Source organism: Lethenteron reissneri, chromosome 21, assembly GCF_015708825.2.
Source record: "Lethenteron reissneri isolate LAM-NWPU_2019-01 chromosome 21, ASM1570882v1, whole genome shotgun sequence".
NCBI lineage: Eukaryota > Metazoa > Chordata > Hyperoartia > Petromyzontiformes > Petromyzontidae > Lethenteron > Lethenteron reissneri.
Genome location: NC_083799.1, coordinates 4,028,102 through 4,156,634, shown reverse-complemented (window position 1 = coordinate 4,156,634; position 128,533 = coordinate 4,028,102). Strand labels below are relative to the sequence as shown.

The window sequence follows — 128,533 nt, the reverse complement described above, 5'->3', positions numbered from 1 at the left end:
GGATGTTTTCCTGCATGTTCACCACATGTGGTTAATGCACACTTGATTCCTTGCAAAAGGTTTCTATTTGGTTTTTGAACATCTTAACACCTGTTTTATTGCCAGAAAGGGTAGAACCTATAAAAAAAATTATATGGTGAATCAAGACTCATTGAATAACACAGGGCTGTACATTACAACGAGGAATCTCTTTAATTGTTTTTTTTAATATATAATTTCCAATAATGTGAATACACCCCTCTCAGCTAACACACCATGTCCCATTGGGACCCCTATTCACGGCACAATTAAATGCAACCCCAAACAGAGAACACTTCCAATGAACAATACCCTATTTATATGACCAGAGTCCCTCCTGGTAACCCTGATACATACACAACAGAATTTGAGCTCCGTGTGGTTACATAAACAAGTATCTACAGAGCTTGTGTTTTCACAGCCAGGATTTCCTAGTTCCAAACCCTTCACACACCCAATGTCTCAATTCCATCATGTTGCTTAATAGATCTTGTCCAACTTCAGATGTCTAATTATAATAATGCCTTATGCTGTTACTATTCTGGTCATCGTCACATTTCCATGTGTTACTTTATCCCTCCATGTAATTCTAAGTATTCTTTTCTGCCTGCTGTGGTGTGCTGTTTCCAGGCTACCCTGGTTACTGACTTTTGTACTGTAGATTTCTAATCCATATAGTACCAAAGTGTTAAAAAAGACAATTGACGTAGCCTTACATTTACTGTAATAGAAAGGCAAAGTATTTCCAAACAGGACTTAATTTCCCAAAGATCGTCTTTCCATATACCCCATCCTGGCACATTTGTCTTGACCAGTGACTGTTGTTTACGATTTTTATTCCCAGAATAAATCATAATCAAATATCAGAACTCTTCTACTTCATTGTTTCCTTTGCACCCATGTTAAGGCTGTGCCTAATGTGGACTGACTTGCATAACCTTAGTTTGATCCACATTCATCATCAACCTTATCTTACTCGTCTCTGTTCCAACACTCAGTGATATTGCTCACTCCATTCCAGGTGTTGTCTAACACAGCTATGTAATAATCAAAGTATAACTAACGTCTCGTCTGAGCCATTCAATACTTTACATAATCGATAAAGATGTTGCCAGTTTCACGATGTAGTCTATTACAATAGCGAACAGTAGGATACACCCCTGATATAATCCCATTACGGTGCAGAATGAATCACTAAATCCTTCCTCAGTTGTCACAGAATATTTCGATCCATTACAGTAACTCTTTATGATGTTGCTCGCATTTACTGGTATGCCATATACATTGAGGATTTTTCTCAATGATTATGTGTGAACATTGTCAAAGGCCTATTGGAAATGTAAGAAGAAGTAAGCAATGGAAACTGCCAAGCAAGTGTCTTGGCAGTTTCTATTGAGTGTTCTATTCCATGACAGCTGTCTACAAAACTTTGAAACCACTTAATTAAAAGTATTAACAGCACTCTTCCTGGTACAGATCGCAATGTAATACCTGTCCAGTTGAAACGTTCGGTGAGATCTCCAGTTTTGCGAGTCTAACAAAAGACAAAATATTTTAGTTTGGAACTTTCCCTTGTGCCCAAATCATGTCACATACGTGTGTTAACTGTGATATGATATTTTCCTAATTTCAACAATTTCCTCCCTGTGTAGTAATTTTTTGATTTGCTGGTGCTTTTTTTGACTCCTATAGGCTTTCACTGCTGCCATCACCTCTACAGTTGTGTTTCCTTATTCAGCATCTAATTTCATCTCACCAGGATTTAAGGTCATTAGCCAAGGTCAATCCACTGTTGAATGGAGGCCTCTCCAATTGTTTCCAACATATTTTTTTAAATATAGGGTGTTTTTTTGGGTTAGATCGCGTAAATATAAATGTGTCGTTAAACCCGCCACCACCCGACACCGCCAATCAGTAAGGTTTGTCACGTAAACTGAACATGCTAATTCGTTACGAGTACAGCACACCGATGTGTTGGCGAGAAAATCCACAAGATTTACAATCTGAGTACGAAGTTTCGTCAGTAATTATAACTAGCATCATCAGACGGACAGCCAAATTTGTTGAGAAATCTTCCCGTTTCATTCCTTAAATAGAGAGATAAATAGAGGAATACATTTCAAAATGGCTATGTTTTCTGTGGCTACAGCTAAGACAATCTAATACACTGCTGAGCCTGAAAGCCTTTTCGGCCTCTGGGAGCCAACATTATTTTGGCACGACTTCAATGGCACTTGAACCAAGGATCTCAGACACTTGGCAATGTCAAATTCAATTGGTCTCACCCTGCACCTGAGCCTCTCAATCACATCGAGAAAATAAATTTCACTGCAAAAGCACAAGGAGAGACTTTTTTGTTCCTGGCGTGTTTAAGCATCCAAAGAGATATTGCAGTTACAGACGCGAATGAAAACAAATTACAGCCGGACGATTAGTTGATTAATCGACTATTTAGTCTAATCAACTACTTTTTTGTGATAAATTACTCTGGCCTCGATAAAAACGTGCGCTGCTCCGGCATTCTGCTTCCCGAAGGCGGGAAACCCCCCTGCAAGCCATTCAGCGGTATGATGTGGATGAGGATACGGATCACGTCACCAAGCCCCGCCCATCACCTCCCGTCCAGCAAAACACGTGGCAACAGTGACAATACATTTTTCCACCTATTTAAGTGAAATACGATTCGTCAAGTCATGTAACGTATAATGAGTGGCCCATTCAATTACTTTAAATGATCGGAGAGGTTAACGCTAAAAACATGATCATCTTTGTCTTAAACAGATGCTAATATAAACTCTTGATTGTACATTTCGCAGAACCTACTTCAATGTACAAGAAAACAGTTTACAAGGCACTTTCTTATTTGACAGACCAGCATGTGGACTGTGGTGATGACGTTATTCGTCTACCAAACGCTGTAAAACTATGTCACATTTTACAAAAAATAGTTTACAATGGAATACATATACCGATGTGCATACAATTGTAAAATGCCTACACAATATATATGCTTGTATAAGAGAAGTTTATACAGGTGTGTATTGCATGCTTTTCTCTTTAAAGTAAATGTTACATCACGGGATCAGTGGCACAGTGGTTCGCATACACTTCCCTATAAAGCTGGCCACTTGAGTTCCATTTCCAGCCACGGCTCACATCAGTGGCCGAGTAAAATGTGAACCGGTCTTACCCCACCCTTCACCAACCAGCATTGACCAGCGTGGTGAAGAATAGTCAAACAACCACATCAGCTGACACGGTGTGGAGAGATGTTCATCCAGAAGTGGGCTGAACATATTTGTTTAAATAGTTACATTCATAATGATGTGTAGTAGAAAGTAGTTGCACGTCGTTGGGTGGGCCCTGGTCTCCCAGGGTTGGGAGAGACCATTGAATCTGTAATGGCATACTGGATAGCGAGAAAACGATGTAGGTGTACATACACATGCAAACCCATACACATGTACACACAACCAGCTTTAAATCACCCTTCGTCTTTGCTCTCTGAATTCCGAAACCCGAACTGACCAGCTTGATGAATTATGGCTCTGCCACATACAAATGAGCACAATACGTAACAAAATAAACACAACCCTATATCGGTAGGACCTCTTCGTTCATTAAAAACTCTGAACATCCCGTATATACAGTGAGGGAAAAAGTATTTGATCCCCTGATGATTTTGTACGTTTGCCCACTGACAAAGAAATGAGCAGTCTATAATTTTGATGGTAGGTTTATCTGAACAATGAGAGACAGAATAACAACAACAAAATCCAGAAAAACGCATGTCAAAAATGTTATAAATTGATTTGCATTTTAATGAGGGAAATAAGTATTTGACCCCTCTGCAAACATGACTTAGTACTTGATGGCAAAACCCTTGTTGGCAATCACAGAGGTCAGACGTTTCTTGTAGTTGGCCACCAGGTCTGCACACATCTCAGGAGGGATTTTGTCCCACTCCTCTTTGCAGATCTTCTCCAAGTCATTAAGGTTTCGAGGCTGACGTCTGGCAACTCGAACCTTCAGCTCCCTCCACATATTTTCTATGGGATTAAGGTCTGGAGACTGGCTAGGCCACTCCAGGACCTTAATGTGCTTCTTCTTGAGCCACTCCTTTGTTGCTTTGGCCGTGTGTTTTGGGTTATTGTCATGCTGGAATACCCATCCACGATCCATTTTCAATGCCGTGGCTGAGGGAAGGAGGTTCTCACCCAAAATTTGACGGTACATGGCCCCGTCCATCGTCCCTTTGATACGGTGAAGTTGTCCTGTCCTCTTAGCAGAAAAACACCCCCAAAGCATAATGCTTCCACCTCTATGTTTGACGGTGGGGATGTTGTTCTTGGGGTCATAGGCAGCATTCCTCCTCCTCCAAACACGGCGAGTTGAATTGATGCCAAAGAGCTCCATTTTGGTCTCATCTGACCACAACACTTTCACCCAGTTGTCCTCTGAATCATTCAGATGTTCATTGGCAAACTTCAGACGGGCATTTATATGTGCTTTCTTGAGGCAGGGGGACCTTGCGGGCGCTGCAGGATTTCAGTCCTTCACGGCGTAGTGTGTTACCAACTGTTTTCTTGGTGACTATGGTCCCAGCTGCCTTGAGATCATTGACAATATCCTCCCGTGTAGTTCTGGGCTGATTCCTCACCGTTCTCATGATCATTGCAACTCCACGAGGTGAGATCTTGCATGGAGCCCCAGGCCGAGGGAGATTGACAGTTCTTTTCTGTTTCTTCCATTTGCGATTAATCGCACCAACTGTTGTCACCTTCTCACCAAGCTGCTCGGCGATGGTCTTGTAGCCCATTCCAGCCTTGTGTAGGTCTACAATCTTGTCCTTGACATCCTTGGAGAGCTCTTTGGTCTTGGTCATGGTGGAGAGTTTGGAATCTGATTGATTGATTGCTTCTGTGAAGAGGTGTCTTTGATATAGGTAACAAGCTGAGATTAGGAGCGCTCCCTTTAAGAGTGTGCTCCAAATCTCAGCTCGTTATCTGTATAAAAGACACATGGGAGCCAGAAATCTTTCTGATTGAGAGGCGGTCAAATACTTATTTACCTCATTAAAATGCAAATCAATTTATAACATTTTTGACATGCATTTTTCTGGATTTTTTTATTGTTATTCTGTCTCTCACTGTTCAAATAAACCTACCATTAAAATTATAGACTGATCATTTCTTTGTCAGTGGGAAAACGTACAAAATCAGCAGGGGATCAAATACTTTTTTCCCTCACTGTATATAAAGATATTAAGCTTGACCCTAATGATATTCTCGTCAGTTTTGGTGTGACTTCTCTGTTCACAAGGTTTCTTGTCAACGAGTCAAATAAATTACTCGACACTCTGGTAACGGACACAGGTTTAGCCAAAGATAAAGAACACCTATTTCTTGTGGAAAGATGACTTCTATAAATAAAAGGAAGGCGCAGTAATGGGCTCTCCTTTTTCTGCTGTGATAGCGAATTTGTGCATGGAAGATTTTGAAACAAAAGCAATAGCTTCAAACATACTAAAACCCTTTGCTTGGTTTAGATATGTGGATGACACATTGGTGGTCTGGCCACATGGCAAAGATACGCTTAACGAATTTCTAAATAATCTCAACTCGCAAAACCCATCCATCCAGTTCACCATGGAAGTGGAAGCTGATAGAACTCTACCATTTCTGGGTATTCTGCTTGGACGCGGTCGAAATGGTAAAATAACACATAGCGTTTACCAAAAGAAAACGGACACTGTCGCCTATCTGAATGCAGAGTCACACCATCACCCCGCACATAAATCCGCTCTCATCAAGACGGTCATACATTGGGATAAGAAAGTGTCAGATGGTGATAGTCTGATAAGTGACATTAAACATGTTAAAGAAGTGCTGCAATTGAACGGTTACAATGATGCACAAATCAACAGGGCATTGCATGCCAAAACCAAATAAAATAACACGAGCATTGAAACTGACCAAGTAATTACAACTATTAAAATACCGTACATTGCGAGAGTAACTGATAAACTAGCCAGATGTTGGGAAAAACAAAACATCGAGTCACATTGGCACGGTACATAAAATACAGAAAGTAATATCTGGAACAAAGATGTATCACCGAAGCTATCACCAGAAGGTGTTTACCGGATTAATTGCAGTTGTGGCAAATGCTATGTTGGGTAAAACAGGACGAATGATCAGCACGAGACTAAAAGAACACCAAATAAATATTAAATACTCTGAAATACAACTGTCAGCAGTGGTAGAACACGCATGCCAATAAGGACACTCAATTGATTTTGATAATGTTGAAGTTCTGTGTAAAACAAGTTAGTACTGGCCAAGACTAATTCGATTATAATATATCTAAATGGAGATAAATAAAATGTATTTTAACCATTCAGATAGCTACAGACTTAGTGGTGCATGGAAGCTAATCATCAAATAATACATTGTTTAAATGCATGCCTATATAGGACAACATACTTCAATATGGATTACCATTGGAATGGCTATTTTAGTATACACAATCGACAGAAAGTACAAGAACAATGGGCTTGCATAATGCACATGCAAAATGTACGGTAATGGATACCCATAGTCATTTTATGCATTCATTAAACTCTACTCCCCACTTCGAGCAAGAAGAGCACACAATTTCGATTTAAAGCTTTCGTGACTGTAGGGATTCATCTTCTTGGTTCTTCTACGTGACTTTACCGAAAGAACCAAGAAGAAGAGCACACAAGTATGGTCACCACATTTACCCCTGTATTTAGGGAATGAAACAGGATTTCTCCACAAATCTGGCTGTCGCCTGATGAAGTGAGTTGTAATTACTAAGATTGTAAATGTTGTGGCTTTGCTCTCCAACACACCGTTGTGCTGTACTAGTAACGAATTGGAATGTTCTGTTTACGTGACAAACTTTACTAATTGGCTGTGTCCGGTGGTGCCGAGTTTAGCAACACATTTATATATTTACACAATCGTACCCAAAAAAAAGCTATATTATTATGGATGTATATGTTACACGTACATGTGGGTGCAAATAGATCATGAGATTAGCCCACCTGCGTGATAAATTCAGCAACATTTATTAAATTCAAGCAACTCTGGACCGGTTTCGACATTCAATGTCACATCAGCAGTCATGCTTGCTTGAACCCATGCTAGTTGAACTGTCAGGTGCTTAAATTTTGACTTAAAGCTTTCGTGACTGCAGTAATTCATATTCTTTAGGTCTTTCGGTAAAGTCATATAGATAGGATGACGATCGCTTGTGTTGTGATCGAAACGTCGTAGTTTTTTGTTATTTTCTTTCTACCTATCTACGTGACTTTACCGAAAGACCCAAAGAATATGTCAGGTGCTCATTGGTCCTAGTTCGATGCAAAACTCTATAATACACAACACAAACTGGTGACTAGCATACTCTATGGGTCTTTTGGTGAAGTCAATTAGATAGAAAAATTATAAAAATGAAAACTCACGACGTTTAGATCGTCACACAAGCAATTGTCTTCAGGTGAAAAAGAGGGGGGAATCTGTTGAGGCAGGCTGCTTATATTGTATTGTGGAAAATACAATTAACACAATTAATGAGGATACAATACACTTACTGTAGATATGTGTTCCGCTGTATTGTCAACTTGTTTATTTAGTTTAGCGTGTCAACATGACTGTATCCCTGTGAAATGACATGACGACTATGTACTGGGAACCTCTTTATTTTGACACAACACTAGGCCCGGGCTTTGTTCTTCTTCCTGAAGCTCGTCCCTTCCCTCGAACGTCCCCTCTCCTTGTCCTCTCCCCTTTTATCCTTCTCAAGCTCCCTTTCTCGAACATTCCCTCACTGTTTATACCACAGTCAATCTCTGTCCTTCTCCAACGGTTCTAAAATGTCGCCTCCGGGTTCCACTTATGTTTCCGCCTTTTTCCCAGTTTAAACCTTTATCCTCCAATCTCTTCAAAGCATGCCTCCCCGATCAATCATCGTGGATGCTTCTTGCCGCCAATAGTAGGCTTTGGCTTCATTTTTTTTATTACAGTTTGGTTGCACCAAGGCCGTAGCCTTGGTGCAACCAAACCCAGAAAAATATCTAAATTTGAAAACTAATTTCCTGCCTAAAATTAAAAAAAAATCACTAACAAATGGGATGGACTTTTTTTTTTTACAATAATGTCTAATAGTGTATTGTATTACATTGCTCTGTTTTTATTTTTTTACCATTTCTTATTTCATTGTATGTAATGTTTGAGATTAGGGATTAATAAAGTACAACCATAACCACAATCATATAAACAGCAATCTATGCATTGATTTATATGAAGACAAGTCCAGATATTGTGGCCAAGGTTTAGAAAATTGTTCTTTTTATTTACATAGCATAGCAATTATTATTACTTTTTTTAATATATAGCAATGTATTAAGGGAGGAAATTATGAGAAAATTTGAATATTGGGCAGGATGTGTCCCCCACAATATATTATAATTACGGCCTTGGGTTGCACACTGGCTTAGGGTGAGTGCCGCGTAAATTTCGGTCATTACAGCTCTATCAAAGATATGACAAAATGACCCGCGCTCATAATGGGGGGAATTTGGCATTTGGGGGCCACCTGAAATACAAATTACCGGATTTTGAGAGAAAGGAGCAAATTGGTCCAGCCACGATGCAATATGATCTCAACATACTGCAGTGCCTTGACAAGCCCATCGTAATGAAGCCCATTAGTGCTCTTCACATGTTCACGTCAAACACGATGTGCAAATTAACGGTAGCTGCTCTTCCCATCCAGAGCCAAATCCTTTCAAACCTTCCCACCACCCTCAAGTACAAGTCTGCACATTTATGTCCTTTTATTACCTGTAGTAGATCGACCTAGAGATAAAAAAAATTACCAAGCAAACAACCACTCTCCGTTTGCTTTGTATTGCTCATTTTCATGTTTGAATATTAAAGCGGCTTATATAAACGAGTGCACTCAAAAATAAAGGCACGCGTGACTTATCCCACTCTCTTTGCGGGTATGCGTTTGCTTCTCCCCCCCCCCCCCCCCCACTAATGGGTAACGATTTTTAGCTCTGCTAGGGTAGGCAGACGTTCTCTTAATGCTGTCGAGACTGCAGTTCACCTAAGTTATGATAATATTAAAGCCTGTACCGCCCATAAGAATACGCTTCCTGTAGGGCTTTCTTTCCGTGTTTTGCAATGTTCATAGTAATGCAAAAAGCATTTATAATATATACGTCGTATTTTGGTCATCCTTAAGCTATTGAGAGAAGATGAGAGAATTCTGCTTGTAAATCCCCGTATGTTTAGCATTCGTGCACGTACAGATCTCAATCATGAGTGTACTGTATACAGGCAAAGAGGAAACATTTATGCTAATTAAAATACCAGCAAGTAAAGAAAACAATCACTGTAATAGCAGCTACACGATTAGTCTGTAAGACCTTTGGAGTATTAATTCATGGTAATGTATCTTAACAAGTAAACAATGACGCTTGTGTGTTGATTCCTTGCAAATACTTGTGCATCTTCATGTACAGTCTATTTCGTCAATCTACTGCTGGATGAGAGCCTCCTTTGCGGGCCGTTAGGGATATTTGACCATACTTCACCACTGGATCATTAGATTTGTTGATAACATTGAGATATATTTCGCACTATTTTGTATTTTTCTCAACACGCAACTACGTTTTGCATACTGTACACTCTTTAAATGGGTTATAGTTACCAAAGGGATTTAACAACGACCGTATTTGCTCAATTCGATTAAGATGACAGTCGCATATGCTAGCTATGTAACAAACTCCTTAGTGAGAATGTTTGTAATACACCACTGATGTCGGGGTTTTTGCTGGACCTGGCACCAGGAATCAACTGCAGCGACATTAATTGAACTCAGATCTGCTCTTTGTACACTAGAATCACCGCACTGCACCAGTGGCCGATTTACAGATACTGTAAAGTAGAATTAATTCTGCTTTTAATAGTTTCTGCACACGATGCCTAGATGAAGTGTCCTCGCTATAAACTATTTTGAGTTCGAAATTTATGTGTTATAGCAAGAGTCGCAAAGCCCTCTCTCCTGGATTAAAGCAGGTGCGGATTAAATGGCGTTTTAACACGGCATGTGGAGCGCTGCTTTATGTGCCAGCCACCCGTGGACGAAAAGGAACCGCTGACTGGCAAGACAGCTGGCAACTCACCCAACGCCAGCCAGTGTCATCTCAACCAAACCTCATCACTGTTCGCAGTGACGCCGCCTTGTAACAGAAGTATATACATTTATATATTTTTAGTACGATGCACATGTTGGGCAATCGATATCAGCCGTGCTCAATCCGCTTCTGGATAAAGACCTCCCCGAGCTATCTCTCATGGTTTCGCAATGCAAAAATAGATACGTCAAGTCCCCTGCCTGCACACGAGCTGATTTCATCGCTTTATCCCCATGGGTGGACATAACTCTCAGACACGTTCCCTCCCTTGGCCACCACGTCCATGAATACGTGTTGAGCACCAGCATCCATCCCATGGATCGGAGAGCATACACATTAAGTTGAAGGCATTATATTAAGAAGGGGCTTAATGTCAGCTCCGTCTGTCCGGGTCACCAAACATGTTCCGTGGCTGTGTCTGCTAGTCACGCGTCACCTACTCCAGTCTACCAGCGACCTGGGAAATGTTTCGTGAGAAATGAAAGCCTGCTGAAGAAAACTGCTGAAGAAAAATAAAGTGGGCTTGGGTAGGACGCGTCGCAAAAAAGGGATTATTCCCCCCCCCCCCTTATAAGTGTAGTGTTTATTGACAACGATGATGAAGTATTTTGAGTCTGTGCCCCGAACACCACTGCCTATGCGTCCTCTTAAGTTTCATTTGAACCACCCGCTGCTGTTCCTCTCTTGTTTTGCATTCTGTGGGGGACGTGTTTGTTAGAATGCAGCCAGCTGTTAATTTTGTTAGTCGCTCCACCTTAATTTACTTCACTGAAAACGTGTGCAACAGTACACGAAGGGACTACGATACACGTTCAAAGACGGCCCACCTACACTCGAGAGATTGATTGGTGTGTGTGTTTTATCTGCAACAACCATGGTGGTACAATCCATCAAATACGCTCTCCTTGCGTAATAACTGGAATCTGTGCGCACGAGAAATAGTACTATAATAAACTGTCAAAAGCAGTGATGTATTGTTCCATGGCCTCACCTTTCTGGTGTACAAAAAAAAGCAATTATTCTCTCATACCTCCTATAATCTGTCCCTAACGCTCGTGACGTCACTCCACATCGACCAGCCCTCCTCATTAATAATCATGAGCAGGTGATGTCTTCCACATGGACCCCTCCCCCCTTCATTAATAATCATGAGCGGGTGACGTCACTCCACATCGAACAGCACCCCTCATTAATAATCATTATAAGGTGACGTCCTCCAAATGGACACCCCCCCCCCCCCATTCATAATAATTAACAGCTGACGTCACTCCGAGGCGCCTCCTCCCCTCTCCTCGGCGTCAACTCACAACCCTCACTACAAAGGCAGAACCCTCACGTCACACAATCTCCATAACGCTGTTGAGACATCAAAGTAAAAAGAACGTCATGATGAACAAGGGATTATAACCTTAAAATTGAATAGGACTGTGTCACCGCACCCTTAAAAATTGCGGGGGAAAGGTCCTGGCAAGGATTATTCAACATCGCCTTGTTGGGTATGCTGAGGAGATCTAGATTTGAAGTTTTCGTGACTGCAGGGATCCATACTCTTTGGTTCTTTCGGTAAAGTCACGTAGGTATAAAAAAAATCATGATATTTCGGGCGCAACACAAGCGTCCGTCATCAGGTGGGACAACCACAGCAAGAAACAATTGCTGAAGTGGGCAAAAGGGCTGCTGTAACAAGAGGCTATATAGGTAAGAGAGGGAGGGGAGGAGCCAGGGAGGAGAGACAGAGAGAGGGGGGTAGGGGGAGTGGAGCGCTGCCGAGTGAAGAGCAGCTAGAAGGGATTAAAGGGCGAGCAACGACAAAATGTCGGTGGGGGGGGGGGAAGTGGGTGGGGCTGGGAGTGGGAGGTTGAAGAGAAACTGGAGATGCGGATATGAAGGTAACACCATAAAGCATTTAAGGTTTGACCTGGTTAATAACATCCTTCCAATGATTGCTCAATTTGTATCCATCTTCTCGGTTGAAGTTATGTCTATGTTTATATATCTGGATGGCTTCATGAACAAACCTTTGCTGTGGTTGTCCCACCTGATGACGGACGCTTGTGTTGCGCCCGAAACGCTGAGGAGAGGCTTGCGGAGCCCCAATGCGGTTTTAGGAAAGGGCGGTCCTGCACAGATGCCATATTTTCTGTCCGTCTGCTACAGCAGAGGTGTAGGGAATTCCAACAAGATCTACATCTCTGCTTTATTGACCTAATCAAGGCCTATGGTACCATCAGTAGGAGTGGGCTCTGGGTTGTTCTTCGTGCTTTCGGTTGCGACAGGGATGTCCTCTTGCTCTCACATTATTTAACATCTATTTTGACCACGTAGTTCGTGAAGCCTTCAATAGCTGTACCGGAGGAATTTCCATCTGGTACAGATACAATGGGAGGCTGATCGATGCCCGCGTGCGGTCAAGGGATGGCACCCTATTGCTCAACCATGTTATGTATGCCGATGATCTGGTTATTGCTACTCACTCACAGGAGGAGCTGGATGCGCTGCTGCTGAACCTGGAGCTTGCCACTAAGAGGTGGGGCCTTACCATCAGCCCCACCAAAACTAAGCACCTGCCTGGATATTTTGTACTATCGGACACTCCACCCCCACAACTCCCAATTGGTGATGGGGCAGTTGTAGAGAGAGTGAAGAGTTTCCCATACCTGGGCGGTGTGCTCATGACCGGCTCCGGTTTAACAGCAGAGGTCTCACTCCGAATCAGTCAAGCGGCATTATCTTTTCATCGGTTGCGTAACGCTGTGTGGAAGCTACCTGGTCTCTCGCTCCGCACGAAGCTTCAGGTCTTCTCGGCCACAGTCATTCCCTCCCTTCTTTATGCTTGTGTGGCATATTAGGAATGGATCACTCTTTTAAGTATGTCCTTGTGCAGCAAGGGAGTAAAGTGTGGTTCTGTGAAGGTCCTGATGTGCTGTGCAATGCATCAATGCATGTGTGTACAGCAGCATGTGATGACTGAGTCGGGCCTGTAGGTGGCTGGCAGGGTTAATGAATAACCGCACGTGTAAACCAGCCACATGGTTAATGGCGTCTCGGAAGAAGTGCTGCGTGTAACTCGCGCTGTTGCATTTTACAGAGTGACGGTGCGGTTCTTCACAAGATTAATATAAACTACAATAAATAAATGTGCTTTCCCTCGATTTGGAACACCTGCCCACATCCTTTATTTCGAGTGTGCAACACTTGCGAAACGTGGAGCCCCCTAATTGAACATCTTCGCCGGTTATAAACATTTAGGCTGGCCTGCCTATGATCCATCCTGTGTGTAACCAGGCTGGATTGTATGAGGAGCTCACAAATCCTTGAAAGATCTGGACAAAGTCTCATCGGTGAGCTCTTATGGCAGGCAAGGCTGCGTTGGCTGGCCCCTGTAGCCCGCATGCCCAGCCACCACATGCCTAAACAGCTTTTGTTCGGCCGGATCAAAGGGGCTAAACGGGCGCAACACGGGCTAGAGAAGAGATGGAGTGATGTGGTACAGGAGGATGTAGAGCTGAGTGGACTTGCCGATAACTGGTACCAGCGGTGTCAAGATCAGCCTCTGTGGAGGAGGCTCGTGAAGGACGCTACTGGGCAGTTGGAGGCAGTCGCCCTCCAACAACAACGGAGGGCGGAGGAGCGACACTCACAACAACGAGCGGAGCGCCGGGTGGCTAAAGCACAGCAAGTTGGCACAGTAGGGGGCACAGGTGGTGCATCAGCCAGTCGTCTCAGTCGACCTGTGGCATCTGGGTCTGCCCCGTGACCTCCTGCCAGCGGGCATTCGACACTTCACGTGGCCTCAAGGTGCACATAGCCTGGCACAAGCGTCGTGGTGACGTCACCACCACTTAGTCGCGAATGGCGGTTGTTGTTACAAATTGCACACGCATTAATGCAATGAATATCACGTCGTGGTCTGCTTTTCGCTTGCAAGTTTCAGATGTACTGCAATACACCCGTTCTTGGACGGGCAAAAGGCTAGTTTATAATCTTTTAAACCTGACTTTTGATAACACCACCTGCAGAATGTCACTGGATTTTTAAGACTACTAATTAATGAGTCATTGCAGGAGTGTTACGCTGTGTTGTACATATGCGTTTAGCTACAACCAATTTAATTAAGATACAAATGAGCTCCTTGACCAGGTTTATGTTACGTAAACCGTTTTGTTATCCACTTCTAAGACGAAATAGCTGCAATGTATGTACATATGTTGAACTTCTTTCGTACTGTACGTAGCCAACCGTGCTAATCGGAGCTGCAATCCAGTACATATGACTGTACCTACATACATTCCAGTATGTCTATATATTTGTCTATATGACTGTATGCTCGTATATCTGCGAATACACCTGTCTTTATCTGTCTTCATGTCTATACATTTCCCAATAAACTGAATTCAATCACTTCAGAACTTGATTTCAAGGCCCGAGTACTGGAGGCATCTGAACAAATGTGGACACTTACAACCCTGACTGAAATTCATGAGACACCATCTGCAGGCCATGTCGCGTTCCCATTACCACTGAGTAGAGAGGCAGTTTGCTTCATGAATCGGGTTCGCAGGCTCGGACTGGCTTCCCAGGGCAAACCTATGGGGCGGACTTGACACCGATGTTACCTTTCCAAGGCTATTAGCATGCAGGCGTGATGGTACAGCAACGGCTCATTTAGTGTTTTTGGATCTACAGCAAAACGTCAATCAGTTTCCCCACACTTGATAAGCCACGAGGCGTCGGTGGGCTCAGGCTATACCGCTCCTTTCCCCGGTCCCCTCTGCATCTCTAGCTGAAGGGAAGTGATCTTGAAAAAGAAATAAACAAAAATATATGCAGGCATGGAGTAGGTTAGTTATTTCAGTGTACGAATCTCATATTTTTGTAATTTTCCTCTGTGATTTTTTTTCAATAAAAGAAACACATACTCTGAAGTTGATCAATGCCAGGGATAGTTTAATATTTTTTTTGCGATCACCCATGTCATCACAGTTGGTTTTGAGATTGGCCCAGGTGAAAGGGTGTTGCTCCTTTATTGAAGGGAGCTAGCGAGCCGACTTACCTTCCTAGCCTGCTTGATTAGAGAACCCATTTTTTTTCATTGTTTACCTACCATTAATTCTAGTATTCCACACAATCACATTCTTTGGCATAAAAAGTATGATTTAACATCTATATGGAAGATATAATTATAAGCATTGTCAAAAAAATGGGGTCTCGAGAAAATAGAAATGAGGTTTAACAATATAAAATTACACGGATGACCACATATCTCGCTGGGGCGAGCGAAGATACATATTTTTGGTGAAGGATCATTGCAGGAAACTATCCCTGATAAATGTATTTCCTGAAGCAGCTCCCAGGACATGAAGCAAAACCTTGGACATCACGCCAAACAACACGTGGTACAACCCATAAACACATCAGAGAGCTCCCTTGGGGGATTTGTTAAATGACAAAATTATGAATTTAATTAAATATGGGTTTTCATCGTAAATATTCAAAATATCACATATTGCAGAAACTATTCCACATCAATCATTTATTTTACACAATATTATGATAGGATATATGCTTTGTTAAATAAATCTGCATTCAAATTTGATTATATTTTACAGTACTTTTGCATTAATTTATCGGTTAATTAAATCATGAAATTATATTTCTGCTTTGATATTTGATTTTACGAAGACGTAATGTACAATTGACGAGAATACTGGCAGACTTACCTACTATTTTATATGATGTCTGTATTACCCCCAAAAAAGCTGCAGCAAAAGAGATAATGGTCCAGAAACACACCGTGCAGGACACACACCATGTAGCTCACACCCTCCAGCGGACACATCCAGCAGCACACACACCCTGCAGCGCACACACCCTACAATGCACAAACCCTGCAGTGGACACACCTTCCAGCACACACACTCTGCAGTGCACACACCCTGCATCGTATACACTCTCGAATACGCACACCCTGTAGTGCACACACTCTCCAGAACACACCATGCAGCGCACACACCCTATAGCACACACCCTCCAGTGCACACCATCTATCGCACACCCTCCAGTGCACACATCCGGCAGCGAACACACCCTGCTGTGCCTCACATCCTGCAGCGCACACACCCTCCAGCGCTAGGATCCCCCGAGACCCCCCCCCCCCCCCCGGAACTTTCTGGAAGGGAGGCGTAGCCCCCTGGGGAGGTGTATAAAAGCCGGACCTCTGGACGAGTCCGGGGCCAGTCCAAAGACTGAAGCCTGAAGACCAGCTAGCCAAGGACCCTGGGAACCCCCAGACCCACTGCCCTTCTAAGGGCCGGGACTGAGTGGGCCAGTGGTGAGAACCTGGGAACCCCCGGGGCCCAACGTCCTTGTAAGGGCCGGGACCAAGAGGGCCAGTGGTCAAGACCTGTGCCTTGGCTGGGTCGGGTCAGTGTAGCCTCCCCTAGGTCACCCTTAACCGGAGGAGAGAGAGCCCATGGTCCCAGTGATAGGGCACGCTCGCCCGGAGGGCGTACCTCCCCAGGAAGCAGGTAAAGGGGCCGTTACCCATTTGTGTTAGGGACCGTTACTATTGCTGTTACCGTTATCGTAAATAAATGTGTTGCCTCGACAAGCCATCTCCACTCTCCTTGAACCCACTACATGAATATACAAAAGGGGTAGCTGCCCCTTTACTAGATACAGCCTAGGGTGGTGACCACCCAGCTAACTACACTACCATACAGGAGTTAGGCTACGATGGACCGGATCCGAACTCGGGTCCGGTCCACGTGTTGGTGCCTCTTCAGATGTAGAACGTGGATCTTCCAACATACAGAACGTAGCAACCCCGATCCCTCCCAGGGATCCACCTTATATCCTTGAAGATGGGCGGGGCTGGCTCCGCCCTTGGCCCCGCCCACCTTCGAGAGCTTTCCAGCTCTCTCTCGATCCCTCTCGAGAGCTCCCCCGGACACATGATCACCCCTTAGCTCCCCCACCTGGGGGCCTCCCAATGGACACTCCGGATCACGTGCCTACAGGGTCAACCAGAGTGACATGGCCCGGGGCAACCCTGTCCCTGGGCTGACACTCTCTCGTTCCCTCTAGTCACCTAGTGGGAGCCTGTACTGCACACTATGCTCACCAAGCCCCTGCTAGGGCTGGTACTACACCCACCAATGGGGTGTACGCGATGACAGTGCATCGCACGCCGTGCTCTGCTAGAGCCGGCATCACACTGCAACACACACGAAGCCGTCCAGGATGTAAGTACATTGCATGCCATGGCCCTCTAGGGCCGGCACCATACAGTGACATCTCCAATGTCACAACATCTGTATGTTGAACTACTTTCGCACCATACATAGCCAACCGTGCTAATCAGTGGGCATAACCTGGTAAAATTTAAATAGTTTCGTTGCATTGTTTAGTTTGAATTTTACAGATTTAGTGCAACTGATCTCTTGGTACAGGAAGAATCCCTAATATGTGTAGTGTAGTAGCTCTCTTCTTCTCCCTCGAGGCGTATGTGTGTGTGTGGCATGCGGCGCACACACTCAGTTCGAGACGAGGTAGTCGCAGAAGACACTGTCTCTCTTTTATTAATTTCATGCCACCAACTCCGGCCTCCTCTCTCACAACCACACTGCCGTACGACCTAGCCCAGACACGACCATGTCCAGGTTGCACCGACGGCATCGACCGAGACAGTCAACTACTGTTCAGCCGCTGCAATGATCGGGCGACAGCGGCAGCGACAAAGGCGGCGATGATGACAGCGATGACGAAACGAGTCCACTCCCAGAACCGGCAGCCCGGAGCTCTCCGCTGCTTATATTCCCCTCAGCGCAGCTTGGCTCCGCCCTAGCCGCGCCTCCCTTTTCGAACCCACCAGAGGGTTCCAGGGGCCTCCCTATGAGGTCTACCATCACCCTTGCCCCAGTTCCTCCGCCCTGCTAGCACACCCTTGTATATGCTCAATGGCGTGTGTGCTAAGTGTCCACCTGCAGTTGCTGCTGCTGTACAGCAGTTGGCGCTGTGTCACTACACATGTGTCACTCTGTTTCATGCTTATGCCCACAAAACGTGGTGAATACAACAAATGCACTCCATTAACCGAGCAGCACCCTGTAGAATTTCTTGAAAAAACAGGACACCCCAAGTCATTATTATGTTTTGCTATTACATATATATTGATGTTTTGTCCTCTCAACTAAACCTCTGCCTATGCTGTATGTTACCTCAGACTAAGTTTAGATTTGAGATTTGTTTCAAATGTAACGTCAAATGTTATTAAACTCATTGTTAACATTTTCAGTGTGAAATTTCCTGTTTGTAATAAAATACGTTTAAAAATGTTAAAACTCAATCATTAATGCAATATTATATTTATCAGCGGTTTCATGGATCAGTTAAAAATGCTGATGTTAATACATTTCTCAGCTATAACAGATCACCATCGGCATTGGTCTATCCACTGCTGGATGAAGGCCTCCCAATGTCACCGTAATCCCTTACGGCTATGTCATGTCACCTTCCATTTTGCTCCTGCACATGAGCTCATCTCAGAACTGGTTATCTTCTTGGGTATGTTCACTTCTTTGGCTGGCATTTCTTGTCCAACTATCATCCCATTTAGCGATGGGTTCTGCCCTAGCCCACTTATTTTTCATTCTGCACGAGCAATATGATGTCTCTAATTTGTATTATCTGATCCATGTGTTATTTTTTCCGTGTAATTACAAATATAGATCTCCGTGTGCTTGTTTGTGCACTTTTCAGCTTTTGTTCCTGTTTGTTGTCACTGTCCATATTTATAATCCATAATATGCACTTTCGGCCCAATGCTATTGCTTTTCATTATCAATGTCAGTTTCAAAAGGCCCTCCACCCTGCTCTGATGCACCTCCGATTAGCATGGTTAGCTACATACGGCGCGAAAAGTTCAACATACATACAATGTGGTTTTGACGACATGAGGAGGGATGAAAAAGATGAGGATGGTTTTTTTGTGTTCTAGGACATAATGAAACATCTCATGAAGAACGAAATAATGCGAACAGAATCCAATTAATCGGAAACAGATTTATTTCAACCAATTAGGTGTTTTGTTAGTAACAGAACCAAAACAACTGATTTCGTCAAAATGTATTTTTCATAGCGCAGCAAAAGTGTTCAGACCATCAGATAGCTCTGTGTACAATACAAATCACTAAATGTCCAACAGCCACTGTAAACTCAGCACTGTGTTCTTGTGAGGTAGGGCAAATGAAAGTCATACTGATTCACGAGGCCACAGTGGGCAGTAGCACACGTAGAGTGTTTTCCGTTACATTTATTTTAGCTGTCACACAGGGAAGGACTGCTGACAACCAAACAGTTGCTTTTTAATGTTCACTGAATGCAGAACATTGCTCTTTGTGAATTTTTATTTAAGTCATGGAATGATTCACAAATAGATCATCTGTACATTGTTATATCAATCAAAAGCGAATGCAATGCATTATCATTTATTGTGAATGTCTCAAGTGTAATACTATTCCATGAGTTTCTTATGAGGCTGCAAGAACACCTGCTAGCAGTGCCTTCCAAATACCTTTTGTTTTCTATTGTTAGCTCGCCTTGAATGATATCAAAGTTCAGCACATTTTGGCCACAATGATCTCATTTGGATTTATACAGCGAATGAGGATATGTTGGTCCATATGAAGAAAAAACATGAAATGAAACAGAGGCGTTTTCATGACATCTCATCATCAGGAGTGTACAGGATTGACTGTCACTTTCACGGGTTTGGAATGATCACACAAAATAAAGTTTACGTGGATAGTTGGCCCTCGATGTACTTTTTATATGGCATATGCAAATCATAAGTAATAACATAGAAATGGAGGCATAGCATTACAAAGAAGAACAAAACATATTATCACATCATTTTCTTCACATCACATTGTAACCAAGCATCCAACATGTATGCCTAAGCTTTTTAAGTGTTAATATGAAGCAATAGTGTTAACATCAATGTATATCCAACAGCTCAAGTTGAAACAAACTGTTAAAATTCCACAAGGACTCGAGTTATGGTGAATGCACTGAGCAACAGCCACTCTTATGTTACACACATTCGTTACATGTTCAAATAGGGATTACAAAGAACTATGGCATTTTATCATCATGTCTTTCAACACAGACTGAAATAAACATCATATAATAATAATAATAATTTGTTTACCAAAGAAAGGCTCAAAGGTTCTCAAGAATGTCAATCAGAATTTAGCCTGGGATCTTTGAAGAACCTATTCATAAAAATGGGTGTGGGACAGAAGCCAAAGGCGATGGAAAATAACAACAACACCACATATACACTGAAACTCTGCACAGATATATCAATAACCTACTTGAACTGCCTCCTACCACACTGCCCAACATATATCTTACATTGGGAAAGCATTGCTGTATAAACAGTATGTAAAAATAACATATGCAGGTTCAAGATATAATTCAAACTGTTACAGAAAGTGGAATTGGGCAGGACAGTTAGCTAAAAGGGAGGATGGCTGATGGTCAAGAATAGTCACAAAGTGAAATAAAAAGATTAGAATCTCTCCGGGTTGATGTCTGCCATGGAGATGGAGGGATGAAATTAGCTTGTGTAAAGGTGTTGGTGGATTGTTACATTGCGGGATTGCGGGAAATAGCCACGACTTAGGGAAAACTTCATCCAGCAATGCATTGATCAGAACTGTTGCTGTTCATGATGATAATGATATAGCATCTAATATTCTAATAGGGTACACTACTTTCCACGACTGGCTCAGGGTCATCAAATAAAACTGCACTGCAGTTTTATTTAAACACTTCAAATGGAGAGGTGATTACACGTGTTAATGCTGGAAAAAAAATCACCATCTAAGATTTACAGGAAACGTTTAGAAAATTGTCAAGGCGTTATGCCCAGTTGCAAATCATATTCACTTATGAACGAATTTAAACATGTTCTGTAATTGGTAGATTTCAAGATTGCTGACATTCACTGAATTCTGTTAATGGTGCATATGAGATAATGCTTGTTTACAATTAAGCTTCGAGTACCTTTTTTACAATAAATGAATAAATTATCGACTGCTGAATACAAATCTATAACATTGTTTGTAGTACTGAGAGTGCTTACACATGCCCAGGTCAACAGGTCAGCACCTCAGAACACACATATTTGAACTGGTGCGCACATATACACACACACTGCTTGATCAACCGTTGGTAAAAAAAATTGTGGGTAAAGTGCCATCAGCACCACATACAAAATGCTAACTTAAACGTTTTGTTGTTTGTTATCATTATTATTCAATGCAGACAGCACACTGGCCCCTCGTGGCAAAAGTGGATTATTTATAGTCTCTAATAGGGCCATGATGTCTGCCAGTATTGATCTGCTTACTCACAAAAGTCACCTCAAGAGCTGAGGAAATGGACCAGTGAAGGTAATAAACCTCAAGAGAGTAAGATGCTGCCTTTCATGTGTGGGGTGGAACGCCAGTGGATATTTGTTTTCCTGTAACTCTGTCACGTGCATAATTTCTTTCCACTCTGCTGGGAATTGCAGTAAAAGTAATGGGGGTAATAGACTATCTCCCCAGTTTTACCTCAGTGCTTTTATGATCGTGGGCCAATATCATGGGCTGGCATGCTTGTGATCCCTGAAATTATAGAGAAGAAATGTGCACAGACTGCAACATACTGAGAGGTGGCAGCGGACATATTTGTTTAATATAAGCCCCATCTCATATTTACAGCGACATACTTTGTAAATGGTGCAGGCCTTATGAATTTTAACACTAAAGATAAAGACATCAATGAGCACAGTGCAGCGTTTGAATTTGTATAACAACATAAAACTCGACGAAGTAATTAATTCTATCCATATAATAAATGTAACAGGTTTTGAACAATAAAATGCTAGTAAAATAACTTAATAAATATATTGTATATATACAACTACATTATTGGTCATATTTAGTTATGCAGTCACAACTAAACACAAATTGTTGATCCAAAGATTTGCTTTTTAGAGCGCAGTTTTGTCCGTGGCATATTTTATAGTGTGTGAAACCTTGACACAAACAACTGAAAGATAGTGATTGATGTCTGGTGTTATTAAACTACACTGCTGCTTTGTCTTATCTGGTTATAAAACTACAAAAAAAAACTCGATTACTGATTTCTTTCATGGAATAAAAAAATGTTACGTCTGCTTTCTGCTTACGATTTTTGAGTGTGTTTATCGGGCTGATATGTTTTGCCAAATTTGCAGCATTAGGGAGCAACAAATGCAAGCGTATTAATAGTCTGCCGCATGTCATCCTACCCGATAGCCAGCGGGGGAACAGAGGCTCCGGTATCGGAAAAATTGCCACCACACGTCAGCCATCCACGTAACCACGCACAAACAGATATGCAGCCACTGCCCTGGCTTACTTGGGATTGTGTGCTTACTTTGTGCATTGATAATAACCAGTTTATTTGTAAATGTATTCTTATATTAGATGTACGTGGTAAAAAAAATACGTTTTATGTCATGGATGGAAAAATGTGTTATTAAATAGATTAATACACTTGCGTTTTTTTTAACTATATGTATTGTGTGGTTTTACAAATATTTGTGTTGATTGAAACATACATCATGAACTTCCTCACCAACAGCCTTGATCATTTCCCTGCTGGATGAATGCCTCTCCACGTTATCACCATCAATGGTGTTTGGATGTAACAATCCATCTAACTATTGCACATAAGCTGATCTCATTGCTCCATTAAGATGATCATCTCTGGTGGTGGCCATGAGCGGGAATCGAACTCGGGTAATCGGGTTAGCAGCGAACTAACCACTGCACTACCGTCCCCAGATACAAACATGCGGACATATATACATGCAAAGACAAAAATTCCCCGTAAAGCCTTTAAAAGACTGTTGGGGCAAGTGCTTTTAGTGAGCACATACATACACATATAGACACACATCTATACCCATGCATGTATTTTAACTTAAGCAAATGCGGTCTCACTTTCTGTGCTTTGCAGTGACAACAGCGTGATAATCTGGCTCTACTTTACCCACCCAAACTATTTTACACTGTTTAAATACACGTGCATTCATCAGGATGATGCTACCGAGTGCTATGTGTGTTCAAATATTTAAAGAAAGGCATCGCTTAACAGCACACCTCGGTTTCTATGCTGACATTTCCAAACAGCCATGTATTAGACGCACACTGCGTGATCCGTGACAGGAACATGGCTTGCTTTCCAGTCGCACACAGTGGGGCCACTTATGCGCCGATGCGGGCTGTGCTGCTTCTTTATTTGGAATCCAATTTTTCTGAGAGCTTTTCTTAACCCCTCAGAAGCATAGCTTGAAAGCAGCTGCAACGTCACATCTTATCTCTTAAATTTGCCGTGATGGAAACTAAGCCCCTATGCTTGAGTGCATCAGACATTGGAAGAAAAAAACAACCAAAGCAGTGGGCAAAACTTAATGATTGACTTGGCATCACATTGTGAGAGCAGCAACTGCCATAATAAATTACTATTTCCATTTAAGTATGCACTTAATACATTTCAAAGCATGCTCATTTTGTAATCAACACAAAAAAATGATTTGCATAGCCCATCATTTCTTACAGGAGCTTATATCAATGGAGAGTTTAAGTGTATACCGTATGATTCGCAGGACTATATCGAGCAAATAAAACCCAGCTAGTTTAGGCTTAAGCAAAATATGACATAGGGGCATGTATAAAAAGGAATCTTGCTCCCTTGGCCTCTCTCCCAAGTAAATTCCGGGAATGAGTGATTAAGAAATTATATACTTCCCAAATGGATGAAAAGTATTTCGTTCGATATTTTCGACCTTTAATCTAGTACTATATGTGCATCACATAAACCTATTTGGAATTATGTTGACACAAAAGTTACACTGTGTTAAATAATTTATAATGGTTATGTATAGGCACGACTTGTAGAGGGTTCCTTGTTTATTTCTCGACATTTTATGGACAGGGTCACTGAGGAACATACACACTGGGCTACGTATAGCTGTGCCACCCATACAGCCACATCGGCGACGTACAACTATATAGCTGTCTGACTATATAGCGATGACAACGATGAGAATACAGTAGATCGGCTATGCAGCGGCGACGATGATGAAGAGATGGCAGCAAAGACAGCGACGGCAGCCAGGACCCAAACCCCCACGACAGCCTCGAATCCCCGGTTGCCTCTCCCTTATATATCCTCCAGCATGGCCAAGCCCCGTCTCTGGCCATGCCCCACTTCTGGAACGTCTCCTGCTGGTTCTAGGAGCTTTCGGATTGATCCCCGCCTTGACCCTTGGCCCAGTTACGCCCCCCCCCCCCTTATGGTTGGCCGTTGTATAGCGCACCCCTACACGTAGTTAGCCTCCATGGTCAACAGATTGCACCCTGTCACTACATCACCCCCCCCCCCATGTTTAAAAGATAGCCGTCCTGGCTAATACCAACGAAATGTATACAATTCAGGCACAATAATTCCACAACCGAGAACACTATAAAATCCTTAATGATAATAACACTCTTTTAGGGTGGAACAATTCCGCAAATGAAAAAGGCAGCCAAAGTTTTTTTTTTTTATGAATCCCAACATCCACAAACCGGTAAGGTAGAGGGAGAGATAGGGAGAGAAAAACAATTTCTCCAACGCGTGTCACGCGCAACCCAATCCCAACACACCCCTCACACACATACAGGGAGATTCCTATTAGCAGAATATAGCACTTTTCGACTGGGTCTTGACACCGGTCCATCCTTGGGGGCGAACTTAATCTTCTTTCCGGGCGATGTGGACTTGCATAAAAGCCCAAAAGAGGTCAGCTCCTCCCCTGACTCCTTAGATGACGTGGGCCAGGTTGTAGCCGGCGGTCCCTCGCATGCGGCGGGATCTTGTGACTCCCCGGCATTCAGGGGCTTGGAAACTGTGGGTGGCACAACACAATCCTTCTGACGCACACTCTCCATGGCCAATTCCCCCGGCTCGTTGGACACATCAGACATCGGCCGTCCAGTGCTTGGAGATGAGTTGTCAGTTCGGGGAGGAACGTATGGTTTCAACCGTGATGGATGGACAAACCAACGGCGACGGCCCACCTGTATACTCACACACTGTGGCCGATTGCCTCCACTACCTCCACGGGACCATGCAATGGCCAATGCAATTTAGGGGAGGTTCCCAGCGGTACCTGCAGGCAGTGCAACAATGCCTGCTTCCCTATAACCCATGGAAGCACATGGTCATGCTGCCCCACGTTCTTTTCATTAGCTGCCTGTGCTCTGGCGGTAATTACTTTGACCACGTCGCATGCTGCCGACATGCGATTTAGCGTAACTTGCAGGGGCATGGGTAAGGTAATTTTTCCCCTACCCCCCGACATGTCCAATTGAACCTCCATGGGGGGTTCATTTCCCTCCTGTACATGAGGAAAAACGGGGAAAATCCTGTGGAAGCGTGGGGGGCCATCCAGTACACTGCCAAGATCCCTGGAACATACAAATACCAATCGATTTGACCAGGACTAACCTTCTGACAGAGCATAGATGTTAGGGTTCTGTGCAGGCGTTCCACCATACCGTCCGTTTGGGGATGGTACAGTGACGTTGCACACTTTGCGGAGCAGCTATGATGAGAAATTCCGGCCCTTATCCATGAGAAGCTGCTCGGGGGCCCCCTTTTCCATTACGTAGCCATGCAAAAACGCATCAGCAATGGCAAGGCCATCAGCCACCGAGAGAAATATTCCACCCCTACCAGGAGAAATATATTCCTTCTCTACATGCAATGGCGGAGCCAGGTTTTCAGGTAGGGGAGGCAACCCCTCCAGCAATGAAAAATTATATTTGTTAGTAAGGACTTGTCCCTTGCTTTTTATTCGACACATGTGCGGTAATGGTGCAGCCATCCATCGAGGATCGAATTCGAACCATGTGTGATCGGCATCGCGCTCGCTGAAGGTATGCCTTCAGGGAAGTCGTGTACTGTATACGCAACATCGCACAATTCTGTAAGTCACTTATAACTGCTTTGCCGTTACTTAATGCCAATTATGGACTCAGACGATTGTCCTATCATCTCATAGAGTCCCTGGCACGTAATAATATACTACACAGTGGCAATGGGGGTCACAAAATGCCGATTTATTACTAATTCATCCGATCGAAATTAGGATCGAAATTAGGAATTTCGATCGGATTATGTGCCACCTCCCCCACTGGCTCCGCCAGTGTTTGCATGGCCGGGAAGGATCCCAGAATGTCGAGCGCGAACCAACTCGTTAATCCGGGACACTGAGATGGACTGCAATGGAGGCTGGGACTTCCTCAGCGGCGATTTACTGCGTGCGCAGTCCATACAACCCTTAACCAAATGGTACGCATCGCTTGACATCCCTGGCTAATAAAAGTCACGCTGCAATGTCAACAAGATCTTCTGCACTTATCCTCGTGCACCACCTGCGTCAAACTGCCCCGCAGGGTAGTGAGGACCACAATACAGTAATGGTGCAGCCCCTCATCCAACCTCATCAAGAGGCTCTCATGAAGAACCACTTGCGGACCACCCATGGAAACAGATCCTTTGTGTTGCAATTCAGCGTGACGCCGCAAAGCCATGAGGGACACATCCTCCATTTGCAGCCACCAATACTCGGCACTCATGAGATTCAAAGTGCTGTCTTCCCATGCCACTGCCTTGGTGGGCTCCCCCTTATCGAGCACCGCTATGACGTTTGGTGACCCCATCACCGGTGGTTTACAGCGGCCCACGTCCGACAAAGACGCACAATGCTCCACCGGGGACAGGCGGGACAACGCATCCGCATTGCAATGTCACACCCCTATTTGGTATACCACTCAGAACAGGTACTCCTAAAGTATTTACAGCCAGCGTGGGAGCTGGCCAGAAGGTTGGTCAACTTGCAAGGAGTACTGATGCACTGCGTGATTTGTGCGAACAATAAAATCCCTACTGTAGAGATAAGGCCTGTAGTATTGTACAAAGTACACCATGGCCAAGAGTCCCTGTGGGTGACAGAATACCGCTGTTCCGCATAGACAGGATGCAGTTGCCATATGCAACTACCCTCTCAACTCCTGTTTTTAACCTGGGACAGGACAGCTCCTATGCCTGTGTCGCTAGCGTCTGTGTCCAGAATAAACAGCAGGGAGAAATTCGGATAGTCAAGGGGAGGCGCGTTGGGAAGGCGATCACGAAGGGCTATGAATGCAGCCTCCTCCTCTACCCCCCACATTGAATTTCTGGTTCTTGGCAGTCAGGGCGTGGAGAGGCTTAGCCACCATGGCGAACTGTGGCACAAATCGTCGGAAATACGACGCGAACCCAACAAAACTGCGCACCTCACCCATAGTCTTCGGGGTCGGCCACTCTCGCATGCACGCCGCTTTGTCGGGGTCCATGGCTATTCCGTTTGAACTAATGATGTGACCCAAGTAACACATAGAGGTTTGCAGAAAATTACATTTAGCGGGCTTCAGCTTAAGATTTGCTGAGCGCATCCTGGAGAACACGGATCACAATCGCTGGACATGCTCCTCGAAGGTGCGACTGAACCCAATAATATCATCTAAATAGATGAGGCAGGAGTCCCACTGCAGGCCAGCTAGGACTAATTCCATGAGCTGTTAGAAAGTGGCCAGTACCGAGTGCAAACCCATCGGGAGGCAATTCAACTGGAACAGTCCCTGGGGCATACGGAACGCCGTTTTAGGTTTAGACGACTCCTCGAGGGGGAGTTGCCAAAACCCTGACAACAAGTCCAGCGTTGGAAAAAAATGCACAATGGACAACGTATCCAGGGAGTCATCCATTCACAGGAGTGGATACCAATCGACTACCGAGACTTTATTCAAATTGCGAAAATCCACAGAGAACCTCAAACTGCCATCGTGCTTCTTAACCAGCACCACAGGTGCTCCCCACGGGCTGGTAGAAGGAGAATGATATCGGCGGACAACATTTCCTCTACCGCCTGCTGCACATGCTCGTTTTCCCGTGGGCTCAAACGATACGAGATTTGACAAATCTGGGCAGCCCCACCCTGTATCAATGTGGTGTTATAACAAGGAAGTTAAGCCAATTTCAAACTTGCTCTTGCTGAACACATCTGAAAACTCCCGCAGCAGTGACCGTAACTCTCTCTACTGCACTGGGGACAACAGTGGGTTTTCCTGACACAACGATTCTGCCCACGTCCCGTCCGATTCAACACCTTGATCCACCCACGCCCTCAATCTCGGCGGGCGCAATCCCGATACCCTCGCAACACGCAACCGTCGCGTGAGCCAGCACTGTCCCCGCTTGAACCACAGCTGTTCCAGGTGCAGCATTAAGCACTTGCAAAAAATGGCTCTTGGTTCAGGCGAAGGACTATTTGCACGCTGACCAGCGCCAGGCCAGACAGAGTCAAGATGACATTTGCCTCCAGGTCCGCAATTTGCAATTGTTTGCGATAGCGTAATGGCACCAACATTTGCGAGCCCAGTGGGATTTCCACGGAATCCCTTGCCAGGGCTTGGACCATGACACTCGCTATCGTACGTTTGTGTGGAGACTGCAAAAAAAAAACAGTCGACGGCCCGACGGCATCTCCACGCAGTCCTGATCAATCAAGATCTTGAGGGGCATCCTACTAAAAAAATCCATGTCCTAAGAGGCAGGGTGCCACCAGCGTCCTCGAGATGAAAATAGGGCCAGCCACTGCGATCTTGCCAATCTCGACGCGGGCCTCTATCTGACCTACAACACCAATGCTCCCACCGTTCGCCATGACGCACGCATTCACCACCGGCTTAACACACTGGTCCATCAACGGCAACAATTAAAAAAATCACATCCGAGATAATGGTTGCGGAAGCACCTGTGACCACTAGGACACGTACTTCAATACCCTGGATGGAACCCGCCACCGCCAAGGAACCTGCTGTGGCCGCGATTACCCGGCGTGCCAACTTCTTCCACTGTGTGCCTGAGCTAGGCCACCCCTTTTCGACTAGGCCTTGCCATCTGGCAGCACTATCGGCGAGATGCGGAATGGAAATGACCCATGGAAACCCAGATGTCTGAGATGGTGATATGGGCCGGGTGTCTGGTATGTCGCAACTCACCTGTTTGGGCTGGGATGCGGCCATCGCCAGAGTGGACGACGTTGGAGCTTTCATCGACGGGAATACCGTCAGGGCGTCGTTGTCTAGTGCTGTCGGCAGTGCTCCCAAGGTCTCCTCCTCGGTCCAGTCCACCGACCGAAACTCCGCTTTGAAGTGCCAGGTGAAATTGCTCCAGTCGCCCCTCGCTGAAACAAATTGCCAGACAGCTGGGGCCGGTCGGCCCCTTTCCCACGTGTTGCTGGAGCTGACGTCACATCTGCTGATTCCCGCTCGAGTCGTAAAATGGTGGCCCCTGGCCGCGTTTCTCCCACGTTGTGTGTAATGGCAGCCACCAGCCACATGTCCTCCACGCCGCGCATAATGGCGATCGCCGCACACATGGACATCTCTGCCGGAATGTTGGTTGCCAGCGCTCTTTCTGTATCAAGTTGCGTGACCACCACCCGCAGGAGCTCGAGCTGCACCGCCACCAACCGCCATCCGTCATCGTGCGCTTATATAAGAGTATATTTACGAGACAGCATGTTCGTTATTTTTATTGGATAATATACTGTTAATGGTGCACCAATATTATCACAGATTGAAACCCTGACAATGACAGTCTGATAATTTTCCTAATGTGGGTTTAACTATACATAGTACATCTCTCCAAGTGTGAAAAGAGTAGTCCATTTGCATTTATATTCTTATCTATTTTAGTATTTAGTTTAGTGATTTGATTGCCTTTCCTATACTTTGCACTCCAATCGTTTTGTATTGTTTGTTGTAATAACTTTTGACCCACCCTTACTGGACATCTGTGAAAAAGAGCTTCATAGCTCATATGATTTCTCCAGGATAAATAAAGATTCTGAATAAAGATTCTGATTCGGATTCAATACCAGACAGTATGAAGTACCTTTCATTGGTATTACATAAAAACAAACATTTAAACATCCTTATATGGTGGGTTACTTGAGCACATGTATTCACAATAAAGTATCATATCAAATTATGCATAAAGATAGTCAGCGGGTTAATAAAAGTGGGGCACAAGTCTGGATCTGATGTTACCCATGGCCAGAAAGCTAACTTAGAAAACGAAGTTATGCCACCAAATTCATAGTGTCCGTGAGATATCCATTGTGATATCCATTCATAGTACGGTGTTATATCAATTGTGATATCCATTCACAGTGCGGTGTGATATCCATTGTGATATCCATTCATAGTGCGGTGTGATATGCATAGTCATACTCTTAGTTCTTTCAGTAAAGTCACGTAGGTAAAAAATGAAATTAAAAAACGAAACGTCATGTCTCTGATCGTGTCCGCGAGCACAAGTCAGATTTGAAACACGGCAAAATTGAGTCTTCCGCCGTTGCCGATCATTTCTACAACTCGGTGGGCTCTCATGAGATTGTTTTCTCCGAGACTAAGGTGCTCTGCAAACCCTCTGGCTACCATCAAAGGTTTGTACACGAAGCCATTCAGATATACAAACACAGACATAATTTCAACCGTGATGATGGGTACAAACTTAGTAATCATTGGAAAGATGTTATCAACCATGCAAAAAAGATTTAATTACACATTTTTGGACCATCTTATCTGACAGGCACTATTTTACTTTACCTAGTGTTGACATCCCTAGCGTTTAACAGTACTCTCTTTATTGTCAGCCAACACTGGTATAAACATAGGCATTTTCGTTCCTTTTCTATTATGTACATCCACAGTGACTTGCGCACAAACACGTCCACGACCACGAGTACCCCGTCCCTCTTTTATCCCCCCCCCTCCCGATACGTTCCATTCATTGGCTACCACATTCTGATAAGCCCCTTCCCCCCTCTCCTCCCCCCTTAACTGGTACTTAAGAGCTTGCATCTTGAATCCCTCCCTCACTTGATGCAGCAAATCTGGCTGATGATGAGACTTGTGTTGCCTCCGAAACGTCGTGATTTTATTGTTTTATTTTTATTAATTTTAATTTCATTTTTTACCTACGTGACTTTACCGAAAGAACTAAGAGTATGAATCCTTGCAGTCACGAAAGCTTCAAATCTAGAATTATGCATAGTCATATCTATTCATAGTGCGGTGTGATATCCAATGTGATATCCATTCACAGTGCCATGTGATATCCACTGCCCTACTGCCCCCACCTACCCCACAACAGTAGATCATACAACTGGAGCAACTAGAGCTATGCACTTTTAAACCTATATGAAAACGAATTTCTTTAGAACTGCTTTCTTATGTGTACAATAGTTTGTTTTCTTTCCCCAACACCTCCGATAAGCACGGTTGGCTACATACGATGCAAAAGAAGTTCAACATACATACATGTGCACATTCAAATTACGTTAAAACAATCTTAATTGTATGCAAATGCTGATATCTAACTATATGTACTGTATATAACATGTGCTCAATTTCAATACTACATTTTTTGCACTAAATATTTCTCTATCAAAAATATTTTAACAGGTTGGTTGGATGATGCTATGTGCATAGTGTGGTCCCAGTCATGATATTGGGCCACATTCAATAGAGACACAATCTAGCAGTCGCAGGGGAAATATCACTCGAGCCAAGATAAATGTCACTGATGAATTACGAAGCATTTCAGATCTTCACGAGTAAATATAATTACTGTTCATAGCATTAACTGTGCAGACATATCATTGATATTACAGTACTATCCAATAATGCTGAAACATTAATTAAATTACTAATACTGGTAGGAACCTCCTGGTTACACCAGCCCACATGAGATTATTGTGTCCCTCCGTCCGTCGTGCATCCAAAAATGGGAGGGGTGGGGCTGGATGGAGAGGGGAGGGTGGGGAGGGTCTGGGTGGGGAGGGTGGAGAGGGGCTGGGTGGGGAGGGGAGGGCAGGGAGGGGTTGAGTGGGGAAGGTGGGGCTGGGTGGGGGTGGGAGGGGTGGGGCTGGATGGGGAGGGGCTGGTCACCCCGTGGTGCCCTTATAAAACTCAACGTTTAACCTACTCACGCTGGCTTGTGCGGTTGTGCCCGCTCTCACAGTCGGCCATATTTGCGGAATACACCACGCCGCCGTTGACCCTGGCCATTGACCGAGCAACCCAACGTTCCTACCAGCTCCCTCCGCAGGATTGTGTTAATGTATCAGTGTTGTTATTTACAGTATAGAGCATGTTTACAACACGAACAGTATTAACGGATGGTTAGTACACTGGACTCACAATAAAAAAATGACCAGTTCGATCTCCCTTCGGGGCAGTTGAACTAATGGGAGAAGTTTCTAAAATCCCTACGCTCCTGTCTACCAAGCAGTGCACATGATGAGTATACCACTATACCACAGTCCATTGGCAGGTAAAGAAGTGTGGGTACTCTCACTCTTTCAAAAACATCTTGCCAGCATGGAAAATTAGGGCAAAATACCCTTTCGCGAGACTCTCGAGAGTTCCCTCTAGTGGAGGCCCTTCTTCCAAACAGCAGCGTAAGGAAGCAATTGCAGGGCTGCACCCTTATCTCTTTTTTACTATTAAGGTATCAGTATTTTCATATGGTAATGTACAGTGCATTTTTACAACACCACAATATAAAATGCATATATTTTGTATGCTCATCGATCTGTATATAGAGCAAGCTATAGATAAGGTTCATTTATGGGTGCATTGGAAGTGTCATTGCAACGGTTCCAAAGAAAAGCACGCAGCAGAGACTGCCCTCCTGAGCTTTTGCGATGATGCATTTTACAAAGATGTTCTGATATCCCTGTTGTTAACATATATTACCATCACGGGATGAAAACATAGGAAAAACTGGGCGTAGCTGTTGGTCATGTTTGTTGTTATAATTCCTAAATAAATAAGGTGCTAATTTAACTTGCTGAACAGATTTGTATTTTTTAACCAGCTTGTCTTTTGCAGCACAACATAAAAATGTATGTATTGAAAACTAGTGCTGCACAATGCTGGGCCCTCCCCAGTAATGCTGGGAAATTGCCTCATATGGTCTCCAAACAAACTAATAAAACATACAAGCTAACGAGTAAATAAGCTTCCGAATGGAAAAAAATTGGTGTTAAATTTTCATAAAATATTATATTTGAAAACTGTTAGAATATTATGACCATAATATTTTTTTCAGTTTTCATTGGTACTGTATTTTAAATTTTGGTAAGCTACATAAAAAAATGACATCCGAAATTATTCATCTCCAATATGCTGACTTTAAACACATTTACGCTTTACGTGTCTTTTTTACATAAGCAACATTTACATATACAATCATTATGTTTCATAAATGAATTATTCTCCTTAAATATAAAAGCGAGATTACTATGAATTTATAGGAAGGGGTGTTTATAAATGTCTGCGTGAATGTTTTGCCTCCTTGGCACAGTTTAGTGTTTATATTAATATATAGTATTTATAGTAAAGACTGGAGGCTCGCTTCTGGGGCAAGAGTTGTTGAGGTAGGTGCGGTCGATTGGTCGCTCGTGGCTTTTGCCACGACATCTGAGCTTGGCCTGCACCTCAACGGAACACTTTGTAAGTCATAGTGAGCTCTTGTGCAGATTTTTTGGGAAAATATTATGTTCATTAATGAAAACATACGATGTATGCCTTGAATGTAAAGTTCCACGTAAAACCCCATGGGTCATTAAATGGCCCAAGTTAAATCAAGCAAAAAAATAGTGTGAATGGCTGTTTGTGAGCACATCACACACGATTGTGCTTTGTTGAATGTTATATTTTCACGCAATTGAACGTCTACTTTGAAAACATAAAATGGTAATATTGTAACATCTGTTACATAAGTTGGTTAATTCGATGACATAAATGTGCCATTACAAACAACTGGCCAAACACAATGATCTGCTGTGATGACACGTTCGTCATCTGGCCACATGGCCTACCAGCTCTGGACCGATTCTTTAACCACATCAATTCCATACACCCAGCCATCAAATTCACCATGGAGGTGGAAAAGGATGGCAAGTTACCATTCTTGAATGTTTTAATCGAAAATAGACCAGATGGCTCAATGGGACACTCTCTCTAGAGGAAAGCCACCCATATGGATGCTTACCTAAAACCTGACTCCCACCACCATCCATCCCAGAAGAATTCCCTCATCAAAACTCTACACCATAGAGCTCGATGTATTTCTGACCATCACCACCTAGCCAGTGAACTAGAACACGTACACCAAGCCCTCAAGATGAATGGATATTCAGACTACACAATCCGTAAAGCTATCACCACAACCATTGGGAAAGAACCATTTGAGGAACCAATAAAACCCATCACCTTGCCATACATAGCAGGGGTCACCGAAAACATTTCCGAGATCATGAGCAAACGCAAGATCCAGGTTCGATTCAACACAGTACGTACAATTTGTGATCTGATCTCATCTGTGAAGGATGTGATCCCTGATATGCCATACCCCGGCGTCTACAAACTAAGCTGTGTCTGTGGCAGTGGTTACATTGGGGAAACTAAGCGACATGTCTCGGACCGTGTTCGTGAGCATAAGGCAGATCTGAAACATGGTAGGACCAATACCTCAGCCCTGGCTGATCATTGTTTTAACGCTGTGGGCACACACGAAATAGATTTTTCCAAGACGAAGGTACTCTGCAAACCCACTGGCTATCAGCTAAGATTCGTTCATGAAGCCATCCAGATATCAAGTTCAAGTTCATCTATTAGGTATAGCCCTGTGAGCCATTCGGCTCTTGAATCGGGTGCAACCGCAACAAACAAAAAACAAAAACATGAACAAAAAACATCTTAAAGTGAATATGTGACTAAGTGCAAACAGAAAATCCAAGAAAATACAGCTAAATATTGCAGAAAAAACACCGTACACCAACGCTGTGTGCAAAATCCAAGTGGGATGCAAGTCAAACAACAACAACAACACCAACAACCATAAGACAACTTAGATTAAGGCCATCAGTCTACCTCTGTACTACAACAAACAAACATGGCTAAACCAATACACTTTTCTAAATCACCAAAATAAAGCCATGAAAGCAATGAAACAGCAATCATAGGAACTGTGACGGAATTTTCACAATAAATGGCATAAACATGTACTACCAAAACCTTGCAGCCATAGCTGGCTGCATGAGCCACTCCACAACAGCAGGAGCATCAATAGGAGTATTATAATTTTTCAATGCACCTTTAAGATCAGCACACTAAATCAAAACACAGGTCATACTTTGTAGCGATCATCCGGAGCGAAACATTTTATATAAACACAGACACAATTTCAACCGAGAAGATGGGTACAAACTCAGCAATCATTGGAAGGACGTTATTAACAAGGTTAAGTAATAACTGGCTGTGATGTTTAGTAGTTATTTTCGACTCTCTGCTGTGACATTAACAGGTTAAATGCCTTTACATTAACAAGTTAAATGTCTCACTAACACAGCCACAGCTGCTCGTTTTCATTGATGTGGTGGTGGCTCTACGATCTTACATTGACATGCTATTTTTCACAATGCAAGGGCCACCTCCGCAGCTTTGTCGTCGTGGAGGTTTCCCAGCTCTCTCCGATTTTACATTTACATGCAAATTTCATCACTGGCCCGGCCCACTTCGCTTATACACAATACAATGGTCACCCCTGCAGCATCGTCGTTGTGGAGGTTGCCCAGCTCTCTCCTATCTTACATTTACATGCAAATTTCTTCACTAGCCCCGCCCACTTCGCTTATGACCCTTGGGCTATACCCATCTCAAACCTTTATAACATCCTGCCTTAGCAGCTTTCTCGCTATTTTTCACCTGATGTCGATTGCTTGTATTGCGATCGTAACATTATATTTTCATTCCTTTTTATATCTACGTGACTTTACCGAAAGACCCAAAGAATATAGCTTTCCAATGTTATAAAGAAATTATCTCCATATATTCTACTGTATTTATGCTTTGATTTGTAATAAATTGGATGACTGAATGTTCAGACCAAACATCAAGATCCCTTCTTTTCATTATAGCTCTGGAATGTTTAAAAAATAAAATCTGAGGTCATTAAATAATTATGGTAATGTGTACATTGGCTTCAGAAATCAATAGCTCTTACAACTTTCCTTGGTATACAGTAAATCGTTAGGCTTTAGACCATAGGGTGCTTTTAATATAAGGAAGTGCTAGTTACTTCCACGGAGCAATGCATCACGCAGAACATCTTCCTGATGTAGAACTGAATTAATAAAAGCTTTTGCATTTACAGATGTTGTATATATTATTGTATAAACTTTGAAATGCCACATAGCCATTGGTGTACTTTACTGAGAAACACATTTAAATAAAACTATAAACAAAAACATATTTCTCATAATGCCATGTATTACGGGACTAATACTCTTATATAAGCGCACAACTTTATCTATCTGTGATGAACGCTGCACTTTCCGTCGTTTTCATGCAGGGGCACTGCAAACCTACGCACCCTCTGCATGAACGATGGAGGCGCATGGACAGATGTTCAATACGTTGGAATCGAGACATCAATATTGGATCTTAACATGACTTTGGCTCCTATAAATATTAGCAATTCACGTGGCAAGCCTCCAGTCTTATTGATGTCCTTTGGAATGATTGTGTTTATTTTGATATTTTCAACATTTCTTGCGGCATCCACTAATTGTTCTTCTGCTGTTGCTGTGTACATAGGGGTCTTAAGAGCTCTGAAGTATTGAAGCATTGCTTCATTATGAGCATAAACTAGATTCTTCGTTGCATAGATTTGCAGAGCTTTATCTATGGCAAACTCTCCAATTGGTTGTTGAAGACGTCTGCTTTCCAATACTGCAAAATGCTCAGCTCTCATTTCTCCAACTCACAGTGCATTCAATACAGTGATGAACGTATTATCACCTTGCTGTCTCATATTTGCTTTAAGCACACACAGTGTGAATAATCTCCATCGATGAGTGTCTGGTTGTAGATGTTCTGGCTGGCCATATATAGGAGTAACAGTTGTGTTTTTTCGTCTAACTGGAGGAAGCTGCATCAAATCGCCAAAGAACAGGACATTGATACCACCGAAAATTTATCATAAATATTCTTCAGCTGTCAAAGATGCATATCAATCATGCATAGCATCTGATATGAGACCATTAATACTGGTAGGAACCTCCTGGTTACACCAGCCCACAGGGGATTATGGTGTCCGTCCGTCGTGCAGGGAGGGGCTGGGTGGGGAGGGAGGGGCTGGTTGGGGAGGGGAGGGTGGGGCTGGGTGGGGAGGGGAGGGTGGGGAGGGGAGGGTGGGGAGGGGCTGGGTGGGGAGGGTGGGAGGGGCTGGGTGGGGAGGGTGGGGCTGGGTGGGGGGTGGGAGGGGTGGGGCTGGGTGGGGAGGGGCTGGTCACCCTGTGGTGCCCTTATAAAACTCAACGTTTAACCTACTCACGCCGGCTTGTGCCCGCCCTCACAGTCGGGCATGTTTGCGGAATACGCCATGCCGCCGTTGACCCTGGCCATTGACCGAGCAACCCAACGTTCCTACCAGCTCCCTCCGCAGGAATGTGTTATGTCATCGATGATAATGCATTCAATGTCCTTCCATTGTAGTCGCGTGGTTCTTAAGTAATGTTGGGTTAATGGTGACATGGTAGCGCTTCAACCATCTCTTTGAACAGGCAATTTGAATGTGGAATGAATAGTTGATCCACCGATAAGGCGCGCAGCGACTTCAGTTAACGCACAGACTATGACAGCTTTCTTTGCAAAGCAACGATTGATTTGATATTTCAACAATTTCAGTAGGAATGTTTTGGCCACTCCAGCTCGACCAGTGATGAAGACTCTTAAGTGTTCACGAGAGTCGTCACTCTCAGGGTCTTCATGCAAATGTATGTTAACGCTTTTTGCGACCATTCGAAACATTTCCTGTGGTCCTGCATTCATTGCTGTACGTGCCGATTGGAATTGTTTTTCATCCATTGGCACATCTGCCACCTCTTCTTCTTCATCTTCCATTTGAACTGGTACAGCTTCTTCTGGATTGTTGAGTGCATGAACTTTATTTAATGCGTTCTCAAGTTGTCCGTCGCGTTCACAATGCACTTGCATATGGTCACTCATCTGTTTGAGTTGTTGTTCATTTGCCAGAAATGCTTCCTTTGTAGTATCAAATCCTTGAAATAGCTCTTGTTAACTTCGTGTGGTTTGTATTGAACCAGAAGGCTAGAATAGTAGTTTTCATGATCTGTTGCAACCCCAAGTTATGGCACTCTAGCAACTGCTGGAACAGTTATTTTCAGTATTTGTGTTCTATCAGTGAGCGTGATGATCTCTCTTCCTCTTGCAGAGTTTTCTACCTCTTCACATGCATCTTAATCGATGTTCACTTGAATATCGTCTTATGCTTTTGCATAATGTGGTTCTAACAACATTGCAAACTCTACCAAGCACATATCTTGATATTGCAAAGGACGCTTTTCGTATTGTTCAAAGATGTTGGCGCAATATCCAGATGCTTGACCTTGTTCATTGAATCTCAGCACTCTGCATGGCTGCTCGCGTTTTCGAGTATTGAGGAAGACACATTTTCTTGAACTCGCTCGAAGTTTGAGATGACATAATCGGAATACACATTCACTAGCTCAAACCTGTCGCTCCTTCATTATTCTCATGCAGATCTTGAACAGTTTGGACGACCCATAATTTTCTTCAAGTCGAATTTTCTGTATTGCTTGTCTGATTCCTGCGGAAAGCTCTGTCGGTTCAGATTTTGCAATGTACATTGCAATGTAGTACACGATTGACTCATTTGATCCGCATGGCTGGATGCCCATAATTCCTTTGCAGAGGTTGAGTAGTGTAGGATTGTAATTGTTTATCCATCAGTCTTCGTATCTTCGCTACAGCAAGTATATTCGACCACCATTGATAATTAAGTCATCAGATGTTTTAAGAGACGATGCGGGTTTCAGCACAAACTTGTCGGGGAAATTTGAAGCAGCACGCTATTGATGAGTCGTCATCATTCTTCTTGCATGTGTTTGTATGATGGTGAACTTGACACTTTTTCACAAGCTCATATAGCTCAGAAGTCTCGTCCGGCTTTTTTTCTGTGCACACTTAAACAATTTTGTTGATTCCCTCAGGTGTATTGAATGAGGGATGATCTTCTATCCACACGAGCATGTGTAGATGTGGACTTCCACGGTTTCGGAACTCGATTCACTACCAGCAATCCTTCAGTCGACCACCAAACACTTCATGATTATTTGTCAAGAATTTCATAAGTGCGTTAAATCGAATCATGAAGTGTCGAGTGACTATAACAGGATACTCTTCGATCAACCGTTGTGTGGCATTTATGTTGAGTTCATTTCATCAGCTATTAAGAGTGCCTTGTGCATATCAAGCCAATTCATATAATTGCAACAGATGTTCCGAAGTATGTTCGGTGGTCCTATTGATCATATTTGTCCGATCAATTCATTCAGCACTGTTTGCCAATATGCAGCTGATCCTCGAAGGTTCTTAAGGTAGAGGTGAATATTTTCTACTCTACCATGTTGTCCTTGAACCTTCTTTTCACAAGCTGAGATGTTAGATTGGATGTGATAATACTCGAACATTGATATTGCGTAGAAGAGGTAGTAGTTTTGTTGAAATGGTGTATCATTACCCACAATTCTGAATTGAAAATAATCCAATGGAGTGATTCTGACAGGTCTTACGTCTTTGAGTCCATTGTAGAACCATGCAAACTCTTCCACCTTCATATCATGTGCTTTGTTGGCAATGTTGTTGGTTGTTTTAGGCCTTATTTCGTGAGTATTATCACAGACTTCGTATTCGTCCTCCACATTTGGCTGATCACAATCTATGGAAGCCATGACTGATGTTTGTACATGCATCGATTCCACTTGTGCTGCCATAGTTTCTTGCATTGCCTCTCGCAGATGTGGTGATGAATCTTCTTGTTCTAGCATTCCTGGATTGACAATGTCATTTTTCAGATGAACATCTATGAAGTTGATGGTGAATTGAACAATGCTTGATCCTGTTGATTGTCTGCAGATTCGTTCAAGTTCTTCAATTGTGTCGCACTCAATTATGCATGCTCTGCCATTGCCTACCGGTGCACCTTTCTGACCAAATGAATGTGAATCAGTGAAGTAGTATTTGTCATCATAATGCATCATTCCTAGTGATTTCGATCCTGTTATTAGTACGCCAGCCTGATGATTTGTGAACAAATCATTAAATGCATCGCCCAAAGTGATTCCTTGTGAATCGCCTTCATTGACTGAGTCTTGTAGACTTCCAACGAGTAGTGTTTCCTCATTATAGGCTATTGAGAATGAGTTGTTGAACATAATGAAGTCGTTACTTATGGCATCGAAATGTTTGACTTCCAGATATCCGTTAGCTGTCATTGGATATCCTAAATTCGCAAGTGTGACCAATCCAATTGTTTCATACATTTCATCACCCGCAATCAAGTTCACGTTCAATGTGTTTGTGGTCCATATGCTTGGTGGCAGTATTGCAGCTCTTACAATATTTGCCAACACCATTGCACAACATTGAACACCTGCATTGGCCCATATAAACACATCTTCATTTACTTTATGCCATGCAGCACAAACAAATCTAGATCTTTCATTGATTAGCATGTAAGCATTTGCAGGTTCTTGCGGCTGATTTTGCCCCACTGGTTGTTGCGCAGGAATAGCAATTGAATGTACATCAGCGATGTTTGCGTCTTTATTGATTGTTACATCCCGATAAAGTGGATTGTTTTGAATTAGCCAGTTGAGTACGTGTGATGTTGAGATTTTCAAGATGTTCTGTGATGACAACCATTCCAGTATTAGCCATTGCTCATGGAAGTGTGTCACTAACTTCAAAGATGTCCATATTGACCGAATACTCCAGTGAATTTGATGATGTTCACAAAAGGTATCAATCTTGAAAATAGCGTTGTTCTGGCTGTGGTAAGACTCGAATCACATCTGGAATTCCACCAGGATCCAAAATATTCCAGTGAGCTTTTGGCGGTGCAGCTCTATTGTTACTGCTGATGTGTGGCTTGCAACGTGAACACATTTGCAATGTTTGCTTTGATGACAATTCGGTTGGTAGATAGTGCAATGCATTTTCATTACCTCGTACTCTATAAAAAATAAATTTGGATAGCAGTGTTTGGTGCAGACCTCACAGATTTGATTGCAGAATGTATTGAAAAGGGCAACACTCAACCGATTTGTCCATCACAACCAGCTTAATTTTGAAATGGAAATGTAAAAAACATCAATATTAATGTTAAAAGTTCGCTTTAAATGGGGTTAGTGCAAAAATGACGTCACGGACCCTTTCCATGCATTGTCCCATTAGGGGCCGTCCATAAATGACGTCACGCACCTAGGGGGGGGGGGTCAGACATTTGTGACGATGCGTAATGGGGGGGGGGGGTTTGAGAAATGTGACGTCACATCAAAATGCGCAATTTTAAATAAATATAGAATTGTTATAACAACACTAATTTTGATAATTTTCATTATTAACTATTTGATTATTTAAATTTACCAAGGTCACCTTTTATTTATTCCATGAAGGAGCATTTTGCTTCTCCATGGGAGAATGGAGAGGCATACATTTTGAACTTTTTAATACGTGTTTTCTCCTACAACATCAGAGTGCAGCGCCACATTAAATACGTACTACAATGACAATAGTTTAAAGCGATTTCAAGCATGTTTTATTTTCAAAATGGAAATATGGTTTGGAGGGGGGGAGCAGAGCTTTGTGACGTCATATTTGAGGGGGGGGTCTGACTTTTTGTGACGCCGTGTGACGAGGGGGGGGTCAAAAATCGTCCAAAATTGCGTGACGTCAATTATGGACGGCCCCTTAGATGCACTACATCATAATAAACTTTTGTAAAGACACCAAAGCATTGAATGTAACTGTTGACCTTAAGTAAGGAAAAATACAAGAAATAGTACCAAAAAAAATATGTTCCAGGCCAGTTTCGAACTCTCGACTCCTACGTTGGTATTAATATATTGTTTTCACAAAACCTGTTCGCAAAGCACTCGTCCAATAAAATATCAATTGCTTTAAACGAGGTAAGTAATTGATTCATTGATGCCGATTTTGATTCAAGCATGCATTGTGTCTGGATCTGAGTATGTGTGCTAAAGTTGGGATCGATTGGACAACGGGAACTGGACGACATTTGGATTACAAGATTAGACCACGGCATACAGAGGAATTAAGTTTAATAACTAGATTTGACAAGGGGAACAAGACGACATTTTTATTACAAGATTTGACGACGACATACAAACAGAGGAATGAAGTTTAAGAATTGTTTTTCACAATTTCGTTTAACTCACCATCGAGAAGTACATGATGCGGCGCCTGCTGCCACATCAACTCTTGCCTGATTTAATTGATTATTTTATAAATAAATCTGCCTGAGACACGTGGCGCCTGCTTCTTGGGCGAGACGATTCGAGAGTGTAGGGACCGCAGCGTTTTTGACCTACACAAATATATATAAATAATAAGGCTTCCATACAAAATGTTAAAAAGGAGCCAATTAATTGATTAATTGACAGCGATTATGATACAGGCATGCATTGTCACCGTAACTGAGTACGTGTGCAAAATTAGGGATTGATTGGACAACGGGAAGTGGACGAAATGTAGATTACAAGATTTGACCACGACACAGCTTTCAAGTTAAATAAAACCGTTGAAAAAGGAACCAGTTTTGCTGTACCCATTCAAGTGAGCTTAAACGAATTGATTGAAATGTAAAAAATAACCCTTTTCTACATATTTCCCTCACACGTTGTTTTGGTTGCCATCTTTTTTCTATTTTACTGCATGGAAGACAATTTAACCCTGAAAATGCAACCTGTCGATCAACTGTGGAGTGTGCCCAATTGTTCTTCTGGCTGAACAGAGGCGGGGGGATGTACAAATATTGCCAACTGTTTCAACTGCCGCATTTGGGGATCAACCTGCACCTCCAATTAGCACGGTTGGCTACGTACTGTGTGAAGGAAATTCAACATACATGAATACTAACCGACAACCTCTATATGTATTGCAAGTCCAGTATGTTAGCCATACACCACGGAAATATCAACCACATGGCAGCAATTTAAAATAGCAGCAGGTGGAAACTTTGGCTCTGGCAAAAAAAAAAATTCTTAACATGCTATGCTTCACTACTAAAACCCCTGATAAACATTTGCCTTTTAAACATGACTGATACGAGCTTAGTACTCGTGTACAAAGCACTGAAGAAATTAAACATGGTCCTAATCTATGCAGCATTTATTACCAGGCGGAACTATAACTGGCATAGTTAAAATTTTCCTACCAGCAAAGGATGTTTATTTTAAAAAATGGTAAAGATTTCGATTTAAAGCTTTCGTGACTGCAGGGATTCATCTTCTTGGTTCTTTCGGTAAAGTCACGTAGAATGCTTGTTGAAGACAGCGTCTTTCAGACGCTGTCTTTCCGACAGACCTGTTCTTTACCTGAGGACGGCTGCTTGCGTTGTGGCCGAAACGTCGTGAGAATTGTATTTTATTATGTTTTACTTTAATTATTTTATTATTTCCCTTCTACGTGACTTTACCGAAAGAACCAAGAAAATGGTCACGATGTCAATCAGAGGCCTGGTGTATGGTAATTTATGTTAATTTCCTTGTGTTGTTTTAAGTATTTAAATCATACTTCAACAAGCATGCTTGTGTAGTGATATGGAATGGGTCACTAGGGCGCGTAGTGCTGGTTGCTGGCAGAGAAGGGGATCTGCTGTTGTAGCAGCCCTGTCTGCCAGCAGGTCATGTGATAAGCCGGAGGAAGGGATGTGGGGCAAAGGTGATAGAGGGGGCACGTGAGGTAAAGCCCGGGAACCTTCTAGTAGGTTCTAGAAGGTGGTCGTGGCCGAAGGCAGAGCGAAACCACGCTGGGTGGATCAAAGGCGGACCCCGAGCAAGGTTCGGGGCTATTGTTGGAGTGGAACCCATCGTGCTTCTGGAGTCTTCGTCACCATCTTCACCTTCTCGGTGTTGTAGTCAGGCATCCTGTTAGCTGTCCTGACCATAGTGTAAGTTACTCCCTGTACCTGTGAAGGCTATAATGTGCCTCCTACTATTATTGTCTCTGAGGGACTCACTTGTAAGGATTTTCATGAACCAGGTGTATAACCATGCAGATAAAAGAACCGGAAAGGTATCCCTCGATTTCTGAACATTCGGTTTACGAAATTTGACGTTAATGCAATTGACACATTTTGGACACTTTTCGATTAACGAAATCGAATTTCCACATGAACAAAATTCCACGTGGTATGTACCTTGAAATCAAGCAAGAACCACCAAGGAGGCTGGGTCATGCATCCGCGACACCATCACGGTATCCCTCCAGTGCAACAATAACGCCTCCACATCACCTTTCCAGTCATTCCAACATGCAGATCTTTTGGTGAGTTCCCTGAAAAAGTTAATTATTTTTGTTTAAAATAAATTATTACTCAATTGCTTTAATATTCATGGTCTTTATTAGTATGTTGTGCTATGAGAAGTGATATAGATGCATATTTTAAGTTAGGAGTAGAGTTAGAATGTCTGTCAGAAATACATCCCAAATTTTTAGGATTAAATTAATGGGAAAGACCATTCCAATTTACGAGATTTCGTTTTACTCGTGTTTTTGTAAAGAATGTATCCCTTTCATAAATCGAGGGATACCTGTATCACAAAAAAATTAGACTTCGCATGGCTTTTCACATAAATTCACATGTATGTGCTATGAAGAAGTGTCACCCTCTTATATATTGCTCCTTTAAAGACAATATTGACGATTGTGCTGATTTTTTATTGCAATTATTAATACAACACTGAACTTAACAAAGCACGGTTTTAGTTGGGAGGGGTCTGAAAGTCCGATTTGTGTTGTTGCTTAGCCTGACTTAACTTGCATTGTGTCCTACAGACCCCACCATACACTGATGGTTAACTCCAGTCACTCAGAGGATGGAAGATTGCACAATTCTGAGGACTTGCTGGTGAATAGGCTATGTCGGAGCGTCATCTAGTGGTCAAAAATATTATTTCTGAAAGATAAAAAATTACAGTTCTGTTTTGGATATGAATGATCCGTAAAGATACATTACAGTATTTGCTGCAGAGCATTTTCACGTTGGGTTTTTGTATACTCGAGTGAGTAAGTCATTAGCTCAATGATTTGTTTGCAGAATTAAGTGAAGATGTTTACTCACATTAAGTTTGCCAAATGCAATCAATTACATTATCATGTTTGAAGTACAGTACTGCACATTGCAATGTTATGTAATTATGTTGTACTGCAGGAGAAAAAAAATGTATTTTAAATATCTTACGAGTAGAATAGAGTTATTATTGGAGTGAACAATCACTGTCAGTGCATGTACCAAAAATAAGTTTTCTTTAACGGCTGACACCAAAGTATACAGTATGATAATTCTACATTACCAGTCGTTATGCATGGAACTGTGTATTAAACAAATCAAATACAATCAAAATCCATGATGAGGAATTCAAATTCACGAGTTTATTCCATGAACAACAGTGTTGCTAGAGCATTCCTCATGCATGCGAGTGCCATCATAACACGCTCCAGGACATCGCAGTGTTTGATTACATTGTTTTTCTCGTGTGTTTAGCAGGTAATACTGGAACGTAACGTGGAATTGCAAAGCCAATGTGCAAATATACTTCCTTCGGGGAGTTATAAGGGTGTTATTAAAGACCGAAGTGTGTTGGATAATGAAGTATGCATAGCATTACAAGTGTCATCTGGAAATATCGTTCTAATATTGTTAGTCTTACTCCATCGCGTCTGGGTGTACGTGTACCTGGGAGGCGGAGTCATGAAATCAGCTTCATATAGCAGTAAATCAAATATGGTTGATGATTAAACCATTTAGGCAGTGAAAAACATGCCTGCCCCATTAGCACGGTGCTTTACACTCTACGCACACAATGATACTTCGACCCACACCAGCTTGAGTTGAATAGTGGTGTACATTTTAAACTGCCCCAATGCCATCCATGTTCATTCTCCCTCTAACCAGGCCTGCTCGTGTTGCAGCTACCTTGTGTCTCAACTATTTCAGATGTTCATCGGGTTACTCCTGAAGCCGTCTCCTGGCTCACCAACCTCTCTCTCTACATGAACATATAAACGTGGCTGATCAACTCCCTGCCACATGGAGGAAGTGTGTAAACCAGGCCGAAATTACAACACCGCACCACCACGATGGCGTGTAACTCTTGTGGCCAGATCTACTCACCCTAGCACATGGTCACATCTCGCGGATTGGCTGACTCAGCAGTTGTATGTCTAATTCATAGGGGGCCTAGCAAGGTCAGCCGCCTTCCTTCAGGACAAAAAAAAACACCGTCTAATAGGTGAATACGTCCCTCCCTGCAGTGTTTTCGTCATTCCCCATTTCATACACGGGCTCTGCCCATTATTAAACTCGACATGTCCCCCTTGGCGCTGTTGTTTATATTGAGCACACTTGTCTCAAACTGAATATATTGAGTGCAAACCCGTTCGGTTGGTCGACTCGCCATTACACCGTGCAAAGTTAACATGCGTCATGAATTGCCCTATGTCAAATGAAGAGACTGAGCCCGCCATGGGAATGTGTAATTTCCCGCAGTGTCTCAGCACCGCTAACGACGGCGACAAGCCACGGGGCTTTTCGGCAGGGGAGACGTTATCTGAACGTGCTGTCTGTCCATGCGATGTCCATCTTGACCTTTCACCGCCACGAGTTCCAGCCGAGACGAGACGGGGCATGGCTTTGGGGGAAGCGTTTGGGCAGGCGCTTTACCAATAAGCTGAATGAAAGTGATCATTCGAGTTGGGGTTTTGGCCAGCCTCGAGTGGTGACCACGCTGATCGGAGCAAAGCGTCAGTGACGAGGAAGATGAAGAGGACAATGAGGGGGGAGGAGTGGCCGTGGCAGGGGGAGGAGCACCAGCAGCAGGAGGAGCAGGAGGAGGGTGCGGCTCGGGGACGGGGGGGAGGCCACTGCACGGACGGGGTCCTCGGTTCATTACAGCGACACGGCCCTGCCCACTCACCCACTGCCCACCCACCCACCCACTGCCCCCACCCCTCCCGACTGCCCCCAGCGCCCCGCGTCCAGCGTCTCCCCCCCGGGCCGAGCAGAGACCCCCCCCCCCGCCACCCCCCGAGGCCACCACGACCGGGGCGACGGCAGGAGGCGCACGGCGGCCGGGCAGGCGGGTCGGTCCATCCCACCCCACCCGCCCTCCTACTTCTACTCCTCCTCCTCCTGCTGCCGCTGCTGCTTATCATCTCTCCCTCCTCTTTCTCACCATCATCCTTCAATCTCCTCGCCTGCTCGCAGCTCCCTCCTCCCCGTCGTGGAGGTTTGGGGCCGTTGTTTGCTGCTGTTTTGTGTTGAGTGAGAGACGTCGTGGGGGGGGGGGGAGGTGTGCGGGGCCTTAGCCGGCCGACGAGGAAGGCGACGGCGGCGGTGGTTCTGTGATGGACCCCCCCCCCCCCCGTCGTCGTCGTCGTGTGTATCCCCGACACCCAAACCCAACCCCCCCGGTGGTCACTGTGTTTGTCTCTTCTCGCTTTCGTGCGGTGTGCGACATGCGTCGTCGTTGTCAGTCACGAGTGTGGAGGAGTAAAGGGCCCGGGGTTGGACGTGGGTGGTGGAGGTGGTGGTGGTGGAGGTGGTGGGGGGAGAGAGAGAATGGCAACAAGTTGCGAGCGACCGATGCTTTCACTTTCGTGGCCGCGATCCCGCAAGGGCCCAGGATGGTGGAAGGTGGTCGTGGGGGGGGGGGAGATGGTGAAGGTGGAGTAGAGGTGGTAGTGGTGGTGGTGGTGAGCGCGGTGGAGGTCGAAGGAGAATGTGAATTCTTGTTGTTGAGAACCTCTTCCTGTTTAGAAGCTTCGTGATGGATACTGCGGGGGAGTTGGAGGCGGTCACCCTCCAGCGACAACGGAGGGAAGATGAGTGACGCTCACAACAACGAGCAGAGCGTCGTGCGGATAAAGCGAAGAGAGTTGGCTGAGAGGGGAGCACAGTTTGTGCATCTGCCGGTCATCTCAGTCAGTGAATTCAATGGAAGCTTGTGACCTGCGTCTCTCTCGTGACCTGACAGCGGGGCCTTTGACACCTCACTTGGCCTCGGTGCACCGAGCATGACACAAGCGGCGTGGCGAACGACGATTATGTTATGGTGGTTGAGGAGGTGATGGTTATGGTGGAGGTGGGGAGCAGGTGGTAAAGGAGGTAGCAAGGGTGGTGGAAGAGGAAGGGTGAGTGAGAAGGTGTAGCGAGTTTAAAGAGGTCGTAAGGTTAAGGTGGAGGAAGATAGTGGTTCCGGTGAAAGTGGTGGTGGTGGTGAGGCTGAAGATGGACGAGTTGGTGAAAGAGGAGGGTGGAAGAGGTTTTTAGAGTTTGGGTAGAGGTGGTGAAAGAGGTTGGGTTATGGTGGCGAGTTGTTAACTACCTCGCCTGGTATTCAGGGTTCGATCTCGACCCTGACGTCTGTATATTTGGAGTTTGCATGTTTTCCCCGTGGTCGCATGGATTTTCCTCTGGGTTTTCCCTTCACATTTAGAAACATACGTTTTGAGAATTTTGCTGATATACATGTCCACGTGATAAGCCACTTCGTTGAGCTTCTGAAAATTAGCTATATAGCTCGATGGGCCTTACCCGGTAAAATAAATAAGAAATAGTTTTGTTTCGTTGTTTAAATAGTTGTTGGGGTGAACGTGGTCGATGGAGATGATGGTTTCCAGGATGTGGTGGTGGTGATGCTGCTGGAAGGCGTTTATGTAGAGGGGGTCGAACTGCTCTTCATAAATATACTTCTTTAACTTATTTATCCAGGAAAACTACATTTACGCAGGACATTCCTGCATATTTTTATTTTAAGATGTTAGCCAATTCATGAGTGTATATGAACATGGAATGAAACCAACGCACCCTAAGAAAACTGTTGATAAATGTACTTATGAGGGAGCAACATTATCCCCATACAGATGGAAACATGACAATTCGTCCACTTGCTGTACTTCTATCTGGCAACCCAGGGTATAGCACCCCGACCCTGACGGGAAGGGAGTCTCACAACATTTGTGTGATCCATCAACCCTCACCTCCAAAGTGTTGTATTACAAGCATGGACCACTACTTCCTGGCTAACAGTGATGACGGTGCCACTGGAAGTTAAGGTGAAGGAGGTGGTGGTGGCAGAGATATGAAAGGAGGTATTTATGGTAGTGGATGGCAGCAGTGAAAATGAAGGTAGGACTTGTGAAGGTGGTAGTGGTGATGCTGGTCCTTACAGTTCCTAATTGAGCCTGGTTATTTTGTGAAAAGGTCTAGTGATTTTTGGTTTAACAACTGGACCTTTTTTACAGTCAATCCATTTACACAAAATGTAAATACCACAATCTGAGTGATGCTTCAATCCTATTCAAGAAAGGGTGAACACATTGACTTGAATTGATGATCCATTCACTCATTTTCGCATGTGCATTACTTGTTCGCGAAGATCAGTCAGAACAAAATGCTGTAATAGAAAAGGCTTCTCTACTATCCACTGCATACTGTCAGATTTTGGAACAGACTAATGAATACAAAACTACACTATGCCTAGCCTTTGTAGACTTTGATAGGCATTTGACTCTGGAAATTAATGCATTCATCCAAGCTCTGCCAAATGGAGATCTAAATAAATAAGTAAAAGAGAAAATACAAATAATTTACAAGAATGACAAAGGTGACAACATGCATATTAGAAGGGGAGTCAGGACAAGTATACATGCTTTTGCCAAAGTTATTCACGGTGACATTACAGGATGTTTTCCAAAAATTACACCAGAGTACGAAAAGCATAAACATAAATGGAGATTTTATTTATCATTTTATATTGTAATTATCATTTAAAAGCAGTTGGACTAGATAAATATGAGCAAAACAAAAGTAAAAATGATTAAACAAAATCCATGTAGAAGATCAGGTTGGAGTGCTTCTGGACAGCTGAGCTTATTGAAAAACAACAAAGCACTCTTGTAAAAGAATAATACTTCACAAATGTATATTAACTTTTTTAAATTGGCTTATAAATATTAACATTGACATCGAAAATAAAAATAAAACATCTGAAGTGTGCAAAGTAATATGGGGAGGTGCATGTTTGGAATTATACTGAGAGAAAAATAGGAACACATGGATGAGAGCACATGCAAGTTAGAGACATAATTTTTACGGTGAATAAAAGTAAGGGCTTGGGCCAGACACATTGTTAAAAGGGGATCATGACCAGTTGTCAAGACTAATAACACAGTAAGTGGCAGCCAAAGGAGAGAATACGCCTGAAAGGACATCTCATGTTTAAAAAAATGTTGGTGGTGGTAGCAATGGTGCTTCTGACTGATATTTAATGGTTGTAGTATTCTGGGATTCCAGCCAAATGAACAACTGCAATGTTCCTTTTCTTACACCTTAAATGTTAGGTGCATATCCTTTATAACACCACTGACTCACATAAAGCATAAAGGACTGCAGCTTATTGCATTTGCTGTGCCGCTTAGAGGTGTGATGTTACATTAAATGCATTCACCTCACCTTTTTATTCTTGTGTTCCAGGAGAATGGCAAGTGAAGGTACTCTCCCTACCCAAAGCCCTGAGGGCAGTAGTGGTGATGCAAGGCTCTCAGGACATCAGCCACAACAGCAGCAACAGCAGCAGGAATCTGGTAAGAAGAAAGAAGCTAAAACGTCTGCAAAGACGGCCGCCAAGCTTTCCACAAGTGCTAAAAGGTGAGCTCAACCCAAAACAGCCGTTTCGTCCTTGACATCTTGTACAGATAAGATTCCATTGGCCATAAACTATCTGCAAGGTTATTACTAATAACAGTGTGTTGGAGTCACATGTGCGTGTCATGCACCATATTCAGGGATAACATTTTCCCTTTCTATGTGAATAGTCAGTGTGCTGATTCTCCAAAAATGTGTGCCTTATCGAGTGTCCTTCAGTTCATTTGCACTGCAGAATTTAATGTAATGCTGCGTAACTGGTCATATGTGACTAAATGGATTCCCTTGTGTTAAGTCATACCTGTGGACACCCGTGGAATTTGAGAGCTCTTTTCGGCCTCCCGATTGCCTATTGTAAACCTCAACCAGCAACCTTGGGTGATCAGCACACAACCACTAAACATGGAAGCACGAGCTGTCTCATGTCATCCCTTGCTCACATCGACTTATAATTTCACTGAATGTTGTTTATTTTCAATTAAATGATTGCAGTTTTCTGGCACTGGCTCATAAGATTGCATAATAAAAAATGTAAAATTCTTCATATATATCACACCGTTTGTAATACACTCACTATGAAATTTGTAAATAGCTGAAATAATTGAATAAACATTTTCCATTAACATTTTTCACGTTTGTAAAATACACTTGGTTGAATTTAGCACAGTGTGTGGATGATGGCACTAGTTTGAATGACCAAAATCTGCTTCCTGATAGACTTGGAAAAATAAAACATATGACTGTATTGAATAAGGTTATACGCATGGATCAACAAAGCAATTTATGGGTATAGAGTTCGGCATCATATTTTTAAAATAAGTGCAAATAATGAAGGTTTTAGTAGATGGATTGCATGAATTTAAGTTCTGTATATCTGCCAATACCTTAATAACTTGAATTCCTGAAATCCTGATGAAATATGCTAGCATGTGTGAAATTGGCACATGGACTCAGAGTTTGTTCCTTAACTTGTAAGTATCTTTTATTCATGTTTGTGTTGGCACAGTAGTGCCCATTAGCACCATATAAAGAATAGAGAACTTGGTTTCAGAATATTAACAAAACAATTAAGGTACACACAGAGAATATGAAATGGGGTTGACACCAGCACAAACACATTACAGATTACAGTGCAATGGAAACCTGTCTAACACGCATGTTTCAATAAACTGTTTCAATTAACTCTACAACCTTGGGGTCTTCCTAAACTCTGATACCCCTGTAAGAGAAGAAGAAAAAAAGTGGATGGGGGGAGTGCCTAAATGCCCTAATGAATGCTGTTAAGAATAAATGCCCACTGGAGGAGAAGTCGTGAAGGGGTTCTAGAGTATTGTATATTTCTTCAGTGGTGAAGAATAATTGTAGATTAAGAGCATATTTAACATTCACTTGTAGATGAGACAAGTGGCTTAAAATCCCTTTCAAAGATGGTTTTGTGTGTTATCTTTGTTTGCATTCTGGCATATGTGTTTGTATAAACACATGTACAATATGTATTATGTGAGTATTTTATACATGTAGTGCAGGGATACATTGTGCATTAATAAGTATATATATCCATTTCTACATATAATATATGTGAGTATGTGTATTACAGTGGTTAGCGCATTGCGCTACAAACTCGTTGGCTCGAGTTCGATTTCCGCTCATGGCCAACACCAGTAATGATTATCGGAACTGGTCTTGGGCCTCCCCTAGGTCGACTCAACCTCAAATGAGTACCAAGTGCGATGTGCAAAACATCGCCACTGGGGAGACAAAGGCAGTTGGGCATGGTGCTGGCCACCCACCCCCTCGTGTATCATGCCTGCCGTCATCGGTGGTTGCTAACAGTTCTTGCCCTAACAGTATTTGTCTTTGTCTCAGAGTAGTGCAGTAGTTAGCTCAGTGTGCTACAAACCCAGCAACCCGAGTTCCATGCCTGTTCACAGCCAACACCAGTGACTATTATCTGAACCAGGTCGACTCAGCCTCAAATGAGTACCTGGTGTGGTGTGTAAGCATCGCCACTAGGGAGACAAAGGTGGTAAGCGTGGTGTTGGCCATCCACCCCCTGCATGTTTCTTGCCAGTCTTCATAGGTGCTCTCTACATCTCTAAAAGTCTGTTAAGTATGTAAGGGGAATCTTTGTTTCGTCTCAGAGTATGAGTGTGTCCCAGGGCACTCTTGCAAATGAGACTCCTAGACCCATGTTCTCACCTGGTTAAAAAAAATTAAATGTACTTCATATGTGCTCATGCAAATTTGGAAGTTTATTATTTAAGGTTGTGAATGAATATCAAGTTTTATTGGAAAACTGACACCAAAATATACATTCTTGTGGAACACTTTACATTATTATTTTACACACATTAATATGAAATGTGCTTTCTGATGAACATAATTAAATAAAATACCAACAAAAGCTGACATAATAACCTATTTAAACAGCTCAGATGCATAAAACACTACAATAACGTCACAAATGTATTATGGCTATATGTGATAGTAGAGACGTGTTATTGTGTTATATAATTAGCACTGATTAATTATAGACAGCAGCAGCTATCAATGTGCCATTAAACTAAAAACTGGCAACACATTAGCAATATTAATATTTGACGTATCCAAATTCTAGTCATCAGTTTATTATTTTCTAAAAAGTATTAAACATACTGTAATGCTGTCCTAAAAATATATTAAACTTTGTTGTGTAGTAGTAAAATTGTTAATCTAAAGAATGTTAATGATAATAGATATGCATTTAACCCACACACAGCATGTATACACGACAAAATATATTTCTTAAATCCTGCACTTTCGATTATCATGGTTGAATATTTTTCAAATCTTTGATTGCACATTCTTCCTAAACACTTTCCTATTGAGTGACCTTGGGTTATTGGGTGGGATTGTTTTTAGCCTAGCACGTGGTGGGGTAGATGCTTAGGGCAATATTTGGCCGTACGAAAGTCTGTATTTACAAGAGAATACAGCACTGCATTTGTTAATGTATGAAAATTATTTCTTTATTATTAATTGAAAACTTTTTATTTAGGACTGCTTTTTTGTGTATCCTGTTGTCCCCTCCCCTGCATCTCCGATTAGCACAGTTGGCTAAGTAAAGTGCAAAGAAGTTCCAACATACATATATAATGCTGATTTCTGTCTCACTCATGTAGAACTTCAATAGGTACAGGATTTTTCTCCAAGTCCTCTGGTTATTCCCTCCACATATAAAAACATGCAATTTAGACAATTTGGCTGCTATACATTTCAACATAAATGCTGGTTTCTGTCTCACTCAAGAAGAACTTCAATAGGAACAGGATTTTTATCCGGGTCCTACCATTTCCCCCTCCACATATGTAAAAACATGCGTTTTAAAGTATTTGGCTGTAATACATATCAACATAAGTGACTTCATTTAGCTATCATTTTTGGCCAAGTCGCTTTTGAAAAATAACTGTATACCTCAGTGGGCCTTACCTGGTAAAATAAAAATAGTAGTTTGTAGCAATTGAAGTTGTTGGAATTTCTTTATCTCACTTTTAAATAAAGCTTAGATAACTGTCATCTCATGGATACAGCGACCCTGCACACTTGCCACTCACGCCTCCCCTATCAATCCAAATAATCGCTGGATGCCTAACTGCTGCCCCCTCATCCTTCCAGAATGCTCAGTACATGCTTTTAAAACCAATTGCTTGCATGTGGTTATAGGTAGGTATAAAATTGTGATGTTAGGTGTTAATCAGCATACAAAACTTAGTATTTTGAGATGTACCACAAAGTGAAGAAATATATTTGTAACCCCAAAGTATGCTTGAGTGTATGTTTTAAAGAAGATTTTAATTAAATAATATTCTGAAATTGAGTACTTGGACTGAGGTGCACTCATTTTGGTTTTGATTAAATGTGTCACATTTGGCCTCTTCAGAGATTGACATTTGTCTTATGCATTGTTTTTACAATGTGCTTTTTTAGAACGTTCCCAAGCAGGATACGTTTTTAGAAATGACGTGTACATTTTTTATACATTCTGTGGATTTTAAAAAAGAATTGTAAATTCAATAATTGAAGTTTCTTTCAACAAAATAGTGAATTGGTAAACCAATAATCATGTATGTGTATGTACATTGTGAGTGTACTTTATAATTACACGTTTATTTTCTTCTTAGAATTCAGAAGGAGCTTGCAGAGATCACCCTGGATCCACCACCTAACTGCAGGTAACCTAGCACCCCTCACTCTATGTGATGAAGTACTTATTAATGTATGCATTGCAAGGCTGTTGTGTCCCAAGTCATGGCATTCCACAGACCTGTTAAATGGTCAGTATTCACTTTGGTGGGATATGTTAATAATTTATCCGTTTATTTTTTGGCCTTGATGCATAAATTGTTTCAGTTAGGCTGCGTGCTAAAAGCATTGAGTATTAAATATGGTTTACATTTTCATTTAAAATATTTATTGCATACAGCATAATGATCCCTAAATTAATTTCCACAGAGTAAAACAAATATACTTATGTGTGCCAGTAAATGTCAACGAATATGAGGAGCTTCATGTGTAAAATTTCTAGTTGATTGGATGAAAGCCTAACTATAACAATAGTATGTGTGTAGCCAATGCTCTTGCTGTTATTATCATTACCACCAAAAAACATGGTTAATCCACTGCTTGATGAAGGCCTGAGAAATCCACCACACAATCCTGTGATGTACTAATCCACCTTACCACCTGCACACGCTCTGATTTCATTGTTCCATCTCTTCGGTGGACATCCTCATGGATGCATTCCATTTCTTGGCTGCTACGCCATAATTATTTTTGATTATTAGCCATAATCCCTGAGAGCAATGTGTTCTAATAATTTTAAAGAATTCTCTTCGTTCAATCAGCAGTTTTGCATAAGTCGCTTTTCATGTCTCCTCAATGTCTTATTTCAATCAGTTTGCCCTCTTTACTTTCTAACCTTACCTCCTTTCAAACCACTAATTATGAATGTTGTGAATTAATCAAATAAAATTGTGACACGATAAATTTTTGATCTTTAAGTTTTTGAATCTGTTGCTTAGAGGCAATGGCGGAGCCAGGATTTTCAGGTAGGGGGGGCAAACCCTGCAGCAATGAAAAATGATAGGAGTTGTTAGGAAGTAAGGACTTGTCCCTTGCTTTTTATTCGACGCGTGTGCGGCAATGGCGCAGCCATCGATCGAGGGTCAAATTCGAACCGTGTGTGATCGGCATCGCGCTCGCTGAAGGTATGCCTTCAGGGAAGTCGTGTACTGTATACGCAACTGCACACAATTCTGTGAGTCACTTATAACTGCTTTGCTGTTACCTATTGCCAATTATGGACTCGGACTAGTGTCCTATCATCTCATACACAGTGGCAGTGGGGGTCGCAAAATGCCGATTTATTACTAATAAACCCCAATGATCCGATCGAAATTAGGGATTTCAATCGGATCATTGGGGGGGCATGTGCCACCCCCCCCCCCCCCAATGGCGCCGCCAGTGCTTAGAGGTATCCTAAAATAATGTATTTAATATGAACACATTCCTGTCTGTCATATCAATAATATTTTGCCTTAATTGAATATGTTAAAAGTGCAATGTGAAATCCAGGACCAATCAAGTGAATATTAGCACATTATTGGAATGGTTTTATATGTAGAGTGTATATAATTGGGATCATTTATGCACATTTGTGAGATCTCTCTCACACTTCATATGGCTATAACAATAGTAGAACTATTGTAAGTTTCTCAGATGATTGTTCAGAAATGTTTGCCACCGAATGATGGTCAATTGTAGACATAATCAATGAACTTACCAAAAAATAGGTGTCTAATGTTGGCTTCGGTGGTGAACACACCTTTTGCATTTGAGTTTTTAACCATCTATTATTGCTGAATGACATTCACTGTAGCCCTCAAGTCATTCAAAGAAAAAATAGATGAAGGTCAGTCAATTGGATTCATCGAAACAGATGCAGTGGCCACCGCACTGCAATTGTCTTGAGCCATGTGTGTGTGTAATCACCACAATTTTTTCTCCAAAAGACTCACCTGTTTTTATTTGTACCATGTGCTCCCTTTCTATTTTGCTGCGATATGTTTATTCAAAAAGCCGAATAACAGCTTTCTGCAGAGTGGGTTGAAACTAGAGGGTTGTAACTAGAATAAAATAATTTTTTACGCATTGAATGAAAAAATTGTGTTTATCAGTTTGCCGTATTAATGTCGAGCAACAAACATAATATGTTTACCTTTTAACAAAGACATTAAGGGAGCTGCTATGGGGTAATGGTTATCACACTGGACTTGCATCCAGAGGTCGCGGGTTACATTCCATGTCCTGGCATGGCAGTTGAAACTACGATGAAAGTTTATTAAATCCCCCCCCACCCCTGTCCACCCAGCAGTATAAACGGGTATGCCACACATAGTCGATCTGTATGTCACATATGGTAGGGTAAAACGTGGGTACTCCCACCTCATTTCAGAATCAGAATCTTAATTCAGACTGGATGCCTGCTCAGCTTGAAAGAATGATTAAATATCCTCTCTTTTGGAGGCTTGTTCGCCAGCAGTGGCGTGAGCAAGCAATGGCAGGGTGGCACCTTTTTTAACTGAGAAATGAGGATAAATGTATTCAGGCCACCATTCGGTTTACGCATGCCCGTCAGTGAATGCATGTCTATCATTACACAGTAAACCGTTATCGGTCCCTGACTTTTGAAAACGGTAGTCGATTCTGAACATGATTTACTGGTTACCGTTTAACAACCTTAATTGTAAGCATGTATATTTATACATTAAAGGAAAGATGACATTACGATTATGGATATTTCCTCAACCCATTCACTCTGTAGGTTCTTCATTTTAGGTATCTGCATCCTCACTTCACAGAAACACAGGATTGGCTAATGGTTATTAAATATTTTTAAACATTGCAACATCTATGAACACTACGTGAAATCTGTTTTAATTTTGTGACCACAATGAAGCCCTTTTTGCCAAGCTTTGGATTAACATGTGGATGTAATTTTGAGTAAACCGTTTAAAATTTTGTGTAATTGGTTTTCGGTCAGAGTGGCCTTTAAAAAGCTAGAGTAGTGGCGTGTGAGTTATCTGCAGAATAAATAGCACATCATAAGGCCAGTGCTTGAAACCCTCCGCTCAGCAACACGATGCTGGTAACATGTGTAACCACATGTAGTCTAGGTTCGGACTGTCTCCCATGTAAGAAGCAATAAAAAACGATTCAAGTGAATGATGGCTGAACATTCATCCATCGAAGTGACAGTTGAATACAGAGAAAATATATAAATTATATTGATCAATAAGGCTTTCTGCTGTGTGTTTTATTCGCCAAACAATCTGTTTAATTGAACACCATCCATGCCAACAGGATGTACTTTTAATGCAATGTACTTTGCTCTCTTTTATTAGTTGGGTAACCTAATGCAGTACGTGTGGTCTACATTTTAATCATTGTGGCTTGTTTTTGGAGTGTATATTTCAATGATATTTAATTTGTGTCCGTGGAACTCACTATATATGTAAATTAGAGATATCATGTTGACTGTTCACCAAAAATTTACTTGGACAGGACACATAACTGGGATGGGCGAATAGCATATGGACAATACTGGTTATAGAAGGGTAACCAAAGGAGGGCACACGACAGATAATATAATCAACACGGAAATGGACTAATCAGATCAGCTCATGCACAGGAGAGATATGGGCTATGGCTAAGCCAAGTGAATGTGTAACTAAAATCCATCATTAACTTAATTGTGAATAGCAACATTAGCCTACATGAAAGGCATTCATCCTTTTATATTTTATAGCTTAGTGATAAGGGATATTAATGTTTAGTATATTCAGATCCTCATTGATGATAATGAGTGAGGCTGGGGAATATACCCTCAGTGTGTTGGGATAATTTCCACTGACAAATTAATATTGAGGTTTATTATGATAAAAGTGTTTACTTTACTGTTGCTGATAAAATTATAGCACTCATTCTACAAGAGGATGGGTAATCACCCCTATTTTTTAAAACACTATTTTAAGGATATGATGTGCTTTTTTCTGTGTATTTGAAATGTCAAATTGTAGTTTTCATTAATATACTGTACCTCGCTTGTTATCATCATTGACTTATCTATGGAGTTTTGTGTGTAAATGGTCCTTGTGGGTTTTCCCTGGGCTCTTCCGGTTTCCTCCCACACGCACAAGGCTGTTGAAAAAAAATGTGCAGACATACCAAGCAGGACCCTCGTGAAAATGTGTTGAGGCTTAGTGAGGCTTCCCCTGGCTAAACTCGTCACTGCCTTGACGTGACAAAGAAGCTCGTGAACCCTGTCGACCTGAGTAGCTGAATTGGATAGGTGCTGCATAGCAGTCGGGTACTCGACAGGTGAAACAAAATGTGTTCCCTTCATCAATCCTCTCTGACCAGCATGGTGAAGCATAGTCAAACAACCCTCCTATAACCGACACATCTCAATCATGATGATTACCTATGAAGCTCTTCACCGCATAATTTGATTAATTTGTATATGATATAAATGAGTACTCATTTTGTCTTTCTTTGAAGTGTGTTTTAATTATGATATAGTTTTTTTTCTTCCCACGAATAGAACAATTACACTTTTTCTCGCACTGAATCCAAATTCATCCATACAAATTATTGACAGTAAGTGCCGCGTAAAGTGGTTACCATGATGTGATAATTAACAGCATCAGCAGGTTGGTGAATTATCCACATTGCACTCTCTCTCAGTGCTGCACCCAAAGGGGACAACCTGTACGAGTGGCGATCCACAATCCTTGGGCCCCCGGGCTCCGTCTATGAAGGAGGAGTGTTTTTTTTGGACATCACATTTTCTTCTGACTACCCGTTTAAACCACCGAAGGTAACCTGCACAGTGTGCAGCACAACAATGCAATCTGCTCCCTGATCATATAAATTTCTCTGAAAAATGTATCGCAGTTTTAAGAAGAGGTTGACAACACACCTTATGCAAACCTTGTACAATGCTTAGTATATCTTAAGTATACGACATCATTAAACATGAGTTGTACTGTACCATCTGTTATTTTAGCACACACTCCAGTGCATACATTGTGATTAATTTTCTTGGAAACTATTTTGTAATTCTGTGTTCCTTTGTGCTACTAGGAATTCCATTGGAACTTTGAGACATGTATACTTGTGTAAAGTACAATATCAAGTAAATAAATAATGATAGTGATCAAAATTATGCTATTAACACTGCTGAATCCTTTAACATATATTGTTTCCATCAGGTCCAAAGTATTGTCCTGCAGGCCATATATGTTTTCACCATTTTCCATGCTTGGATTCAATTTCTGAAAACATTTTTACGGCAATATTCTCCATTCTGTAGTTACAGTATTATCATTCTGCACAGAAATGTTTCGTGAACATACACTCGGTACTTAAAAAAAATTGTATTTTTAATTTCCATTACAGTCATTGCGATCTGTCATTTCATACTCCCAATGACCAACAGGGCATGGGGAGGCCTTAATCCAACAATGGGTGGCAAAGGACTGCGCGTAATTATTTTTTTTCAACTCAATAAATAATTATCGCATTCCTTAGATATGAATTATTTGTAAATTGTTACTTAAAAAAGTCAAGTCACAGTCTCTTACTGGTCAAATAAGCAAAAGGTGCTGCTTATCTCCTTTGGTGGCCCAGAGTCGACAGTGAAACTTCTAAATTTCTACAGTGGGAGCCATTCTATCAAGATAATTACATCTGAGGACTTCCTAAAAAGCAGTCCTATTACTCTCTTTATGTTAAGTACTTATTAACATGTTCAGGTAAAACACAATGTATTTCATGTTATGGTGAACCAAGGTTATTTTCAAGACTCGGATCTACCACTGCAACATCAACAGCCAGGGCCTCATCTGCCTTGACATCCTGAAAGATAACTGGAGCCCAGCCCTGACTGTTTCCAAGGTTTTGCTGTCCATTTGCTCCCTGCTGACCGACGCAAACCCTGGTGATTTGAAACAATTCACAGCCTCCACAATACAAACGCTTTTCGTAATATTGACAATAATTCACACATAACTGCAAATATTAATCTTCAGAGCTCACGAGAGATGTTTTAAAGTGTGTTGTTTTTTTCATTTCAGCTGATCCACTGGTTGGAAGCATCGCCACCCAGTACCTAACCAATCGCGTGGAACACGACCGAATAGCACGTCAGTGGACCAAGCGCTATGCCACGTAACTGCCTGGGCAGGAAATGGACAGCAGCTGATTGGCTGTGTCTGCATGTTCATCTTATAAGTTTAAATCACAGGAAAGGGTACTCACAATGCTGAAATATTCTGTAATTGTTGTTTGACCAACTTTTGTGGTTTACAGTGGAAGCTTCAATTTGTTCTCTATTACTAATTGTTGCATAGATTTATTTGTTCATATGTTTCTCGTTTTTGTGCTATCTGCTTTGTTTCTGGGTTTGAGGGATTGAGTGAAGGTTTTGTCGTTTTTCCTCAACATTTACTATCTCTATTAAAAACCAAATTCATATCACATTTCATACATCATGTTCATGGTAATTGGGCAATCAAAAGTAACAAAATAAAATGGATCGACACTTTGCATGATACATATGATTATTTAGATCCTATTGAATCTTCCATTCAACAAAATATATGGTGCTGGCATCACATGCCTGTCATCGCAGTGCTTTGCATATCTAATTGGTTTATAGCAGATCTCACGTTAAGATCATTCTAATTTCACATGTTACATTCATATTCAATTCGAGACATTATGTTTTACTTCTTAATTGGCTCCAAATTATACTTTGCTAAGTGATTGCAAATATGTTTTTCTTTCTAGATATCGTTTTACTGTCCTGGGGAGTGCCTTCAGTGGTATAAGAGGTAGGGTTGATACATTGTCTGTAATCGGTGCTTCAGACGATGCCTTGGATCAACCCTTTTCAGGTCATACCAATCGTTAATTTTCAGTGGTTAAAAAATGTATACCTAATCATTGCTGCCACGGTTCCTCAGTTTTCATTGTTAACATGGAATTGTTGTTTACCTCTTAAAATGTAACCAACTTTGAAGTGCTAAAATGACTTTAAGAAAAAAATAGTGTTGAATGGTGGTGAACACTGCCTGGACAGACTGTTAGCACCTTGATATCATCACACATAAGATGTGAGGCCCTGAAAGATATTGTATCAACGCTATTCACTAGGGGTGTTCATATCCCAGGGACTTTATAGGACTTCCTCCTCACCTGCTGTCTTAAACACTCTGTGTACACGAACTTAAACATTTAATCTACAAAATGTATTGGTGTAAAAAAAACTGTACTTGAAACATCTAACATTAGCTCCACAATTTGCCCTGCTTAAATTTCGACATTTGGTTTCTACCAATGTCACCGCTCAATTGTAACACATTTCCTCCTGACCTTCACAGAAACGTGCACTGCACTGCAAATGGAGATGTTGCACCCATTGTGTATATCATTTCAAATGTGACGAAATAACTAGCTCTCGTTTATGCAATGGGGAATGAAATGCATTTGTATCCCTAGAACTTGGCTTTGGTTGAATAATTGTTTCGTTTGTTTGTCAAGTTTATATATGGTATTAGTCCAGCTGGGCTCGCATTGGTTGAATAAGTGTGTTACTTATTTAATCAGATTTATTAAAAGTAGGGAGCCTAACAATCCAGTTGTTTTTTTATATTTCTACTTATTAACATGTGTATTTAAATGGTCATAAGTAGAATATAACAATGGCTAGACAGTCTAATGGTTAGCATGCACACTTATTGTTCCAGTGTGTATGGGTTCCACTCCAATCCCTGCAGCCAACAAATAATGTGGCCAGGATTTAACATAGCTTACTATATAAAGTGTACATTTAATAACTCTGGTATATTTCCCGACAATAGATGATTCTGTGTGGCATCATAGCCCAATTAAATTCAAGTCCAAGACAAGCCAATGTTGGTGACCCTGAGTAATTTGTGGCAATTCCACGTTCCTATGGCGAGGCATACATCTTCATAGGACAACCACTTGATATTCCATGATGTGGTACCTCACTAAAATTGTAGATATTTAATACCATGCAAATATTAACGGTCTCTTGATTCTTTTGTATTATCCCAGATTTACCTTGCAAGAGAGATGTTTCAACTTACTTGGTTTAAGTCCATTGAATTGACATTTGCATGAAAATAACACGAGCCAAGTCCTCATTAGGTAGTCTGGCTCAAGAATTACGAGCTTGATATTTGTTTGAAGTTAGAAAGATAATTGGTCTCGACAATAATTGTCGAGGTAATGTTTCATTACATGTATTTGGTTCGTGAAAATTTACGTAAAAACAATTTTGGAAAAAAATCTTTCATAACCATTGTTTGGGGATTTAAACTAAAAGGATACTTTTTTCGTATTTGTGTTGAAGAGCCTCCAAAAACACAATTTATAAAAAACAAATATAAGCTGGCAAAGTTGCTAAATGTGTTTACAATGTTTCCTATGAAAAACAGTACAATAGGTGGAGTAAACGCACTTGTTTGATTCATAACGGTCAATAGTGTCTGTTTTCAACTGAATCAAAGAACCAGGTATAAAGATTTTTCATTAAAAGGAAGTTTTTGCAATGCACATCACATTTGCTTTAAAATGGCATATATAGTAACGGTAATGCTATAACAAGTATATATAACGGTCCTTTACTATGAATGCTTCAGTGGATGTTTGTTTAAAAAAAACTGTAGAGAAATAAATCATTTGTGAAGCGCACAACTCAATGGAAGTGATGTATGGTGCGAGTTTCTATGGGTCAACGTCATTCATGTGCTTTCTGTTGTGCAAAGTAAAAGTATGCTGTAAACAGTAACTCTGTTATTTAGTCTTGTTACTGGATGCATTATGCTGATGGCAGCTTCACATAAAGTGTAATCTAGCTTGGGGTTCCCCAGTTGAACAATTGTGGTTGCGTGATTAGCTCTACACTGTCGCTACACTGATACTTTGGTGGTATGAAGCCTCTTGCCGTATATATCACTTTTAGCACATTACACTTCTGTTTTCTTTAATATGTATTACTATATTGTAAAGGTTGAAGCTGACAATAAAGTCTCGCCTAATTCAAGCACGTGGCTTGAGATTTTTTCATCTTAACAGTTTTCATCATCGGGAATGTTCTATCCATTATCCACTTCTGAATGAAGGCCTCTCCACGTATCCCATGTTTCCATGATGCCACTTCATGTTTCGCTCACGCACAAGCTAATCTCATCTCCATTGTGGTCAACCTTTTTGGCACAATCGCGCCTGACTGCCACTGCAATCAGTCCAAATAAACTTTTTAATAGTAACTATGTGGTGCCATGGCCTCGAAGCTACTCTGCAGGCGCCGCGATCCCCCATCCCTGACCAACACACTGAATACACACACATCGCACACACGTAGTGTCCTGACGTTGGGTCGCCAGGCAGTCTGGTTTTTTATCCAAGAATTCCTCTGGGGAATGTCCAATGATTTCCCGATGCCGTTTGGCTTGACCCAGCAGAACAGTTTACACCACAATGCCCCTGAATTGACTTAATAGTGTATGGGTGCAAACATATTACCAGGTCAGCTGTGATGAGTCATACATTCCTGAATACAGCATCGGGGGTTGGGGGGGGGCAGAGTGAAAAGCGTGCGAAAAGAAAACAATAGGTCAGGGGAGCTCTGCACGCAGCGAAGAAGCAAGCCTGGCATGTCACAGGTTGGCGCACGATTGGCCACGTGGTATCACGTCACCCAGGTCCTTTGAAGTTGGATATCAAAAGGTGAAACTGGGGAACGAAGGGAGATCTCGTCTCCTACATCTGGGCCGTGAAGATCTTGGTCAGTCCTCTTTTCACCACATCATCCGTGTGATGCCAGTGACTGCAACGACGAGGTACGAGCAATAGAGCATGGTCCCTTAGGGATGACGCGAACCAAGGGGGCCCAGTTACTCAGTCGGCGGGTGCCAGGCAATGGCAGATCATTGACGATCTCGCCGCCGAGAAGGTCCAGCGGTACTTGACCAGCACGGTGTGGCGGCAGCCAAATGTGAACTGCCCTCGTCCCCCATTTAATACCCTTGTCGAGCGTGTGTTAGAGATTCGCTCATGAGTGCGCACAGTTCCGAGGGTTAGGACGGGAGCGGACCATCGCAAGCATCCTTCCAGAGAAGGGAGAAGAGGAGGAGCTCGCCAGGGCCGTAAGAAGGGGGACAAGGGAGCCCCCGTGAACCTGCGAGGCCACCTCGGGATGTGTGGTAGGTTTACAGACCCAGGATAGGAGATGTTGCAGGGAATGTTACCCAATTACACGAGAATGTGACCAAGCTGTAGTCCACAGTGGAGGTAGTCCAGTCGGGAGGATTAGGCTCTACTATTGGGGGGCTAACCGGGCGATTGTCTCAACTGGAGACAGATTTCGACAGATGCGCATTGGGAGGGGGAGGGGGAATGGGCAAGGGGCCTCTTATGGAGCTACCGCCCTTCCCCGTGCGTGCTACCTGTGTGACCGATGGGGGCATCTCGTGCGAGACTGTCCCCAGATCGCCCGCACTAGGCAAAGCGCCAGGGTTAAACCCTAACGCCCCCTAGATAGTGGACCACCTAGGGGTGCAATTGACGCAGTCCCAGCACAAGTAGACAATAATAATGGCGAGCGAGTGACCTCCAAGCAGATACCTACAACAACACCTGAGAATGTGGCGACTGCGGGTAACTGGCTGTGGGAGCTATTGGCAGGGATCACGGGGGCCACGTCGCTGGTGGAAGGGCAGGTGAACGGGTGGCATACCCAGATTTTTCTGGACACGGGAGTGGTAGTCTCGCTCATGAGCGCAACACATTGCAGCATAGTCGGGGTCGACTTTGGCCGCCTACAGGCCCCGGACCGCGCGTTGTACACTGCAAGTGGACCTGGAATGGGCCTACTGAGGAGAATCACGTTTGAGGTCTGCCTCGGACACCAGGTGTGTAACCAGGAATATTAAGTGTTGAGTGTGTTATGCCACGAGTGCATTGCAGGTACTAACCTCCTGGAAAAGTTGGGGCTCAATGTGCAGCCCCACCAGCAATGCTCCACCATAGAGGGTAGCGGGGAAAGGATCCCGTTTCTGGAACGGGAGCTGGATCACCTTCACTTCGAGCCCGGGGCCGCCACCCTGGTGTCAGCCATTACCATTGGCCCCCTCGCTGAGATGTTGTTGCCGCTGGTGACGGCCCCCACCGACCCCTCTCACTGACAGGTGAGGTAATGTTAACTCCTCACCTGGAGTTGGTAGTACGGTACAGGATTGTGGCGTTGGCTACGTTGGTGAACGCTGATGGGAGCCAGCTGTTTCTGCGAGTCTTTAACCCCCACAGTACCCCAGAAAAGTTGCGACGGCGCACCCCAGTGGCAACAGTGCACCCACTACAGGCGCACCACTCAAACAACTCTGTGTTCGCCCTGTGGAAAGACGACCCTAGCCCCCCGAGGACAACCAGGACCGGGCGTGGCAGGTTGGCCCGACTCCCCGAGCTGAGGTTGTTCCCTTGCTCAACGCACTCCAGGTACGTGGGAGGAATTAACCAAGGTGGAGGCCGATCAGCTGCGGGAGTTGCTGTGGGAATACGCCAACGTATTTAGTGAGCATAATTCAGATGTTGGCTGGATGGACCTCGTCAAGCACCAAATTGACATAGGTGCGGCCCGATCCACTAAGTTCCTCGCTTACTGAGTGGGTGCGCCCGAGCGGGCCCAGATCAAGGAGGTGGTCGCGACTATGCGTTGCGATAACATAATCCAGCGCTCATCGAGCCCCTTGTCCACCCTGGTTGTGCTAGTGACAAAAAATGATGGATCGACATGTTTTCTGTCGATTATCAGAAACTGAACACGGTTACTCTCGACGGTGCCTTCCCCATCCCCCGCATCGATGACACTTTTGACAGCCTCACGGGGGCACGATATTTCTCCACCCTAGATCTGGCATCCAGGTATTGGCAGGTGGAAATGGCAGAGGAGGATTGGCCGAACACTGCATTGACCACCCCAATGGGACTGTTCGAGTTTCGTGTGCTTACATTCGGACTCACTAACGCACCCGCGACATTCCAGCGGTTGATGGAGTTGGTGATGCGAGGCTTGCAGTGGGAACAGTGTTTGATTTATCTGAATGACGTGATAGTGTTCAGTAAATCCCTGCCCGAACACTGATCCAGGTTGTGGGAGGTGTTCCAACGACTGCGAGCGGCCCATCTAAAGCTCAAACCACATTTCATCCTAGACATCGATGCCTGCAGCAGTCGGTTGGGAACAGGAGCCACGGGGGCAGATGACCCGGTGGCTGACACAGCTGAAGGAGTATAATCTGCAGATAATAAACGAGATGCAGACCGAGGTCCCGGGGGGCTGCCCAGCGGGCACGGACCCCACACCCATGGGCCTGGTGGGACACTCTGGCCAATCCAGCTGGATCCAAAAGGACATTGGCTGCGCATTTCCCGGCTTGGACAATGAGCAACTACTACAGGCACAGCAGCAGGACCTAGGCCTGGCAGATGTCGAGGCGGCCCTTCAGGGTCCCTGGAGTGGGTTGCACTCCCGGTTGTGTGTGAAGGATAGGGTGGTAAGGGAACTAGCCAAAGCCAGGCAGCCGGGGTGTATTTGTGTTCTCGCCCAGGTGGGACCCCAGCTGCTGTGGCTGGTGCACAACCACCTGCTCGGGGGCCATGACGGGGAACGGCGCACCCGGGAGACCTTTCATCGCCAATACCTTTGGCCGAAGACATGGCCAACTGGGTACAGGGCTGCCATGCTTTTTAACAGTGTGGGCAGAAACTGGCACGGTATCAGGTACCCTTGAGGCCATTCGACATCAGCCGAGCTAACCAGCTGGTCGGAGTCGACCTACAGAGGCTGGTCCCACGATCCCACTGAGGCAACCGATAAATACTCATGGCTGTGGAATATTTCACTCGTTACCCAGTGGCAGTGGCCATCCCAGATAAGACAGCCCTTGTGGCTTGTGGTCGCCTGGGCGTTTATTGAGCATTACGTGCTTAAACATGGGATTCCCGAATGAGTCATTACAGACCAGGGTAGTGAGTTCGAGGCAGAGTTATTTCAGGTGCTGTGCCGGGAGTTCGGAATCCAGAAGGACCGAACCACAGTGTACCACCCCCAGGCAAATGGTATGGTGGAGCGCATGAACCAGACCCTGGCCAGGAAGTTCCAGCGCATGGCAGCCACCAATCACCTGTATTGGGATGAACACCTCCCCTACACCCTGTTTGCCTAAAACACCATGGTACACACATCGACTCGGCATTCCCCCGCCGCAGCCAGAGGAGGGGAGCCAGCCCGTGGATTACCTGATGGAAACCCTGCGTGTGGCCCATTGCCGGGCCTACCAGCATGGGGAGGCCACCCACCAGCGGCAAGAGCAGGGCACCCGTCCCCATGTGGAGCCCCCCTTCTACTCGGCGGGCTCTAAGGTGTAGCTGCATACCCCGCGTGTGGGGCCCGGACAGGTGGGGAAACTAACCACCTACTGGCGAGGACTCTGGACCGTGGTGTGGCAGATCTTCCCCTGGACGGTGCTAATTCAAGGTGGGGGGAGGGGTCGGGAGACGGTGGTAAATATACGCCGATTGAAACCCTGGAAGGCGACCCCTTCCAGGAAGGTGCCTGCCTCTCGTGTGCCCTCCATACCTGACGGCTTCACTCCATACATGGGCCCCGCTAGGCCTGAGCCTCCAGCGGACCCCGGCCCAGCAAGGAGGCGGTGGGCACGGTGGCACCTAAACCCCTCCGCACCTGAGTTTGTTCCCCAGACAGGTGACGTTGGAGAGCAGGAGGAGCCTCTGGAATGGAGGCGGAGACCACCACCGGGGCCTCGTGAAGCTGAGCCATTAGCAATGAGAACTGGGCGGACCCTGCGGACTCCGCGGCGCTACCTGGTTGGAGCGACCCAGGCGAGGTGCTCCAGTCAGCCCGGGACGGGGACAGGCACCTCGGGGGGCTATGTGGTGCCACGGCCTCGAAGCCACTCTGCACGCGCCACGACCCCCCCCCCCCCTGACCCCACACTGAATACACACACATCTCACACACATAATGTCCTGACGTTGGGTCACCTGGCAGTCGGGTTTTAATCCAAGGATTGCTCTGGGGAATGTCCAACGGTTTCCCGATGCCAAGAGATTGGCTCGACCCAATAGGACAGTTTACATCGCAGTGCCCCTGAATTGGCTTGATAGTGTATGGGTGCAAACAGATTACCGAGTCAGCTGCGATGAGTCATACATTCCTAAATACAGCGTGGGGGGGGGGGGCAGAGTGAAAAGTGCGGGAAAAGAAAACAATATGTCGGGGGAGCTCAACGCATGCAGCGAAGAAGCAAGCCCGGCATAGCCACAGGTGGGCGCACGATTGGTCGCGCGGTATCACGTGACCCATGTCTTTTTTTAACTAAGGGGGATCTCGTCTCCTACATCTGGGTCGTGAAGATCTCAGTCAGTCCTCCTCTCTTGGCCACTCACAGCATCCGTGTGACGGCAGTGACTGCAGCGACGATATACGAGCAATACAGCGTGTCCTTTAGGGGCCGTCCATCGTCCATAAATGACTTAACGCGATTTTGGACGATTTTTTACACCCCCCCCCCCCCCTCGTCACATGGCGTCACAAAAAGTCAGACCCCCCTTCAAATATGACGTCACAAAGCCCTGCCCCCCCCCAAAATAAAACATGCTTCAAATCACTTTAAACTATTGTCATTGTAGTGCGTATTTAATGTGCCGCTGCACTCTGATGTTGTAGGATTTTTTTTTATCAAAAAGTCTATTTAATTAATTAACGTGTTGTCTATATTTATTTAAAGTTGCGCATTTTGATGTGACGTCACATCAACCGCCCCCCCCCCTCGTCACACATTGTCACAAATGTCTGACCCCCCCCCCCCAGGTGCGTGACGTCATTTATGGACGGCCCTTTAGGGATGGCGCTAACCAAGGGGGCCCAGTTACTCGGTCGGCGGGTGCCAGGCAAGGGCAGCCCGATGCGGTGGAGGAGGGAAAAGAATGGGCGGACGTTGTGCCCCACCTTCCCCATTAAGAGCGGCGGGGTGGACGTCGGGCCCCACAACTACAATGTCTCGGATTTGCATCTGTTTTCCGGTGTATGTGTCCCCTTTTCTGTCTCTCAATGTAAATTGTTTGTTTTCATGCTTCCTGGTATTCGGCTTTTATTTTTTTGGTTGGTATACATGTTTCTGATTTATTAGATCACAGCAGATAATATGCACTGACATTTTCTCTTCAGACACATTCGGATATACTTTTCATTATCAAATATTGGTTTCCAAAAGCACCCCAAACTTCTTCCGCTTACCTCTATATATAATTGTTATCCTAGTCCACCTTACTATTCATCATCAGCAGCCCTTAATCACTGCTGGATGAAGACCTCCCCATGCCATTGCCATCTCCCATCACCCTGTGAAGCCACAATCTATCTCCACACGTGCCGATATCATCCCTCCACTTCTACTGTTGTTGCCATTCACTCACCTATCTCGTCCATCTGCCATCGTTCCTCGAGTGATGTCATGCCGAAGCTTGCTTTTCTTACATCAATATGGTGGTACTACTGCAAAAATGTGGTTCTGCAAACCTGGAAAAGTGTCCAAGTTAAAATATTTCAAAAGCGTACATTTTATTTTAACAAAAAAAGTTTGTGGTTAAGTGGTACTCATTACCGAATGTTTCCCGCCTTACCAACTACAGCATGAGCGCCAGTTTTTTCTGTCACGCGAACTCGAGCTATGCAGATAAAATGCTTCGCGTATTATCGAGCATGTTTAAGAGACGTGTAATTATAGTTTTTCATGCATAAAAGCCCAGTACACAGCTTATGGCATAAATCAATTCAAAAGGAGAATTGTACTAGACTGCAATGTAGCTTTAGGCTTTAAAATAATGAAAGTGTTTGAAAGATGCATCAATTACATAATGCACTCGACCAACTCCGTACGAATGCTGCGTGAATGACGGGAGATTTTTCTCCTGAGATGGTAACAGAACGCTTGGCATATTCGAGAAGATGGAGGTTGTATTCTTTGAACACTGTATTCTGTTGAACTGCAGTTAAAGGTGAAAAAATTGTGTTGTAATTCAACGCAAACGTGATAACATGCTCTTTGAGCACACGCACAAAAACTCATTGTAATATTTCAAGCTACGTAATTTTATCATTTAGACTGGGTGACTTTATGGGGTCAATTGATTCCTACCTGATCCAAACCCGTTCACACACAATGGCCATTATCAACTGAAGGGGTTCTGTCCTCATGAATAAGATGTTTCAACGCGCTCCACTGCTACTCATATCGACTATCAAGGTTGAATAGCAGAGCGTGGACAATTAATTTGTTAAACCCCCATGGGGAACTAGTCAAGCCAAGAGCTGGATACGATTCACAAGTCAGAAGTGAGACAGCGCGAGTGAGTGTTGGGTGGACCATTGCCAATTCTCGCACTTTCTCATCCAACTCGTGCAACCATTGGTTGATTGGCTACTCCACGCATATGTAAGTTGAAATGCAATGGCAACCAATTACAAGGGAATGGGGTGTCGTGTTGGCACTGAGTGCTGCCCAACTCGGTGCTTGATTTTCAAAACGCAAGCCAGGTAAGGCGAGTGGGTGACCTCACATCAACCCGTTATCATCACGATTATACACACCTGGCTTGTGACATCGATAAGTAAAATAGCATTGTTTCAGGTGTTGCTGCTACCAGCAACGCTACTGGAGACCACCTCTGTGACTGCGTATATCAGGGGACGGCAACCTGCGGCTCCGGAGCCACGTGTGGCTCTATGGCTTCTGCCTTGTGGCTCTTTGGCTTCTGCTTTGTGGCTCTTTGGCTGCCCTCTTGTGGGGCAGCCATTTAAAAGAAACGTAAATCTTAAAGATAATTACATGATCTTACGTAAATAATGTCGTTATGTAATGCCTTGGTGACAAAATAGTCAAACTGTATTGTGAACTAAGGGGGACATAAACCAAATAGACAGTTTATTCCATAACTTATTTTGTTTATTAAAGTCAGAATGTGTTTGTCATCTGTTCTATACCTGTTGCTGTGTTTGTGTACAAGTGTAGTGTGTTCACAGGTGACAGAGACGGTGTCGTCGAGGCACACTATTTATTATAACCTTACACTCGGCACAGGGCAAAGCATACAACACTGAAGGAGTAATGGCCCCTTTACCCGTACTGGACTGGGATACACTCCTAGGCTATCTGCCTAACTGGTCTGCTCCCAGGTCCTCCGCTAAGGGTGCTATGGGAGGCTATCTGACCCGGCCCTGGTCAAGGCACAGGTCACGACACCCAGCCAGACAGACACGGCTCTTAGAAGAACATCGGCTCTGAGGCTCTGGGGCCGCGCCACTGGCTTGCTCTGCTCGGTCCTGAGAAGGACGGCGAGTCAGAAGAGTTCCAGGGCCTATCTGCCGGTCTTCAGTCTTCACTGGTTTTTCACTCGTTAGCTCCCCAACACTGAACCACGAGCCCTCTCGCTCCCTGCCTTTTATTTCAATTTGCCACCGAGGGGTGGGGCTGTGTGGGATCCCAGCATCCCCCCACAGCCCCCAGAGTGGTAACCGTTTGCGGACGTGGATGTGGACACCCCTGTGTGTTTGTCCGTTTCCCTCCCGTAACACCGCTACACAAGCAACTCTGCATGTGATGCCACTCTCAAAGAAAAAAACAAAACAACAAATCGCTCTTCTTCTTTGAAACGTTGGCTTACAGATACTGGCAGGAGTGCAGAGATGCGGTTTGGAGCATGCTTGTGTGGTGACTGGGAATGTCACTGTGTCACTGTTTGGTGCCGGTGTTGTATATGTTGGTTATCAAAATTTGTTATGTTGTATGCGTGCGTGGGTGAAATTATTATGTTGTATATGTGGGTTATGAATATTCAGTGAAAATAATAATAATTAAATGAAATTTGGCCAAATGTGTAATTATCCGGAAATATGTTAATTTATGTAATTACGCACATTTTAATTATGCCAATTCGAGAGGTAATCGTATTAATTATGCGAGTGGGTGTAATTATGATAATGCAAGTCGTTATGATAACCAGACCCCGCCTCGGTGATGAGGGTGGGTTATCGATCGGAATAAGGCAATTAATCGTATGCAGTTATGCAGGTGTGGTGTAAGTATGCAAGATTAACTTAGATTAACTCGGCATCGTTGTCTAGGTTCGTCTCATTCTCGCTTTAACATTCCCAGAGTGTGTATTCGTGGTTATATTTTAGGTCCCCGGTTCACCCCGTTATCGCTTTAACATTTACTGAGTATGTGTTAGTGTGTTTATTAAGGTCACCAAGTTCAGATCTCAACGCAGAAGCAGATCTTATGCATAGATTTCAGGAAAGAATCACACAACCACTTCTGTATTGATCAATTTATTACTAATTCAACCTTAACTATGATATAGTATGCGAACTCTCAATCCCGGAACGTCAACACGGCATCAATACAGTATCATCAACGATTGTCTGATTTCACTTTGACAACGGCACATGGATCCCGCATAACGCGATGGTTGTTAGTGAGAGAGAGAGTCGTTAAAATATGCAAATACTATGCTAAGAAAACCTTAACGTTAATGAATGATTATACTCAATTTTGTTCACGCAGTACCGCACTCCTTATTGATCATACGCAACCCTTATCACGTTGTTAGCACCTTGGGTCACGGGACAGTTGAATATTCTGTAGAGGATGCGAGTACGTGCGGCGATTATGACTGAAAGATACTTGAAAGATTATACGGCGATAAAAAAACACAATCAAAAACAGTTATTATTCTTAAAGGCACCAATCTCAACAGATACATCGGCAGGTTATCTGACAACAGAACGGCTCGGAGTAAGGGCCTGCGACGGTGCTCCTTTTCCGAAGATCGTTATCTTATACCAAGTTTACTAATTGGGGACCAGATCACCTGATAAGGATCCGGTGGGCCACCACTCCCCACGTGAGCGTGGCTCGGCGGAAGGAGGTGCCAAAAATCAGTTCGTATTGATGGATCTGTTGGGAATTTATGCGATTAAGAGTACAGCCCACTAAATATTAAAGATAAAAATTACGAATACTTTTATAAACGACGGATGGCCATCACTCGGTCTCGTTGTGATGCCTTCCCAGCCACGGATGGCTTATGGGTTCGAGTGTGTTTGAGTGGTAAGAGTTGTCTTGAATAGTCAGTGTTCGGAGTCGATTCTTTATGTCAAACAGACGCCTGGTGGTCGTGTGATGAGGGGGCGGTGCGCGTCATACGTATCAGTCGCTCCCCTGTCACCGTGGTGAACTGGTTCGGATGGCTGTTGATACGCTGTCGCAGTTCGGAACCCGGTCGGTAGGTGGCGCCCACAACCCGCTCGCAGCGCGCAGTGCTGGGTCGTCGCCGAACCGCGATGCTCACCACTCCGGCGGCAGCAGAGACCTCCGACTCGGCAGAGGTTGACGAGCTGAAGATGAGTCGAGCCGACCCGCTGGTCGCAGCTCGCTCCTGAGTCGACCCGCTGGTCGCACCCCCCACGTGAGCCGACCCGCTGGTCGCACTCCTGAGTCGACCCTCTGGTCGCACTCCTGAGTCGACCCTCTGGTCGCACTCGTTCCTGAGCCAACCCACTGGTCGCACTAATTCCCAATGCTCAGGATCCTTTCCTTTATGCCGAAAAATCCCCCTGGATCCCGCCCACAAGGCGGGGCTTCTTTTCGATTTTTGCTGTGTCAGGATCTGTCCGTACGTCCGTATGTCCTTGTGTGCATCACTCACGGTATTCCGTTGTCCCACTCCCTCCATAAAACCCACGAGCAAACAATCAGGTGTTACAAATTGCCTCGAGGTCGTCTCTCTGTCTGGGTGCAATATTATCTCTTGTCTGGCCTTCTTCATGAACCCAAAACACAGACGTTACAAATCGTCTCATAGGCGTCTTTGTTCGTGTTGCACCACCTGGAGGGAGGGGCAACACTCTCTCCGACCCGGCGCACAAAGAAATGGTTAAGAAGTTTTAAGTTAACATTTGTCCCTTACTATTTCACAGTTATGATTCTGTATGTAACCTAAGGTCTGTCGTTTCCCATCGTGGTGCTTGACTCAAGTGGAGGTGTTTCCCCGAGCGTATACACACTCCTATCCCGCGCGGCGGAGATACAAAGACGGCCGGGATCTCCCTTTCTCTCCGACCCTGGGTTTAACATCGTTTTTTTATTATGTATTTATATTCGACCTGGTGGTGATTCATCCCGTTATCCTGGCTTTTCATAAGTTTTACTTTTGTCTTTTCATGCATATGCTTCGGGTCGAGTTGTATAGAAAGCATTAAAGTATGGAAATAACATTTCATATTGACTTAATGATGGTGATGGTTCAGTAGGCGTACTTGTGACCTGGTTTAATTGGAGTGGGTGTGAATATCAAACTTTAGCCTATCCTGTTGTTAAATTCCGACTTTAACGTTACTTTAATAGCAATACAGAATAATTGAGCTTTTTGTCTTAACTAGGCGAACGCGAACTTCTGGTGACCCCCGCAGCCTTGTTGTTCAGCTGGGTCTGCATCCTTGAGAGATATACAACCCTCTTATTCTCGTCTCACCGTGTATCACCTTCTGCTCTGGGAGTGTTATTCTTAATTTCAGGTCCAGGGCCCCCTCACGTTCAGACGTGCAGGGTTGTTTAAATCAGCTCCCTCCCCTGTGCACACAGCCTTGAGCTGACCCACTTAATTTAATTTCTTGGCCTTCTTGGGTTTATCTTTGCTCCCTCAGCTGCAGGAGGACAAGGCGTACTTCTACCTCCCCCCCTGTGTGCACGTGTTCCAACTAGCTCGGAATCCCTAAACACACAATCAGTGATGATTCCTGGCTTTCTGTGGTTGTGATTTAGACAAAGGCGCCTCTGTTTTCTTCCATTGCCTTTGAGTCGACACTGCCCTATTATTTGCCCATGTGCTGAGGTCATAGAATTCGTTTTGACTTCAGTAATATTAACATTCAGTATTGGATTAGCAAATGGGCAATGGTTCATTGATGTAGCTCGCAGCCTGGTCTCCAATTTGAGCGAGCGCGAGGATCGATACTTTAGCCTACTCTGTTGTTGAATTTCGAATTTTGACGTTACTTTAAAACCATGCAGGATGGTTGGGCTTTTTGCCTTAACTATGTCTGGCTGACACTCCCACTGTCTCTGCCGCCTGCACGGGTGACATGTGCCCGTTCATCAGGCCTTATCTTTCCTTGAAGCAAGGTTGCAAATTCTGCCATCCTAGCCCTCCTCCAGTTCATCACTTAACAACACCTGGTGTTTTGCAGTTTGCTGCGCTTTGGTGTGTTTAAAAAAAACAAGTAAAAAGATAATATATAAAAATCATCAAATATTATTAATCTCAATTTTGGAGGAAGGGTTAGTATACAACACCGGGCCTGCGAGGCCACAGCGGGATGTATACTGTTGTGTGTACACCCCGGACACGGGGTGTAGTACCAGCCCTAGTGGGGGCTTTGGTGAGCGCTGGTTAAGCGTGGTGGCACCACGCATAGCGTGCGGTGTGGGCTCCAGTTGAGAGAGCAAGAGAGTGTCAGCCAGCTAGGGTTATGTTGGGGGCATGATACTCTGGCTGACCTGGGGACATATGACCGGATGATACTGGAGGGGGGGCACCGATGGAGGGGGCCAATGGGTGGTCACATGGTCTGGGAAGAACTCCCGAGAGCCTTTGGGCAAGGGCGAGAAGTGGAAATCTTGGGGAAAGGTCACAGAGGGGGCCTATCGGGAAGCCTCGGGAACCCACTCGTGGGTTCCCGAGAGGGAGAGTATAAGAAGGGGCTCTTGTGGGGGACCTCGGGGCTGTTGCTGGAAGTGGGATCTCCGTCATGCTGTTCAAGATAGTCGTTACCATCTCGTCGCCATCGCTCTGTCATTCGTCGCCATCGTCGCTGCTGTCTTCACTCAATATTGCGCTGCTAGATGGTTGTTGGCTGTCTCCGTCAGCACCGTCAGTGTTAGACGGTTAGAGTTGTGTTTAGGCTAGCGACTGTAAAGTGTGCACCCACGTAGGGTATGTATTATTCCGATGGTGTTTGTTAATTAAAGGAAGTGTCTCCAAGTCTTACTGTCTCCGAATTAGTCACTACACTTGTATTAAACCAATGGTTTCATAAATAAATACATCACTGACAGAAGGCCATGTGGCTGATGTTACGTGTAAAACATTTTTTTTGTGATTGTAGTGTGGTGTTGTCTGCGTATTTATGGGGTGACCATAGGTGGGTGAAGGCTAAACTTTACACTCCCGAAATGTTGCAACACGGTGCAATAAAGGAATGAGTCAGTGCTTAGGCACGTTACTGTTATCATCGCGAGAGTTGTATTTTAAATGAGACATTATTACTGCTCTCTCCAGCTAATTAAGGTTAACAAAATTAAGCATTAATTAGGTTATTACAGTGTCAATGAACAGTGACATGTTAATACATTTATAAAGTAAAGCCGTGGTTGTGGCTCATGCCCAGCCGGCTGGTCGGCCGCCGGGTCCTGTGGCGCCTCCTCCAGTAGTAGAACGAGTGCGAGAGGGGATCTTGGCGCCGGCAGGCCCCCCATAGGGAGCCGGCGCAATACCTCCTGGAGCGCCCTCTCCACGCGGACAATGCGGTCCTGCATGGGGTCCGGGCCCCCTGCTGCTGCTGCTCCCGCGAGAAGGCTCTCTTGTTGCCCTGGCCCTGGGGGGATCCCCGGGGGGGGGGGGGGGGGGTCCCGGCCCCTGCTTCCTCTTCCATTGGCTCTTTTCCACGGAGGTTGTAGCCATTGTCGGAACCACCGCTGCCACCCGATGTAAGGTAGAGCCGACACGAGGTTGCAGAGGTTTCGTCCTTCATTTCTTCCCGCAGTCCAAACTTGTTCCCAGCCTTCTCCGTCCGTTCCCCGCCAGCTCTCCCCCTTGCCCCCCTCCTTTACTTAAGACATGCTATACGGTGATAATAAAAACGAGACCGTCATATATTCACAATTTTCATCCCATTTTTGGTATCAGATAACCGTAAGCCGCATGCCATTTTTAAATCCTACGGTAATTGGCTACATTCGCCCTAACTTAATTTAATCCTGATCTTTGTAGCTCGTGTTGTCGTTGCTTAATGTTTACAATACAGTGCTTGAAAATGTTAATGAACATATTGGAATACTGCACACACTGTATATGAAGTCAGCAGTTATCAATGCGCAAGTAAAAGTACATTGCTTGTACTACAACACAAATGCAGTTTCTTTGTTAAAACATGGTGTTGAGGCTTATCGTTAGATGTCGTAAGAGCATTATTGTGTAAGATGTCAAGGTTCGGTGTTTTGGAGTGATGCAATGTTCAAGCAAAAAACATGGATATGAGCCCTTACTTGACATCTTGTCAATTATTAAACTGAGCTGGACATGTTGGTCACCAACAATTGTGTATGTGTGAAGGAAGGTGATGAATGTGATTATTAGCGAACTCCACTTTGATCTCAACAACCTGACACAAAATACTCATCCAGTCCCTTATACTGTATAATTCAATACAAAGGCAGACCGTATACTCCTTCAACGCTCATACTGTACTGGAATACAGGGTGACCCAAAAAAACGGGCCCCAACTCTAATAGGCCCCGTGTGCACGGGGCCCGTTTTTTTTGGGTCACCCTGTATTCCATCCCAAAAGGCCGTGTGGCTGATGGGATTTGTCCAGTAAAATATACTTGAGTTTGTTTTGATGTGGATGGACAGATATAGAGGTGAATTGTCTGTTTATTTGTTTTCAAAGATCTGAGTTATATTCCTGGCCACGTTACATAATTGGGGGTATTGAGTCTCAGTGCCTTTGTGTGTGGTGCAGTGGTTCTTACACTGAGCTATGAACCTGTTGACCTGGGTTCGATTCCAAACCATTAACAACAGTGGCAAGCGGTTTCAAACCATGTCCTGTTTAGCTTGTTGCACTACCCCCGCACTTCCGATTTGCACGGTACATATCCTAAGGTCGACTTGGTCTTAAATTAGTATCTAGTGCCAAAAGATGTACTAAAAAGATTAAGGTCGCTATAATTGTTACTGACTACACTAATCTCTCATGCACCTAATAAAGTGCTCACTAACAGTTCTTGCTCTTACGTTCTGCAAGGCTGCAATGTGTTTGTCGTTGGTACAATGTATTTATGTATTATATCGAAGTATTTCCACGTAATATATGTTGACACATATTCAAAACCGGTGAAAGTACATTAACATTTTAGCAAACAGTACTTCTTGATGATATGAGGTTCTTCAAGGCTGACCTGAACGTTTCCTTTACGTGTTGTAACGTATTCACGTCAGTAGTACAACTATGTAAGAAACGCATCTAACCACAATTGTATTCATAACCACAATTGTACCATAAAGTCAACATGATTTATGGAAGTTGACTAGCATTGATTCAAGAAAGCCTGAGTGTTCTGATAAGACAGGTGGTGTTGAAGCCGGTCCAGTGTTTGCTGATTCTGAATCAATACTATTTAAATGTTAGTCCCAGAAGGCTGTTGGGCCGATGGGTTGTGTAATAAATAATCTTAGATTGTATGTGGAGTGACAGATATATAAAGAAGGCAGATTGTCTGCTTCTAATCTATGTGTTATATTCTCCATAACGATGCCCATGATTATGTTGTGATGTGGTGAGAACGGCCTATGATGATTGATTACACATTCACTCGTGGATTCACCAAAGCTGATGGTGGCGACGTGTGTTTTTTGGGAGAGGTTGTTTTGGTGGGTAGCTTGATTTGGCCAGGAGCACAGTGGTACGGATAATCTTTTATGGACAAAACTGAAATTTCGCAGGCACGACCTAGTTACAATAATAGTGCTACAGTCACCGAAGCCTATGAATTTAGTCATTTTACATTTGCTGTTTGGAGTTGAGATAAAGATGACAGCGCGCATGCAGTGCTCGTGGACATGAAAAGGTGGTAAACATTTCAAAACTTTCATTAATAACAGGTCTACCTAAAATTCGAACTTCTTGCACAAGTCCTGCTTTAGAGTCATATTTAATCATTATGACACCATTAGCTAAAGCGTAGTTGAATTGTGTATACGTATAACTTAACTCATACACTAGTATTGTTGCTGAAATAAATGTATTCATTGGTATAGTCAAACCTCGTTTTTACTAATGTATTAGTAATCTCCCAATCCTAAATTATTATATAATAAATCAAAGACTGCAAATACATGTCTAATAATGATAAAAAATTGATAAATCATACCCTCCAAATACATTTAACTTTATCTTAAGTAACATTTACTACTGTACAAGGGATTGGGACATTGATTGCAGAGACGGAGCGATGAAATTTTCTTCTGTGCAGGCCCTTTGGTGATTGCATCGCAGGATCGTTAGGGACGGCAACGGATTTGAGAGGCAATCACCCAGCAGTGAGATTGACTATGGCTGGCGATAATGAAATGTGTAGAAAGAGGCCAGGATTACACGTGTCATAAAAAGCCAGGAAACTTCGTCAGGGGTAAGGTATGAGCTGTCAATTTGTCACGTGACCGCGACAGCCTGGCGTATACCTCTCAGTCTTGGAGGTTATCAAGTCCGCCTGTGTCTTTAAAAGACAAAGGCAACCGGCCGTGGTGCTGGCCACCCTCCACCATTTAGTGTGCCATACCGGCCTTTATAGGTGTTCGCTAATCGCACTTGCCCTCCAGTCCGTGGAATGATATAGGGGGAATCTCTGTATATTTGTTTCCGTGTGTGTATATACACACACGCGTGTTGTAGAAGCAGCAACAGCATCCACCACCAACGCCAGCTCGCATAACCAAATTTGGCCAGAAGAGAGAAAGACGCGCGCCAAAGAAAGGGATTGGTGTGATTCTCTCGGAGCTTGGTGGTGGTGGTAGCGTCCAAGTATCTAGCGACCTTTGCTGCCGACGAGGCAGGGATGCGGGTTAATGGTTAACGCGGGATAGGTGTTTCTTTTAAAAGCTGCTCGCCCGCGTCCCCACACCGCCAGACAGAGTAGCGACACCGCCGCCGACAGAGGCGAAAAATCGGACGCCCAAGAAAGACTCCGTCCGAGCCATCTATCCAACAACATCTTAGCGTTCGGTCGACTACTGCTGTAGTAGTTGGTGGTGAGTGACGAGGGAAGGGCGAGTCGAGGAGGAGGCAAGCAAGCAGCGGGCGTCTCCGCAAGTGATCTGGGTGAGTGGCACCACGACCGTGCGTGACCCTCAGACAACGCGGGTGCGCAATTAACACTCAACTTGCACGACAACGCGGGCAGTGAACAGAGTTCGAACTCCGTGTCACTTGACCGCAGTAACTTTGGTTGGGGGAGGGGTGGCGGTGGGCTTTTGGTTGGTAGTGATGTGTGCGCGTATAAGAACGAACGAAACATTAGGAGCTATACACGCGCTCGAATCCTGTCGGGATATTTCGGTTTAAGGTTTTTACATGCTTAAATTGCGATCGAAGTGGAATTTATATTTTTAAAAATATATATACTGTATATACATTTTTTTAAGATTGAGGAATCGTATCAGTCACGTAGACAGATTTCTTTTTTTACAAAGTGAATAAAAATACAAATAATAAACACTAATGTAGACTGTAGCCTGGTTCTTAATCGGAGTGAGTGTACTGGCAGTCTAATTTAGACTGGAGCCTGGTTATTACGTTTGGTGAGTGTACTGGCAGTCTATAATGTAGACTGTAGCCTGGTTCTTAACCTGAGTGAGCATACTGGCAGTCTATAATGTAGCCTTATTCTTGGTTCTTTCAGTAATTTAAATAAACTAAAAATAAAAATATATTAATAAAACAAAAACCACGACGTTTCGATCGCAACACAAGCGGTCGTCATCAGGTAAAGGGGAGTTAGCCTCTAAAGGCAAACTGTTTATACAGGTTTAGAGATGGTCGGCAGCATGGGCAGGGCAGCTAATGTTACTCTTTGGTTTTTTCGGTCAAGTCACGTAGGTAGAAAAAATAATTGATCATGACATTTCATGATCAATTGACACAAGCGACCGTCTTCAGGTGAGAGAGAGAAAGCTACTGAAACAAGGTTTTATGTAGGCTTGAGATGGATGCAGCCTCAGGGTAAGAGGGCTGGTCTAGAGATGGTCTGCCTGAGGCTGTGGCTATTGTATTGTGAGAGATTAGCATATCAATGCACGAGCTTGGTATGCCAAAGCATCGGTGACATGCCTAGTATGAGAGTGCAATCCAAAGGACATGTGAGCATGAAAGTGCAATCCAAAGGACATGTGAGCATGAGAGTGAAACATCACAGTCAGTTAAGACTTTACCTGGTTAATAACGTCTTTCCAATGATTGCTCAGTTTGTACCCATCTCAGTTGAAGATGTGTCCGTGTTTATATATCTGGATGGCTTCATGAACAAATCTCTGATGATAGCCGGTGGGTTTGCAGAGTACCTTCGTCTTGGAAAAATCAATTTCGTGTGAGCCCGCAGCGTTAAAACAATGATCAGCAACGGCAGAGGTATTGGTTCTACCATGTTTCAGATCTGCTTTGTGTTCACGAATGTAGTCCGAGACATGTAATGATAATGTAAGAGAAAGCAACGCCAATGCAGTGGGTCTATGCCAATCAAAGGGCTGCCAGGCAATCATTGCACCTCGCTCCACATACCCACACTGCTGACAGTGGAGGTTGACAAGAAAGCACAAATCAAGTCATGACCCAAAGTGGTTGATGACATATTTCCAATGATTGCTGAGTTTATAACCATCCTTTCGGTTGAAATTGTGTCTGTGTCTGTTTATATGGATGGCTTCATGAACAAATCTTTGTTGATAGCCAGTAGGTGTGGAAAGTACCATCGTTTTAGAGACATCAATCAAGAAGAAACCAGATCCACAGATTTAATAGTTAGACGTTGACAAAGTTGTTATTAATCTGAGTAATAGCCCAATGGTCTAAAGTCGGTTTTGGCTAAAGGGTTGAACTTCGCAGTCACCCCCAAACACATACCAGTGGATGATAATATTGCCCAGGTCAATGTAGCTCTTTAGATGTGACAAGATCTGAAATCGCTGCAACCCTCAAAAGCGCTCAGATACCAGTCAGCAACATCAGTAAGGATGAGCGTTTTAAGTTAGCTCAATTGAAAAAGAGGGATGATATTTCCAGGCTAACAGCTACCGTATGCGAATAGGTAGCTGTTAGTGATATAGGGAATTCCTGTGTCCCACCTGCGCTCGATAATGGTTCAATTGAACTCCAGTTTGTATTTTACCTAGTCAGAAGTCTGTATATCAATGTCGACACATGACAATTCACATATCCAGTCACGTGCTGCTCTTGACAACCTCATGCTGCCTTCTTACCTTCAAGAGAATAAACATGTTGCGGATATTGAAGTGCACGTGTGTGGACATATTTGTCTATATGTGGGCAGTGGTAGTATGATGGTTAGCGCACTGCGACCCGAGTTCGATTCCCACTCAGGGCCAAAACCAGTGACGATTATCTGAATCGGTCCTGGGCCTCCCCTAGGTCGACTCAGTCTAAAATTAGTACCTGATGCGGTGTGTACACATCGCCACAGGGGAGGCAAAGGCGTCCCGGCGTTGTGCTGGCCACCCACCATTCTCGTGTGCCGTCCTGACCTTCATAGGTGCTCAGAACTTTCCCCAACAGTCTGTTAATGCGAAACTGAGGATCTTTGTATTTGTCTACATTGATCATTACAAAACTGCATGACATCAACGAACTTGGCTGCATTGATGTTGGTTCACTACAGTGGTAGGTGCAGGCACCTTAACTGTTGTACTTTGGAACATATGTTCTAACGCAGTGATTCTCAACTAGGAGAGGTATGACAGGTTTTCAAGAACTACATGACCTTTTAAAAAAAAAATTCGATGGAAAAGTTCCATAGAAATTGGAGTAGAAATTGGCCTTATAGTGGAAAGCTATAAATGTACTGAGTTGTCAGGCGCGGAGTCTGCAGTTGTGTTGGAGTTGCTGAGGACCATCTTTGTGGGTGACTTCAACTCATGGGTACATCTCATGGGCAACGGCCAGGCTTCAGAACTTTTGGACTCCATGTGATCAATGGGGTTCTCCCAGTATGTTGCGGGTAGCCCACATGAACATTCTTATCTTCTCCCCCCGATTTTTACAGCAGGGTATGGCATTCAGATACATGAAATGGACATTATCTGCATAGTCTCGCCATGTCATAGTACAGTACATACTGACTGTAATCAGAGGACTCTCAGATATAGAGTGGTGGGTCATTTAACATTTATATCTGTCCACATATTTCAAATGAACCTTCTTTGTGGTTCCTAGACACTCTCAAGAGCCAGTACTCCATCCCCACCTCCCTTGATAACGATGAAAGAGCATTTCTGGAGGATATTCAAGATTGTTCATGGTCGGTTAAAGAAACAAAGTAATTCTCCAAAGATAATATATCTTCTTCATGTGGAGATTAATCTTTCTAAAGAACCATCGAGTAAAATTATCCCAGATGGTGGACAGCTTGATTCGTCTGGTCTGCATAACCTGTCAATCAGAATCATTACTTGAGTGCTGTGACCTGATCAGAGCAGGTATTATTCCATAGTTAAAACCAGTCCTTTTGCCCCTTGACACCATAGCATATCTTGTCGTAGAGAATCCATACTTATTTCTCCCTTAAGGAGTTGCTGCTGAGCTTGAGAACCATGGCCTGTAGTGAGGTCCTGCATGCTTCTATGTTGGTAAAATAATGAGGGCAGGTATCATGTCAATTGTTTTGTATTATCCACACATCCCCTGTGAGAGGGCAATGTGTTACCGGGTGTTCAAAAGCCATGAAACCTTTGCTCAATAAACTAAGGTTAGCGAATCATGCAATAGAACATTATTGCCCAATGGTGATCCTCCCCTTCTTGGTGAAGGTAACTGAGAAGACAGTGACTCGGCAATTTTAACGTTGCTTCGAAGGTTGCTGCTCTTTTCATATCTCTCAGTCGGGTTTCAGTCCTTTTCATACATTTTCTCCAGGTGATGGACAAGGGTGAGCTGCGCAGGGTAGTGATCCTAAACTTCTGAACTGCTTCTGACACCATTGGTCACTGGATACAGATGGCCTAAAGAACCTTGCGGGAAGAGGGGAAACTATCTTACAATGGATTTCCTAATTTCTCCAAGGCACAGAGCAAAACATTGGTTTTGGTTGCCTACTCATATGCTTGTGTAGTGCTGTAACGGGTGCAGGGTTTGCAAACACCAGTTGCATTGTGTATGAGGTTGCAGACAGTGAGGTCAGCTAAGGATACGCAGGTGCAGGCGGGTGGCCTGGGTGACAGCAGACAGAGAGGCGCCAGCAATTAGGGACAGAGGCAGTGATTGGCTGTCTGCAAATGCAAACGCGGAGTAGGCGCCACAGATGCGAGAGATAGTGCCGATGAGGGGGAGAACACGTGCGAGAGGCATGGGGAGGACACCGGCTTAATGAGGGCCATCTGGGGGCACTTCCTGAGGAGGGAGATAAAAGAGGAACGTGTGTCTAGCAGTAGAGAAGCTAGCATAGTAAGTATATAGCAAGCGAGCGGAATCCTAAATGTGGGTGTGATAAGGCTATCAGTAGAGGAGCTAGCGGAGTGTATAGTGAGAGGCTGGCAGTGGAGAAGCTGGCAGAGGGCAACGTCGTAGCAGGCTGGCGGAGCGAGAGAGAGCGAGCGGAGCATAGCAGACGAGCAGTAAAAGAGGAGTTGCGACGGAGACGCGTGGTGTTGAACGCGAGGAGTTCTGTACGAATAAAGTGACACAGGAGAAAATAAAACGTTGTCCGTGTGAAATAACACCACTACACTTGTACTCCCACACCATTTAGTGTGGCTCAGGGCTGTGTACTGTCACTGCTCTGGTTCAACGTATAAAGCAGGCCACTTGGAGATAATACTGTCCGTACACTGGTGATACACAGATATGTGTCTCGTTCACCTTTTTCCAGGGGGTGCGTTCTCTGTCTTATTTTGACTGAGGTCACTACCTGGATGGCCACTAATTATGTGGGTTTGAACCCTGACAAGACAGAGGGGATAGGTGTGGGTTTGGAGAGGAAGTTGTAAGTTTGGCAAGGCCGAGTTGAAGCTCCAGTTATTAGTGGGGTTAGGCCAGCCCATATCAACTTTGTAATCTCGGAGAGATTTTTGATCAGTCCATGTCCATGGAAACCCGGGTCAATGTGATGGTCAGAAATGGATTCTTCCAGCTCCGATTACTCCAGATCTTGAAAACTTAATCCATGCCTTCATGCCGAGTAGCCTGGACTACAAAAACGCGATTTACCTAACAGCTACCACTGTGCCTGCTCCGGATGCTGCAGGTGCTGCAGAACGTGGTGGCACGTTTGCTCAAGTGCATGGGACTCTGAAAGTATATTATGGCCACTCTCCGTGCATGGCACTGGCTTTAATTTAAGTTGCCGATACAATCCAAAGTGATCACTATGGCATATTGCACAATGTGGACCCTATGTAGTTGCGTAAGCATGTCTGTAAACCTGCCCTAGACAGGAGTTTATTATTTAACTGCTATGGCGTGCCTATACCTTCCGAGGTTCACCGAACTCATGGTCGGAGGACATGAGCTTTTTCCATTGCTGCAGTCTTTGCCTGCCTCAGGAGGTGTGGCTCACACCGAACTTACGGCGATCTTTTTCCTTTTTGTCAAGCCTTTCCCTTCTGTCCAAGTTTTCCACTCCTGTTGTTTTTGCAGGTCCCCAACATGTCAGGGGTCCTAATTTTTTTAATTAATATTTTGTAAAGTGTGTTGTAGCCCTCATATACATTTATAGACATCAAACGCACTCCCTGTTGTGCAACCCACCTCCTACCCCTGCCCCCCACTGACTCTGAACAGCTCCCACAATTGTCATATCAATAGTAGTGACCAGTTGGATTTCCTCTCAGTCATAAACTCTATAACTGAGAAAAATAACTTTTCAAGGGGGGCATATTTATAGACATCAAATGCACTCCCTGTGGTGCAACCGAACCCCTCCCGTAACCCCCCACTGACTGACAATCTTCCAAAATTGTCGTAATAGTGGTGACCAGTGTTATAACGCTATGAGAACTGTGAGAAGGGACTTTTCAATGTTATTTTTCAAAGGAGGGTGGGGGGTTGCATATCATGTTTAATTTATTCATGATATACTTACAAAAAAATCTGCAGATTACCTGCTGGATCTCCTCTCTGTTTCAAAGAACAAATTTGACCTAAGGTCTTCGCTCATTTACCAGCTTCACATTCCCTATTGCCGTACAAATACTGGAAGAAGGGCCTTTGCTATTGATGCCCCCAGGTCTGGAATGTTATTGCCAATAAACTACAACTTGAATCACTACCTATGAGATCTTCACTCAAAACTGCTCTAGAGAAGTTGTACATTTCTAGCTGCCACTGCAATTTAGTGGCCTAAAATACAATGTCTCGCTCCGGATGATCGCTGCAAAGTATAATATGTGTTTTGATTTAGGGTGCTGATCTCAAAGGTGCATTGAAAAATGTTGATACTCCGACTGATGCTCCTTCTGTTGTGGAGTGACTCACCTGTGAGAAAAGAGGTGACAGTTTTTTCTAAATATTGTCCTGTTATTCGATGAGTTGGACAACACGACTAGTCCAGCTCTGATAAAATGTTTGCTTTATCAGTCTTATCCACAATCACAGTATTCATATTTCAAAAAAAATTTAAGGGTTGACCACATATGCAAAATGGTCTGGATATGGAATATGAAGTTTTAATCACATATTCACCAACGGATGTGCAGTATACGCATAGGAATCATCGCAAAGGCGATTATAATATCTTGGTCCATCTCCCATTTTCAATGGCAACCGCTATCATGGTTTCTTGTGCAATACAATGGATATTAACCCACAAAACTCTACTGTATTGCTTTGTAATATTATGACAGCCAGCAGTCACGTGTTTAGGTGCTACATTATCCTATATTCAAGTTATCACTTAACCCAAACTGGTATTAAAATTCTGAGCACTCCTAACCCGAGTTCAAGATTTCACAATTACTACCTATGTGTCTCACGGATGTTCGGTTCAGTGTTAAGAGCACAGGGCTTTTATCTTTGGGCATTTAAAGCAACAGCCACATAGAGTTTGACTGGCCCTCAGAGAGGGATGTATTCAGGTAGACATCATAACCAAATGCTCATTGTGCCTTTCCTTGTGATTGTATCTATGACAAACTCTTGAATCTCGAGTTCGCTTTTAAATGCATCCAGCGACCTAGATCTAACTCATCCCATAACTATGATGAGTCCATCAATCTCCGTCAAACTCTCTCGGGCATTCTGTCCGAGTTGTAGCCCTGTAACATAGACCAGCCATTTAAGTTGTTCTGCTATAAATCTAAAATTATACTCTCCAGATTTCATCACCATGTCTGCCCTATATTAGAAAAATATATAATGAGCTAACATTTTAGATAATCGCCCATCTTCAGAGCAGAGAAAGAGGGCAGAAATATTGACTGATTTAGCAGTTGGAGGTCACACTTTACACAGCAGTGCCCTTAAAAAACTGGAAGATGTAAAGAACAGTAACAAGTTTTGAATTTGACTATGAATAGGTTTTCATTACGAGACTTTGAGCAGCAAACCCTTAAAAAGTAAAAATAAATTATTTGTATGAATCGATTTAAAGGAAAATAAATCTAAAAATGTAAATTAACTGCATCAAGGAAAGGCGTAACATTGGTGGCTTCACTACCACTCAGCAATTTTAGCAGCTGTCCCAGTAATATGTGTATGGTATGTACACATAATATATAATGCGTGTCATGGACCTGTATCCAGTATATCAAGTCTGCTTTGGAGGATCATGCACCATATATGTATGATGTATCCATAATAATCACCGGTTAATCAAATATCTACATGAGTTATTTCACGGTGTATTATAAACAATGAAGTGCAGAAACGGAATCCTGTGCAAACAAAACAATGCTCAAATTAGCAATATGCATGAGAGTATTCAACACAATTAGCTTGTGAATCCGACACCGGCAGCAGGCAGATGATAAAAAAAAAATTCCACAGGATGTGCTGCCTAGCAGCACGGCAATGACGTGTGAGGTGCGAAACTGCAACAGGAAGATGGCAGGCGAGGAAGGTAGCCGGTATGGGGTCCGTGTGGATAACCATGCCGGTATCTGGACACCTCTTTTGTTCCACGCAGGTAAAAACATGGGCAAGAAGAAGGCTGTGGTTGACGTGGGAGCTGTTGAGAATGGAGACGCCGCAGCTAAGAATGTTGATCCTCTTTATGAAAATATAACGGATGGCGGTGTTGACACCGAGCAAGACGCCAAGCATGGGTGAGTAACGGACACTCAATCACTCGCTCATACATCTTGCTTGACACTTGTGTTATACAGATATTTCCCACGCTCTTTGAAACATATATGAATAATAATTTACAGTCCTTTGTCAATTCACTGCTGAATGAATGCCTCCTCATGCCTTATATGTCATGGGGCATATACATTTGTATGAAAGGTTTTATCCTTCCAGGTTACATAATTAATTTACACGTGTTTTTTATTGAGAACAATGTTTGCAAATGTTCGTGGTGTTTAAGTAAGGTTTCAACTAAAAACATGTAAAGTTCCCATGACCATCGCAGAGTGTTGTCCATTGAATCTCAAAAAACTAAAATGTGCGTGGTATTTTCAGCAAAAAGAAAAAAGAACCCAAAGTGAAAACCAATATGGTTGGGCTCTTCAGACTGGTATGTTACCCTAAACATGGGTTAAATCATTTACTTCATAAACATATTCCATTGTTATTCATTACATAAACACAATACATAGAATATCATGATCACCATTATCAGCCAAGATTAATCCACTGCTGGATGAAGGCCTCCCCAAGCTAACACCACGATCCTGCGATGTATTAATCCACCCTGGCTTGAAATGGAATCTACAGGTTTTTGATACAATCTTTGCTTGACAGTTTTTTTGTGCCATTATTCCCGAAAGCGATAAATAAGTGCCACTGTGTCAAAACCAAACACTGGTTGTCCACGAGGTATTCTGATCCCTGTCATACTTATATAGAATGTGTGTAAGTAGCTCAGAACTGCCACTGGATATTAGTAGCTCTGTTCAACACTGGTTGACCATGGAGACTACATTATTATGATATGTAATTGCTTGTTATGTTAAAGTTGGGATACTGGCATTAACAGTTTGTTTTACAATATCAACACCTGAGGTATAAAACATTTTTGGAATATTTTCCTTGTATCTGTAGTTCCGTTTTGCAAGTGGGCTGGACAAGTTGATGATGGTGGTTGGACTAATCTTTGCAATTGCAAACGGAGCTGCCCTCCCAGTAATGATCATCCTCTTTGGAGAAATGACAGACACCTTTGTCAATGATGCTCAGAACAACACGGAGACAAGTAAGATGGTTTTGAATTCTGCCACTGATTTTGCCGCGAAACTATTGTAATCAGTTTAATCATACTCCGTTACCAACCATAGCATTTTACTATTTAGTGTTTGTATGGGATTTCTACAAACACATTTCTTTAAATTGGATTTTACGTTGAGAATATATTGCCTTTGCCCTACAGGCAATCACTAGCATGCGGTCATTTTGTAATCGTGACTGCCGGCTGCGTGCTATTAGCTGGAACTTGTAGTAACTCAATGAACTTGTTGTACGAGGACAGTTTGTACACTTTATTGCTCATCTTTATTGGACCTTTTTTGTTGTTGAAATCCACTTGTCGTATTTTGTGTTTTATTGCGCTGACCTTTGTTCATGGCCTCCAGGTTATTTCACCATGACCTGGAGATGCATTTGAAGTTGAAGGATTAGAAATTATTTGTTGGATATCATGTTGTAGCATGTTCAGGATTTCATAAATCAAATTATGGTAATATACAACATTTGATTCAAACTAAGAATTAAAAATGATAATTTTGCTGATGCAGATTTACAGCCATGCAATGTGTTGCTCTGTTTGCAGATGGAACTGAATCAGAAAGCCTTGAGGAGCAGATGACACGGTATTGACATAGTTTCTCCGTGCAGATTGCATCCAGAAACTTGCTGTCATAAACAGTTCATGTTATCCTCTAGTTATGTTTCATTGGATTTTTAAATGAAAACAAAACGTTTAAAATGTAATTACTATATAAGTTCAATCATTTGACTTATTAAAATTAGATTGGTGCATTTAGACTCTCATTACGCACTAGATTACAAGTGTTCTATCATTAAATAATAGTACAGTTTGTCCTAACATTGGCCATCAGGGAATGTGGACTGCTAATATAATACATTAATGCGCTGGTGTTCCCCTAGCAGGTATACAGGTACTTCATTCATTTTCTGCCGTGTGTGTATATAGATTATAGCACATACATACTGTGGTCTGGATGTCAAGATTGTATGCCTTGGAGAGATATTTCATGAGCCTTACTAAGTGCTCACACAGGATAACACACCGCCAATACATTGTTCTCATCTGCATAGGGATGTATTGTATTGCTAATTAAAGTCGGCCTTCAAAGGTGCTCGATAAAAGCACTATATGGGCGATCTTTTTGTTTGTATCTTTGCTCATTTTGTTATGAGTGGACAGTCCCATGGCAAAAATATTACCATGCTGTCCCTGCAAGCCATTCCACCATGCGTGTTCTGAGTGGTGGATGTTGTGTTAAAACTCGCATGGTCACTTTGAGATGAAACTCGCGTGGTCAACTCCTACAAATAGCTTACCATGCAAGTTCCCTACAACCCAGAACATTTAAAGCCACAAGCTCTACAAAAGTGCCAGAAGACACCAGACCAATTATCCTTAAGCGGTAACTCAAATGCCTCTACTCGAACACATATTCTATATAGTACTGTATGTCAGGATAGAGTGGTGATCCAGTGGTTAGTACACTGTGCTGTGAACCCGGCAACCTGAGTTTGATTCAGAGCAATGGCTAACATCAGTGGTGAGTAACATCTAAACCCACCCTGCTCAACCTCTTTACCAACCCACACTCGCCAGCATGGTGAGGTCTGTTAAAAGAACCCCATGACTTATCTCATCAAAGTTTATATAGCGCATTTTCCAAGGCAGTTTACAGCGATTATACAATTGTGTGGTTTGAGATGAAGGTTAGGGTTATTAAAAGTGGCGGTGTAGTTATAGTGACAACAGAACAGGAGCGAGTGTTAAGGATGAGGTGTGGTAGGCCTGGTCATAGCTGGGGGGCAACGCAAAGCTGGGGAGCGGGAAAGTATTTAGGCATCGCATTGAGAAAACAAAAGGGGTTGGCCAGGGGGAGAGCCGGGTGGGGGATGAGGGTCTTCATTCAGCAGCGAATTCACAAAGGACTGTAAGTTTTAGTAATTGTCCACGGGCTTATATAAGCATAGGAAAGATGTGCGTGTGCGTATGCGTAGAGAATGAAGGTAGCACCTCAACATGGTGAAAAATTACATCACACACATTCGTTTGGATTTTTTATCCTCATCCGTAACTCACACAATATCATGACCATACCAAAAGATAGGCAAAAAGAGCTGGAAAAAAAATGAATTGAAATTTGGCCGTAAAATTCTAACGTAATTGAGGTGAAGTTCCATATTAAATGTGCTGGCGTACTGTATGTTGCGTCAGTGTTACAGTGAGTTTTTTTTCTATTTAGTTTGTTGTCCTTCCCCCGCACCTTCATTTAGCACGGTTGGCTAAGTATGGTGCGAAATAGGTTTAACATACATACATACAAAGCAAAGTACAGTACTTACTGTCGCTAAAGTTTTCCCTATGCAACTGAATATTGATCCACTACAGGTGAAGAGTAAAGGAGGATGTGGCCCCATTGACAGAAAGCAAATGAGCAATTATACAGCACAAAACTTATGCCACAGGTTTGTTTTTCTTGATAGTACTTATCACTATAAGGTGAAACCGATATTCAGGCACCCGCACCCCTGTTACTCACACAGGTACGCGTACTATTATGTGGCCATCGGCGGCGGTGCATTCCTGGCGTCATACATCCACATCTCCTTCTGGGTGCTGTCGGCATCGCGCCAGGCACGCAGGATCCGAGAGACGTTTTTCCACGCCGTGCTGCGGCAGGAGATTGGCTGGTTCGACGTCAACCAGACAGGGGAGCTGAACACGCGCCTAACTGAGTATGAGCAACCAGCTTACGCCACACCAAGATCACTGACAGCATAGTTATTCACACCAGGATCACTGACACTTTGATCACTTACGCCAAGAACACATTTTGCGCCATGATTACTCACAACACACCATAATCACTCACACTACAGCACAATCACTCACACCACACCACTATTAATCCACTCATACCACACCACTCTCACACTGCACCCAGATCACTCACACCACAAATCACCAACCCAGGATCATCCACCACATGCCAGTCACTCACACCGCACCATGATCACTCACACCGTACCACAATCTCTCACATTCTACCATGATCACGCAGCATACCACAGATTCAGGTGATGTAACAATGTGTTTCTCTACAGTGACATCAACAAGATCACAGACGGCATGGGTGACAAGGTGTCACTGCTCGCACAGTCCCTGGCCACCTTCATCTCGGGCTTCATTATTGGCTTCATCAAGGGCTGGAAGCTGACGCTCGTTATCCTGGCCATCAGCCCCGTGCTCGCGATCTCCGCAGGGTTCTGGTCAAAGGTCAGGGACAGCACTGGGCACTATGGCTTCTAAGCATTTTAAATACCCCACCGTCTGAGCTACATTGACTCTTCAGGGCTACGTTGCTCGGCTATGCTTATGTTGCCATCTGTAGCCATGCATGGCTCACTGATGAACTCTGAATAGGGCCAAGCGTATCTGTGTCCCCCATGCAGTGGGCTGTGTACATTGTCGTTGAACATTGTTAACCAACCGCTAACATCCCATGTTTTTTGTATATAATGTAGTAGGTATAGCATTATGACAATGTGAACTGAAAAGCCAGTACAAGGCTTGACAAAGACTGCAAAGGACTGGCGAATGTGGAGAGAGTTGACAGGCGAAGCTTTAGTGGTGACTTTAACAATCGTTGTGATTAAGGACAAAATAAAACTGTGGTGAAGGGATAGATGATGATGATATATTGTATATGTGTATTACAAACATCACTCAAGCAGCATTGACATAATCTAAAACAAACATCTCTGTTGCTCAGGAGCACCTTGAAAAGTGAGCCCATTTATGGTTCAAAATTGTCTTACATTCTGTTTATAGAACTACGACATGAATTGCTTTGTATTCGTAATGTGTTCTGAAGGCGAATTAACTCATGATGATGATGATGGGATACAACCATGACAAATAATTTTACAAAAGTTGCTCATTATAAGCTAGTGAGTGTAATTATCCACTGAATTCATAATCATTTTACTTAACAGGCCTAAATGCACAGACATTTTCATAGCTTTTGTTTAAGTTTTGCATTTTATTTCAAATTTCCTATTTTTTCATAGACGTTAATCAATGTGACATTGTTGACTAAAACAGTTGTAACATATATACGATGAGCCTTATGCAATAGTAATATGTATGTCCTCTTTTTATGCTGCATAATTGTTGACATGCAACAAACACAACAATGCGATCCTGCATTATCAGGGGTGAACATTCACAATTGACAAAAACTTAACACTTTCATCAATAACACTGCCCAAAAAAGGAAAAATATATCATAGGTAACGTTTGAGGCAATTACCCTTTTCCATAGCAGAGAGATGCTGCGACGAAGAGGGGCCCTTTCCCGAGGTGTTGGCATGAAACCCTGCAGTTTGTGCTGCAAGGCAGACTGTAATTGACGATTGGTTTTCATTGCTGTCTCTTTTTGACTATTGGTAGATCCTGACCTCGTTCACGAACCGTGAGCTCTTGGCGTACTCGAAGGCAGGCGCCGTGGCGGAGGAGGTCCTCTCTTCCATCCGCACCGTCATGGCATTCGGGGGTCAGGAGAAGGAGCTCAAGAGGTGATTTGTGCATCAGGGGCTGGGAGGAAATCTTTTGATGGGTGGATCAAGCACACAGTGCTCATAAACGTGACTCCACACAAGAGGGATCGGCAGATTTTGTGTGCATGTATGTTGAACTTCTTTTGCACTGTATTTAACCAACTGTGCTAATTGGAGGTGTAGATTTTATAGGAGGGAACCATGGAAATGGACCAATGTTTCAAACCTTTACACACACAGCACCTCTCTGCATTGATGCAGTACCATTGTCTGAAACTTTAGCATGCTAAATGCGATTGTGTCATAGGGCAGTGTAGATGACAACTTTTTCAGTACTGCGTAGGATTATCCCTGCTGTGTTTTCGAGTTGCTCGGTATGATGTCCTACGTTTTTCTCTTCAGGAACGGAAAGGCATGTGGATCTCAAAGTCGGACATTATGGCAAACAATGCGCAGTACAACCCAAAAACACTTCAGATATTTATTTATATTAGTGCTCTCTCACACACACAGTAACGCACATTCACAGTCCACGCATGTAACTTGAGTTCATCATAAACCATTTACGATATAGTACTGGACAGCCTCTCGCTTGTCATAACCAATATTTTCCAATTGATGTTAAGCAATTTTCTTTGTCTGCGGCAGATATGACAAGAACCTTGTGGTGGCCAGAAATATTGGGATTAAGAAGGCCATCACCACCAATCTGTCGATTGGTTTCACCATGTTCATCGTGTATGCCTCGTACTCGCTGGCATTCTGGTACGGAAGCAAACTGGTGTTGGAGGACACTTCCTACACCATAGGGAACGTCATGATTGTGAGTGTCAGCACAAGCAATTCACAAACCTGCGCACAAGACAACAGCAATCGGAATAATGCTTCTTGCAACGTTAATAGCTTTGTACACTACAGAACACATTTTACAGTGAGTTGTATATAATGACAGTATTGTTATACAGAACACATTTTACAGTGAGTTGTATATAATGACAGTATTGTTATTTATTATGGAACATTGATATAATACAATGCAACACTTGTCAGAGCATATTCGCGATGGTTGACATTCATTGTTTTTTTCAAGGGTTTCATTAAATTGTGTTTTTTTGGTTGTTTACAAAATAAGTTTCGCTTTGGCAAGAAATGTTAAATTGTTAATCTCAGTGAAAAAACATCGGTACACACAGGTAAATTATATACATTCTATCCAGATACACACAATTCTGATTGAAGTGTTACAAAAAGAAATAGGGCACGATTCCTATGTTGGAGGATGGGCTATTTCCACCTGCCAATAGCCATCCCACTCTGCAGATATAACACACGTGCCAACATGTAAACCCCAGCCCCATATTCCTTGAGAAGTTCTGTACGTGTGTTGAACTAATTTCGCACCATACATAGCCAACCATGCTAATTGGAGGTACTAAGCGTTTAGATAAGGTGCTGATTTGAGGAGGTGAGACTGAATGAGATATTTTCTGTGGCAGGTGTTTTTCGCCGTCATCATTGGAGCATTTGGAATTGGCCAAGGCGCCCCATTCCTTGAGGCCATCTCTGTCGCCAGGGGTGCTGCTTATACCATCTTTGAGATCATTGACCGGGTGAAGTGTTCAGTGGGTGCCTTGTATAGTATATATATGTGTGTGTGTATGCACAAATATATAGAAATTCATATGTTATATGTATCCATTGAATACATACATTAATTCGTCGTTGAGAAACATAGAGGTATACGTGGTTTAGAGAACATACTCTTGTTAATAAGTCAACATACTCTGGTGGAATACGTCAACTCACAGTGGCTTTTGGCTAGCCATTGAATAAAGATGTTCACTGCATAGCACGCTTTCAAATGCGCTTCTGCACCCATCTGAATCACTCTTCATCCGATATTTGGAAGCCGCTGGAGCTGTGCACCTTGAAATCTAAATTGAAAAATAATTTATTTAGAACTGCTCTTTGTGTTTAGTTTGTTGTCCTTTCCCCGCACCTCTGATTAGCACTGTTGGCTATGTACGGTGCGAAAGAAGTTAAACATACATACAACATACTCTGGCTTAATATAACTGTTAAGAAAAGTGAATGGGTTTGATCGTCAACAGTAACATTTAATGAAGGAGTGCAGTTCATGGAAAGGCCACGCAACGGCCTTCTTGTTCTCATAATTGTTGAGTGTGTAACGGGTTCCGGAGACACTTGTAGATGTAACTTCTTTATTACAATACAACACTCCAACAGTCCTGATACTCTGTTACAGCCTAGGTACACAGCCTAGCTACACAGCCTAGATACTCTAGACACTCTACTCTGGCTACGCTCGCCCTCACAAGGTCGTAGAGCCGGGAGTTCCAGAGTCCCACCACTGGCTCTCACAGCATCCCAGGGTCTTCAGATGGCTGGTCGTGGGTCTTGGGTCTTAAGTTACAACTGGGCCCCGATCGTCCAGGGAGCTCTCCTTTTATGCCTGGTCCGACGAGGGGTGGGGCCGTGTGCGCCACCAGACATCCCACAGAGCACACACAGCCCCCCCCCCGTTGGCGGCGCCAAAAAGGCTTAAGCGCCTGGGAACCCAACGCCTGGCGCCCAAAGGCTTAAAAGCGTCTGGACCCCCTGGGAACCCAGTGCCTGGCGCCCAGAGGCTTACGCGTCTGGAACCACCTGGGAACCCAGAGCCTACAGCAGCCCCTCCCTTCTCATGTCACTACAAGTGCGTAACAGGCAAGGCTCCCAGGGTCATTTATTAGCCCATAGATTTGGACTTGAAATGATCGAGAGGAGTGTCACCGCATCACTGCTGTATTCACATAATCAACGTTTATTTTTCATTTTTTTAAAATCCTTTTACAGCAACCACAGATCGACAGTTTTTCCGAAGAGGGTTACAAGCCCGACAAAATCACCGGCAATGTGGAGTTTCAAGACGTGCACTTCAACTATCCGTCAAGAGCGGACGTACCGGTGAGATGAAACAAGACGCGGCGCACATACAGCCCGCCCACCGCCCCCCCCCCACTCCCCCCCACACATGTCTGCAATGTCAAAAAATTTCTCCTCAACTCTGTCGCATTCTGCCAGGTGCTGAAGGGGGTCAACCTGCAAGTGAAGAGCGGCCAGACAGTTGCGCTGGTGGGCAGCAGCGGCTGCGGCAAGAGCACGACCATCCAGCTGCTGCAGCGGTTTTACGACCCGCAGCAGGGCACGGTGAGAATGGCTGTGCCCCAGTTGGCCTCCCTGTAACACAGGCCAAGTGTGCGACAAGAGATTTTCACTTGAAGGCCGTCGCTGCCAGCTGTTCCGTCCACAAACATGCTGTACTTTTGCACGCGACTCCACGGCTTATTGTCGCCATGTCACAAAGGAAATTGTTAATTTTTACCAAGAATCATGAAAGTCTTGTACCTTATTTATCGCTGGCAATCACCTATTGAAATTTTCACATTGAGGCTACAAAGGAAGTTACTTCTATGCTTAACTTTGGATTTTTTTTACTTCTCGTACTACAATGTTCATGTTGGGGTATATTTCACTTGATAATCGCACGCCTCTTTGATGCTCATTAGGAAGTTACTGACGTGGGAAATATACTTTATCACATTCACTTATTTTATTTTATTTAGCACGTGCATTTTTCCATGCCAGGCAGTAGCTTCATCATTTGCAGAATGCATTGGCCTCAGTACCGCCACCAGCCACCAAGCTTAGTTAGCGGACACAGTTTACAACAATGTGTCTGTCTCATACCACAACTGCAGATCGGGTTGTCACTTAAGCCCCCGCCTGTACAGGCTTGTGCATGTTCACCACAGTGCAATGTTTTAAATTGCACCATATAGATGCGTCACATTTGAACATTCACATGATGGAAGGTCGCAGCAGTGTTGGTGGAATATGCCCAGCCTGGGAATCTGCTTGACCTGACACCCCGGTCTTCACAGATCATGGTAGACGGGAGGGACGTGCGCACCCTGAACCTGCGCTCCTTGCGTCAGCTGATCGGTGTCGTGAGCCAGGAGCCTGTGCTCTTCGCCACAACCATCGCCGAGAACATCCGCTTCGGTCACGAGAAAGTCACAATGGAGGACATCGAGAGGGCGGCTCGGAACGCCAACGCGTACGACTTCATCAGCCAAATGCCCGAGGTGTGTTGGTCCCTGCGGTGGGTATTCTGATTTCCTTTGGTTGTAGAGTTGAACAGAAAATTGTATTTGTTGTTCAGGTTGTTAAGCGAATCAGTAGATGGCGTCAGGAGTAGCCTGGTGAATATCTGAAATGCTGATGATGAATTATATAGGAGGGCAGTGGCGTACTATGTGGTCCATGGTTTGAGGTAGAAACTCACATGGAAATTCATAGACTTACATGGAGGTCCGTAAGCTCGTGTAGAGATCCATGGGTGAAGTATCAAGTGGGCAGTGATGCTACTGTGTGGTTCTTGTTGTGAGATATAGACTCACGTGGAGGTTTAGAGACTCACATATAAACTCACAGGTGAATGAACAAAGTGGTAGTCCATCGATTGAGATGAGCGATCACAAGTCAGACTCTGGGCTATTCTTGTTTGCCAGTGATTTTAGCATGATCTTACCATCACCTTAACCATGTTAATTTAACAATGCACTGACATAATTACATTAACAACACAAGTTTCAAACAAGAGTTAGAAGTTGGCAGAGTGTATATTAAAATGGCATTTGTATAAAATAGAAAAAATATAAACACCTCACCATCATCACTACCTTAGATCCCAAAAAATACACAAACATTTCGGGCATTAGCCCTTATTCAGAGAAGGGAGAAAATGTTCCCTGACTTACACTGTTGTCGGGACAGCATTTAACAATATTGTACCATGAAAACATCGGCAATGGACTCCCTTGCGTTTTAGTACTATAAAACGAAATGTGCATGATTTCAAATTGTATCCATGAAGCAGCTGTGAATACGCTATGTGTCTCTCTGTAGAGATTCAACACGCTGGTCGGGGACCGCGGAGCGCAGCTCAGCGGTGGGCAGAAGCAGCGTATCGCCATCGCGCGTGCCCTCATCCGAAATCCCAAACTTCTGCTCCTCGACGAGGCCACATCGGCCCTGGACGGGGAGAGCGAGGCCATTGTGCAGGAGGCCTTGGACAAGGTATGGCTCCACTGGTTGCCCTCGCTTCCCTGGCTGCCTTGGCTGCCTTGGCTGCCCTGACTGCCCTGGCTATCCGATGGCTGTCCTGGCTACCCTGGCTGCCTTAGCTCCCCTGACTTCACTGGCTGCCACTAGCTTCTCCAAATTGGCCTTGCACTGAGAGTTCTGTACACTGCCGTGATCACTGACTCCCGACAAATGAAGGCATAAAGTGGAGAGCACATATGAGTGTGTGCACACATTATCTCCCGTGATGAATCCTCAGCTGGCTTGGGTGGTTGCATGCATGTGTGGGCTGCAGAGGCAGCCACTTCATGTTTGAAATTAGATTATTCTTAGCTACTCTAGAACATGGGTAGCAAATCTATTAATGTAACGATTTAAGTGGCTCCATTGTGAAATGTATTGCAATTTTGTATAGAATTTCAGGAATAGGTGGGTATTAACATTGCTCTTAATGATTTGAATGTGAAAACCAACAACTCGCAGCACGGAGGGACATTGGGCATGACAGTTTGGGTCTGAAAGTTGGTCAACCTCACACTGTGACGTCCTCCACCCCCTCATGACCCCAGGCAAGAGAAGGCCGAACAACGATCGTGATTGCCCATCGCCTCTCCACCATCCGCAATGCCGACATCATCGCAGGCTTCGATGGAGGTGTCATCGTTGAGCTGGGCACTCACGATGAGCTGATGAAGCGCAATGGAGTCTACCACACGCTGGTCTCCATGCAGGTGGACTCAGCGCCCACGGCCACGACTTGCTCATCAGCAGCACTCACACTACTCATCAATAGCACTCACACTACTCATCAGCAGCACACACACTACTCATCAAACAGCACTCACACTACTCATCAGCAGCACACACACTACTCATCAACAGCACGCACACTACTCATCAGCAGCACGCACACTACTCATCAACAGCACGCACACTACTCATCAACAGCACACACACTACTCATCAACAGTACACACTACTCATCAGCAGCACACACACTACTCATCAACAGCACACACACTACTCATCAGCAGCACACACACTACTCATCAACAGCACACACACTACTCATCAACAGCACACACACTACTCATCAGCAGCACACACACTACTCATCAACAGCACACACACTACTCATCAACAGCACACACACTACTCATCAGCAGCACACACACTACTCATCAGCAGCACACACACTACTCATCAGCAGCACACACACTACTCATCAACAGCACGCACACTACTCATCAGCAGCACACACACTACTCATCAACAGCACACACACTACTCATCAGCAGCACACACACTACTCATCAGCAGCACACACACTACTCATCAGCAGCACACACACTACACATCAGCAGCACTCACACTACTCATCAGCAGCACTCACACTACTTATGAACAGCACACACACTACTCATCAACAGCACACACACTACTCATCAACAGCACACACACTACTCATCAGCAGCACACACACTACTCATCAGCAGCACTCACACTACTCATCAGCAGCACTCACACTACACATCAGCAGCACACACACTACTCATCAACAGCACACACACTACACATCAGCAGCACACACACTACTCATCAACAGCACACACACTACTCATCAGCAGCACTCACACTACTCATCAGCAGCACTCACACTACTCATCAACAGCACACACACTACTCATCAACAGCACTCACACACTACTCATCAACAGCACACACACTACTCATCAGCAGCACTCACACTACACATCAGCAGCACACACACTACTCATCAGCAGCACTCACACTACTCATCAGCAGCACTCACACACTACTCATCAACAGCACTCACACACTACTCATCAACAGCACACACACTACTCATCAACAGCACACACACTACTCATCAACAGCACGCACACTACTCATCAGCAGCACTCACACTACTTATGAACAGCACACACACTACTCATCAACAGCACACACACTACTCATCAACAGCACACACACTACTCATCAGCAGCACTCACACTACACATCAGCAGCACACACACTACTCATCAGCAGCACTCACACTACTCATCAGCAGCACTCACACACTACTCATCAACAGCACTCACACACTACTCATCAACAGCACACACACTACTCATCAACAGCACACACACTACTCATCAACAGCACGCACACTACTCATCAGCAGCACTCACACTACTTATGAACAGCACACACACTACTCATCAACAGCACACACACTACTCATCAACAGCACACACACTACTCATCAGCAGCACACACACACTACTCATCAACAGCACACACACTACTCATCAGCAGCACACACACTACTCATCAACAGCACACACACTACTCATCAACAGCACTCACACTACTCATCAACAGCACACACACTACTCATCAACAGCACTCACACTACTCATCAACAGCACACACACTACTCATCAACAGCACTCAAACTACTCATCAGCAGCACTCACACTACTCATCAGCAGCACTCACACTACTTATGAACAGCACACACACTACTCATCAACAGCACACACACTACTCATCAGCAGCACACACACTACTCATCAGCAGCACACACACTACTCATCAGCAGCACACACACTACTCATCAGCAGCACACACACTACTCATCAGCAGCACTCACACTACTCATCAGCAGCACTCACACACTACTCATCAACAGCACACACACTACTCATCAACAGCACTCACACTACTCATCAACAGCACTCACACTACTCATCAGCAGCACTCACACTACTCATCAGCAGCACTCACACTACTCATCAACAGCACACACACTACTCATCAGCAGCACACACACTACTCATCAACAGCACGCACACTACTCATCAGCAGCACTCACACTACTCATCAACAGCACGCACACTACTCATCAGCAGCACTCACACTACTTATGAACAGCATGCACGCGATAACACATTCCTGCGGAGGGAGCTGGTAGGAACGTTGGGTTGCTCGGTCAATGGCCAGGATCAACGGCGGCGTGGTGTATTCCGCAAATATGCCCGACTGTGAGGGCGGGCACAAGCCGGCGTGAGTAGGTGAAACGTTGAGTTTTATAAGGGCACCACGGGGTGACCAGCCCCTCCTCACCCAGCCCCACCCTCCCCACCCAGCCCCACCCTCCCCACCCAGCCCCTCTCCACCCAGCCCCACCCAGCCCCACCCCCCACCCTCCCCACCCAGCCCCTCCCCACCCTCCCCACCCAGTCAGCCCCTCCCCACCCAGCCCCTCCCCACCCTCCCCACCCAGCCCCTCCCTCCCCACCCAGCCCCTCCCTGCACGACTGACGGATGGACATAATCATCTCTTGTGGGCTGGTGTAACCAAGAGTTTCCTACCAGTAAAAGTTCAACATACACAAATAAATGTCAGCGTTGCGAGATTCACAACCTGCTGTACCATGAAGCAGCCAGTAGATGGTAGCATAGAACTTCATAAACATCCTAAAGGAGAGCGCTCCTGGGAGTTTTCGAGGCTCTACAAGACAATCATAATGCCCCGTATTTACTCAGGGCAAAACATATATAATTTTCGTTTACGATTGCTTTCGTTTGGTTAATGCATGCCTGAAACATTCCTGTGTATGTTATGCCACAGACGTTCCACCATGAGGATGACAAGGGGATTGAAGACACTAAGGCCAAACGCCTAGACTCGCCTACTGGTGACAAGGCCTTTTTCCGCAGCTTGTCCCAGCAGTCACATGCAAAAGAGTCAGACTTAGCCAAAGAAGATGGGGAAGACAACAAAGAGACAGAGGTGATATATATAATACATGCTTATACTTCTGCCAGTGTATAATATAACAATAAAAATCATACACAATGATAATAGTTCACAACCCATTTTCAATACACTGCTGGATGAATGTCACCCCATGAAGTGGCAGTTAAGGCAGGGTTGGTTGGCTATACTTGCTTGGCCATACCACACTTGTTAGTGCAGGTTGGTGAAGGGGGACATGCAGCAGGACCCCTTTAGATATTGCTCGCCACAAATGTCAGCCATGGCCAGGGATTTCGCTCAGGTCGCTCAGATCTTTCTGCATTAGTGGAGCGATTTTCTCGTTCCACGCCTCTAATTAGGACGGTTGGCTGTGTGCGGTAAGAAAAATTCAACATACAGTACATACAAAAAATGTGTTCCACGATAGTCCAATTGTCTATTTTGTAATATATGGTGCTGCTTTTCTGAAAACTTCTTCAACAAGTGCAGTGCAGATCTGACCTCACACGAGGTATTTCAAAAATGCTACAGCAGTTGAGTCCATCTTATTGACAATTCCCACGTCCTGCCTTTGGTGACAGGAAGTAAAGATCCCGAAGGTGTCCTTCTGGAAGGTGTTAGCGCTGAACAAGAAGGAGTGGCCGTACATTACCCTAGGCACCTTGTGTGCCGGAGTCAACGGCGCGTTGCAGCCCGCCTTTGCCGTCATCTTCTCTCGCATCATCGGGGTATGAGGTCACCTTTCCCTTAAATTTGTGCTGATTTGTTTTCTGACCTTGAGGTGGACAATTCACACGTGGTCTGAAATAGCTGGTTACATATAAAAACAAAAAAAGCATGACAACTCGTCACCATACTTAAATGAGCATGGGGTACAGTCAGTAATGGCATTTTTCAAACATCCCAATGCAGGAACCCTTCCTGAAAGAGTTTTGAGACTCATTACAGCTTTCCTGGATAAACAATGGCCATTCATATTATTATATAAGAGTAGGTATAACCAGTGTAAATTATAGTTTTTGAGTGCCTCTAACAAGCACTGATTATGTTGACTTGGAAATGTAAATTATTCAATGAGCCATCGAATCCAAGGATCGCTAGGCATATTTTATAGACTACCTATGGGAGATTGAGGGCTGTTGGCAGCTACGGTTGTGAATGTGTGCAGACTACTTTGATAAATAGAGGTTACTTGTGTGTATATTTCTACATGTCAATCCACACATTGTGGTGTGGTTTGTGTGTGGGATCCAATGCTGGCTTTGTGCAGGTGTTTGCAGAGACAGACCTCGTGAAACGAACGGAACAGAGCAACCTCTACTCTTTGCTCTTCCTTGTCCTTGGGATCGTCTCCTTTGTTACATTTTTCCTTCAGGTATTGCCACAAACACACACAAAAACACATTAACACATGCACAAAACAAAGTTAAATATGCCCTGTGTAGCCTATATGGATTGTTGAAGCAAGTGCTATTAGCACTTACAACTATTAAGGCCGACACAGCGAACAAGATTGCCTTGTGGCCAGCACCACAACTGGCCCCCTTTGTTTCCCCAGTGCTATATTCACACCAGCTACTCATTTAAGACTGACTTGGTCTCGGGGAGGCCATGAACCGGTTCAGTTTCACTCACCACTGATATTAGCTGTGACCGGTAATCAAGCACAGGTCACCAAGTTCGTAGCACGATGTGCTAATGATTTATGCCATCACTCCCCAGACATATACATGCACACACACGTGTTTAGAATTATAGGTGGCTAAGAAAATAAGATTACTGATTCTTAGAGTCATGTAACATATTTAGTAAAAGCCATAATATTTCACTTTGTCAAGCAGAAATCAATTGACACATCAAATACAATGCAGCGGTCTGCAGTTGCATTTTAAATATTTTTACATTTGTTAAATATATTTATGGTGTGATGCCAGTTGTGGTGATATATTTCTTTCTCTCCGGTGTGTCATATTTGTGTGTTGCTGATGGCCTCTGGCTGCAGGGCTTCTTGTTTGGTCGTTCTGGTGAACTGCTCACAATGAAGTTGAGATCAATGGGCCTTAGGGCCATGCTCAGACAGGTAATGGCTGCACACCATTAAAATACATCTCCATCATGATTAGCATCGCTCAATCCTCTGCTCAATGAAGGTATTTTAAAGTACAAAGGCCCCTTATGCAGTTGTTGAAACAAAAAGGTGACACAATTGTAAATGTGTTTGCTTTTCTCCCATATAAACCTCACCAGCCTCACATGTGGTACTTCATGGCCTTAAACACTGCTGTGGGATTTTCGCAGCATGGTATCCATAACATTATTGGGGAGGAGATACTCTGATTTTAGTAAAGTAGTATCTGCTCCCTCGACAATGTCTAAATCACCCAAAATGCACCAATTTCATCAGATCTCAGAAGCTAAGCAAGCTTGAGCCAAGATAATGCTTGGATGGGTGACCACCATGCATGCATACGAGGTTGGCATAGGTTGACGTGGGGCTACGGTGGTGGGCAGTGTAACCAAATACTGTAGGTTTTATGCTCGCATTTTAATACCGGTGAGCTTTCACTGACCCACACTGACCAGCGTCATGAAGTATCGTCCCATAACTGCCACAATCTACACGGTGTTGATAGGCTCTCAATCCAGCAGTGGATTGTCAAAAAATACTGTGAATTATCTCCCTCAGCTGTGTAAATGACATTTATTTGTACACATCCAAGCGAGGTCAAATGTATTTATAAGTGTTCTGTCAAAAATTACCTCCTGATTTGATGCTAAAAATGTTTGCTTGCTGGACAAAATGTCTTTTACTCTCAACCCTTTCCATTACATTTACATTTTGATAATGCCTTGCTTGAATACAGAACAAAAAAAAGAACACCATCCATTTCTTTTTATCAGCACTACATTTTGTACTTGCCATAGCAAAAGTGTTTTTTGCAAATAAAAAAATACAAGCATATCCAATGAAGACGTGGCCACATGTTAAACACAGAAGGCTCATAAGGTTTCCCTGAATAAAGTGGGTCAGCACTATTCCTAAAATCTTCTGTGTGGTGGGGACTTGCTCATTAACATTTGTATGTCCATGTCCAGTTTGGTGAGATATCCACCAGGCCTTAGGAGTTGCCTGACAATACTGCTGGCGAATGATCGCAGTGAGCAGTGGCATTACTACGTGGTCCATGGTTTGAGATACAGACTAGCATAGATGTGTAGACTCACATAGACACCTATAGACTCGTGCAGAGACACAGACTCGCATAGAGTTCCATAGGTAAATGTTTGAAATGGGCAGTGGTGTTAATTTGTGGTATCTTGTGTAATATATTTTGAGTTTAGCTTTTGCCAAGCTATTTTACAAGGGACATCCATTGTGCATGAGCAGAGCAACAACATAATATACCCTAAAAACATCAATATTGCAGAGAACGAGTACAGGGTCCTTAAGGAATATTTCACAACTAACATAAAATGTATTAACGGTCATAAACGAACCACACATGAAGCAAAACAAAATTGAAAATGCATTAAAATATTTCAGCTCACATCTAAACTCATCGACTCACAGTAAGACGCATAGACTCACATAGAGACCCAGAGGTGAATTACCGAAGTGGGCAGTGGCATTACTGTATGGTCCGTGGTTTGAGATCGGTGACTGGTTGCATTTGGGGTCAACTCTGCAACCTTTATGTGGTCACCCCTGGTACGCGTCACTCGTAGGTGCTTTCGTGCAACTCATCAATACAACGGCTGTCATTGATAGGCCACCGCAGGTTGGCTCATCAAATGCCCGCCGTGAGCAATCAGTTTCAACTCTGATTCATGATTAGCTTAATGCTTTGCCTCGCGTGCACTTACTTTCACGTGTGTGCAGGATATGATGTGGTTCGATGACCCCAAGAATAGCACGGGCGCGCTGACCACACGCCTTGCCACTGACGCCTCCCAAGTCCAAGGGGTACGCAGCTGCCGCAAGAGCGCAGAGCACTTCCCTTGCAAGCAGGGCACCCTGCACACCACGTCCAGTTCACGGTTCAAGAACGGCAGGCCACCCTGGTTATTACTGGAGCTGTGTAAACCATAAAAATACGCTGGCATCTGCTTCACAGTGGACTTTGAGGAACCCCTCATGTTATTCGAAACAATTACGCCATTGTGTGCCAGCATCATAGTCTGAATTGTCAAATTAGAAAAATTATCTGCAAATGACTCAATTGGGATTACACATATCACCCATTACTCCCAACTGGGAGACTAATACCTATTTTCAGGCCAGGTGTTCAGTCTCCATGTGTCCACAGGGACAACTGCCGCTGGGGTTGCCTATTGAAATGTTTGAGAGGAGATGTGATGCAAGTCGTTTATCGTGAGTTTCAAGCATTCTGGGACGCCCCGTTTTAACGGGTGCTATATCAAAAACAAATTATTATTACTACCTCCTACTATGGCTGTGGCTGCTAGTCACATGCAAATTACTCTGGACTGCCATTAAAGCGAAAATTATTTTACAAGACATTGTTCCTTGTCAACAGATTGCATTGTTATTTACAGCCTCTATAAAGCACTTTGAGGGAGCAGAGAGGTCAAATTTAGTGCTCAGAGATGGCTGTTGAAAATAGAAGTAATGTAATGTTCATGATACTGGAGGGGTCGGGGAATAATCACCATTTGCATTTTCTGCTGGTTTTTAGTCTAGAATTGTATCAGCTACTTAAGGGACATTGCACTTGCAGTTGCTTTTTCATGCAATCAACCTCTGCAACTCGAAGATTGACTTTAGGTTTTACAGTATAAAGGCATGCAGATAATGCAAAGAGTTTCATTCCAGGATTGGTTAAGCAATTTGGAGGTTTGGAACATGACAGGGAAGCATTACAGATATAATTAGGAAAAGGAAATTGGAATAGATGGAGGGCAATTTTTGGGGACAGCCTTTGAGTTTGTAAAGCCTAACTTTCAGGGGCTTTTTTTTTGCTGTCAACTGTGCAACTCTAGCTGTCCTGCCATTGGTCTTGGTTATATATTTATGCTAAACAAATGACTGTAAGTCCTAATTGTGTTAATTTAGCAAGGCTACACACCATAAATGAAAATTGTTTAATGTTGAGCATCCCGCAATTTCTACATGACCACTCAGATGTGTGTCTTTGTGGACGAGTGGTAGGGGGCGGTAGTGTAGCTGTTAGCGCGCTGCTCTACATACCCGGTGACCCGACTTCAATTCCCTCTCACGGGAAACACCAATGACGATTATCTAAATCGGTCCTGGGCCTCTGCTAGGTCGACTCAGCCTCAAATCAGTACCTGGTGCGTTGTGTAAATATCTCCACTCGGGAGGCAAAGGCGGCCGGGTATGGTGCTGGCCACCCATCCCCTTGTGGCCTTCATAGGTGCTCGCTAACAGCACTTGTCCCGATAGTCTTTTAAGGCTATATGGGGGATCTTTGTCTTTGTTTAGTGTGGATGAGCGGTGACAAAACGGCATAGTGACTGTTGATAACTGTTGTGTGTTAGGCGACTGGTGCCAGACTCGCGACCATTGCCCAGAACATAGCCAACATGGGCACGGCCATCGTGATCTCCTTCGTGTACGGCTGGGAACTCACACTTCTCATCCTGGCCATCGTGCCGTTCGTTGGGGCGGCTGGCTTCCTGGAGATGCAGGCCCTTACCGGCCAGGCCAACCGTGACAAGAAGCTGCTGGAGGAAGCTGGCAAGGTGGGCACTTGTGCAAAGCGGTGACGTGGCCAAGCGGTTGCGCGTTTGCAACTAACTAGTTGCACAGGTTCGCTCCTCGAGCCCCATGGCCACCCTGATTAATACTGATGTTCTTTTTTTTAATGCCTGCTGTATGCTTCTCTGTGGGTGTGAAAGATCCCATGTTGTTAATCTAAAAATAGTAAACTCTGTCTGTTGGTGTCACGGCCCATATTTGCCAAATAAAACAAATACTTTCAGGTTACTTAATTGGTTCGTTCATGTCACAATGTCGGACTCCTGCTCCCATTGGAGGATAAAATGATGTGTCATACCTGACACACAAGGAATCAGTAAGTCGATAATAGTCAATACTGAGACAAAATAACATAAATATAATTTTCATCAACACACAGATGCTGCTCAAATGTGTGTCAATAAGCAGCCAGTCATCTCAATAAGCGAGACAATCTCAATCGTGTCTGTACAAAAGCAACAACCTAATATAAACTGGCCCTTGCCATGGGAATGTAGAATTTCCACGACTGCCTTTAGCCCACTGTGTGCACTCCTCAATGATCATGTGGGACGTGAAGGCACTTCTATTTTTTACTTTTGGTTACGATGAGTGATTGTGGCAGTGCAATAGTGAGCCTTTATTTTTACTCTACGTACAGTGGAGACTGACGAGCCTGTGGACGTGTTCTGTGCCTTCAGATAGCGACCGAGGCTGTGGAGAACATCAGGACGGTCGCCTCCTTGACGCGGGAGTGCACGCTGGAGAAGATATACCAGGATAGCCTGGAAGGGCCTGCCAAGTAAGGCTTCTAATTTACATCTTACTGATGCCTTTAATTCAGCAACTCGTCACTCCATCTCAGGCCCCTTTAACAGGATGCTTTCGCTTGGAATGTTTAGCCAAATGCTGCAAGTCATATAAGCATGTAGGTGATTTAGAGTAAAGTCATACTTAGCAGGGGATAGCATTCTAAATTCTGCAGCCTACTTTCTGTATTTCCATCTACAGGACACCTTGCAGCTCAGCAGGTTTGTGTCTTACACAGATGCTAATCTCTGTGTGCGATTCATCAACAACTCTGCCTCAAACTGGAGGCTAAACTCAAGAACGTTCTATATAGAATTCACCAAACATCCAAAGCTAAATCCTTCAGAAAAATTAATAAGGACGTAGGCTTTACTGGAATAATAAACAACGAATTCTCTAACTCATATCCAATACTCTGTATTGTCTTTCACAGGACAGCGAAGAAGAAGTCGCAGTTCTACGGATTGACATACGGCTTCTCGCAGGGAGTTGTGTACCTCGCCCAAGCTGCCGCCTTCCGCTTTGGGGCCTTCCTCGTCACGGCGGGCCGCATGGAGTTTGAAAATGTTTTCTTGTAAGCGCTCAGCTGTGTTTATATGAAAAAATATATATATTTGCACTTTAAACTTATTCTATGGAATATTGAATTTGACTGTTCACAATCAATCTATCACTTTCACTTAGTGCCATGTGTGATGTGCCAGCCCATTGAGACAATACTTTCATTTGCAAATAGATCATTAAAAAGTCAGTGTTCCCTTGCTGAAATTATGTCCAATGGGAGTCCAAACCAAGTGCTGAAAATTACACATTCCTGTCGTCAGGGCCAGTGCCCGCGAAAGAAAATTACCCATTGGCGTTCTACAAAATGATATTAATGTAATAAACTTTGGAAGGGTATGGGCTGGGTTGACTTCACACCAAGATTTTGACTTAACTTTCCAATCGTGCCACAGCACTGCCTGGCTCGAGAGACATTATAACTGGTCTATATACAGTAAGAGTCAAACCATTCCAAATGATTTCCTGCCCAAATGAGTATTAAGGCAGTGCTCATCTCCCCTTTACAGTGCTGAGCCAGTAGTGGCAGTTCCACATTTCAGTGGTGGTAGTGTGTCTATCCACAGGCCAACCGCTGTTGACTTCCCCACAATGTGGTACTCATTTTATCGACGTCAGGGGGCTGATAGGCTGACTTAACCACCAACCAGGATTTGAACTCACAACCTTCTAATTGCAAGCTGCTCGCTCTGCTGCTGAGCCACTTGGTGTGGATTATTTAAGGAAGTGGGCATTTTGACCTTTGAAATGTTGTGTGGGCACCCTGCAGGGTATTTTCGGCGATCGTGTTTGGAGCCATGGCTGTTGGGCAGACGAGCTCCTTTGCCCCTGATTACGCCAAGGCCAAGACATCGGCCAACCACCTCTTTCACCTATTCCAGCTGATTCCTGTGATCGACAGCTACAGCGATGAGGGGGAAAAGCTGGTACGTGCGTTCGACTACGATCCCCTACGAGGCTGTTAATGAAGTTACCATGACCCCACTGTGGTCACAGATTGGGAAAGCTTTGCCACCACCACTATCATCATTAATACTGCCTTATGAAATAAAAACAAACAGCGGACTCACTGTTTATGAGTGGCCCTTTCGTGCTCTGAAGGGATATTGCCCATGGTGTCAGCCTCCTGCATGATTCGTGTTTACGTTACAAGGCACCATTCGAGGATCACTTTTAAATTCAAGAATATATGGCTGCAGGAGTTATGAAAAATGAAATACAACATATACAGATCAAAAGTAATACGTTTTTTATGCATAATTCAATGCGTGCATTGTGAGTGTAAGAATTGATTTCAATTGATATATTGATGCATCGTTTCGTGTCTAGTGTTAATAGTAAAAAAGGGTTTTGTTGATCCGTGCTGCGGTTTTAAAACTTGATTTTTGTTTAAATTATTGTATTTCACAACTTCCACAATTCCCCATCTCGTGCGACGCTCTCCTCTGGCACTGTAGGAGGACTGTGAAGGAAACGTTGAGTTCCAGAGTGTGGGCTTCAACTACCCGATGCGGCCTAACGTGGAGGTGCTCAAGGGCTTGTCCGTGAAGGTTGAAAAGGGCCAAACGCTGGCGCTTGTGGGCAGCAGCGGCTGCGGCAAGAGCACAAGTGTGCAGCTGCTGGAGAGGTTCTACGACACGCTGAGTGGGAACGTGGTAAGTGCGCTATAGCCCAGTCCTCAATGTGCGCAACAATGTCAGCAAATACGATTCCTGCATTTGTGCTTGGATTCGCGCACTGAGTTTGGCCGGGTGAGACGGTGTTTTCATTATCATCATCATGATCCATGTGTAATGAGTGACTTCTGTGACACGTCGTGTAGAGGGTTCCTCTTCTTTATTCTTATATGGGCACAACACAGGCCAACCTTATCTTCTCACTCTGAGTACAACACTTCGATTTTACCATTTTTACTGGCTACACACACACAGCCGATCACTCGGCGTGGTTCCAACGTCCACACTCGGCTACGCCGCTGGCTGGCGGCTTGCCGAGGAGGGTGATGGAAGCCCGCAGGAGATCTTACACGTGGCCGGACGACGGAGAGAGTTGACGGCGAGCAGCGACTCAGTGTGGACCCAACACTCCACACACGAACTCCGAGCCCTCGTCCACCCCTGCTTATATCTCCCCAGGCGCGGCTAGGCTCCGCCTCTGGCCACGCCCTATCGTGGAACCTTCGAGCAGGTTCCCGGAGCATCTCGGCCAACCCTGCCCATTACCTTCGCCCCAGATACCTCTCCCTTTCAGATTGGATGTTGTTTTAGCGGTGTCTGTACTCATGCTTCCCTTTTATAGCCAGCAGGTGTCATCATGTCATTACACATGGGTAGATAGCCCGTAGTTGTCCACTGGACATTTCGTCATTTGTTTACACTTTCCTCTGTCTTGTGCAAATATACTCCAGTCGTGCACATCTTTCTCGCACTAATTTATGTCTTCAAGCCAATCTCTATTAAGTCTTCCTCTCTTTCCGGTTCCTTTCATTTTTCCGAACAACACACTTTAAATTTCCCTGTTGTTGTCCATCCTACATATGTGTCCAAATAGTGCCAATTTCCTTCTCATCACTGCCTGCATCAGGTATTTTTCTACGTACAACTGTTTTCTTACTTCTATGTGATGGTGTATACCTGCATTATAGCAGGTAGAGTAGGGAGCATAGGTGGTGCATCTGCCGGTTATCTCAAGTCATGGGTCTGTCCCATAACCTCCTGCCAGCGAACCTTCGACACTTCACATGGCCTTAAACTGCACCTAGCCTGGCACAACGCCGAGGTGACATCACCACCACTTTGTGGCGAATGGTGGTGGCTGTTATTGTTATGGCAACTTAGAGGTGAGTTTGGTTCGTGTACAGATGGGGCTATTGTGCACAAAACATCCGACTGCAGGACTGTGGGAATAGCCCTATTGTCCCTGTGGGAGGAGAGTAGAGTAAGAACGTTTCTTACAGGCTGTATGTGTGTCGCTTAATTCGTATCATATAATACATAGGATTTTTTTTTTCAAGGCACTCAAGTTTGTGCCCACATTCCAAATTAAAAATGAATTAATTCGTGACACGTCTGAAAACCATACCAAAAAGGTTGAATAGGATTGACAAGCAATGATACACGGTCATGCAAAATAAAGGCAAGAGACTGAGGAACACGTGAAGGAGGTAACTGAATGATCTGAGTGGGACCCAGTAACGAAAGCATGTCATTCTGCTGTGCCACGTAGCTTATCGACGGCAAAGACGTGCGCTCGCTGCACATCCAGTGGCTTCGGGCGCAGATGGGCATCGTATCGCAAGAGCCAGTGCTCTTTGACTGCAGCATGGCCGAGAACATCGCGTATGGAGACAACTCGCGCATCGTGACACAGGATGAGATCGTGGCTGCCGCCCGCGCCGCCAACATCCACACCTTCATTGACAGCCTCCCCGAGGTGAGACCACCCTCCACAAACACCCTCGAAGTTGGAATCCTCGTGATGGGCATATCAAGGGATGAACAGTCACAGTAATTTCACCATACGATTAAGAAATAAGCGCATGTGAATCATGAGAGCAAGCGTCTGGGCCAGTTGGCTGAGACTATATTACTTTGGTAATTTTCCTTGTAAGTAAAGTTGAAACTGTCAATTTTAATCTTGATTCGAAGCTCCTGCTTCAGCAGTTTCCCTGCTGTGATTGTTTCACCTGATGACAGTCGCTTGTGTTGCGATCAAAACGTCGTGATCTATTATTTTCTACCCACGTGACTTTACTGAAAGAACCAAAGAGTATGTAAATTTTTATTCAGTAATGTAGGAGGCAGGGTTGGTAAATGATACAAAAATGGCATTTGGGAAATTCACCTACAAAGCAAGGTGGGACCTGTAGGAGGCATTCCAAAAAGTCAGATGTTGACCTATCCAGCAAATATTGAGTGTTTTTTAAGTCATATGCACAGGTCTTTTTTCTAGACACTGCTTGTCCTATCACATCTCAAACGCAACTGATGAAAATGAGTATGGGAATGCAGTAAAGATTATTGACTCAATATCGTGCATTGGCCCTGTGCAGAAGTACAACACAAAGGTCGGAGACAAGGGGACACAGCTGTCGGGTGGTCAGAAGCAGAGAATAGCGATTGCGAGGGCTCTCGTCCGGCAGCCCAAGATCCTCCTGCTGGATGAAGCAACATCAGCCCTTGACACGGAGAGCGAGAAGGTGAAGATTTAACTAATTATTCCTTTTGCTTTCCCTCTTCGTTTGTGCACTTGCTTGATTGTATAATGCTGCACTTTCCCAAAGTGCATAATAAATATAAACTCTATCTCATGGTAAATCATGAGCTTCGCAGGAAATCTACATTTTATCATGCTGCTTTTTTAATGGCATTTCCTGATTTTTGTTTTCAGTCACTTTTAAATTACGGACACCCCCACCACCCTGCTACCGCTGTGCACTGTAATTGTAAAACATTGTGAATGCAGGGAGTACACTACGACGCAACGCGTATGTGCTATTTTATGACCACGGCATCGCGTGAATGTGCCCTTGTGCATTTGTTGCTCGGCAGATTGTGCAGGAAGCACTTGACCGGGCACGGGAGGGCCGCACGTGCATCGTCATTGCGCACCGCCTCTCAACGGTGCAAACCGCCGACAAGATCGCTGTCATTCAGAACGGACAAGTCATCGAGCAGGGCACGCACCAGCAGTTGCTCGCCAAGAAGGGCGCTTACCACTTACTCGTCAACGCACAAGTCTCTCAAATATGAGAGATGCGCCCGCAACAAATTCACTCCGTTTGTCCCTCACCAAGGGGATGGCTGACTTTGGGGATGTTACCGTCCCAGGCAATAGCAAAGAATTTTGGCCATTAGTACAACTAGTGCTGGAGCTCCTGCAGCAGTGTCTGGTGAGCGTTTGGTGTTCACTGGTGCCTTAATTTAATTGTCTTGTGTTTGGGCAGCTGTCATTGCAGAGATTGCATTGTTTCCTCTAGACCTATGCTGTGCCTAGCCAGCAGAGGGAGACCTCATGAAAAATTTACGTGAAAATTTCAGCCTTCCCGAGTGATTATTTTATGCGATTCAAGGTCACGGTTCTATTCGAGAATATATTATTTTTTTAAGACTAACTGTAGCAGCCCCTATTAGCTGCAGGCCCTGAATGGGGACTCGCTGTGACATGTGATTTGAAGCCTTGCTACAACATGATGCCAGGGAATGTGTTCTCTGTAATTCAAATATTTACAAAGCATGGCTCAAGAGGTCAGATACTAAGCCGGCACTGCTGAGAGACTGGGTTTTATCCAGGTTTCAGTCACTCGTGATTAAACCGGCTTCTCAAGTGCAGTGAGTTGATGTTCTCAGCCGTTACCAATAACTGCAGAATAAAACCATCAAGTAAGGTCTGGTATGACACTGAATTTGCAAATTTTTGCACGGAGAATGAAAATATCCGTTTGACTATCATGCGAAAACAGTAATGTCGTAACGTGGGTGGGAATGAGCGCCACCTAGTGTCGGTAAGTGGTCACTTGCAGGGATCTCAAAAGTAGTTCTGCGATTTCTCTCACTCGGAGGGTTGCACTGCTCTAAATGGATTCTTCATTTTGTGACATGATTCCGATAGGACAATTTAGAAGAAAATTTTGAAAAAAGACAAAAATGTAAGCATTCACAAAGCTCCGATTAGCACTGTTGGCTACGTACAGTGCGAAAGAAGTTAAAATATATGGATACAACGCTTGTGTACATCTAAGGTGATCACACATTGGTCACTGGATTATTTCACAAGATAATTTTTTCTAGAAGCTGCTGAATAAATGCACACAATTTGATATGCGGTAATTTGTTTCGAGTAATTCGATAATATAATTTGTACAACTTCTGGATGTACATGTTTCCTTTTATATTTCCTATTTCAAATACTTTATTTGAATGCAATATTTTCATATCACATAATAAAGCAATGGCATTGGTGTAAGTTTTTTCTGTTATCGTGAATGTAATTGTGAGTTTCAATTCATTTTATTATGCTTGTTTATCCAGGAAAGCCTCGGTCTCAAGAATATTGTTCATTAGGGTCCTGCCAAGTTCTCACAGGAAGGGGCAATGCTGCCCTGTGTTATCCCATTTGAGTAATTTCCAGGCAATTTTTTTCTGCATTGGGGACGTGTGGCCAATAGCAGTTACATTGTATGTTTCTACAGTATAGCCAAAGTATGACAATAATATGAGCTGCTCTATAACTGCCCATTTCATTCTGGCCGTCACCTCCAAGCCAATGGGTGTTTTTCTATTGTGAAGGTGTTCGAGGCTGTATAGGTGTTTGCGGTTGTGCTTTACAGCAAAAACAACCCCTACCTCCTCGTGGTGCCGGACAGGCAACGATGTCGTGTGCAGTGCTGTGGGGGGAGGGCCAATTCGGATTGGCCTTTCTCCTCATGGCGTTTGTGACCACCACAGCGGCCAAATGGGGGCTCTGGACGGGTGCGATGGGCTGGTAACCTCTCCACCGTCAATTAATTACCACTAAATACGACGGAAAAGTTCAATAAGCTTGTGCCGGAGGCCCCGGGGGGACAGGCGTCGATGATGTCTCCTGGCCAAACCCCATTTGGCGGAGCCAGGAGATTGAATCCTTACCCTCGGAGCTCCTCCAAAAACAACAAAAAACCACTACGTGTGGTCACGTAGAATGCTCGAACGCTTAGTGTGGAGGAGAGGCTGCCACTTCTCTGTTGGGAGCTGGACTGGTACCGCCTGGATCTCTGTGGTATTCAGGAGGTCCGGTGGACCGGCTCTGGCTCCTGCCACCATGAGGGGTGGACAGTCCTCTTCTCGGGGCAGGAGACTGCCAAACAACAGGGAGTGGCTCTTCTGAACAAAAGAATGAAGGGGGCGTGGGAGCGTGGCAGGTGTGGGAAGCTGAGGTGTGGACTCGAGTCATGTGACTTGGACTCGAGTCAGACTCGAGTCATGAATTTGATGACTTCAGACTCGACTTGGACTTGCATAACAATGACTTTGTCCCACCTCTGAGGTGTGGACTCGAGTCATGTGACTTGGACTCGAGTCAGACTTGAGTCATGAATTTGATGACTTCAGACTCGACTTGGACTTGCATAACAATGACTTTGTCCCACCTCTGGTGGGAAGCTGTAAGCCCCAGGCTACTTTGGGCTCGCCTTCCCATCAACCAGAGGCGAGGAGTAGTGGTCGTGGTTACTTATGCCCCCACTGAAGACGATAATCTGTAGATGGATGCAGGCAAGGCCGATGAGTCAAATGCCTTCTATGACCTGTCACAGGTGCTAGCTAAAGTGGCCCCTCGGGATAGAGTCATCTTGTTGGGTGACTTCAATGCCCGAGTTGGTCTTGATGCTGGCACCTGGTCTGGAGTGATTGTAAGGCATGGGCCAGATCAGCTCAATAGTTAATGGCAGGAGGCTGCTAGACTTTTGTGTAGCCCATGGGCTTGTAATTACCAACACGCTGTTTCGGCATCGGCGCATCCACACAACAGCATGGATGCATGCCAGGTCCAAGTAAGAACATCTGCTGGACTACATAGTGAAGGAACAGAGGATGCGGGCCCATGTTCTTGACACCAGGACCTACCGTGGAGCTGATCTGCCCACTGACCATCGACTTGTCATCTGTAAGATGCGCCTGCCATTCTTCCACTCCAGTGGTGGGTGTACACCCAAGACCCCATTCAAACCCTTAGTGCCATGGTCTCAGCTAGCTGATGAAAGTTGCAAGCGAGAATTGAATTATCGCTTGCGGCTGGGGTTCACATCGTCCCCTACTCCTGATGTCGAGGGGAAATGGGCGAGGTTTAGGACTGTGGCTCATGCAGCTGCAATGTCTGCTTTGGGTACTCGGTCCAGACCTCCCCAGAGACCCTGGCTGACAGAGGAGGTATTCAAGCTGGCTGAGAAAAAGCGACAGGCCCACTCTCATCGGTTACAGCATCCCACGTCGGAGAATGAGGCTTACTGCAGCCTTCGCTCGGAGGTTCGGAGAGCCGTGAGGTGCTGCAAGGATGGGTGGTGGTCGCAGGACTTGCTGAGGAGATGGAGTCTGCCTCAATGGCCCGCGATCACAAATCGCTCTTTAATTCTATAAAAAAGTAACCTGCAGAACCACACCTATTACCATCAGGGGAAAGAACGGTGATTCAATCTCCGACCCCCCGGAACAGGTTTGCAGATTTGCTGAGCATTTCTGTGAGGTCCTGGGGGAGGGGACATCCCTCAGCCTGGATAACGACGTGGGACAAAGTGGGGATGACCCTGTCGAGGCTGCGGTGCCTCAAATATTGGAAGAAGTCACCTCCTGTGAGTGGCTGGCTGAGGTACCATCTGTTGAGGGAGTACTGAACGCGATCGAGAGTCTTGAGACCAGAAAAGGCGCAGGGCAGAGATGATTTCCCAAGTGAAATGCTGAGGGAGGGTGGCGTTTGTGCACAGACTGCCCTAAATGACATCATAACAACAGTCTGGACCACTGGACGGGTTTCGCAGGATTGGTAGGATGCCCTGGTGATCTCCCTCTTTAAGAAGGGGCACCGCACAGACTGTAACAATTACAGGGGCATCTCACTCCTCAGTGTGCCGGGAAAGGTCCTGGCAAAGATTATTCAACATTGCCTTGCTAGGCACACTGAGGAGAGGCTTGTGGAGCCCCAATGTGGTTTCAGGAAAGGGCGGTCCTGCACAGATGCCATATTTTCTGTTCGTCTGCTACAGCAGATGTGTAAGGAATTACAACAAGACCTATATCGCTGCTTTATTGACCTGGTCAATGCCTATGAAACCATCATTAGGCCTGGGCTCTGGCTTGTTCTTCGTTCTTTCGGAGTCCCTGACCCTCTGCTCACGATCATTAAGGACCTTCATGATGGTGAGTGGGCCCAGGTAAACTTACGTGGCCGGGAGTCAGAGCTATTCCCTGTACACCTTGGGGTGCAACAGGGATGTCCTCTGGCTCCCATATTATTTAACATCTATTTTGACCACGTAGTTCTTCAAACCTTCAATAGCTGTCCCGGAGGAATTTCCATCTGATACAGATACAATGGGAGGCTGATTGATGCCCAGGTGCGGTCAAGGGATGGCTCCCTATTGCTCAACCATGTGATGTATGCCGATGATCTGGTAATTGCTGCTCACTCAGATGAGGAGTTGGAGGCGCTGCTGCTGAACCTGGAGCTTGCCACTAAGAGGTGGGGCCTTACTATCAGCCCCACCAAAACTAAGCACCTGCCTGGGTATTTTGTATCATCGGACACTCCACCCCCACAACTCCCAATTGGTGATAGGGCAGTTGTGGAGAGAGTGGAGTTTCCCATACCTGTGCAGTGTGCTCATGACCGGCTCCGGTTTAACAGCAGAGGTCTCACTCCGAATCAGTCGAGCGGCATTATCTTTTCAGTGATTGCATAACGCTGTGTGGAAGCTACCTGGTCTGTCGCTGTGCACGAAGCTTCAGGTCTTCTCGGCCATAGTCATTCCCTCCCTTCTCTACACTTGCGAAATGTGGACCCCCCTAATGGAACATTTAGGCTGGCCTGCCTATGATCCATCCTGGGTTTAACCAGGCTGTATTGTGCGAGGAGCTCACAAATCTTTAAAAGATCTGGACAAAGTCTCATCGGTGAGCTCCTCCGGCAGGGAAGGCTGCGTTGGCTGGGTCATGTCGCCCGCATGCCCAGTCACCGCATGCCAAAACAGCTTTTGTTTGGCCGGATCGAGGGGGCTAAACTGGCGCAGTACGGGCTAGAGAGAAGAGATGGAGTGATGTGGTAGGAGGACGTGGAGCTGAGTGGACTTGCCGATGACTGGTACCAGCGGTGTCAAGATCGGGCTCTGTGGAGGAGGCTCGTGAAGGACGCTACTGGACAGTTGGAGGCAGTCGCCCTCCAACAACAACGGAGGGCGGAGGAGCGACGCTCACAACAATGAGCGGAGCGCCGGGTGGCTAAAGCACAGCAAGTTGGCACAGTAGGGGGCACAGGTGATGTATCAGTCAGTCGTCTCAGTCAGTCGACCCGTGGCACCTGGGTCTGCCCCGTGACCTGCCAGCGGGCGTTCGATACTTCACGTGGCCTCAAGGTGCACATAGCCTGGCACAAGCGTCGTGGTGACGTCACCGCCACTTAGTGGCGAATGGCGGTTGTTGTTGCTTTACAGCTCTCCTGTGTGTGCTTGGGGGTCTACCGCCTGTTGTTCAGCACGATGTTCAATGTTTTGCTCCACGTGCTGAGGACTTCTTCAGGAACTGCTATTGGATCTCAAGAAGCTCCCAGCACCTGGAGTAAAACGTCGGACATCGTACTGAACAACATGTGACAACTCAAAAAAAACACATTGTAGAGCTATTTTATGTTGTACATTCATCCCTAACACCCTCGGTGATCGAACAGATATTGACAAAAAGTTTCAATTGTATTAATAGAATTGTTCCATCTTCATTTTATATTTGTAAAATGTTCATAACTATACATACATTATATCAAACATGATTATGTTAATTTATACATGTGTATATGTATATCATATGGGTATATATACTGTATGTGTGGATATCCACATTTCTAGTGAAAACATACATGTTTGTGTTTATTAATATGTCCCTGACACCAGTTAAACACTATCCCCAAATTTGGATCGTAAGACAAATCATCAACAAATATTCCCTTTCAACCACTATTTCCTAAACTACTATAATCAGAAAAGGAAAGCATGAAACAATTACATTTATAATTTAATATTCACAATTAAATGAAAACATTCCGGAAATTAAAAAGTAAATACATTTTTAAGTGAAACTACTCAAGGTTACACCATGATAATGTGTAATGACAAGTGAAATAATATAATGGCTTTACAATTAGTAAAGGCATTGAGATTGAATTAAAAGCAATATATGAATACATTGCTTAATTACAAAGTTTGATTATTTACATAATAAAATAACAAAAAATCTATAAGAACTGTCCTTTAGTAAATGTAATCTGTCGATAAGTTTTTTGCCACCGTTTGAGCAGTATAGAAACTTTACACGTAGTTTGTGAAAGTAATTGTTTTACTCAGTTGTATGAAACGTTTGCATAGTTTTCAAGCACTATAAACTGCATACTTCAGTATACTAATGCAGTCCGTGTATTCACCTATGAGCCAGGCCTCAAATTCATTACAAGATTCCACAATTTATTGTGGCCATCATCGGGGGTCACGCGTTACAGTTTGTAACACACGAGGTGATTCTTGAAGAAGAGGGCTCGGATCGTGCGACTGCGAGCTTCCTTGGCGTGGCGGTATCTTTTGTACTGTCCCGTGTTTCCCTGCCTGGGGGCGTGGTCGATGGAGATGTCGCTGCACGTCCCCACTCTCAGCTGCCCCAGGCCATCGATAAAAAACTCTGTTCAGCGGCCAAGAGGAGACAACACAAGAGATCATTGACGATGAAACTGTGCAGCAGATTGTAGAGCCTCAGCGCTCCCAGGCACTTGTCCAATTACCAGGTAATTACCAGTTAACTAGCACACCTACTATGTAGTGAAAATGTGCACATGCTTTAATTATCAGTCTGAAATTCATTTTAAATTATGACGATTGGCTGTGCTCGATGCTGCGTGATGAATGAATCAGAGGATGAATTATTCAGTAAATTAGTCTTGTGTCTCCCATCAAACAAATGCAATCAAAATCTATTCCAGGCACTGGCAGAACCACGAGGGTCCGCAGCATCAGTGGCAACATTTAAAATAAGCCAATTTTATTTGGTGCCTCTTCAAATTAAGCGTAATAATGAAATAAATTAACAGGTAAATGAGTCTATAGCATCAAATATGTAAATGATATTTATGCATTGACTACATGGTCTTCGAGATTCGGGTATCTCTGGAGCTCTCATATGGAGGCATCCCTTCATGTTCCAAAGAAGTGACCTTGAACAAATAGCACTTGTGAATGTTAGTTCTTCACCAAAGTGTACTCTCCCAATTAGCACGGTTGACTTTGTATGGTGAGAAAAAAGTTAAACATACGAAGTCCCCGTACCAGTGTGACCGATCCGATTGAAGTGGGGGTCAAAGCCGACCCTGCGAATGTTCTCGGTGCGGGCCACAAAGAAGTTCGCCACCACGTCCACCAATGAGCATGTTGGGAAGCCGTCCAGTTTGCGGTAGGAGCCCAACGTCCGGTACAAGCAGTCTCCGTCCGAGCCTCCAGGCACCACCTTGAGCACGTGCCCAAAGGCGTTCTTGACTAACAGGCCACCCACCTTCCCGACAAAAAAAACAATTATTACCATAAAGGTCATGTGCATCTGACCCTGTGACCTTTCACATATCACTGTGAGTCGAAGCAGACGCACCACATCCAGCGAATTCTTCTCCAGCACCTCCACCATGCGCTCCAGATTTGTATTCTCCGAGAAGAGGAAGTCGTCATCCACCCACAGCAGGTACTTGGTGCTCACCTGAGAGATGGCGAGGTTCCTGCCGGCAAACCAGCCCTGCACATAGGACCACAGAGTGGAATCTTTAATCGATGATGTTTTACAGTTTGCTTATTGAACGTTAATTTTGCGCACACATTTTGTTTGTACGGTTCTCAGCTAACTTGGTTGTTAACAAGGAAAATGTGCAGCCCTGTAACTGATTGCCCACACCACTATCGGCAGAAGGGCCTCCAGGCGGAGCTCTAGGGAGTGCCTTTACACGCTGGACAGCCATCTTGGATGAGATGGTAGTACCCACATTGTACCCCACCACACATAACTTGCTGATCAACTGTGGTGTACCCATTTATACTACTGGGTAGACAGGGGCAGGTGGCTTTGAAATTTTTACCCAGTGTTCCAAATGCATGCCGGGAGATCGAACCGGTGACCTCTGGATTGTAAATCCAGTGTTCTAACCATGAGGAAGTTTGGAGTAGGGGTTGATTCTTACTTATTGAAAAATATGTATCGTAGTTCACAAATGAGGGTGACCGTATGTTTATAATTGGTGCCGACCTTCCCAAAAGGCATGATGAACTGCTCCACACCCGGCTCGTGAAGCATCTCAACATTCTCGGAGTCATCCGCCACAATGATGGTGATGTCTGGGTAGAATCTCCGGATGCTGGCGATGAGCCCCTTCAGCTTGTCGTAGCGCAAGAACGTCTTGGTCACCACCGTCACGAGGTTGCTGATATTACCATCTGCCAGGCCAGCAAAATATCTCTATGAATTCCAGCCCTGTTTATGTATTTGTAACGTTATATAGACAAACATGATAAAATCTGCTTAAATGCTGGTTGTAACAAGTACACTTAGTAATTCATGCTCAGTCATAATAATGTTCACAACATATCTCACCAGGACCAGGGTCGTAAAGCCAGGGCAAGCTCTGGTGCGCTACGACGATCGGTATCTCAGCTCTGTGTTTCCCGCTCTCCAGCTGCACTGTGGACAGAGAGACCAGGAAGAAGAGCAGCGATCCAGTCAGCAGAGCGCGCCGGCACGCGCGGTCCACGGTGCCGTGATTGGACGTTCAAGCAGGGCGTGTGTCGCTTCTCGCCGTACCCATCTCGGAGGTGCCCGGCTGGTACACCGTGTTGGTGTACGTGACTGTGCGCAGCTGCAGGTTGAGGTTCTCCAGGTGGGGGCTGCTCAGGGAGAGGCGCGACTCGCCCAGCCCTTCTGCCATCACCTCTCCCACCTCCGCCACCGTGTCCAGCACCCCCAGCTTCGCGGACAGCGTCACCTGGGTGGGGCAGACACCATTGTCGACAACTCTGGTGGTCACCTACCACTGATGCAGCTCCAATGTTTTAAGATAATGGAAACCCAGGAACTGTCAAGGAGGCCAGTTGTATCGTTGATCTGATGCTATTTATATTATCAGATAACTTACTGGATTGAATATTAGATTTCAGTACAGGAGACTTTGAATATCGCTGGAGTTACATTCTTGGAAAGTACCACAAAAGCCAAAACCGCGATATTCAATACTTTAAGGCTTACCTAAATAATGGGGTTATGTACACGGCAACTAACAAATGACACATCGCAATTGAAATAAGTACTACTGTATGCCAAATAAACTAAAAACTAAATTATTGAAATAAACATGTAAAAGGTCTATACAAAAAAAATAATCCTAGACAATAAATAGGAGTATAAATGCTGAATACTGTACTTACCGATGACGATGATCCAAAGTGGGGATGTGTGTGTTTGTGTAAACATCGCGGCTCGGGGACAAAGTCGGCCGGGCATGATGTCGGCCACCCACCTCCTCGTGTGCCGTGCCAACCTTTATAGGTGCTCTCTAACAGCACTTGCCCCAACAGTCTGTTACTGGCTATACGGTGGGGGGGGGGGGGGCACGGCCCTGCCCTGCACCAGTTTTAGCAGCCAATGATGATACAGTACTTCCGGGTACAGTATACCTGGAAAAGGCCACAACTAACCCCCGCAATAGCTAAATTAGTATACAGAGAGGTTGCCCGCGAGAGGTCGAAACTGCGAATTATAAACTCGCGAGATTCAAGGGTCTCCTGTACAATAAACAGGTTGCTGACCTGTGTGGGGTTTCTCCATGAACTCTGGATATCTACCATCTACAAAATAATCACTATTAAATGGACAAACATCAGATCATTATCATCTTAAGCGATTACCTATTCACTGGTGGGTGAAGTAAAATTTACTTTATGCTGACAAATCATAGATAGTGCAAGCAAAACCCTTGTGATAACAAGCCCTGAGCCTCAGTGGAAGTTTATTTGGTAAACATATGGCTCTTATAATATTAGAATCATACCATTATTTCATACTTAGATACACAATCTATATCATCTGTAGTAATTATTATTTGTAATGATGTTATATTATACATCATCTATTTACAAAATTACACGATTAAGTCCCATAGTATGATATCAAGACACGTACTGACCTTGTATATGTTTCTTTTATCTGCAAACAAACTTAACCCTATGGAAAGAAAGAATTGAAAAAAACAAGACAAAATCAATGTTTACTCATTGGCTGTAATTGCAGTGATGCTATTCAAATTGAAATGTAAACATTTGAGCGGAGGATTACACATCGACCAATACAGGGGCTGAGCCATCAGGTCAGTTGGAGAATTGGCACTGACCCAAGTTTTGGCTAAAAAAGTAGATTGGTTCAGATGAATGGATATGCCACTTAGGGAATTGAATTGATGGGACAAAAGATAATTATTTTATTAGATCATGACGATCCAAAAAGTATATAAAGACACAGCAAATCAATGTCCACCTATATTAATTATGTCTCATAAAGTTTTGTCCTGAAGAAGCAAGACTGTATCAGTGCAAAGCAGCCCACTTTGCTTTGTAGAATTTTTTATCGTGGCTTTGATTCAGAGACTATAAGTGTCACTTTGATGCCTTTTTACACAATGGCTGGGCGATGTTGACTTCGGGGATATGGCCATGGATGGTTCGTGAAGCTGATTAAGGGGCTTCCTCTGTCATCCGTTTGAGAGGAAGCAGAGGTTCCGGATTGTGGTATGTTCCACCTTGCAAGAGTGGAAAGTAGTGGATTGTTTGGGGTATAAGAGCAGGTGCACATTTCAAATCGACGCCCAGTCTGAAAATTGCCCACCTGCTCTATTCAGCTGGTAGACGTAAAGATTGGCCCTGTCGACCCAGTGGTGCTGACGAGGACCATTTATTACATTATCATTGTAGCGGGAGATCGATGTTTCGGCATGCAGAAGTGGCCTCTTGACAACATTTATTGTGTTGAAGAGCAGCACATTACGTGCAGGAACAGAAACACTTAACATGAGCACCGTGATAAGGTTTTCATCTTGCTCAAAATAGATATAGTGTTTTTAGGTCATGCTGACATATAATTAAATATATAATAAAGTATTAAATTACTTTGGAAATACAATTGGGCATGATGCAATATCCCAGAAATAAAGAATTGTCCTTGCAAAACCCCTCAATAGATTATTGAGACTAAGTCAGGCTCCATTAGATGAATAATACACTTTAGATATTTAAGGCAGCTTGGGGAAGTCTTAACCAAGGAGTATATTGAAGAGTCAGGGCAAGCTCTGGTGCGCAGACCATCCTCATACCGTGCCTCTCACCCGGTATGAGGATGGTCTGGAGTGGTGGCACCTGCAGCCCCTGAGTCGGGTAGGAGAGCGGCGAGTTGGGCTCTGCCACCAGCACCTTCTTCAGAACAGTGTCCTGCCTGTGGGGCAAACCGTTTTTATCTTTTAACATTATTTCGCGTTTTATTATACACTTGCATCCATACCAATAAACAAAATTGTACCACGTCTCCACGATACATACCGCTCAATCGTGTCCCCGCATGATATTGGTACTGAAGCATGAACTATTTGTTTTTTAACAGTTGCCAAGCACAGGCCCAATGGCCGAACATGTCAAGTGGGTAGCATGCCCACCAACAAACACAGTAATGTATCCAAGGACAGTGATGTATTTATTAAATCCTACCTGTCGCACCCACAACTTGTCGTTAAGATGATGTCAATGAAGATGAGTGACATTGCTCTAATGATTTGGAATTAATGAAGTTCTGGAATGAATGTTGGGAAGAAGGAAAAGAGGTAGAAATATAAACATTCTTCATGAGGACTCGACGGTAAATTATCTGTATTTTGAATGGAAGAAAGCTCAAATCAGACAGGGTGGAAGGGGTTTGAGCCAAATACATACTATTGTTGACCCTTCCACCCATGGTGAGGACTACTAGGTCTTTCCATACTGATCATTTCGTTGAATCCACCCTGTGGTCAGCCACCACACCACACTGCTATTTCTGCTTCTCTTCTGGCAATGTTCTACAGTACTTTGGAATTCCCTCCTATCATCTCTTTTCTCAAGCCCTTATATAACCTTGCTCAATTCAACAAAAGTGTTCATTCTTAATAAAAACAACTTTAAAAGTTATGTTTGTTACTGGACACTTGGCATTTGTGCGCAGTAACTGTGTAAAACAATGGTAAAAGACTAAAGAAGAA

General features: G+C 44.1%; 3 protein-coding genes across 4 annotated transcripts in view; 2 read left to right on the top strand and 1 right to left on the bottom strand.

The window, feature by feature from the left end:
- The first annotated feature begins 47,586 nt into the window (after positions 1–47,586).
- LOC133345078 (ubiquitin-conjugating enzyme E2 E2-like) lies at positions 47,587–64,469 on the top strand. 2 transcript variants are annotated; one of them, XM_061555531.1, is made up of 6 exons: positions 47,587–47,730; positions 51,125–51,298; positions 55,456–55,506; positions 60,080–60,212; positions 61,187–61,334; positions 61,471–64,469. In XM_061555531.1, exons 2-6 carry the CDS (start codon positions 51,129–51,131, stop codon positions 61,566–61,568), a joined length of 600 nt encoding a protein of 199 aa, XP_061411515.1. In that variant the 5' UTR covers positions 47,587–47,730; positions 51,125–51,128; the 3' UTR covers positions 61,569–64,469. The 2 variants fall into 2 exon arrangements, with proteins under 2 accessions (XP_061411515.1, XP_061411516.1); XM_061555532.1 differs by lacking the exon at positions 47,587–47,730 and adding an exon at positions 47,757–47,876.
- Positions 64,470–81,152: 16,683 nt separating this feature from the next.
- On the top strand, positions 81,153–117,463 carry LOC133345077 (ATP-dependent translocase ABCB1-like). Its single transcript, XM_061555530.1, has 28 exons — positions 81,153–81,668; positions 89,695–89,833; positions 90,192–90,246; positions 90,774–90,924; positions 91,498–91,537; positions 93,477–93,668; positions 94,038–94,209; positions 95,386–95,510; positions 96,141–96,315; positions 96,989–97,102; positions 98,349–98,459; positions 98,577–98,702; positions 99,437–99,640; positions 100,464–100,634; positions 101,210–101,371; positions 104,281–104,442; positions 104,991–105,137; positions 105,680–105,784; positions 106,412–106,489; positions 108,290–108,373; positions 109,930–110,133; positions 110,830–110,930; positions 111,372–111,512; positions 112,269–112,425; positions 112,957–113,154; positions 114,725–114,931; positions 115,551–115,697; positions 116,050–117,463. Exons 2-28 carry the CDS (start codon positions 89,703–89,705, stop codon positions 116,248–116,250), a joined length of 3,861 nt encoding a protein of 1,286 aa, XP_061411514.1. The 5' UTR covers positions 81,153–81,668; positions 89,695–89,702; the 3' UTR covers positions 116,251–117,463.
- Positions 117,464–122,059: 4,596 nt separating this feature from the next.
- LOC133344967 (beta-1,4 N-acetylgalactosaminyltransferase 1-like) overlaps positions 122,060–128,533 on the bottom strand; it is a 9,708-nt gene continuing 3,234 nt past the window's right edge. The window contains exons 4-11 of the mRNA XM_061555298.1: positions 127,631–127,737; positions 126,440–126,477; positions 125,062–125,242; positions 124,855–124,941; positions 124,510–124,697; positions 123,865–124,005; positions 123,549–123,771; positions 122,060–122,907 (exon numbers count right to left, since the gene is read on the bottom strand). Coding sequence (XP_061411282.1) covers positions 122,726–122,907; positions 123,549–123,771; positions 123,865–124,005; positions 124,510–124,697; positions 124,855–124,941; positions 125,062–125,242; positions 126,440–126,477; positions 127,631–127,737 — 1,147 coding nt within the window. The 3' untranslated portion in view covers positions 122,060–122,725. The remainder of the gene's footprint in view (positions 122,908–123,548; positions 123,772–123,864; positions 124,006–124,509; positions 124,698–124,854; positions 124,942–125,061; positions 125,243–126,439; positions 126,478–127,630; positions 127,738–128,533) is intronic.

Coding starts and splice junctions, on each gene's coding strand:
- LOC133345078 (XM_061555531.1), top strand. CDS start 51,129: ATGGCAAGTGAAGGTACTCTCCCTACCCAAAGCCCTGAGGGCAGTAGT. Junction 60,213..61,186: donor ACCCGTTTAAACCACCGAAG/GTAACCTGCACA, acceptor TGGTGAACCAAG/GTTATTTTCAAGACTCGGAT. Junction 61,335..61,470: donor GCTGACCGACGCAAACCCTG/GTGATTTGAAAC, acceptor TTTTCATTTCAG/CTGATCCACTGGTTGGAAGC.
- LOC133345077 (XM_061555530.1), top strand. CDS start 89,703: ATGGGCAAGAAGAAGGCTGTGGTTGACGTGGGAGCTGTTGAGAATGGA. Junction 91,538..93,476: donor CTTGAGGAGCAGATGACACG/GTATTGACATAG, acceptor TTACTCACACAG/GTACGCGTACTATTATGTGG. Junction 110,134..110,829: donor TGCTGGAGGAAGCTGGCAAG/GTGGGCACTTGT, acceptor CTGTGCCTTCAG/ATAGCGACCGAGGCTGTGGA.